This window comes from Coturnix japonica, chromosome 2, assembly GCF_001577835.2.
Source record: "Coturnix japonica isolate 7356 chromosome 2, Coturnix japonica 2.1, whole genome shotgun sequence".
NCBI lineage: Eukaryota > Metazoa > Chordata > Aves > Galliformes > Phasianidae > Coturnix > Coturnix japonica.
This window is the reverse complement of record NC_029517.1, coordinates 37,330,714-37,462,374: the sequence shown is the minus strand read 5'-3', so window position 1 is coordinate 37,462,374 and position 131,661 is coordinate 37,330,714. Positions and strand designations below refer to the sequence as shown.

The window sequence follows — 131,661 nt, the reverse complement described above, 5'->3', positions numbered from 1 at the left end:
GCTTCATAGTCTGTAGAAACAACACGTTTTCTTTTGTCTTGTTTTTGTTATTTTGTGAGGATATAGGCCCATCTGTGTGCCCCTTAGACCTTCAATTCTTTATTCCAAAACCCATATTTCCTATGTATTGTGGAGGTTATTCTTTGACATTGTAGCATAGCTTGGAACTGTGCAAAGTTTATGCAATGTTTTGTCTCCATCTTCTGAGTGGTATCTTCAGCTGATGTGATGCAGTCTCTGTCAGGTCTGATGTTAGCAGGCATAGAAACTCCCCACATCGATGCTCAGAAGTTAGGAACATGTAACTGATGCATCAGAATCCAGTTTTTTGTCAATACAGTTTATTTCTCTGTCACCAAGATCAACAAGTAGGCAATCTAAACAGGTTTACTGTCAGTCTTACACTTTACACTTCTTGAGCCCTTTTGGAATGCCGTACGAATCTGGTGTTTTTGATGTGTATCAGAGCTTCGGAAAGGTTTGTTGACCAACATTCTCAGTAGGGTTCTGGCAACAGAAACTCCATTGCTGGGTAAGATGTAACACGTGAGCAGAACTCCAGTGCAGAAGGGAAAGGAGCCTGAAAGGATGAGGGAATGTTCCAAAGGATAGAGATCGGTCTAACAAAAACGATACAGTTTTGCTAAGTTAGCTACTGTATCCATCTATTATCTTTTCCCCAGCTGTAAGTTCCTGTTTCTTAGTAGGTGGAAGAAGCTCTGTGTTAGAAATAAAGCAACTCCCTTAATAGAGGTCTTTCCCCCCATGTAGGAGACAAAATGTGTGTTTGTTTGCAGGTTTTGTAGGTGTGGAGAGCTTCTTCCAGGTAAAACAGAACAGTGTCGTTTGGAAGACCTGGCACAATTTTGTTTCAAAGCATTGGTAGTTTGAGGGTAATTTAAAACCCACATCTTTGATGGAAGTGAGAAGTTGGGAAGAGAAGCCTGTTGGTTTAAATGGCGTTTCAAATTGTAGTAGAAGAGGGGAGGGAGGATCATCCTGGAGGAATTGTTGAGATGTTAATAAATGTTTTATTCTTTGTGTGAAACATCCAAAGCTTCTGTGAATCAGTGTTGTCATTGAAATACTTAATTCCATTCATACCCGTGTAGTTACTGTTGGTAGGTGTGCCAGAGAATAAGCCAATGGCAAAGTAGAAGTGAAGAGTTTAACAACTCCTGCAGGGATCTGGAGTGTGATATGCTGTGTGTGGAGGTTAAGAATGTCTGAAACGAGTCAGACTGTGCAGTTTTTCACCATTCCATAGCACACGCTGTTGCAAATGCTCATGAATAAATTGGGCTGAAGTTCCCAGCTGCGTGTATGGCCAGCTTCAGCTCTAACTGCAGCCTGGAGCAGTGCTTGTAGTGGACAGACCTGTGTGCTGTGCTCAGGTCACAGGGGAATTCAAATAGGATGTTAGTGAGACTTTTACATGAGAAGAAACAGTAACTTGAAATTTCTCTGCTATTGTGTTCAAACGTTTAGTTACCAGAATATTAATGCAGTGCTCCTCAGCTTGGTAAAATATGTCTCTGTAGGCAGAGCTGTAACTAATGCACACTGTTATCCTTTCACATTCCGTGGATGCATTTTGCATCTTTGTCTGCTTTGTTGCCCATCTCAAGTCTACATTTTTCAGTTTGTCCCATTCTGCATAACTCTTCCAAATTGACCTGTATCCTAATTAGTATCAGAACATAATAGTGAGGCTTTCGGCCTCAGAGCTTGCGTGCCACTGGGTGTAATGGGGCAGGAGGAGCTGGTAGCGAGCAGAGGCAGAAACCCTTGGCTGGTCCCTGTGCAGAGGGGCTGTACAGGGGGGCCCTCTGTACGTGTACAAGATTGGCCCTTGCTTAAATTTCACAGAATTAGCCAAGGGAAGAACACTCACTCCAGAGCTAGAGATTGAGGAGCGGTTTAGAAGGGATGCGCAGGACTCGGGCGGAGTCTGCTGGAAAGGGGCAAGGCCTTTGCTTCTGGATGGCGCCTTGCATGGTGGGAGATTCCTTGAATTCCAGGTCTGAAGCTTTCAGATAAGAAACCGGACCACCCGCTACAAGGGAAGTCATATTCAACAAGACCTACCTAAACACAGCGCATGTCCGAGGAGGAGGGGAGAGCTAGAAGACATTTGTGCAATTAGTTAGCGTAGGATGACCCACTGCCTAGGATGAGTTAGCATTTCTTGCTGTACGGAATCATGATGGTACATTTTGTGTGGGATATATATGTCTGCTTAAGAGGCTGTAGTTGTGCAGTTGTGGCGGTGTCAGCCTCATGCCCTGGTGTGGCACCTTAAAATAATAAGACTACCTTAATTCAGACCCTCTGTGAGTCTGTGTGCAGTTCCGCAGGTCAGTTGTGGCACCCCAAATGGAACCCTCTCCAATCGAGGACTGGGTCATCCCGGCTTTGGACGTCCAGCACACACACTGGAAACTGTTCCCCCGGATCTCCTTTTCCAGGCGACCTGAGACCGATGGACACAGCCTTGTGCAGCAGACTAAGGTAGGAGGAGGGTTTGAGTGCCTCTGAATGCTGGCTTTAGGGTTGTGGGTTAGCATCCCACTAGGGTAAGGGGGTTTGAGTACCTCTGAATTCCAGCTTTGGGGTTGTGAGTTAGAGTCCCACTATGGGCTAGAGTGCCATTGTGAGCTGGACTCCCCCACGCTCTAGAAGTCTGGCTACCCATATTCCCTCTGGGAACTGTTGAAGGAAATGATTGGGTTTTGGATCTGATAATGTGGGCAGTACTTGGAGTAGCCACGGGAATGGTGGTTGTAATCTAAGTTGTAGGATTGAGAAAAATGGGTTTTGAATGGTACTCTAAAGTAGCAGACCGTATTGCGGTTAGTGTTGTTGCTACGTGGGGAATTTGCAGATGTTGTTGTTCTTGCAGAATGGGGCAGAGGTATTTGAAAATAACACAACAGAAAGAACTCCCAGACCTCTACCAGGTGCACAGAAGGAGGGAGGAGCCCACTACTGACAGTGTTATTTCGCCATCACCTCCCGGGAGTCCTGTTGCAAATGGCACTTCAAGTGTGGACAGTCCGCTCCCCTGATTCACAATAAGCTACAGTGGATACAGAGCCCTGAGGGATGTAATTTGGAAGGACTTAACAAAATAGCCTGCAGGGTATTCTCTAAGAGGGGGGAGGGTATGCAGAGATGGGAAAGAAAAGCTCTGGTGGCAGCAGGTCAAAAGGCTGTTAGACCTCAGTACCTGACAGGACTGGAAAGGAAGAGGGAGGGCTGGGGCTCTCTTCTGCCAGACCGGTGTGCCTTCAGTAAAACAGTATGGACACTGGCAGAGGAAGTGTCCTCTGAACAATAACAGAAGTCCTCAGTGGAACTCAGTGGACTGATGGGTACCGGGTTGGTCTCCCCTAGCAGATAAGCTCAAGTCAGGGGAATAGGGTGGATACTGGAACAAAGTGTCCTGTACTAAATGAGTTTCCTTTACCTTTCATTTCTCGTTATATATACAGGTTACTGGAGTGACCAGCCATACTGAGAAGGCATTCTTCACAAAACCCTTGAATTTCAGATTGGGCAAAACGTGGGGAGTGCATCAATTGTTATACCTACCAAATTGGCCTAAGCCTTTATTAGGTCGAGATTTATTAGAACAAATGGGAACAGAAATCACCTTTGAGAAAGGAAGGTTGCAGCTTGAGGTACAGGATGAAATATCTATCAGGTGTCTGGGACCTGCACAAATCATGGGAAAATGGAAATCACGATACCCCCAGAAATAAGCACATCAGTTTCCTTTGAGGTATGGGCAACAGATACTCCAGGGAGAGCTAAAATTGGCACTCCCCATTGTGATTGCACTAAAAGAACAGGCTACTCCAGTGAGGGTTAAACAATATCCACTCAGAGAACAGGAGAGAAAAGGAATCAGGCCGATCACAGATAATTGGATCCAAAATGGATTACTGGTAGAGCGTGAATCTGAATATAACATCCCCATCCTCCCACGCCGGAAACCAGATGGGAAATACCAGTTAGTACAGCACTTGAGAACCATAAATCGGGTAACGCAGGATTTATAGTGGCTAATTCATATACCTTACTAACCAACCTGGGTTGGCATTTGTCTTGGTTTACAGTTATGGATCTCAAGGACGCACTTTTCTGCATCCCCCTCGCACCTGAAAGCCAGAGGTTGTTTGCCCTCGAGTGGGAGACTGTCAAGAAATAGAAAAACGCAGCTAACTTGGACAGTCTTCCCCAGGGATTCAGAAATAGCCCTACCATCTTTGGGATCCAACTGGCCAAGGACTTGGAGCTCTGGCTCTGACCTGAAGGAGAAGGTATCCTGCTCCAGTACGCAGATGACTTGTTGATAGCCACAGAAACCTGAGAGGAGTGCATAGAATGGACAGAGAACCATCACTGGGATCAGAAAGAAAAGAGGCAATGCTCCAAACCCGTGAACCACGGACATCAAAAGAACTGAGGACCTTTCTTGGCATGGCTGGGTGGTGTCTAACATTATTAACCCAGCTGACATCCTCAGTGGAGTTGAGGGTGACCCATTTACCCATGACTGCACTGAGACTATAGAAAATGTCTACTCCAGCCAAATGGACCTTAAGGAGATTCCACTAGAGAGGGCAGAAAACTGGTATACAGATGGTTGCAGTTATGTCCTAATGGGACGGAGGGTAGCGAGGTATGCGATTGTTAATGAAAATAAGGTGGTTGAGTCTGCAGCATTGCCTGCTGGGACCTCTGCCCAGAAGGAGGAAAGAATTGTGCTTATCCGAGCCCAGGAATTAGCAAAAGGAAAGATAATGAATATGTGGACAGACTCAAAATACGCCTTTGGAGTTGTGCATGCACATGGAACTGTTTGGAAAGAGAGAGGAATTCTGACTTGTCAAGGGAAAGGTATCGAGTATGCCACTGAGATTCTCTGCCTATTGGAGGCAGTACAACTCCCAGACAAAGTAGCAATTAAGGCACACCAACCAGAAAGTAATCCTAATGTGAAAGGTAACGGCCGAGCCGATTTGGAATGTAAATGGGTGGCAAGAGAGGGAACTCCTGAGATGCAACTACTGTGGCCAGCTGGACAAGGAGAGAATCAGGATGAGGGAATGCCGAGATATGCCAAAGGGGATGATAAGGGATTGGAGAATGTGGGAGGGGTCATATCTAAGGAGGGCAGAGGTTGGTCCCAATCTGCAGATGGGAGGTTGATTGTTCCTTCCCCAGTCATATGAAGTTTGTGCAGATAAACATGGGAAAGCGCACTGGGGAGCAGAGGCCTTATATGAATACCTAAGTCAGAAAGCAATAGCCAGAAATTCGTATACCATGATCCGCCTGGTAAGGGAACAGTGAGAGTTTGGTTTAAGGGTGAATCCTCAGCAAAGTAAATCAACCCCATTTGGGGTAACTGTGAGGGGGAATTACCCTGGACAACAATGCAAATAGGTTTCAGAGGATTGCCAAGAAAAGGAGATTACCGATATCTTCTTGTGTTAACAGATAAGTTCTTGGGATGGCCGGTAGTGTACCTCTGTAGGAGCAACAAACCAAGGGAGGTAACCAAGACTCTTCTACGTGAGGTAATAGCACGCTTAGGATTCCCTGCTGCTGTGTCCTCAGATTGTGGGCCCTGCTTTATAGCTAAGGTTATGCAGCAGGTTTGCCATCTTCTTGGAATCTGGTGGTACCTGCACACACCCTACCGTCCACAGTGTAGCACTGTAGAGCTGTGCCGTGAAGATTATCACAGGGCTGGAACACCTTTCCTAGGAAGACAAGCTGAAGGAAATGGGCTAGATCAGAATGGGGAGAACTGCAGGTGATATCATTGTGGCCTTCCAGTATTAAGGAGATTATATAAAATGTGAGGAAATCTCCCTTTAGCTTGGGGGATAGTTAGTGTTGGGCAGGGGAGGGATGGTTTCAAAACTAAAGGAGGGGAGAATCTTAGAATTTAATATCTGGCGGAAGGTTTTTTACTGTTGACTTGGTGAGGTGCCTGGAACAGATTCGGAGAGGTTGTGGATGCGAGGTGTTTGCCTGAATGGTGTAGAAGGCCAGTTTGGATGGTGGCCTGGGCAGCCTGTCTAGTAACTCAATGGCGAGGTTGGTGGCCCGGCCCTGCGGGGATATGGACCTTGTGATCCTTAAGGTCCCTGGTCCAACCCAGGCCATTCTGTGATTGTGGTGCTAGAGAAAGTTGTGCTTGTTGAGCTCAGATTGTTTTCCTCAACAGTCGTGCCAAGATCCTCAAGTAGGCTGCCCTTTTCTTTTCAACCAGCTTCCCCCACTGGCACTTCTATCATAATAAGTCCCTATATCCTGTTATTATGGGCTATCTACTTGACTTATCTCTTCTTCAAAGAAGCAATGCGGAAAATGAAATGGGAATGAAGTGTTTGGACTTGCCTGTTTGTGCGCCAGAAGTAACATTGGCATGTGTAGAGATATGCTTGTGTGCCCTTTCTATAAATAGTTCAGAATCCTGGAGCTCTAGAAGCGCATTCAGGACCATTTGTTGCCCTTATATACTCGAAGTCCTTTGCTCTCTATTTTGAAGGCCTGGTGGTAAGGATAGTAATATCATGACGTGAGCAAAACACAAAAAAGATGACAATTTAGTTAATTCTAGGGAACATGTAGACTGTAGAAAAAAAGTATTATATGGGTAGTTGGCTGTGGCAGGAAGCTTGTTAAACAATGGATGTGTTGGTTATTTGCCTGCGGAAATACAGGAGAGTCCACTGCATGTTCAGGACAGTTTTCTGTACAGTTCCTTTCTTCATTTCACTCCGTTTGGATCGTTGGTAACTGAAGAGAATGGTTGCAAATTGACTGTCACCAAATGCAAATCTGTTATTTGTGTAAGTAGTCTGTGCTCGTGAGTATCGCTGTCTTATCTCATGACCTTTCCCTATTTTCTTTCCTCACGTCCTACATCTAGGGAAGAAAGTTTCTTGGATAAACCGCAATGAGCTGCAGATTAAATTTTACGTTCCTGAAAGGACTGATCTGGGGCAGAAGAGTTGGCATCAGAGATGTCAATTGTGTTGTGCCAGCCCGTCCTGCTTTTAGAGTCACTTCAAGTTGGATAGGCAAGATAAGCCAGCAGACTGGCAGAGAGATGCAGCATGCTGGCGGTGGAGCTTGCTCTGCCTGCAAGCTGGACAGGCTACAGGGTTTGTGCAGCAAGGGGAGCTGCTGCAGCTGGTTGTGCTGGTTGGATGGCAGAGAAGTCAGGGAAGGAGCCGCCGTTGCATTGTGGACTCTGCTACTTTGATTCTTTTTCTTGTGGGGCGGACCCCATCTTGCCAGATCTTTCAATGGGACAAAGGGGTCGTCATTGCCAGGAAGGATCGTTTCTGCTTTCCTGCCACTTGCAGATGTTTTGTTTTTCTCTTGCACGTTCCCTGGTGCTTTCTGGCCCTCAGGCCTTCTCTTGCAGCAGTTTTTGGGGATGGCGGGAATAGTGTAAATTTCTCCGCACATTCTCTTTTTGAGGCCTCTTTTCCTGTGGAGTCTGATCATACAATTCGTAAAATTAGTTTCAGGTTAGGAAAGGGCCTTTAAAAATCATTCAAGTCCCACCACCAACCCTGACCGTTACACTCCACACTCTCTAATCATCGCCTCCGCATTGGAATTCACAGTCACCATGTTACTACCACATCAAAACAGCTTTTTAGGCATGATCCAGGGATTGGTGACTCAACAGACCCTGGGGAGGCCTATTGACAGTGCATAAACCCCCCTTTGTATTTAAAAGCTGTTTTTCCTCCGCGCTGTTCAATTCAACCTCCCTTGGCTCATCTTGAGGGCCATTTTCCCCTGGGGTCCTGTACTGTTATCATTGCAGAATAGATCAGCCCCACTCTCACTGCTGTCACCTTCCAGGTATGTGAAGAGAGCAATAAGGGCTCCCCTCAGCCTCATCTTCCCCAGGCTAAACAGCCCCATTTCCTCTAGTCGCTCCACACAGGGCATATTCTCCAAGCCCTTTACAAGACTTGCTGCCCTTCTTTGGACCTGCTGCAGCACCTGAAGTGTCATTTCTGTACGGAGGTACCCAAAACTAAACTCAGTGCTCGAGGTGGGGCCTCACCAGTGCAGAGCACAGGGGCAGGATTCCTTCCCTAGTCCTGCTCACCACACCGTTCCTGATACAAGACAGGATCCCGTTGGTCTTCTTGACCCCCTGGGCACAGTGCTGGCTCATGTTCAGCCAACTGTCCATCACTACAGCAAGGTCCCTTTCCATCAGGCAGCTTTCCAGCCACACCTCCCCCAGCCATGACTGTTGCCTGGGTTGGTTGTGACCAAGATGCTGGACCTGACGCTTGGCCGTATTGAAATTCATGGAGTTTAGCCTGTCCCGTTGATCCAGCCTATCCACGTCCCTCTGTAATGCCTTTCTCCCTCCTAGCAGATGGACACTCCCTCCAAACTAGATGCCCTCTGCAGACTTACTGAGGGTGACTCCATCCCCTTGTTGGGATCATGAATAGGGATGTTAAATAGAAGGGGCTCCAGCACTGTGCCCAGGGGGACACTGCTCATGACTGGCCATGACATTTCTAGTCTCCAGTCTAGCAGGACGTTCCCTGTTAGCCAGGACTGTGGAAGGGTGATGGAGGGTGGCTTGGCAGCCACGTCCGCCCACTCCCTCAGCACTCTCGGGTGCAATCCAGCTGGCCCCGTGGACTTGTGAGTGTGCATCTTTTGCAGCAGGTCCAAACCACGTCCCCATGGGTTATGTGGGACCTGTTCTGTTCCCCATCCCTATCTACCAGCCCCTGCTGGTAGATAAAGGCCAAGCTGATTACAATCCGCGTGTGGCTCAGTGGTCACACTTGGATGGGTCACACACATAACCAGCAGGGGTCACACTTTGTCTCACCGGTTCAGACAGCCTGGGTGTGAGCCCTTTGTGTTTGGCCCAGTCTGTTCCCTTGGGTGCATCTCTGGTACACACCTGCTTGATGTTAGTGCTGAGCCTCCACATCCTCAGGCACAGCTCCTTGGTGCTCTCTGCACTCTTCACTGTAGTTGATATTCCTGCCCTTGGGCTCAAACTGGCCAAAGGCGGGGCCAAAAGGCAGCAGCAGGGACAGCTTCTGGTTTGCTGTTGGCTTCCAGACGGCAGCAACTGCTGAACTGCTGTGCCGGGTTGTGTTTGGTATTGGTGGGTTGGTTGCCGTGGCAACCACGTGCATCGTCCCACCCTTCTCTAACTGCCCCAACTGCTCCTGTCTTTTCTAGCCTAAGTAAGAGTTTTGGGTCAGGGTTTACAATGTAAAAAGAAACTGTAACAATAGGTTGGCCCTCCTTGAGGCAATGATGAGCTCTCTCTCTTGTTTGGATTTGTTGCTCTTTTGTTTTTTTGTAACTCACTCGTGGTTGAGGGCAATATCTCATGGCCCACCTCTGCCTGACAGGAGGCTTAGGATTTCTGCACTAGGGGTGTGTCTGGACCAATGGTGTTGCCCTGCAGAAATGACACTTTCCTCCATCTGGCAATCCTGTTGTGTTCTGGGACCACCCAACTCTAGGAATTCTTCCTGCCCCAATTCTTCTTCTCATCTTGACGTGAGATGCAGTGGCTCGGATAAGGTCAGGAAAACAGAAGAGTCATAGCAGGGCTGCTACTGACTGCACGTAGTGAAACACTCATTACCCGGAATGTTACTAGGAGTGCTGTTCTTCTCTTGCCTCTGGGCCCTTATGAGTACATAAGGTAGTGGTTGTAAGGTTGCAGCCAGAGGAGGTTTGTGGTCAGTTGCTGTGTGTCCACCTGGAGGCTGCAAATGAGTGGTGTTTCTCAGGGGTGTGTCTTGGGACCTGTGCTCTTTAACATCTTTATCAGTGATGTAGATGATGGGATTGAGTGCACCCTCAACAAGTTTGCTGCCAACACCAAGCTGAGTGGTGCAGTTAATGCAGTGGAAGGAGGGGATGCCATCCAGAGGGACCTTGATGAACTCAGAAGGTGGGCTCCTGTGAACCTAGTGAGGTTCAACAAAGCCAAGGGCAGGGTTTTGCACTTAGGTTGAGGTAATCTCAGGAATATGTAGACGAACTGGGAGAGGAAATCTGTGAGAGTAGCCCTGCTGAGAAGGAGTGAGGGGTCCTGGCAGATAAAAAACTGAACCTGAGCCAGCCATGTGCACTTGAAGCCTGGAAGGCCAACGATGCTCTGGGTTCCATCAAAGAGTGATGGCCAGCAGGGCAAGGGAGGTGATTGTCCCCCTCTGTTCTCTCCTTGTGAGGCCCGTGGGGAGGACTGCATGCATCTCTGGAGCCTTCTTTTCAAAGAGCTTCCCTCCATTGCATCTGTCATATCTGTCACTAATCCTGCTATTATGGACTATGTACTTGACCTTCTCTCTTACTTCTTCAAAAAAAGCAATGCAGAAAAGGAAATGGGACAAAACTCTCAAATTGTTAATAACGATGCAGAAATTTTTCTCGAACCAGAAAGTGTAGATGGAGCAACGCGGGTGTTGAGAGGTAGGCTTGTCTTACAGGAATGGGATTTGTACATTTAAATTTGAGCAGTGCCATTTTTAAAAGATGGACCCTGAAACTGACAAGTGGATCTTTGTTATTAAGTAAGTGTAGTGACAGCAGGGCAGCAGAAATAAACTACGCTCCATCTTTTGGGTTGGCATTCTTCTTGAAACATATAAGACATCAGTAGTACAACTTTGTGTCAGAGAAGTTTCCCTGGTATTCTGATGTCCACGCTGTTCTGTTGAGGAGTGAACGTGACGGAGGGGGTAGGGCAGAGATGGCTGCTTGGAAGGTGACCCTGCCCCACGTGAATTTCCTTTGAGCAAGGTGAAACTGAGTGCAAAAGAAAGTTCAGGCCTGGAGGATTGCAGTCTTCCTTCTCCCCTTGCAGAATATTCATGTTGCAGACACAGCTTTTGAATGTTAAACTTTTATTCAAAAAAAGAAGAAGATAATGACTTTTGGGAATTCATCCCCACAGAAAAAGAAACTGAGAAGTACAAACGAGTAGAAGGTGTTCAAATGACGTGTTATGTGAAGTTCAGAGATTTGTTTCCTGCTACAGCATATAGTGCCCTTTTAACAGCCAAATGTCAGAAGTTTAGCAGTTTTAAATCGTGGTAATAACACTGCGCTGTTCTTTGCCCCAGAGTCAGAGTGGATCTCCAATGCAGTGCTGTGGCCATGCAGTGAAGCTGATATTGTCAGTCGGCGTCACCTGTTATGTTGATGCTGAGCCTCCTCATCCTCAGGCACAGCTCCTTGATATCTTTGTGCAGCGTGCTGACAGATGGAGCTGTGCTGCCATCATGCTGAGCGGTGCCCTTCATTGCGATGGCTGGCACAGGCTGGGACACCGCTCTCTCTGCGCTCTTCACTCTCGTTGACTTTCCTGCCCTTGTGTTCGACCTGGCCAAAAGCGGGGCCAAAGGGCAGCAGCAGGGACAGCTTCTGGTCTGCTCTTGGCTTGCAGACGGGTGCAACTGCAAGAGTTCTGTGAAGTGTTGTGTTTGGTTTTGGTGGGCTGGTTGCCCACCAGCAAGATAAGGTAAAGTTGAGAAGAAGAAGGAACTGTATAAACCCAAGATGCCTTGGATATAATCATTAGAAAACTACTGATGTTATTAGATATTGCACTACCTACCTCTGTAGCTTGTCTACCTCACTTTTTAGATAACTGTGACAAAGTTTAAATTATATAAGGACTAACACTTTTATATATTAGGATTAGGATTGGCGCTTGCGTTGTAACGGGGCATGGTTTTGTTAAGCATGGGGAGGGGGAGATGTTGTATTAGGCGTGCACGAACACTCGGGATGTAACGTGATAGGCCCTCCAATGCTCAGATACACATATGTAGAAAGGGTTATGCATATGTAGAAGGGGTGTAGATGAAATGGGAAACATATATAAGGGACTTACACAGTCAAATAAATGCCATTTTACCGCTCACCACATTGGTGTAATGAACAGCATGTAATTTGGTTGGGGCCGTCAAAGCACCTTACCGAGGGATGTGACTTCTAAGGTTACCAGATTAAGGTAACAAACAACATGGATCAACTAAATTTGCTATTCAAATTTAAGGAAATAAATCCCTACATGTGCATAGACACTGTAAGGACGTGGATTGCATAAATTTGCTATTCTAGTTTATGAAAATAAATACCTACACATCTATATACACACCTATCTTTATCTACATTCCACGTATCTTTATCTACATTGCTGACAGCTCATTAAAATACCATAGTATTTAATGACGGCTGACTACTAATGTTCTGAGAATACATCAGAAAAGCATTGGTGCCATGGAACAAATTGCTTATAGCTCAAACAACATGAATTTTGTCACTGGCGTCACAGAATGACCCGTGGCTGCCAAGCTGAGTACTTGGGACACCACCATTCCACAGAATAAAAACGTAGCTCCACGTAAGAATGTGGTTTGTTGGTTGGTTGGTTTTTAGCGTGTTTACTTAAAGATGAGGCCGAGCTTTGCGCACGTAAAGGCGTGAAGGCCGTTATCTGCCGTCAGCTGTGTATTATATTCCAGGGTATATTCCAGGCGAGAAACGGCTGCGGCTGCGCTGGCTCCGCCTGATCGCTGATGGACAGAGCGGAGCGGCGGGTTGAGAGCGCATGCGGGCCCTGGCCCCGCCCGCAGCGGGATCCCCTCGCCCCCGTCTGCCGCTTCCGGGGCCGCGGGCAGCGCCGGGCGATGGGGGCCGAGCCCCGGCGGGCGGCGGGAGGAGGGCGGCGGAGCTGTCCGGGCGCGGCGGTGAGCGGGGCTGAGGGTGGGGGTCGGCATTAACGGCCGTGGGTGCGGTGTCGGAGTGGTAGCGCAGTGTAGGGTTGGTAACGGCGATGGGAGAGACCGCCGTGTAATTAATGACTTGTTTTCTGGCAGCTGGCGTGTATGTGAGGTGGGGTGAATGAAGAGCTCGCATAAAAGCACGGAACTTTAAGATCCGTAACAGTCCTTGAGCCTCTCGTAGAGCGTTTCAAGCAAGCAACAATGATGCCTTTGTTTGGTTATATAAAGTGCCAGCACGCATTAGTGAGGCTCTTGGTATTTTTCTGTCCTCTGTCCAGATCCTTGTAGCTCAAAGCACAGGGACAGAAAAGTGTTTTATTTCCAGAGAGCTTGTTAATGTGCTTAGCGTAGTTTATGGCTTAGTGCTGTTGTTAGGGATGCTAGAAATGAAAGGGTTGGTGTCGGGCCCACCTGGCTGGAAATCAGGAGACAGGATTTATAAACAGGGGAGCTTTTAGCTCAGCATGTGTTTGCCTCCTGCTTGAAATATGTGGTAATATAGCCTTGATTATGTGTATTTGTGTCGGTGAGATGCGCTCATAAAGGCTGAGTTGTTTTGCTCAGTAGTCACGGTAACCATCCTGTTGTATAGCAAGTAGGAATGGCATTTCTCAGGTAACAGCTTGCTCCCAAGTGCTTCAGCATAGCATCCATACTGGGTGCGCTCTGCTTTGAAAAGCATGAAGAAAAGTATTCTCAGACGTGCACTGAAAACTTGGGAAGAAAACATTGCCAATAGGGGTCGTAATTCCTAATGATTGTTAGGTGCGTGGCTGCAGCCTGATGTGTGAGTGGTTTGTCTTCTGCTTTAAAATGCTCAGTTATGGATGCATAGTCCAGAAATCGTTGTTTTCAGTCTTCTCAAAACACTTCCAGGTGCTATTCTGCAAGTCTTTCCCTTTGGTCCCATAAAATATTTGGCATGTACATTTTAAAACACACTCAATTGTAACGTTTTGAACTTAGAGGACTGAAAAATAACATGGAATTTCATTAGCTAGGGTGTGCTAATACTTGAAATGCGTTGTTTTTTCTTAAGAACAGAAGTAGGAAGCACGTGCAATACAGGATTGGTAAGGATTTTATTTTCTCTCCCTGGAACATCTTTAAACACTCACCCTTAACATCCAAACACTGTAGGAGCTCTTAATGTTTGCAAGACCCACTGTTTGCAGAGAAAAGAGGAAACATCTTTATGTGAAACTTGAGTTCTCTATTATAAGCTGTTTGTCTGCCTTTAAATTTACCAAGGATGTAGCGCATGCATTGATAAGTGATGGGCAGAAATGCTGATGTCTGCTACTAAATGGGATTCTTTTCTTTTCCCTTTAAGTGATTGGATGGATGAAAGCTTTCTGGAGCACTGAGCTGCTGAAATGTTTTGCTGTTTGAGAGTTGTGAGAAGGTAAGAAACGTTGCTGACTTAATTGGCGTATGTTCAAGCTTGCTTATGATTTGCATGTATGCAAAATTGATGGGCTGTCTGTTGTTGTTGCTATTTATTCATTGGCTTTTTCTTCTGTGCAGCTTGAGGTTATCAGCGGAGTATGCACAGTTGAAAATCCCCAAAGTCTATAAACTTGTTCTCAAGTGAGTAGTCAAAAAGGCTCTCAGTAAAGGAAGGGCTTTAGAATTGCCTAGTTATGAGAAAATGGTATTCTCAACCTGAGTGTGGTATCCAATGCATTACTGAGTTGTTAAGGCTCAGAGTTTAAAAGAGCCTGAATATATCTGTAGTAGCAAGCTTAGTTTAACAAAGTTTATCAGTGCCAAAACTATAGGCAACAAGTTAAGCTTGAGAGAGATGTGAAGAAAAAGTGAAAAGAGAGCTGAAGGGAATGATTCAATCCATAAATTAAATCTACCCTCGAGCGTGATTGCACAATGTGTTCTGGTAGAGATTGTGTTTCATATCTTTCATGGTGTAGGGACGGCTGTCCTCAAAGTGGTTGTGACCTTGATTTTAACACAAAGCTTTTCTCTGCTCTTTAAATCGGAACGAAGCTATTGGAATAACTCGTTGTTTCTGCAAGAAGCCATAAGCATCTCTCTTGCATTTTCTCTCTCTACATGCGTTTTAACTAATTTATTTTGTCACTTTGCTTGAAGGATGCCTCAGAGTTCTGTCTTTCACCTTCAGTGAGTGAATTCATCCTTCTGTCACGCAGACTAATTTTGGCCTTTGAGCGTTTCTCTTTTAAGCAAGTTCAAAATAGACTTTTGGCTGGAATCCTGAGCCTTCCTACTAGCACGACAGTGTTGTTTAGATACAAAACAAGGAAAATGAAGTTGTCCATACTTGGCCATTTTTCTTGTGCAGAATATCAGATGGAAGTGACGAATAGTTTCCAGGTACATTGGAACTTATTTTCCTAACTGCTGAAAGCAGTGTGCAGCATGGCTGGAGAATGGATATTTGATATAGCATACAAGCAAGATGAAGAGAGAAACAAACCCCCTTCTTCCTCTCGGTAGCTGCACCTGGTAGGATGTGGGTTTTATACTCGGCTGTTAATCAGAAGCTGCCGTCACATAAATAACTGATTGGATTTACTTGGGTTGTTGGGTTTTTTTTGCCTCTGCTGGAAATGATTTTTTTACAGCTTTGTATTTACTTTCTGCAATAGAAAAATATGCAGAGAATGGATTTATTTATTTATTTATTTATTTTTCCCTTAGCGAGTCAATTGGTTTTGTATTTCTGGATCCCAAATAGTAATGCATATGAAGTGAACTTTTCATCCAGGGTGCTCTGCTTCCTTTCTTGCTGAGGCAGATAAAGCTTTTTCCTTTGTCGCAGAGCAAGTGTGGCACTTTCTTGTTGTTAAGAGCTTTTGACTCCATAAAAGCATGATATTACCATACTACTTTACTACTTCAGTTCTTCCTGATGTTATGAATATGAAGATCATGGCTACTTGTTGTGGTTTCACCTGGCAGACAGCTCAGCACCAGGCAGCCTATGACTTGCTCCATACCAGTAGTGTGGGGGAAAAGAAAGTAAAACTGGTGGGTTGAGATACAGACAATTCAATAGGACAGAAAAGGAGGATAAAAATTTAATAAAAGACATAAATAATGCAGAATGAAATTGCTAACCCCCCTGCTGACCGATGCCAGTCCCCAGTTAGTGACAGTCCCATGGCATATTCACACTGGTTGTGTTGTTCAGCATGACACCATATGGTGTGGAATATCCCTTTGGCCAGTTTGGGTCAGCTGTCCTGGTTCTGTCCCCTCCCAGCTCCTTGTGCACCTCCAGCTCCTCACTGGCAGGGCAGTACAAGAAACTGAAGTGTCCTTGACTGCTCAGCAGCAACTAAATCATCAGTGTATCGTTGACGTTATTCTCATCCTAAATCCTAAACACAGAACCATGCCAGCAACTAGAAAGAAAATTAACGCTATTCAAGCTGATACCAGGACAATATTCACCCAGCATTCCATATAATTTACATCATATCTTTTGATTTGTATATGCAGATATCATCCCCATAGGCTGTGGGCCATCCCTCTAAAATGTCTGCAGAGTTCATTTAGTGTATAACTTTGGGCTCTACCTGTCATGACAGTTCTTCAAGGCAAGAGAGAAGGTGTGTGAAAAAATCATTCTTCTGCTCAAGAGGAAGGTTATAGTGGGTACATACCATATGCTGCACTAGGGTTTTACCTGCATGACCATAGAGAGGGTATGCAGAAATGGGATGGAAAAATCTACTTTGACCTTAGAGACAGGAACATGTCGATTGTGAAGACAAGCTATTGCACAGGATTTCCATGAATATGAAATGTGTACTTCAGTAAAGGAATCTGAATGGATAGTGCTTCCCTGGTATGAAGGACAGCGGCTGAAATATAAACCTAGGAAGGCCTAGTGGGTTGATTATTTCACACTCTTACAAACCTGCCATGACAAGGGCTGTGTACTTAAAATTGTTGAAGCGGCCACTGGATGGCTGGAAACATATCCCATGCTCCATGCCTCCATCCAAAACACTATCCTGGGTCTTGAAAAGAAAGCCTTGTGGCAGTGTGGCATCCTAGAATGGACTATGTCAGACAACAGGGCTCATTTCTGAAATAACCTCATAGACACCTGGGCCAAAGAGCATGGCACTGAGTGGATATGTCACATCCTCTATCATGAACCAACCTCTGACAAGATGAAGTGATACAATGATCTGTTTGAAACTAGGTGTTTTCAAACACTGGACACGTGTTTAGCAAAAGCTGCCTTGTTAGTCAACACTTGGGATCTGACAGTTGAGCTGGCTCTGCCCAGTCAAGGCTCTTACATTCTATAGAAGGAGATTAAGTCTCTGTAGCATACAGGAAAAATGCGCTGGGTTATTCTTGCCTCAAGCAAAGGCTAACCCATCCATAGGATTACTTTTGCTTGAGGACCAGGATACACTTAGTGAGTGATGCACCAGTTGTCCCCATCCTTCCATGTACCTTAGGGGGATTTGATGTTGGGTGAGAATTTGAATTCTATAAATTTAATTACTATAGAATGCTTTATGTTATCACTGCTGTGGTTGCTCAATGCTTTGTAAGAATCACCCAGAGTAATGAAGGAGGAGTTCTGATGGAACCAGAGCTGACTTCAGCATGCAGCAATCCAACACCATGCATCCTCACTACTGACCTGAAGGACTGTAAAACTGGGGCCAGTTGACTTGGATGGGGTCACCGCTCAGAAACTGACTTAGTATCAGCTATTGGATAGTGAACAAATGTGTTGTTGCATTTGTTGTGGTGTTGCACCACCTGTTCTGTATATTCTTGATGTTTTGGGGGTTTTTTGTTTGTTTGTTTTTTTCTTTCTGTTCCTATTAAACTGTCTTTATATCAGCCCACAGGTTTTACCTTCTTTTAATTCTATCCCCCGCCCCCCCCCTTGGTGGTGATTGAGTGACAGGCTTTGTGGTGCTGAGCTGCCTGGTGTGTTACAACACAAAGTAAAGAGTGTAATTATTAATAGTTTCCAAGATATGGTTCCCAAAGTACGAAGATGACTGCAATACTGAATACAAATACCAGACTAATCTCACAACTGGCAATTTTATCATAGGCCAGTGTTATACAGTAACAATGTGAGATAGTGAACAGAGCAAGGGGGAGCACAGGCAGCTAGTGAGGTGTTCCATAATGCAGCTGTGAGAACAAGCACAACAACACTGAGAGTAAAAGGATCAGCATTGTAACCAAAAACTATTAAACTAATGTAATGCTTATTACAGTTTTGTTTCAACAGGCTCTTGTCAGATCTGTTGTTACCTCAACCTTCAAGCTCCGCAGTGAGCACCAAAAGTGGTTTTACCCAGCAGTGAGCTCAGCGCCAGGCAGCTGTTTACTATCTCCCCACACAGTGAGAAAAAAGGGAAAACTTGTGAGTTGAGATGAAGACAGTTAACAGGACAGAAAAAGAAGAGAAAATAATAACAATAGAAAAATATACAAAACAAGTGATGCAGTTGCTCACCACCCACTGACCAATGCCCAGCAAGTCTCTGAGCAGCAGTTTCCCCAGTTTTATAGTTCAGCACAACACAGTGTGCTATGCAATAATCCCTTAGCAAGTTTGGGTCAGATGTCCTGTTTCTGTCCCCTTCCAGCTGTCTGTGCACACCCCTTCCCAGCCCCTTGTTTTCTAGGGCAGCATGTGGAGCTGAAATAACCTATACACAGAACTGTACCAGCTACTAGGAAGGAAATCAGTTCAGTCCTAGCTGGTAACAGGGCACTATTCTTGGGAGTCTTTCTCAGATGCTACCAGCAAAGAGGCAGAAATTTTTGCCTGTATTAAATGATGTAATTCTATCTTCCATTTAATTTACACTCCCAAAAATTGTCTTTAGTCAAAACAGTCGGAAATTTCATCAGTCTTCTTACATTACAAGTTTTCCTTCCCACTTTTCTACAAAAACTTTTCCTGTTTGCAGCGGGCTGACTTTTAAGACCTGCTAGTTAAATATTTGTCTTCCTCTTAGAGGCAGAAACCATTAGCTTTAACTGCTTTCACATTTCTAATTGAAGAGCTGGAAAGGTTGACTGAAGAAAGGTAAAGTAAGGGTCATAGCATCTGCCTGACAACTCAACTGTTGTCGTTTCACATTTCTCTGTAGGAGAGAGACTGCTTATTGTCTGAGCAGAGATTTGGGCTTTGATTTTTTAAATAAACAAGAGCAATCAAAAAATAGTCTCACGTGATTCTGTGTCTAGGATTATTATTTGGTATAGGATGCTGAGTGAATAGGCCTTTGTGCAAATGGTCTTGCTGGCTATTATACTGTTTTATATGAATAGGAAGCAGCTTTGTCTCTTCCTTGCCTTCTCTTTTCTTACCGGGGCTTGTAGTCCTCCTAATGGATGGTACCTGAGGAGTGAAACCTTACTTTGTTGCTTAACAGAGTGGAATCCCTACCCTTTTGAGTTGCAAACTAAATGAATGTTAATCACACAGGGAATGATTGGCCAGTTGAATCTGTTAAATCAAGTAAGGGAGAAGTATTACTAAATATTTACACTTCACCTATTCCTGCATTTTTATATATACTATAGTTAACATTCTGCTTGGATATCAGCTTTGAGTCATGGTAGGAAATAGCGGTGGTCTTCAGTTTGGGACTACTTCTTTCCGTTTTGGTCTTCTATTACACAAGTACGCTCCTTGCAGGACTGTTGTTTAATTTATGAATGAGCAAATATATTCAATCTTAAGTATTTTCACTACTTCTAGTACTTAACTTTTCTTTCTGCTCTTACTTGAAACAGTTGGCTTTATGTACCACTGAAATTCCTTTTTTATCCTTGATTTCTTCTCTTTCCATGAAGATGAAAGGACAAAAAAGTATTGTCATCTTTTACTAGTTGCCTGTAAAGGGGTATTTTTGGGAATTGAGATTGAATTTGTTTCAGAATTGTCGTGACCATATGGTCCTCTAATGCAGAACTTTTTTGATTATTTATGGGTAAAATTTAATACTCTGCCTTTAATACCCTGGTATTGCTTGGAAAAGAAATGGGAGGGTTGTGGTTTTAACTTGGAGATTCAAAAGAATATAAGGGTTGGTTTTTAGCAGCAGCTTCAGGAACGTCTGCAAAAAGTACCACTATAGCCAGTCTTTATCATTCTAACTACATGACTGGGATATTAGTATTTGAGCCTGCTTTAGAGGAAAATGTTATTGTGCTTAAATGTCTTTAATCAGCCATTAGCATCCACTGTGTCTGGAACCTATTAGGTTTGCTCCATATTAATGCAGCATGGTGCGTCCCAAGAGTAAAAAAAATCCAGCCCTCAGCCTTCTAATAACACTTCTAAATGATTATATTTGCAACTGAGTATGTTTAGTCCATTCTGTTACATTTTAATGTAATTTATATCAGCTTGTCGCGTGGTTGGTTGCATCATACATAAACATTTTATTACTTTGTTAGGTTATGTCTGGAGAAGATATTGCTACAATGCATTATTCAGTCAAGAACTTTGTCAGGAGCTGATGCCATCCATGCTCTCAAACCTTTCTACTTTGCTGTGCATCCAGATTTCTTTGGCCAGCATCCCAAAGAGAGGGTAAAAATCATGCAGTGGGCTTTCTTTGTATATGTGACATATGTCAGAGATGGGAGTGATCTGTTTTCTGTGCTGTCAGAGTAGAGAAAGCACTGGGGCCAAATATAGTTGTTACAAAAGAGCAAAAGCATGCACCGGTTTTTTAAGGCTTTTATTCTTGTTAAAATTTTTTTTTTTATTATTATTTTTTTTTTAATTTGTGGGTTATATTTTCTGTTTAGTTGTGATGAAAATATGAAATTAGAATCACATGGTTGGAAACGACCTATAGAACCATCTAGCCCAACCAGCCTCCCATCACCATTGCTACCATAAGCCACTAAACCATCTCTGGTAGTTCCTCATCCAGACACCTCTTGAACACTGCCAGAGATGGCAACTCCACCACCTCCCTTTGCAGCCATTCCAGCACCTGACCACTCTGAGTTAAGAAGCTGTTCCTTATGTCCAGTCTAAATCACCTCTGGTACAACTTGCAGCCATTTCCTCAGGTCCTGTTTGTTGCCTGAGAGAAGAAGCCAATCCCCTCCTCATCACAACAACCTTTTAGGAAGTTGTAGAGTGCAATGGGGTCTCCTCTGAGCCTCCTCCTTTCCAGACTAAATTTTCCCAGCCTAATTTATAATACTTAATGCTTGAAAGGCTGTATGTTATATTTGAAATCAGTTGATTTTTTTTTAGGCTCAAGATCCTTAAAAAATGAAGTTTGTGCAGGAATGTACAAGTATGTACATCATGCAGTGAATTCATGCAAGATAATTATTCCTTTATGCAGGAAATATGAACTGTATGACTATTCAGTTAGGGAAGCTGGCAGATGGTAAAAACAAATTCTACATGCAAGACTGAGGACGTTTAGATGAGAACTGGCCGCATTTGTAATTATTTTATTAATTGATTTATTTTTTTAACAGGCAGTAAATGAAAACTCTCTGAAGAGGTTAAATGGCTACTTGGAGAATCTGCAGAAACCAGGGTTTCACTCCTTTAAGCCAACTCAGCTTACCTTTTATGTAAGAGAAAGAGAACCAAACTCTTCTAATGTTCAAGAATCCTTCGGTACTTCAGGTGCTTTTATATCGTGCAGAATGTATCTTCCTGTATTACAGTTCTTTAAGAAAGATCGTTCCTTAACTGTGTGCAGTCACAATGACTTTTCAGCTCAATAAAATCATGTCAAACCATGAAAATGAATATTAGATGAGACCAGCTAAGACTGTATCAAGTAGTTAAACAATCTGAGCTTTAAAAAAAAAGCATTGAAAGAATGAGAACTTGAGGTTGAGATCAAGTGAGCATGATGAAGTGAAAAACATAGCTGTCAATAATAGTTACAGTGCTTTTAGTACCACTAGTTGTGTTTAACTGGAGCTACAGCAGGGTGTTTGTTTTTATTAAAGGCAATGTGTACTCAGTATCGGGGTGCCTATAGGATCAGCAGGAATTTATTCTGAAATCAGAAGCTCTGTGTTAATAACTGAAGTTTGAATTTGCCACGTGGACTCTTAGCTTTGAGAATACAGACAATATTGCCACGTTTCCAATACAGGTTTTGATTAATTTTGTTTTCTCTATTTGTCTCTGGTGGATCAGTTTGCCTTTTCTTACAGAGGAGTTTCATGTTCTGTATTCTGCCAGTCAAGAAACATGAGCTAATTGTGAGAGATTCTTTTAAACTACAAAAAAATAACACTATATTCAGGAAAATAGTAGCAGTATCTTCAGTCTATTTAAAATAACAATTGAAAAGTTTAAAAGCTTCTGCTTCTTACTCCAGGATTGGCTTGCTATCTAATGGAGCAATTAATCCAAACACTTAGCTACCTGATCTTAGTTTATCCAGTGTGCAAGTGTAATGTTCTGTTCTGAAGTTTTTCTCTGTAGTTTGTGAAGAACTGTTACACTGCTGCATTTCCACAGTAAATTTTATGCAAATTGATTATGAGTACTAATAGGAGTTGTGTTTTGGACTGACACTGCTAAGGCAAAAGTACTTTCTCCTGGGTTTTACTGCATCTATTGCTAGGTTTCCAATTTATCCAATCATTCAGTTGCTTTAAAATGTTCATGGTTTTGGGAACATACAGTTTTAAAGGTTCAATTGCTTTCAGTTTTGTGGTGAATATTGAAAAAACCGAGCAATAGTAATTTCTACCCATGTGCACCTTTGCTTTAGTTCTCGTATGATAGACATGTGAAAGCATTTAAAGCAGTGTCAAGTAAGTAATGCTAATTTTGCGAAACTTGTATTTTGTAGGGTTTCGAGCGGTCAGTTTTACTCTACACACACGAGATCTCCTGAGCACAGTATTAGATATTCTCAACTCCTGCAGTTTATCTACGGAGCATATCCAGAGTCTGAGTGTGAACTCTCAGCCCCATAAGGAAGCAAAAAGCACACTGAACAGACCTATCAAATGGGATAAGACTTACTATTCGTTTACTGGATTCAAGGATCCTGAGGAAGAACTAGACCAAGCCCAAAGAGTGGAAACAACTTTAACGTATGTAAGGCTTTTACTTGATTATGTTTTGTTTTTTTTTCTAAGATAATAATACACAAAAGGAGGTAATACGTGAAAATTAAGGTTGGAATGTTTCAAGTTGCCAGATATCATAGCATTGTGCTTTTAATGTGTTATTCGGGGTTCCAGCCGTAAATTAATGCAATTATAAATACTGAACTTTCATTAAATGCGTCATGATTTAGAAGTTTGTTGTTTATAAACTGCTTTCATGTGCTGATTTTGAGGACAAGCTAAGAATGCTGTCTCAAAAACCCTTTTTGTAACAATGAGACTTAGTTCAATTTGAAATAAATTTAGCACTGAGATTGTAGCATCTTCAGAGCAAAAAAATATCCATTATTTTTCATAGCATTTCCCAAGGAAATCTGCTGTGCTTGTGCTACTGTAAAGCAGTTAATCAAGATTTACCAAGTAGACAATGTTTTTTAGTTATTTTTACACATTTACAAGAGACGACACAAACAGTTATGTATTAACAGTCTTGTTTCAGTACCTACCCAGTTGGCACTGGGCCTCCTTTTTCCCCCTTTTTTTTCCCCTTAGAATACTGTATAAGGCTGAATTAAAGAGTAACTTTCCCTTGTGAACAGAATGGTTTGTTTATCCAAAGCCTTAGAAATGCACCGCAAGTCACATTTTGGTGGTTGTGGTTACTGGAAAAAGAACAGTGAAACTTTGACCCGTGTAATCTGTGTTCATCCCAGCTCTGTAGGAGTTGTGTAACTTGGCCCTTTAGTACCACCTCCTCTATTTGACAGTCTGTGAAGATCATTTTGGAGCTCGTGTGTTTATTTAAGATATATGATTGGGAATTTCATTCATTAAAGCACTGAGTTCTGGAGCTGCTCCCCTAAATAAATAGCACTAATCTGCAGCCCGCCACCTTTCACAACTCTCAAAATCTAATTGTTCTAACACTGTCAAAGTCTTTCTGTTCAATTGCCCAGTCCCCAAAAGAAGAACTGTGAAATTTTCTTAATATTTTAAGGGGAAGTGGCTTAGCTGTATCAGCTTCTGTCCTCTACTTTAACAAGACTTATTTTTTTTTGTCTAACTCGAATTCTTACTGCTAACATTTTATATTGGTTAGATACACTATTTGTATGAAAGAAAATACAGCATTCTATTTTTCTTTCTTTTTTTTTAGATCCTGGTTGGATGATAATGAAGCGAGTGCAGTTATAAAGCTGAAGAAGAGTCTGCCACTTAGAGAAGAACTAGAACGTTTAAAGTTTGAACTCTCTCATCAACTCCAGCTCTCAGATATCAGGTAATAATAATAGATTACATCCATTGTATCTGCATGAAGGCAGTCAAAGCAATTAAGTGTGTAATGTCATGCCATGAGCTTTAAAGCTTTCAAAACAGCTATATCTGATGTATAGCAGTATTATTGCACTGAGTATATGTATATACACTGAGTATATGAGGCCGCCCCTCATTCACAAACCACCAGTGTGACTGGAGGAAGAGAATAGAAAGAGCAAAAGTGAGATATTGCGGATTGGTATAAAAGTTTAACAAGCGGAATGAAGCAAAGCCGTGTGTGCTAGCAAACCAAAATAAGGAATTAATTCATTGAGTCCTCGACATTCATAATGGTTTCTTGAGAAGGCAAATGCCATAACTACTAATGTCTATGTCTTCTCCTCCTTTTCCTGAGCTTTTATTATTGAGCACAACATTGCATGGTCTTGGAATATCTGTTTGGTCTGTTGAGATCAGCTGGCTTTATCCCTTCTAAAAGTCCTGCCTGTCCTCAGCATACTTGCTGATGGGAGCATAGTGGAAGAAAGAGGGAGAACCTCAGTGCTGTGCCAGCAATATACAGTAACAGCCAAAAGATCAGTGTGCTGTCAACAGTTTAAAAACAACAAACACACACAGGACTGCTATGAAGAAAATTAAGTCAATTCCAGCCAAACCCAGTACAATATAGGAATACCAGTTTCCCATTTTTCAAAAGTCAGAGCTTTGGCAGAAGATAAAGAACGTATTTATATGTATAAATATTTAATGTATAACATATTTATATGTATAAGTATTTAAATGTATAAATATGGGACAACTGGGACAACTATGATCTAAGCTTTTTCTGAAATGTAATGAACAACTTTGCTATGTCTGTGATGGAAGTGATGTCAGAATTACATTTATTAAAGTCCCCAGTGTAAAACCTGGCTACTGTATGGTTTAACACAGGTATTATTATAGAAACAATGATTTCTCCGCTGTAAATTATGATTTAAAAAAAAAAACAGCTTACCACTAGAATCATTGTTTTTTGAGCTAGGACAAAAAAAAAAAAAGCAACAACTTCCTTATACACAGTATTTGCTCCTCTAGACAAACGTTACACAATGTGCAAACAGCACCTACATGCCTCATGACTGAACCAAATACTGGGTTGTATGTTGCTATTTACTTACTATCCCCCTTCTTATTGAGCAAGAGATTCAATTTTCAAGTTCTGTTATGTCCACCAGCTTTTATATTTGTTTTTCTTGGAGAGGTTTACTCTGCTGTTTTATCCCGTATTATTATTGGTGCTTACTTCAAGAGAGGTTATTCAATTGCATTTGGGCTTTTCTCTCTTCAAATAGCATATGACATGGACAGCTTTTCTTTGCTTTTATTAAAGAGTGTTACTTTTTTGAGCTCTAAGCCTCTTATCTGTATCTCAATTTATCTGTTGCATTTTGTTTTCTTCAGGTTTTGTAAAGTTGATAATGGAATGCTCTCAATTGTATTTTTCTTTAGGTGGCAGAGGAGCTGGGGTATTGCTCATCGCTGTAGCCAGCTGCACAGTCTAGGTCGCTTAGTACAACAGAGACCTGAAGTATTAAAGAATGTCAAGGGTATGTTTCCATTACTTGTTTCCTATATCCTAGCATAGTATTGATTCAGAGGTTAACTTGAGTCTTCTGTGGCAGGGGAACTCGGTTTGGTTTTCACGAGTGCTTTTGATAGCTGCAGGGAAACTTGTCAGGCTTACTGAAAAGCAGGTCAGAGTTTACATGGTAAGCTACTGCCTGTTTTTTTGAAGTGACTGTTCCTCCCATGATATTCACTGCACTCTCCTTTCATTTTGCTTCTCAGTAAATGCAGGCCGAGTGAGGTGAAGTCACTAGTCTAAGCAGTAAAAACAAAAATCCAACCTGTGTCTTTGAAAGGATGCAGTGCTTAACAGCAGTTTGTTACTCCTGGTAGATGCAAGACAAAAATACTAGTAAATCTCTGAAGAGTCAGTATAAGGAGGACTTACTAGAACCCCTTTAAAGGCATATCATCTTTTCTTCTAAACCTGACTTACAGCTGTTTGACCTGTGGCAATTGCTCTTTGCTGTAATTGTAACATTTTATGCCTGTCTTCAGATGCTCAGTTTTGAGTGGCTTTCATTGGGGGGTTCCTTTGTGAATAGGAGTGAAATGAGTAGGACAATAAATAAATAATAGATTTAAACTGTATCAGATTTCAAATTAGCTTTTTCACCTACACTTGCTAAGGATGTAAAGAACTGGAAGAGGTCCTGGGAGCCTGTTGTAGTCCCTATTTTAAAAATCTTCAGTAATATACTTAATATATTTAATACTTAGTGACTGCTTACAAGGGTGGATAGTGATAGGACAAGAAGGAATGGTTTCAAATCAAGACAAGGGAGGCTTAGGTTAGATATAAGGAGGAAGTTTTTCACACAGAGGGTGGTGATGCATTGGAACAGGTTGCCCAAGGAAGTTGTGGATGCCCCATCCGTGGAGGCATTCAAGGCCAGGCTGGATGTGGCTCTGGGCAGCCTGGTCTGGTGGTTGGCAGCCCTGCACATAGCAGGGGGGTTGAAACTACATGATCATTGTGGTCCTTTTCAACACAGGCCATTCTGTGATTCTTGTAGATATTTGACAGTAACTACACAGATACAGTTGATCTCGCCTTGGGGTAAGAGGATGGGCTAGATGTCCTGTAGTCGGCATTGCACTTTCATAAGGATTTTGGATACACAGTTGCTGAGAGCAGGCTCAAAAGTCAATATGCTTAGGTAGAGAGATGGGTTCAAGAGAAGCATTGTTTCTCACACAGATATTTTTTTAACATAATTGTCTGCTTTTGTCATCTAAACCCTTGAAGAATAATTACTGGTTCCACAATTGGAAGCCATTATATGAAATGTTTTGTCTATTTTTTCTATCCTAGAAATTCCTAATTAATTATTTCTGTCAAATCAAAGTCTCAGCTTTGTAGTTCTTGGAGAGACAACATCAGAAGTGGATTGATAACCCTTTTCTACATTTGTCCATTATGATATTTTTATGAAGGCTACACTTGCTCTTTTGGTCTCAAGAGTCCTGCCTTGATTGTCATGCAGCATTTTATTCAGGGATTTTGGACAGTTATAGGCATGCTGCATGGCTTGCAAATTGTCATCTATTTGCTTTATGGCAACAAAGTGTTTTGATTTATGTTTTGTTTTTTGCACTCTGATTTTGGTGCTTGGTTACATTCCAAATCCTCTTAATAAACTTTGTCTTGTAGATGAGTATCTTATACAGAAGACTTATTTTGGAAGCTTATTTTGATAGTAGTTGCATGTGCTATTAACCTGAAGAGTTCTTAAGAATTTTTGTACTTTAAATACATATATATATATATATATATATATACACACACACATACATACGTTCTGAGTCTTTTATGTTGTTTCTATTCTATCTTAAAAACAAGCAAAAAATGAATAGGAAGACATTTCTGATGGCTTGCATGCTGCAAAGAGCTTTGTGGAAGTACTGTTGAATGGTTATGCTAATGGTTCTTCAACCTTTACTTTATTTCTATGTGCCTTAAGTATATAGCACATATTTCCTTGGGTATATGTCATTTGTACAGATTATTTGAAGGCTCTGTTTGCTGATATTTTCTGTATTTCCAGTTAACTGAAATTCTACTGGTTCTACTTGTTTAAACAGGGAGAAAGCAAAAGCTAGTTAAGTCTTGTATGGAAAATTATTGAACTGGGGTTTTCAGGGATCACTTTTTTGGATTTTGAGAATAAAGAAAGCAACTGCTCATTTTGTTTGTGCTAAGAAAATGTGTTACTTGTGACACATTAGTAGCGTGCCTAAATCTTACATAATTGTGTGAATGGTGGCAGTAAATAATGAAATTTAGTAAGGAGCTTTCTTTGATCTTTAGGACGCACGGTGGTTTTCACAGATCGTTCAGGTATGAGTGCAGCAGGCCACGTGATGCTGGGGACCATGGATGTTCACCATCACTGGACCAAAGTAAGGTTTCAGAGCAAGTGCTGTTCTCTGTTGTTATGACATCCTTTTCTAAACTATAGCCAAAATATCGTCGCTAATTACTCATGAGTAATTTAAAGGAAAAAACATGGCTGCTATGTTTAGCGTAACCTTGTACATCACATTCTGAATTCAGTCTTATTTTACTAACAGCAGTCTTTGTCAGATCTTTTCTTCTGCTTCTACTAACAAACCAGTCTCATCTCTGATTAGATATAAATGACTCTAATAAGCTACACGTTGTTCCAGTCCATAGGTAATAAGTGCAATAAGCACTGGTGGAATATTTCTTCATCTATAAAGAGCTCATTCCCATGAAGAATTTAGGAATTCTGTTCTGATTGTTGATGTAAATGGAACTTAAATGGAGTTGTGAAGGGGTCTGTTCAGTCGGTGGCTGCTTTCCAACTCTGTATCTTCACTTTGTTCTTTTAGGCAGATGACGGAGGTGTTGCAAAAATTTATCTTCAGTGAATAGACAAATTCTGCTGTTTGTGTCAAGTTCAGATTCATCAAATTTCTGGCATCCTATATAATAAAGCACTGTATGAGGATGCATGTCACTTCAAGGGAATTTTCCTGAATCTTGATAATTAAAATGCTAGCAATAGTTCTTTCAAAAAAATATTTCTGTGTAAAGTGATAATTAGAGGAATTTCATAGTTGGAAATTTCACCCAGCTAGAATTTAAGAATATTTTATTTCTGCATTCCAGTCAGTTATCATATGAAAACTGAGCACTCAACCTAAAGTTTTCTCTGGTGATGATTTGGATTTTTGCCTGTACATTTCACTGAAGGAAATGATAAGCCATGTTTTGTTAATATGGAATGATTTATGAACTTAATAAAGTGAGAAACTAGAATTGAATGCAGAGCTTTCTACTCTGAGATTTGCATTGATAGTAATTGGAATACAAGTATTTTTCTAATACTGGGGGAAAAAAGCCAATCCATTCCTTAATGAGATAAATGTTTCCTCTTTCTAACTGGCCAAAAGCTGCTTGGATTCTACTACTCTCTCATATTTATAAAGAGGTTATTCTGAAATCACTTGATTGTCCCAGCAAAAGTATTTTCTTTTTTTTTAAATGAAAAACTGTGTTCTGCTAATAGCTGAGTAGGTGGTATGTGGTGACTACGACAGACTTTTTTCTTACAGCCTTTCCTCTGTAACCAACCTTCTGTGTCTTGGCTCACAAGTCTGATCACATCTTAATCTTTTCTGGCAGAAGTTTGTAAATTAGATGTCCGGTTCTTTCCTTCCCTCCTTCCCCCAGGGAAGTGGTGGAGTCGCCATTCTTAGCAGTGTTCTAGAGGCGTCTGGATGAGGAGCTACGAGAGATGGTTTAGTGGCTTGTGGCAGCAACGGCGATGGGAGGGCGGTTGGACTGGATGATCTTGTAGGTCCTTTCCAACCTTGTGATTCTATGATTTTCCTCCAGACTCCAAATAAACGATATTATTAGCTGAGTCCATGGAAAGAACTAGTCCCAGTGCTGCAGGCTCTCTGTTGTTTGAGGAATGGATATATAAATTAGGCTGGCGAAGACACCCTTGATGACAGTGTGTGGTAGATATGCATGTAGGCATTTTATGTAGGCTTTAGATTATAATTTGCTTTAGATCTGGGAATGTTAATTCTGTATACATAGATATAAGGGGCATCCACTGATCTTGTCATATGGTATTGGTGCGTTTATAGTGTAAATACTGAAAATACTTACGAACTTTTTCCATTATATCTCACCCCAAAGTGTATAATAACAATATTACTTTCTTTTTTATATATATTCCTTGATTTCTGTTTCCCGTGTTTTTTATGTGTAGTGGGGTGTTTTTTTTGTTTGCTTGTTCTTTTTGTTTTCTTTTTTTTTTTTTTTCGCTGTTCAGTGTCTCTTGTTAACTTTTTCTAACAATTCAGTTGTACGCTTGATAACATAAAAAGCTCTTGTGTGTGTGTGTGTGTCCCCACAGATTTTTGAGAGGCTGCCAAATTATTATAAACTTCAGGAAAGGCTGCTGTTCTTGGAAGATCGGATAAGCCAACTTCTGGGAGGCATACAAGTAATATACGTAGAAGAGCTGCAACCCCTCTTGACTCTGGAAGAGTACTATGACACTCTGGACTCTTTCTATAACAAACTACTTGACAGTCGACTGCCTTTTCATCCCCAGAGCCTGAGAGGCTTGCAAATGATTCTAGAAAGGTGAGTATTTGCAGGAAAGATTTATTTCGTCTGGAGCTTTTAGTTTTTTTGTTGTTGTTCCACTGATTATTGCTTTCACTAAGAAGAAAACTAATAATGATTTTAGATTTTCAATGTATCAGTCTTATTTTTAAAGGTTTCTGTGCCTTTATATGGGTTAGGGAAAGAGTCAGGCTGAAGGAAATCATACGTATTTCATTCAATTCATTGGAGTCAAGGTGGAGGTTTTTATCTTTTGTTGTGTTGGGTTAAATCAAAGGTTTTGTGCTGTAAGAGCAACATTTATATATAATGATGACAAGTATATGTACTTCTTAATGTTGTTGACTGTGTTGCTTATGAAATGCTCTGGAAATATTTATGTATGATGTTTATGTATTCTTATGAACCAAACTTGATTATTTTTTTTACCTACTATTCTGATTATCTACTGATAATCTTATGTTCAGAATCCATTTTGTAAGTAATTCATGGGAGTAGTTATGTGGAAAAAAAGTCTTGCTTTTCATTTCCATCACGTTTCATTGCAGTGATAGATACACACCAAGCTTACATGAATTTGGACACTTCACCATCCCAACAGTCTGTGATCCAGCAACCCTTCGATGGTTTATTATTGCCAAAGCGCAGGAAGCAAGAGAGAATCTGAAAAGAAGGGAAGAGTAAGTGTTTATATCCCAGTACACTTTTGTTCATGAAAATCTTTGCACACCATGTTCCTTACTTGTAACAGTGCTGAAACTTTGAGGATAGCATTTTTGCTCTTCAGTTGGAAAAGCAACTTCTGTTTGTAAAGCAAAGCTTTACCTATCAGCTTTACTGAGTTGAAAATGGAAGCATGCTGTGAACACAGACATTTGATAGGAAATTACTGTCCTTCACACTGTAGAAATAGTTTGTCATTTATTCAGAAGCAGAGGATTTTTGCCTGTGTGGTTTTTTTGTTTGGTTGGTTTTTTTGATTTATTTTACAATGTCCCTAAAGAAGAGGCTTTCCCCCTTTTTCCCCTTCTTTTCCACCCTTTCCCTCCTTCCACACTGGAAGAGTCCTTGTTATTGAACTAAAAAATCAACAAACTTCTACTACTTATTTCCACAGTGACAAAAACAAACAAAACAAAACAAAAACAAAAAACAGTAAAAACAGCTGAGACTGAGTAGAGAATTATTATTTCTAGTTGTTACTCAGTTGAGGAAAAGATTAGTTAGTGCACAACAAGGAAAAACTAAGGGTAGAATAATGGGAAAAACACCTCCTTGGTACTTTTTCACAGATGCTATTGAGAAGAGGGATGGCTATAAGTGTGTCACAGTACACATTTAATGCAAGATGGCTGTGGCTGACACCCATTATTATTTTTAAGGCATGCAGAGATCACTGGTCTTAGTTAAGAAGGCAAGGTAGTTACTAATATGATTTTACTCTTGAAGCCTGTACTTTCATGGTTATCTGAGTATTTCTATCTCATACTAAAAATGGAGCCTCGCAGGGCTTTTCTTCTTGCTATTTTTCTGACCACCTAGTTAGTAAAAAACAACGATTCTGCAGGTTTTGAAGTGTGTGGGCACACTGCTGCGCATAGTCACAGAAGCATGTGTAGTCTAGCTTACTTTTTTCTTAGGTTTAATATTTGTAGGAGTTCTAATTTTGTCCCTGTGTACTGTCTTTATTTGCTAGGATGATGATTACAGAAAAAGAGCTGATAGATAGTTCTGCTGAGAAGTTTTCCTTGGATCGGCTGTATAAGGAGCCCAGCGTCACCAGCGCGCAGATGATAGATTGTTGTAAGCGACTGCTGCAAGAATCATTACCATACCTACAAGGCATGCACCTTTGCATTTCACATTTCTACTCCGTGCTGCAGGATGGAGACCTGTGTATACCTTGGAACTGGAAAAGCTGAGGACATATCTGATAATCAGATGAATTGTTTATTTTCTGTAAGAGGCTATAAATATGAGTGTTTTTAAGAGTAAATTATTTAAATCTGTATTTTGATATCCTCAAATTTTCTGCTAACTGCTGCTCTGAAGGGACTGGACAATTTGCACAATGCACAGTATTACCAGTTCTAGGTAAGAGATCTGTATGTTCTCTCTACTACTGTAAGAGTCCTGGTGTATGGTAGCAGTGTGGAACTGCATTTTTATAGTTACCAATGAAAAGATGTTACATTGCAAGTCTGCGGAAGTGTGCACGTGTATTTTTAATATACTTAAGTATTACTAGATAGACTTCCTTAAACATGGAGTATAATACTCAAATAAGACACTACATATTGTCATAAAGGATTTTTTTTTGGTGCAGAAACTGAATACGTAAGTTATCTGGTGGCAATATTAGCATTCCATATTGCTACCTCTTAATAAATTTAAATTAAAAGAACAAATCAGAGTACAACTGCTCTGCAGAAATAAACAGTACTTAAGTTTGGTCTCTGCAGTACAGTTTCATATGCTGGTCCTATATTGTTGCCTTAGAATTTCAACGTATGCCAGTTGTACTGTCTGCGTTTATTGTAAAGGAGGTGTCATTCTGTTGTTTTCCAGCATTTGCTTCATAAATACAGACCATCCTCTTCACATATACTCCTAACAGATTGCAAATCCCATTCGCAGCTCTTACTGCCTGAGTAGTTTAATGGTTCATCTAAGGAAAAGTAGCACTGATCTGAGTGGGATTGTCTGCAAGAGTAAATACTTCTCAGTGAGAGCAAGGAGCTTGCAATAAGGCTCCATAGAGCAAATGTGTATCTTTACTGGTACTTTATTCTTTGACTAAAATGAAATACGAACTGTGAATTTGTCAACACTTTTTCATTGTAATACATGCTAAGATGTATTTTGTATGTGGGCTACTACTTTGAAAAACATCCTTTGAGAAGAACTAACAGCTTAATGGTTTTGGACTTTAATTCACCTTTAGCAACTGGCAGAACAAAAAATAAAAAGGATTTGTCTGATGTTGGCCTGTCTTGTATTTTCATCTGTACTGAGGGAAGGTAGTTACTGGGGTTCCCTGTTTTGTTTTGTGAGGCTTTTTTCCCTATTAAAAGGTTCAGTTTTGAGTTACTTAGTGCCAGTCTTAAAAGAGGCCGCTATGATGTCAAGCCTGTCTCTTTATAAAACGCAGAAGCAGAAGCAGAGATGATCTTGTGCCTTTACTTCAGTCAAATTATCAGTAATTATTGCTGACAGATTCTATAGATAGGCTGATAGTTTCTTCGGACTAAGCAGCGTATTTCTGTTGCATATTACTCCCTTTCGTTCCACCTAGCATTGACAATCATGTCCTTGTCCCAGTTGTACTAAGCAAATGAGCACTCCCATCAATTGTAGCCTAGCAATACTCCCTGTAATAGCTCTTTGAAAGTAGGCTGCCTTTAGGAGTGAAAGCAGATTTCTTTTTCTTGCTTGAACCTGAATGCCTCTTTGCAAGCATTCAGGCAAAAGAAGCAGAGGAAATGTTTGATGAGTGAAGTCAAGTAGACTCGACCAAGAATCTGATGTGACTGTGACAGCAATCCCAATAAGAGACTGAGTGAGGACTGATGTTAATGTCACAGGAAAGCAGAAGCCAGACCTGGGGACCTTCTCTTTGAATCTTAAAGAAGACAAGTAAAACTGTCTGGAGTGTAAGCTGTAAAGAGCCGTTATGAATTAGAGTGTGGGACATTTCAGCAAGTAGAATGATCTGGGGAGGACCCTGACCTGGCTGGGACAGGCAAGAGCTGGAATGGAGCTGAAAAGTAATGGAGTAATGGAAATAATCGCCGCTAGACACTTCCAGACTGGAGCAGATCTGATGAGACTCACCATTCTTCTAGAGGGGAAGTACATAAAATCTTCCAGCAAAATATGTCAACCCACAAAAGAGAAGGTTATCAGCCTCTGGACATTTGCATCTGGACTCCTGGGTTTGTGCAACAGGCCAAGGATTTCCAGTTCTACTGCTGTCCCATCCAGGGAAAGGAGATGTGTACTAAAATCTCTAAAAACTGCTCTGAAGTTGAACAGCAGCAAAATTGAGATTGCTTGAAGTCCGTTAATTCAGCACTGTAAGGTTTCAATCTGAAATTACTTCTTTTACAGCACGTTTTCTGTAAGTCGGTTTTACTGCCGAATGGTTGAGTTGGCTTTATAAACATTCTGTCCTCAAAACATTCTTCAAATGCATTAAGAAAAACTGCGAGGAAAAAAACATAAATGACTAAATTTAATATGCATGTTACAGATATTTATTTTGGTAACTTTGGTTGACTTCAAACACAACTGCCCATTTAGGTGGCTGTATGCAGGCTGAATCGGTCAGAGTTATATTCTGGTTTCTGGCGTTTTAATGAAGAGAAAAATAAGAGAATTCTGGCAGTCTTTTGTCATAATGGCAGAGTGGAATTGAAGATTTGAAAGTTTAATCTGCTTCTAAATGGGGCAGAACACCTCAAATCCCGCTCAACGGACTGAGCTATCAGCTCATTGTGAAAGCAGCCTTAAATGAGTATTAACACCTACTGTCAGTACAAAATTCCTGCTTGCTCTATGACCAGCAACCAAAAACATGCCCGGCACTGAAGTTTTGAGAACTGTGTTTTAAAAACAGGTTCTGATATTAAATTAGTTGGAATTGATGTCTTGCCATTTGAATCGTGAATATTTGGCTTCATTTGAGTTTTCTTCCTCCTGTGTAGAAATTTGCAATAAACACGTGAAAGATAAGTAAAAATCTTTATCAGTGATCAAAGACTTTGGAAGATGTGCTGATCATCCATCATGAGTTAATAAACTGTGATGCCCGGAGCGTGTCATTCAGCCTCTCAGAATGGTTTAGGGCTTTAGTGCAGCTACCAGAAGGAAATTAAAAAATTCAGTGTTAGAATAAAGATGTGGGAACTTAGGAATAAATTTTACACTCTTAATGAGTTATTTTGATGCTATCTGATACTTCGGCCCTGAGATGCATGCAGTGGCAAACAGCAATTTCCATTTTGTCAGGTGTCTGCTTTAACGTTTTGTAGCATCAGCTCTGTATGAATTCCAGTCACCATTTTCTGCCCATGTTTCAAGGCTTGATGTGCAAATTTGATGCCTTGAGCTATACGTAAAAATTGTATGAACTGTGTGAAATAGTACTCATCTGATCACTGTGCTTTTGGCTGTTGTGATACAGTTAATGGGCTCGTGTTCATAGAATCACAAAACAGTTCAGGTTGGAAGGAACCTTTAAGGTTGTCTGCTTCCAACCCCGCTGGTGCAGGCAGGGACGCCTCCCTCTAGACGAGGTTGCTCAAAGCCCCATCCAGCCTGGCCTTGGATGCTTCCAGGGAGAGGGAATCCACCTCACTGGGCAACCTGTTCCCGTGTCTCACCACCCTCACAGTACAGAATGTCTTCCTAATATCTAGTCTAAATATATACCCTCTTCCAGTTTAAAGCCATTTCCCATTGTCCCGTCACTACCTGCCCTGATGAAGAGTCCCTCTCCAGCTTTCCTGTAGGCCTCCTTCAGGTCTGGAAGGCCACTATATTTTGCAAGGTATTTAAGGGTTAGGAATCTTGAAAAAGAATTGAAGAAGGTAAATAGCGCAGCTGATGTATTTCTGCATACTCAAAATGCATCTGAGCTTTCTTTGGAGCACGTAAATCAGATCAGGGTTGTATACCTTCCAGCGTAAAAGCTTTATGAGGAAGCAGTGGCATTTTAAAGCTTAACAATTTAATTTGGCAGTTCTGTGAATGTGACGTATGTCCAAACACAGCTACCTCTGTGATTCCTTGGGCTTACGCATGAATTTCATCTGTAGTCCATGTGTCCAAAGCTCAGCCTTCACTTGACGTTCTTTATAAGCTTTAACGCTATGGGGATTTGCAACAGGGGAGTCTTAAAAAACAAATGCAAGACAGCTATAAACACAGAAAAGAATACTCAGTTAAATTCAGAGATACAGAGCGCATTTTTCTGTCGCATGTAAGTACTGGAATAATATGACTTAAAAACACACAGCAAAAAGCTGAGGTCTCAGTTCTGCGCATCAAAACGCAGTGTTTGAATTCCTCCCTGGAAGGCCCTGTCATTGTGGCGGTATGGATTGCAGTAAGAGGAAAACACTTGTTTTGCAGTTTGTCCTTTCCAGACGTGTATTCCTTACACCATCACTCAAATGCTGAATAATTTAGTACTTCATTTTTGCTAAATCCTCTGGTGGGACGTCGTACGTCAAAGTAGCCAGACTGATTGATTGTCATCTCAGTAATGTCTGGGGAGAAAAAAAAGTAAGAAAAAGCTTCTGAAGATATTTCATTTGGTAGAACTGCTGGGTTGTTTTGTTGTTTGGGGTTGGGGTTTTTGTTTGTTTGTTTGTTTTTTTGTTTTGTTTTGTTTTTTGCATTCTTTTGTTGTTTGGGGTTGGGGTTTTTGTTTGTTTGTTTGTTTGTTTGTTTTGTTTTGTTTTGTTTTTTGCATTCTGAAATTCTCCTTGCAATTTTCTTTCCATAGCTTTTGGATATTGCATGACTCCACATTTTAGCAAGCTTAAATAGTTTTGGGGATGCTTATACTCATCCTAACGTGTTTGCCAAAAGAGACCAGCTTTAAATAGGCTCCATCTCTGCCATGGGTTGTGCTGACTACCACCCGCTCCCTGCTCCCCCTGAAGGTAGCATCAATGGTGCTGCTTTGACCCCACTGCAAAGTTCTTCTGGATTTCAACAAAGGAAATAAATAGGACTTTGGAACAGTGACAGTGACCAATGTTTGTACCAGAAGTACTAACTGCAACAGCACGAAATGATACTTAACACTGAGGTTAGATAATAAGGGCAGGGTTATAATCATGTTAATTTACTTCTAGCATCCTCACTGAGCAGCTCTAGAAAACAAGACAGTTTGATGTAGCTTACGATCACAGTCGGTTTTAATTTCGTTTCGATCCATTCTCTTTAATCGTTTGCTTTGCCATTTGATGTTCTGTGTTGCAGGGCCGTAGCTGAACAGTCAGCAAATGCCTGTGTTAGCCGTGTGCACCCTCTGCCTGTAACAGGATATTCTGGGACCATTTGCTAATAGCAGCCGTCGGATGAGAACCTGATGTCCTCCCTCAGGACTGCCCTGTGATCTGGCAGCCACAGTTGAAGATCAAGGCGTTTCCTTGGTAGCACTTTGTCCAGCCCACACGTTGTGTTACCTCCGCTTTGTCACGCTCCTGGGAACCTCACGCTACCATTTTGAGTTCATTAAGCCAGTGGGTCATAGTTCTAGACTGAGTGTTAGAATTGCACTTGTTTTATAATCATAAGGGCATGGGTGGCTTCTGGTTCCCGCTTGCTGGATGTTCACATAACTACACTGTCACAGAACACTCAAAAAGATGTTTTAAGAGTAAATGCAAATCTCTCAGTCTCACAGCTAACTAAAGTTTCCAGGAAGAGCTTAATGAGGAGCACTACAGCTAACATTACTCCTCTCACTGAGCTTCAAACAAGGGAAGATTCCTGCATGATTCCTGCGTGGAACGGGTCCAAAGGAGAAGCGCCGCTCATATGAGGAAAGGTTGAGCGAACTGGGCTTGTTTAGCTTGGAGAAGAGAAGGCTCCAGGGAGACCTCGTTGTGGCCTTCCAGTACTTGAAGGGAGTGTATAAACAGGAGGGAGAACAGCTGTTTATGGAGGTGGATAGTGATAGGACAAGGGGGAATGGTTTTAAACTGAAACAGGGAAGGTTTAGGTGAGATATTAGGAGGAAGTTTTTCACATACAGGGTGGTGACGCACTGGAACAGGTTGCTCAAGGAGGCTGTGGATGCTCCATTGCTGGAGGCATTGAAGGCCAGGCTGGATGTGGCTCTGGGCAGCCTGGTCTGGTGGCTGGTGACCCTGCACATGGCAGTGGGGTTGAAACTACATGATCATTGTGGTCCTTTTCAACACAGGCCATTCTATGATTCTTGTTGATGCTATCAAAATGCACAGTCCCTCTAACCATTGACATAGAGCATACAGGGTACCCCATTGCCAACATTAATATTCAAAGGCTGGTGTATTGGAAGTGACAGCTTTATAATGCATGAGAAGAAAAAACTGTTCTTTGTTATGGCTGGTAGTTCCTGTATGTTTGCATGAGACCCGATCCATCTCCGATAAATTATTTATGTTCTGTAAATTCATCGGTCCACTACACGTCTGGATGGAAGGCTGTAAAACAGCCTGTTACTCAAAGTGTTGGTATGAGGCAGTAAATTGAAGATACAGGTACATAAATAGCTGAGAAAGATGTGGCATGAAAATAAATGGAAACTCTGAAACCTGGTAGATATCAATGAGACCATAAAGAGGAAGGTGAATTTATCCCATATTCTACCTAGTGATGACTGAATCAAGCTTTTACCTGTGTGCTTCCACGTATACATTTAACTTGCACAAACAGAGCAGTGTTTGAGAGTGGAAGGGATGGTGTGCTGAGCACATCTCTGTCTCGTTCTGCCTTAAGCACAAGTGTTGGAGGTGCTCTATGTGTACTTTGTAGAGATTTTATAGAATTATGGAGTAATCTATGTCATGGGATGTTTGAAAACTTCTTTTTTCATTGTTTTAAAGATGATGGTGTTTCATTGCTACCTTGCTTTGTTATGCTTGTTTATTTCAGAGATAAACCAGCCTTTCTCAAGAGCAGAGTTAATACCAGGTGAAATCCTGGCATCAAATAACAAGTATAGGTGCAGTTAGCAACTACATAAAATGGTCAGCATTTCCTAATGATTATTTTGTTCCATACAGATTTGTTTAACAGACAATTTATGATGTTGGGGTTCTTCTTGGATAATGACTTCGAAGCACATTGAGCATCACCTGGGGCACTGGCAGAAATGGCCTTGTTGTTGGCCATGCTTGACAAGTAGCTGCAATGGGTGGGATTGTGCATACACCCTGCACAGTTCCTGATCTCTGAGAGGGGAAATAAAATGTGATGGCATAAGGGAGGACACCTGGAGAACCTCAGTGTTACTATCACAGTGCACTGTGGAAGTTCTGGGATAAGTCTTTAGGTAAAGGCAGGCCCCTTACCTGAGGCGTTACAAAAGGTATGTGAGAAATGAAGGGGAGTAATGGTAAGCTCTCCTAATGTTTCCCTTTCTGTTTTATTAGTCACCGTAAACCTCCTGCTACCCACGTTGTAACCTTGGGGTTTCATTTTATTTTTTTACGATGAACACGTTTAGAGCAAAATTTTGTGTCCCATAACTTTAACTATAGCATGTTATTAAAAATTAATTTAATGGTCCTCTAGGATCCAACTCTGGAGGTAGCAAACAAGCGTCTTGGTTATATATGGTCTTCAATTATTCATAGAGAACTATAGGGATTTTCAAGAACGTATCTTTAGCAAAGCACAAATCTGTTCCCCTAATGCCAGCAACAAAGCTCCACCACTTAGTTTAAAAGAAATAGACGTGATTTCCCCATTGGGTTTCTCTGTTTGAACTGTGTAATATTTTATCCTATTTAATAAAGTTTATTACAAACATGACTTGGGATGAGAAAATCCTGGTGGATGCTCAAGCATCATTTAATTCTGAAAGGACATTTTGCCAACTAGAATTTTAATATATCACCAAGCATGTGAGCATAGTAAGTAGTTTAACACAGCTTACACAGCACTGTTATGGGTCATTTTCTCATACACTAGAGCCATTTCCTCATCTCCTTGAGCTCCTGATTATGTGTAAGTTTTGTGGGAGCAAATCCTTGTGTGGCTTCAGTGAAGCTGTCAATGATTTGCACCACGGCCCATGTGTTCTAATGGACTGTCCCATCCCTCAAGGCTGCCACAGTGCCATGTTTCTGTAATCCCTGTTGGGGATTACAGGAGCTGGACTCAATCACCCCGATGGGTCCCTTCCAGCTTGGGATACTCCCTGATGCTATGATCTGCACCCAGCAATCTCTGCTCAAACAACAGTTTGTCTGTACAGATGAACTCTTTGGATCTTTGCTAATGCAATGCCTATTTTTAACTATTATTTCTCTGAAGAGAAACCTACTTTGAGTTTCAGTGTGGTGTGGGGTAACTCTCTACAGTGCTCTGACAAAGGGAAGGTGCCTGAGCCCACAGTTCTGCCAGAGGAGCCGCCCAGTGCGCGTGATGAAAGATATTCCACCAGGGATCTCTGACACATGCTGCCCGCGGATTCCTGGTATTTATTACGGAGGGAAGGGAAGACAAAAGCTCCAGGGAAAACAAAAATCTAGGTCTGCCTCAGGTTATTATAAACTGAGAATTGATAGGCGGTCTCAATTGCCTGTTGCTAAGCAGCCAAGAGAATTGTTTGACCATGCCCTGGTCCTTTTAAAAAGAAAACACAAAGCAGAAAGCTGTGTGTGTGTGTTAGGAGCACGTGAAATAACGTGTGGATCTTGCCTTAGCATGCACAGCCCCAGTGGGTTTTGTGCTGAATGTGACTGGGAGATGCTGCCGTGTGAGCAGTGTGAGACTTGCCAGGCCTTGGGCAGGAGGAATAACCAGAGAGTGCCCTGCTCTATTGCACTGCATGAGCACCAGATGGCCGCTGACATGGGAGCCCTTGTGGTGCTAGGCTTACAAATGGACAGGAGCACTGCTGGGCAGGGTCCGGCCGCCCCATCCCCTCCTTCCCCCAGCACGGCCCTAAAAATAGATGTAATCAGGTTTCAAAGAGGAAACGAAGCGAGCGGGTCAAGTGTCATGACCCTGGGCCTGCTCTGGGGCTGCCTTTCTCCCACCCCAGCCCTCCACTGGGCCTCCTGACTGTGTTTCCGGACCAGTAGCAGCCAAGCAGCGTGCCCCAGGCACAGCCATGGGCAGCGGCATCTGCAAAGGAGGAGGCAAGCTGAGCTTAGCTTGTGTCAGAGGAGCACAGCATTGCTTGCTTCTGCTCTTTGATGACAACATTTGATAAGGTTGATACGGTAGATTATCGTATGCATCGTATATACCAAGATGGGTGATACTGGTTTGAAATTTACATGCTGCAAAATCACTCTGAAAGGCTATACTCAGGGTAATACCCCTTCCTCCTCACATGGGAGGAAATACTGCTCAGCAGGCATATTCTCTGCTTAAAATGTTCATTGGCACAAAGCCACAGCTCTGCATTTTCTGCTTCCATATGTTTAAGATCTATTCTGGGCACATGCCTTTATCTGTAGCAATGTGTGGAAAACTCGTTGTGTGTCACGTTGGTGTTTATTTGCTTCCTCTATAGAACCATGCTCTGCCATCTGAGGTGGGATTTGCCTCAAGATCCTACAAAACGCTTCAGCTCTGCAAATAAGTGAAGGAGTATTTGTTCCTGATGCCCTCCATCTGCAAGCCTTGCATGCCAGGACCAGTAGTGTTTTGGGGTGGCAGCCATGAGGAATGCTGGACGGAGAGGGCAATGCATGGGGTATGCTCTGTGGAGCCCTCCCCTAAGGCTTGGAAGGGGGCTTGCTGGGCAGCCCCTATTTTACTTCAATCTCCAATGAAACGTGGGAGGAAGGATTCAAGTTTTGCTTAATCGTGATCTCCGAAATGCCCTATGTTACCTGATGGAGGAAGCATCCACCAAACTGTGTCTTATTGGCCGTAGCACTGCTAATGTGCTTGGGGCTGCATCAGTGCTGGGAGTCACAGGGCTATCATGTGCCCAGCCCAAAAATCCAATGGATTTATACAAGCAAAGAGGCTTGACCCAAACTTCCCTTCACACAGTGCTTGTTCATTGTGAACAATGTGAATTCCTCGTGGTGTTTTGGCACAAGCTCCTTCAGCTCCACCGTCTTCCCAAGCTATGAGTCTTGCATCAGTTGTCCACATGGATGGTTTCTATGCCTTCTTGAAGACAATTCAGCTTTCCCACAAGCATGGACCCTCGTTGGCAAGTTAAAATAGGTCTTGGCATACTCTGCTCATGTTGGACCTGACTGGAGGAAAGCCAGGCTGGAAAGGATCCAGTAGTGAAAGGTGTTTAACCAGGGAGATATATCCACTTTGGATGGGTAAATCCTCCAGAGCGTGATGGGAGGAATGTGGTACCACTGAAATCTGGTACGTTTCTTTCTGTAGCACTGCTGTCTGACTCAGCCATGAGGGTCTGTCTTCTCAACTCCAAAAAGGGGATTGTCCCCACTAATGTCAGGCACACAGAAGACAACACCAGTTACCTGATATCTTGCAATCAGTTGAGGAATCTGCTCTTCTGAGATAGGATTCCACAGGACCTGGTGCCTTTGATAAAACCAAGAGCTAGAACAAGGTCATCCTGCTCCAGTTTTTTGTCATGGGTATGTTTGCAGCAAACTGATACCTCCAGTATTAATTCAGTCCAGCAAGACAGATCCAGAACATTTTATCAGAAGCTATTTAATAAACTTTTATGGAATGCTGATTAATTATCTGGAAGAAAACATCTCATCTGAGTGCTCTTGGGAAATGAAATGAAATAGTAAAAAAAAAAAAAAGAAAAATGTATAACAGAAAGAGAGAGCGATGACCATGGGTCAGATCTGATCTACACCTCCCCCCCCCCATCCTAAACCTCTCTCCAGCAAAAATGAGTAACAGATGTTTAAGGAAAGATGAGAAGTGGGGTAAATGCAAAGTGATCTTCTTCTTATACACCCTCCCAGCTTTTGGCACACAGAGCTTTTGGCAAAGCTCTTCGTGCCGGGGGAAAATCACTTAGATCTTCTCCAGTTCTTGTTTCTGTGATACATGAATATGGGATTCTCGTCCCAAATCCATGGGAGCTCGTTTGCAGGCTTCTCAGTAAGATTACATTATCACAACAGCCTGATCTTCTGCGTGGTTTTCCACATGACTGCTGTGAGAGGGCAGCCTGCCAGGCCCTCTAAATCCAACCAGGAAGCCTATAAAGCGCTGCTCAACGAGTCATGCTAACTCCAGCTTCCTAGTGGTTACCTTAATGGTTGCCACTGTGACCACAGAGTGAATAGCTCGTGTTCCTTTGCAGTGTGAGAGCAAGGCCGCAGCACTGTGTTGCTCAGTCCCCCAGGGCTGATGGACCATTTGTGGCAGCTGGGATCCCTACAGCTCTTCTGAACATCCCCGAGATTTTTGTAGAGAAGGGAAGTGTCTAAAAAGTGGAACAGGTTGTGGATGCCTCATCCCTAGATGCATTCAGTGCCAGGTTGGATGTGGCTCTGGCCTGTGTCTGGTCTGGTGGTTGGTGACCCTGCCTTGTGCCAGGAGGGTTGAAACTAGATGATCACTGTGGTCCTTTTCAACCCAGGCTACTCTGTGATTCTATGGTTCTATGATTCTGTGAAAAAATGCAGGGGAGAATAGTTCTGCTGGTCACAGGGGCTCTCCCCACTGTTTGATGGATGGGTTTTGAATGAAATGGTCTCCTGGGACCAGCTGATATTTGCACAGCACATGGAACAAAGAGGACCCTTCCCAAAATGCCCCTCCTCAGCTTTGCAGGGCAGAGGATAGGGTGGGCTGAGCTGCAGCCCTGTCCCCTCTCGTGGCCACCTCCTGCTGCTCGGAGCAGGGGCTGTGGGTCAAGAAGAGGAGATGGTCACCTGAGGGGCTGTAACCCACACCGGAGGCTGCCCGCCTGCTTTCCTGCTCTGAGCCAGTTGGTAGGAGAGAAGTGGAAGAATTGGAACAGTTTAATCCAACATTAAAGTCCTGGCTAATTCCCTCCTTCCTGAGGACACCTGAGATGCAGGGCTGGTGTGGGGGCTGGTGACTGCTTCCCAGTTGGCTCTGACAGCTGCAGAGAGTGATCTGCTGTGCTCATCTCCAGCAAGGTATGGTTTCTGTGGGATGGATGCCCCAGGCCTGGGTTCCTGTTCCTCAGGGGCTGCCTTGAGCCTGGGAAGAAGGGATGCACAAGAGCAGAGCTCTCCCTGTACCCCAATGGTTTGGCTTCCAGGAGCAAGAAGAAACATTATACTGAGAACCCAACACAGAGGAGGCAGAGGGAAGGCAGGGAAGCTCTCTTTCATGCAGGAAATAGGGCAGGTCACGTTATATGCAGTTCATCTGAAGATATTTTTCCCTAGTTGCTGCCAACAGCAGGAGGAATTGATGAAACTGTGAAAAAGCACGATGAAAAATCTCAAAGTGGTTCCTACATGTAGGTTTGTAGAGTAATAATGGTGTGTATATCATCACTTTGGCTGTTTAGAATGTGGGGATGCACACACACAGCTCCAAACTAACAGCTATATCAACTGACCTGAAAAAAAAGTCAGTCAAACTGATGCAAACCCTGTAAGGAGAAAAGATATAATAATGTGCTTTGCATTTCCCCATCCTCTTGAGTTGTTAGACCCACTGAGGCTGAAATAACTTTCAAAAGTGTAAACAAATCAAAGAAGTAAATGTAACACAAAGTGATTAACTCACCCAGCCATATGTTTACAAGTGATGCATGCAATTATAATAGTGGGATTGAAACTGGGCTTTTTAAGTCCTTGCTATATTCTTTAAGTAAGCCATATATAGTTGCTAGTGTATACAACTATGTCCTTCTACAACTTTGCTTTCTACCTTTCGCGATGATTTTCTCCTCCTTATTTTTGTGTTCTGGTGCTTGGAGAATGAAATCAGACAGGCCAAAGAAGCTTTCAGGTTCTTCTGTTGTGGCATAAAACTATCTTCCCTAGCTGATGAGTGTAAGCCTTCCCTGAGGAGTGTGAGGGGCAGAGTGTGAGCTTCAGCCTCGCAGAGGGCATTTGCTGGTGAGCAGGGCATGGGAGTAACTCCCGAGGTTTAGCACTGACTCAGTTGTGGGATTGCTCACTGCCCTTGGGGAAGCCCAGATCCTGGGCCACTGTTGCACATCTGTAAAATGGGGTAATGCTTCCCAATCTATGTGGCTTTTGGAAGGATGGTGACCATTAATAGAAGCAAAGAGCTCTGCCACTGGGAGAAGTGGGTCTTATAAGGGCTGTCATCTCTCCCTTGAGAGAGAAGGATTAACCAAAATCAGCTGTCTCCACCAGTGTTAGAATTGTTACATCTTTAAGTTGTCTTGCTGTAATCTTTCTCCTATTAGAACTAAAACTACATTTAAAAGATCTAAACTGCAATTTGCCCTTCACAATTTGCCAAAATTCATTGAAAACAGGGGTCAGATCTTGCATTTGATTTTCTTTTCACACTTCTGACCACTCTGGGTTTGAAACTGTAAATGCCGTCAGTTTCCAAGCAAAAATGACTCTGAAATCTGAGGAAAAATGAAACCATCTTTTGGAAGCTGTACCAAAAATTGCCCATTATCCTCCTTCAGAATAATAAAGCACAGAGAGTTTTAGTGACAAAGTAATGTTAGTTCATGAGTTGCTGGCCCCATACAGCCAGCTTCCTACCTCTGGCTGCTGTTCCAGGCTGCAGCTTAATTCAAGTGTTTATGTGAGGATGCCCTATTGGGATAATGCAGTGAAGCTCGCCAATGTTGCGGACATGAATACCTTTATTCTTCTGGAAATAAAAATGGTGTCATGGGATCTTTCATGACTCCCTGCAGACAGGAGCTTGATTTAAAATGTCATCTGAGGGATCGCATCACTGGAAGCACATATTATTTCCTAGCTCAGTGCTAGGGTGTAGACAGAAAGCAATAAAGTGTCCTCAGCCATGACATGCAGTTAGAAGTTGTACTCCGGAGGCACAGCAGCAGCTCAGCACCCAGGCTCCTGCATCACAGTGAGGGCTCTTGAGTCTTTGGACCGCATCGGCAGGATTGTGCCCTTTGCTGGAGAAACAGTTTTGCTCTATTTGATGTAAGTACAGTTTTGTACAGAGCTAACTAACTTGAAACAACCCCAGTGCAACCTTTACTCAGCTTGATGTTTGTGTTTCTTACTTCTCCTCATTCGTGCTGCTATTTTCAGACACAGTATTGGTATTTCAAGTATAAATATCCTTGTTATGCAGAACATTCCCCAAAATTTAGCTTTGATTTAAATTGTCATTGAATTATGTTTGCTTAATGGTGTCAATAACTTTGTCTGCTTTGGGCCCCCATTGTGCCTTTCCTACAGCCCCCATTTAGATACTGAAAGGCCACTTTCAAGTCACCTCACAGCCTTCTCTTCTCCAGGCTGAGCAACCTCAGCAATCTCAGCCTGTCCTCACAGGACAGGTGTTCCATCCCTGGGATCATTTTTGTGGCCCTCCTCTGGATGTGATCCAGCAGGTCCATGTCTGTCTAGTACTGAGAGCTCTACATCTGGACATAGCACTGCAGGTGAGGCCTCACCAGCACAGAGCAGAGAGGCAGGATCACCTCCCTCACCCTTCTGCCCACGCTTCCTTTGATACAGCCCAGGACACAATTGGCTTTCTGAGCCATGAGGGCACATCGCTGGCTGATATCTGGCTTCCCATTCATCAGTAACCCCAGACCCTTTCCATTAGGGCTGTGCTTTATCCTCATATCCCCCAGCTTGTAATGATAGTGTGGGTTACCATGACCCAGGTGCAACACCTTGCACTTGGATGTGTTGAACCTAGTGAGGTTCACCTGGACCTACTGCTCAAGCCTGTCTAGGTCTTTCTGGATGGAATGTGGGGCAGCAGGCAGCACCATTCCTTCATCCAACACCAATGAGACTGGCAGTCACAGGACCATCTCTCAGCTTTAAACTCCTGACCCAGCAAAGAGCTTCATCTCCAGGGGTAATTTTAGGTCAAGGCCTCAGGACCTGTGACCTGCAAAGTGTTCCTCCAGGACAATAAATGAGCTGAAACTCAATGAGCTAAATTTTTTTCCTGAAAAAAAAAAATTGTGTTTTTCTCTGATTTATTGTCTTTACATTGTAGACTGCAATGTGACTGCACTGTGCAGCCACACCTCGAGCACCGAGTGCAAATTTGGGCATTGCAATACGATAAAAACATAAAACCATTTAGAGGGTGTCCAAAGGAGGGCTACAAAGGTGGAGAGGGATCTGGAGACGAGTGAGGTAGGTGGATGCGATGGAGCAACCCACCGCTGGGTGCCACTCTTGTCCTACCAAAGCACTCCAGAGCGGCTGCCGAGGAAGAGGAAAGCCCTGAAAGAGGCACCTGGGGCGGCCGTGGGGATGCCTGGATGGAGGCACCTTCTGCACGGAGCCACACCGTCCCTCCGCAACTTCCTTGTAAGCTGGCCGAGATGCGACGGGCTACTGTTAGCAAACGTAATAGCGGCAAGGGCAGCTGGACAGTGCATTCACTCTAATTGAAATCACATAACTGAGACCTCAGTACCAGAATTCGCCTAAAAATGGGAAGCTCTTACTGCAATTGTCAAATGGATTTTCTTCATGAATTATTGGCGATGCCTGCTGAGTAGTATTTTATCTATTTAGTAGACGCCTACTAGCAGTATACACAGAAATTTAGGGTTATGTAAGACATCTATGCTGACAATTGAGAAAGGAAGGGAAATGAAAAGGAGGAGAAGGGAAGTGAAGGGGAAAGAAGATGAGGAAATGATTTTGTAAGCAGGGGTTTCAGATTTAACATCTACTGAAAAATTCATGAGGTACCCACCTACATCTCTGTTTGACCCCAAGGCCATTAACCCCAGTGTGAAACCCTAACAACCACCTCTCCATGTGGGCTGTTGGAGCAGCCTTTCTTCTTGTGCCACATGGTCCCCCTTCAGAGGAAGCCCCATCCCACACGTGCTCAGTGTTCCCACAGCCCACAGCAATGTCCTCGCAGCAGTGTTCCTGTGTTACTTTTATGACCTCTGGAGATGGATGGACCCAGATCTCTACTGACACCTTTCTGTGTGCACAGCCTGTGCTCAGTCGGATGAATCCCTCCTGAACATGTGAGTGTTGATGGAATGTGAGCTGTATGAGTTTTCATATGCTGTGGGATCAATCTCTACTCAGCCCCCACATGCTGGGGAGGAAAGTTTAAGCAATATGCTGAGAAATGTTTTCCCCCAAAGACGCTAATCTCTCTCCCATTGTTTTTTCTTTTCTTGCCTCATTTCCCCTTAAGCCTTCTTCAGGAAATTGCTTATGCTTTTAAGGTGAGATCTCTGATCTACCAGCAAGTGCATCTCCCCTTGGCCACAATCTGTACTTCACGAAAACTACTTCAGCTGTTTCAGGTGTTTATCAAAGCGCTGATGTGTAAACTGAGGTGAAAGAAGGGATGCAGGGAATGGAAAAATGTGTACCTGGATTTGAGGCAGATGGGAAAGTCCACCTTATGGGGCTCAGTGCAGAGCTCTGAAAGCCAGGATTTTAAATCAGAGCATGGGCCACCCCCAGGCTGCTCGTTCTCCTGAGGAAATCATCAACCTGAAATACATCAGTCTGCTTCAAAACCGAGCAGCTTGGAGGTAGTGGGGCAGGCCAAGGAGCATTGATTACCCCAAATCCTGCAATAGGCTGTGAAGATTTCAGTCGTGTCCAAAACATGCAACCAGGTCTTCTATTGGGTTTTTTTTGGTGATTAGTATCTCCCCAAATATCTCTGAGCTCAGTACTCTGTAAATCTCTCTCTCATTACTTTGTAAATTTTCACCAAACAGTTCAGACAAATTGTCTTCAGCAGATGGCTTGTTATGAATAGCTTGTGAATTTTTCACTTTGACATCTGCACTGTGTTTGTCGGGTGGTTTAATCAGTTCCTGGGCGGGATGACTGAGATGTTTGCAAGGGAGGAAAAATGAACACAGGATACTAAACAAGAAACAGTGCGTTTCAAGGACAAACATGTTAAGCTGACTGGAGTCACAAACACTTCCAGAGATTTCCAGCCCTCCCCGACTCTACTGTGGATTCCGAGTGCTGTCATATATGCCTACAAATCAAACTCACGTTGCTCGTTCAGAAGGGTGATTGTGAACCTCTTCTCATTATTTAAGAGCCACCTTATGTAGCCAGAACTCGTGAGCAGAATTTCCATTCCAAGGAGTTATGTTTTAACCACGTGCCCGGCTCTTACTGTCTCGACACTGACCGGAGGGTATTGTTAAGCGGAGCTGCAAGTCAGAATGGGCTGCGTTTATCTCCTTGCTTTGTCTTACTCAAAATAACATCGGAAGATAAAGAGCGCTCTTTGATCATGTAATCTCCATCTCCTAAGTAGTGGCCACAAAGGATAAGTGTGCGTTGAACAGAAGTTCTAATGGCCGGCAGGGCAAGTGATTACAATTTCAAGGAATGGGGGGAAATTAAAGAAGAAAGCAAAAGCCCAAAACACGGGGGAAACTGGAAAGGAAGGAAAAGGGCCAATGTAAAGACCTGCAAACATCTTCAACAGAGCAGAAACATAAGACAAACAGAAGTATATGTGATTGGGAATTGGCATGTGCTCACTTTAGCTCCATCCCCTCCTAACTAAAGATAATTTAATGAGAAAATCACAGTAACAGGGATCAAATTATTGGGACAAGATTCATCTTTGTGTTATACAGCACATGGTGCAAAGAGCTCTTGGCTCCTAGTGCTGGCACTGTGCAAATATGAAATAAAAACAGGACAGTGAGAAGCAGCAGGAGGTTGAACAACTGCACTAACAGGGGCAAAGCTGGCTGCGGTAGTGCAGGCTGCAATATGCTGCAGGGATGGCTGTGCCTTTTCTCACACCAACACTGGTGTGAGAAACGCTGGCCACCTCCAGCCTACCCAGTCCCCAGGATGCCCAGAAAGCCATAGTTGCCCTCATGTTTCTTGAAAGACTTGTGATTTTCAAGGCTGAGTTGCCATCCAAATGGTAAGTAATAAACACTTTAATAATTCATAGCCAGTCAGCAATACCTTAAATAATTGAACGAACAATTTGTCATCTTTCCTTGTGATGGAAGATGCTGGCTGAAGAGCAACTGCAAACAGCTTCGTGTCCACCTCACCCCTCCCCTGAGAGCGTGCTTCACCCCAGTGCATTCAGCAGCCTTCTGCCATCCATGCTCAGCACACTCAGAGCTTTGTTGCTGGAGCCATCTTCTTGCCCACCACCCTCAGTGAGGAGACCCTGATGTCCCAGCTCCCTCCCACCCACCTGAATTTGGTGACAGATTTCACTGCTCTGCAGAATGGTGTAGACCCAGATACCACTGATCCCACCCTGTGGCCAGAGGGACAGCAACAGCCTGGAGGAGTCTTGGTGAGCCAGATGGCCTTTCATTCCCACACCACCCAGCAAGTCCCAGCATGATGGATGTTATCTTCCAAAGGCATGTAGAAGTCCTTGGAGCAATGCTCAGTTCAGAGAGCCAAATCAGAAGATAAAACCCCAAGAGAAGTGCCTTTCAGCTAAAGCACTTGCTAGGTCTAATTGCATTTTTTTAATCCAAGAGGTGAGCAGTGAGCTGCCTGCTCCAATTGCAGCCATGATGTCCCTAGCACGCTTTGAGGAGGACAGCTTGGTTGAACTGCAGGAAGCCGTCTAGCTCAGGGAAGTGGATGAAACTCCAGCAGCATCCTTCTTACCCTGCAAACACATCCATGCCTAATCAGCATGGCAAAGCACTTTCACGAGCAGCAAAGCAAGGCTTAGGAGCTTTACCCGTCCATGAACAGGTGTAAACTTCTAAGCATCAAATCACTTTGAAAATTCCCTCTTGGATTAGAAGTCACTTTGGTGTATTTGAGAATCTGACTCACGGCAGGAAGGCTCTGTTCTGGGCCCTTTGGTGGCAGCCCAGGCAGCAGGGAGGACAGGGATGACAGCCCCGGGAGGCCTGTCTGTGTCCCCTCAATAAGCTCAGAACCATTTTCAGTGAGATATGAGCGGATGTGCTTGGTTGATGTCAGGAAAACTGTCAGTTGCTGCATGGGCAGCAACCAGCCTTCTGGGAGATGCAATACATTATTCATCGTCTTCCGAAGATCATCGAAATGTCAGGCTATTTTGGCCTCAAGGTGGATGTGATGTGCATTCAGCCTCCTGGGCTGGCTGTGCTCCTGTACCTGAAAGCCAGTGGTGTTGCACAATGTAAAACCCATAAAGCAGAGAAGACTGCCTGGCCATGCAGAGCGCTCTTGATGGGACCAGTCACAGTGGGTAGAAGCTCTCAGCTGCCACTACTGGACTTGGGAGTCTTCATTTTCCTGACTGCACTGTGTCCTGGGGGAGCTCAATGTTGTTTTGACAGCCATACCCCCCAGTCAGGGCTTGACCAACATTTAAAGTATCTTTGGGAGGTGCTTAGCGTTCCCAATTAAAAATTTCCAAATTAAAAACAAAATGTACCTTCCTATTAGGTGGCATCTTACAGGATGATGCATCAAGAAGTGTTGAGACAAGATAAAAAATGAATTTAAAAATATTCAGTTTCACTTATCTGACATATAAAAAGACAGTGACTGAAAGAAGTTTAATTCTGTTATTGCTATGACCATGCCAAAATGCTGCTTCATCCAGAAAATACAACACACTCCTTCATACCTCCAGAATCACCACGGTGCTGTTTGCTCTCATGTTGCTCTAGCAACTCTCTAGCTGTGATGCCATGAGCAGCTAACACGGCACACAGGGGCTGTCCATGCTCCTTTTATTTCACATGAAGGCTGCTTTGTACATCCAGCAGCTTTAACCAGATTTGAGCCACCAGTTGATGCCTGTCTTGATATTCACCATTAGCGTCAGCCTGTGTATGGCCTGTTCAGATTTGATTGGTGAGATGTAAAACATGATATTGGTTCAACAATCTGCTAGGACATGCATGAAGCACATGTGGCCGTAATGGAAAATGCAACTCATACCACTGTTGGTGATGGGCATTTGTCTTTTTCCCTCTTGGAAAGTTGGCCAACACTGTTGCGAGGCCACTCTGTCCTATCTGGAAAGTCGTGGCAACCAGGAGAATCATAGAATCATAAAATCGTAGAATACTCAGGTTGGAAAAGACCTTAAAGATCATCAATTAAAACCACAGACTAACCATAGTACTAACTCTAACATAGTACTAACTCTAACAACCCTCTGTTAAATCATATCTCCAAGCACCACATCCAAACGGCTCTTAAACACATCCAGGGACGGTGACTCGACCACCTCCCTGGGGAGCCTATTCCAGTACTTGACTACCCTTTCTGTAAAGAAGTGTTTCCTAACTCCAACCTAAAGTTACCTTGGTGCAACTTGAGGCCATTTCCCCTCATCCTGTCACTTGTCACCAGTAAGAAGAGACTCGTCCCTCTCTCACTGTAAGCACCTTTCAGATACTGGAAAAGGGCAATAAAGTCTCCCCTCAGCCTCCTTTTCCCCAGACTGAACATCCCCAGCTCCCTCAGTCTCTCCTCATAGGGCTGATTTTCCAAGCCCTTCACAAGCCTTGTTGCCCTTCTCTGGACCTGCTCCAGCACCTCCATGTCCTTATTGTACTGAGGTGCCCAAAACTGAACACAGTACTCGAGGTGAGGCCTCACTAATGCTGAGTACAGGGGCAGGATGACTTCCCTGGTCCTGCTCACCACACCATTCCTGATACAAGCCAGGATGCCATTGGCCTTCTTGGCCAGCCATTGGCCTTCTTGGGAGAGCACCCTGATGACTAGAGAAATGTGCCTGCTTTCAGAAAAAAGGCAGAAAGGAGAATCTGAGGAAGGAGCAGCTGGTCAGCCCCACCCCAGTGCCTGGGAAAACTATGAAGCAAATCCTGAGGGACACTGTTTCTACATCATGGGAAACAGGACAGTGGCCAGGAACAGCCAGTATGTGTTCTCCAAGCACAAGATGTGAAGGACCAGCCCTCTGGTCTTATAGTGGAGCAAGTGGCCCATCTGCAGGGGAGAGGAGTTAGAGGATATAGCTCTCAGCTTCAGCACGGCTTTTGCCACAGTCTCTGTCTCCCATAGCTTCCCTGTAGCCACACCACACTGCTATGGGCTGCACTGAGGGACTACAAGGTAAGTAAGGAACCAGCTGGATGCTTGGGCTCCAGAGGAAGTTGTCAGAGCTCATCAGCAGCCACTTACAAGCAGTGGGGCCAGAACTAATTTATACAGCCATCACCAACAACCTGCACAATGGCAGATAACACATCTTCAGCAAGTTTGCAGACAGTATTGACCTGGGATGAGGTAATCTCCATGGAGGGAGATTTCCTGAGCTGCTCTTCTGAAGGACCTGGACAGGCTGGAGAAATGGGACAGTTAGGAGCTTCATCACAGATCCACAGAACAACCCCTGTAGCTTTTCTCTGCCTACTACCAATGCAGCAGCTGCACTTCCAGAAACTACTAGTAGCAAACATTTTTTAGCTGGCTTATTCCTAAACACTTAGCAAGAGCCAGAGCACCAAAACATGCCATTTGCAGAGTCAGGGGCTGAATGCCTCTCAGAACACCAAAGCCACGACCAGCCCCAGGGCAGCATGAGGGCAGGAAGGTGAGTGCCTAGGGCTGAGGCAACACTTGGTCTCATCGCCTTGGTATGGGCTTTATGAAAGGATCAAGAAAGCTGCTAGTGGCCACTGTTTAGCTGGAATTTGGCCTGGAGTGAAGTCGACAAGAAAGAAGAAAAAGAAGAAAAAAAAGCCTAACATCAAAGCTTTCTTTTCAGGGTCAGTTTACACCTTCCCTTTGTCCATATGCTGGGTCAATCTAGCTACTGGCTGCTGCACAGGGTGGAGCTGCTCAACCCTGGCACCCAGGCCTGCCCTCCCCAGCCCTGCTGTTGGCTGCTTGTGGTGTCCTGCCCAGCAAAAGCAGGAGCTGAGGGAAGGAGCACGATGAGACCTTTTCTGAAGCACTGAGCTGCCTGATTGGCTTGGCCACCTCCTGCCAAAGACTGGGAGGAGAAGGAACCTGATGGAGCTGCCTCACAGCAAAATGAAGTCCTACCATTGAGAGGGCACAAGACTGAACTTCCCTATCCCGGATGCCCGGTGTGGTGGGACTACCGATCGACCACTTGTTTTTACTTAAAGTAAGGCAGCAATGCGTGGAGCTCAGATCATCCTTCTTCTCTGTGCACCACAACCCATAAGACTGTTTTCCTACCACCTCAGTGTAGCCACTACAAAACAGTCCTTCAGAAGTTTCCTGTCACGGCCTCCAAGTCACTTATCATTGATTATTTCTAGTTGCACTGTGCAGTCCATCCTGTCTTGAGGCCACAGGACAAAAGCCAGGAGTCCTACAGAGCGGCCGCTGCTCGGTGCCTTGGGTGTCTTCCCCGCTGATACACAGCAGAGATTGGCAACTAATCTATATATAGTACAGCACCGCAGCCCAGACACAATGGCAGCATTCAGCGTACATACATGATGATGTCAGCAATGGATGTTTAATTGCATCATGGGAAGTGAGGGGAGAAAAGAATTGGAAGAAAAAAAAAAAGAAAGGGGGCCCCTCACCCCTCCACTTTACATAATTTCCTTCGCCGCCAGATGGGAACGCATGGGAATGCCGCCCCACATCTCAGCAGCTCCCTCCCCTAAGCCTGGCACGGCCACATCTGTTTCCCCGATTTCCTACGCTTCTGATCTTCTTCACCTGCCCTGCACCCCACCATCTTGGGAGAGCTTCCTGAGATGCTGCAGCCACATTTGATTCAGCTTCCTGAGCCTTGCTCCCTCCTTCCTTGTTTTTCTTTCTCCACTTGTGGCAGCATCCAGGGGCTCACAGCTCTGAAGGGCTGAGGAAGGGAAAGGTCTGCGCTGCAGGGACCACGCGGGCTGCTTTTATTTTAGCAATGAGCATCTTTAGCACAAGGCAGTGGCTCACAGAAGGGGCAGTTCCCATGTGAGACTTGCAGCACCAGCTAAATCCTTCCACATAGGGGTTGTGTACACTGAAGCCAACACTACCTGGTGACAGCATGTGCAACATACAGACTGGCACAGCGCTTAGTTTCCAGCTAAGGGCACTGCAATGGCACCACTGCTTTTCTCTCAGTTCACACCTCTGCAACGTCAGTGCCACACAGACCACACGTAGCACAGTCACCCAAGGCCCTGTTCCGCTTTCTGGATGCTCCTGGAGCAGCACCTGTGTCCCCACAGGAGCAATGGACCCCATGGAACAGGAATGAGATGGGTAGCAGCAGGCTGCAGCCGGCCTGCATCAGGGGACACGCACCTCCCTCACTGGGGGCTGCTACCGAGGAGCCGCAATGCCGGCAGCCGGCTCGGGGAACAGCTGCCTGCTCCCCGCGTTTACACAGCTGCGTGGAAGCATTAGCAGCTGACAGGTCCTCTCCCTGCAGCAGCCGTGTGTGCTGCCTCACAAGGCTGAACGTGAGGAAATGGATCTGTGGACGTGGAGGGGAGCACGGGCAGGGCTGCCTTGTGGGCCATGGTTGGGTTGGCTGCAGGGACAGGATGACAGGAGCTGGATTCAACAGTCCTTACAGGTGCCTTCCAGCTTGAGATAATCTATGATTCCATGATTCTAGGATCCTACTAGCCTGTAGAGCTGGCACCTAACTGTCTACCTCCAGCTGCAAACAAACTTGCATTTCTTGACCTGCAGAGCGTGTTCACAAGACATGTGTCCTCTGCAAAGCTTTCCTAAAGGGATTTGGTGGGATATCTCCCTGAGGGTGAGTTGGAGTGCCTTTTTCATGCCACTCCAGCATGAACTTTCACATGCATTGTACGAAGTCCAACACCCAGCCAGTTCCAGACCTGGATTCAGAGCTTTCTTCATGGCAAGCATCGCCTTTGGAAGCCATTATGAGATTAGGTGAGAAGAGTAGACATTGTCATTTTCTGGCTCCCAGCCCATCTTGGAGGACAACAGCTGCAGGTTGTGCCATCAGCATTAGTGACTGCAGACAACTGCAGGTACTTGGTCCAACAAGGGATCTGATGGGGCAGGTGCGAAATGCAGAGAGAGTCCAGAGGTCTGGAAGAGAAAACTCATTTTTGAGGTAGAGTTACTGGGAGAAAAAGGTGCTAAAATTCCTTGTGAAGTAAATCCCACATAGTGAGTGCAAGTACCTGATTTTCAGCCAGAATTTCTGTAATGAAGAAGGAATGAATCAGAAAGCAGAGGAAAAAAATTGCTCTGATGCAAAGTTACATACTCACCAACAGGATCTAGAGCTTTGACTTGCACAAATGTATAGGGGGAGTTCCCTTCTGGATCCCACCAGATCCCCATGAGCACATCTTTAAACTGAAGGTGATCCCACTGAAGGGGATATGGATAGGCAGAAGAGGGGGCTTGAATTAATGTGTTACTTAAGCCAGCTCCCCTGATTTATACCATAGGGACAACACTCAGCACTGCTTTGCTCCCCAACCTTCCTTGAGACCCAGTATAGCATGCAGGAAGCTCAGCAACACATGCAGAAAGCTGAACTCAACTACCGTACTTACTAATGGATCCAATGACAGATATATGGCTGAGCCAGAGTCAGTGTGCAAGAGCAGGCATGGCAAATGTGGAATCTGAGGCAAACTTAGCAGTTTGTGTTCTCGGGGGGAAAGACGAGGAAAGGGGGGGAAAAAGCACAAATCAGTGCTAAAGTGGCTGGACTAATGTGGCACAGTTGTCTGTGGAGTGCAGTTGTGGTGAGAGCCAAAAACGAAAAGGTGGATATTCCTCAGAGTGTAATGAATAAGTCAGTAACAGCGAGTTAAGGAACAGCAGCAAAACCTTCCTCTTCCATTTATTTGGGACTCTTTGACAAGTGAGAAATCCCTCACGATGAAGGCAGCATCAAAGTATTGCTGAAGCTTTTATCATGGTGAGATCTGGAGAGATGTTCTCCGCATCCTTATGTGCAGAGCAGCCACAATGCCAAGAGGAGCTCACTGCCATTCGTTCACCATTATGTTGTGTGCATGCTAAGGGATGCACACCAGCTCCTCAGCCTCATCTGCTCTCAGCCACCCTGAGCACTGCTGTTATGCTCAATGCAGAGGAGGGAAGCTGTCTGCCTGCTGGGCCACTGCACACAGGTAGTACAAGGAAGAGCTCCTTGAGTGAGTGTTTGCCTCTAAAACTACAGTAAAATAACCCCAAACCCACAATCACTGTACCTGGTTCTACTTTTAACAAAGCTTTTAACCTCCACACCCCGGACTTTTCCAGCTGTATTGCTGTTGGCAGAATACGTATCCATTCATCCCATCGTGCTGCTGGCAGAAAGCAGGTGCTTTCCTTCAAGCGAACAAAGTTTCCAAGTACAGGAGGAGGAAAGCACAGCACAACCCCTGCAGCAGATGCCAGGCAGACATTCAGGTGCAGCCCTCCACCCTGGCATCCTACTTTCCTCTGCAATAGAAGGAGAAAAAAAATGTATTTTCAATGCAGAGTTCAACTGTGGAGGCTGGGCAGTTGGTCAAATGTTACCAAGTAGAGATGCTCCACGTAGGTGACGGTTGGCCCAAACTTTCAGAGCTATCCCGAGGTGAGATCTGACTGAGGCCAGTTCTTCATGTGGTTGGAATGCTTTAATATTTTAATGCAGCTGTGATGTGGTTGTGGCACAGCTGTGGTTTCACTGTGGTGGAAGCGATGGGCTCACCCTGTGTATGTGCTACGTTGTCCCAAATAGAGACTGGCAGTGGTGTGTGAGATGGGAACAAAGGAAAGACAAGAGAAATGGGCACGAAAAATCTGGGAGAGATGGGAATAAATGCGAGAAAGCTCCACAGAGCAACACAAAGGAGAAGGCGCAGAATGCCTCAGCCACCCACGGAAGCAGTGAGATTTCATTTATTTGGCACAGAGGAACAATGGCTGCTAACCAGGATAGCCATTGTTCTTTTGTTTTGGGAAACACAAAGTGTACATGTGCAGCACCAGCTTCCCAGGGAAAAATCACCCAAACAAGTTCTCATCCTGCTGTCTGCGAGGAACCTGCCATCTCACACCTCATCCATTGCCCTCGTGCTGCTACTCACCCGCGTGCTGTTGAGTTAGAAAATGAGTGAGGTACATCGGGGCACCACTCTACCTGCGGGGAGCTGAGGGGCTGACGGCTGGAGGTAATGGATTGAGCAGCACCGAGTCATTGCACTGAGCACCCTTCTGGGGGTCTTCATAAGGAAGTCTTGGAGTAGCCACTCCACACCACTGACTGCATCCTCTGGAGAAAGTCAACTCCATGACACCATAATCCTCTTCCACAGCCATGGTGCAGAACTGAGAAGGGGCTCAATGGTTTTTTACTCTCTGCAAGTCAGACCCATGGTGGGCTTCACCTGCAACCTTTGATGTGAACACACAGATGTGTAACACAGAGAACACAGCCCATGGGCCCAATCCTTAACCAGTAGTTACACCCATTCCCAGCTGCATAAACTACTGAGAGCTGTGACAACTGTTTGCACTGGTTTACAACTCCATGCACTTGGGCCACTCTGTGGACCTCTCCAGTGATGCCTCCACTCTGTGCCACGAGGACGCTGTGCTGATGAGCTTGAACACCAGGCATCTGTGCTTGGAGATACTTGCAGCACAGATCCTTGCTGCTGCCTTCCATACCTGTCAGCGCGGGACAAAAGATGTTTTATTTTTGAGCAGACAATTTCAGTGAGTACCCAGATATTTGTGTGCCTGAGGCCTGACCGGAGCAGCAGTACCACTCGGTATCTTCTAACAGCACGATTTCCTTTTTCCTATTGATTTCTTCTTACCCATCATCATCACCCCGCACACGTTCGTTGTGAGCACCTTTTGCTTCCCCCAGACCCGCCGACCCCCGCTCCCCGTCCCTCTCCCGCCGCCCCCGTCCCGCACCCCTCACGCTCGGGGTGCCGCAGCCCTCCGGGCGCTCGGAGCGCTCCCCGCAGGCTCCCGCTGCCCCGAGAGCGGCGGTTCGAAGGGACGGAGGCGAATCGCTGCCAATTCCGCCGCGTCGGAAGAAGGGCAGAGCCCGCCCCCGGCCCGATGCTTTCAAAGAGCGGCCCCGGCGCCGCGTCTCCGGGCGAAACGGGGGAGAGCGCGGCTCGAAGCGCGTGCAAACGGGGGGTCCCCGGAGTCTCATCCCCGCGCGGCGGCGGGCGGATGGGGGCAGGCCGAGAGAGAGGAGGGCGAATGTTTCCTGCCGCCGCCCCCCGGCCGCCCCCCGGGGCCGGGCGGAAGTCAGCCCGCGCCGTCGGAGCTTAAAAGGCTCCCGCACGCCGCGCCGCCCCAGTGCCGCGGCCGCAGCCGAGGCGGGCCCAGCGCTGCCCCGCGCCCCCCGCAGCCCGGGCCGGGCGGCACGGCCCGCACAGCCCCGCACCGCCCCGCAGCGATGGCTCTACATGGATCCCGCGCCGCCCGGGACAACGCCGCCTCCGCATCGGTGAGTGATGGCCGCAATTCGGCCGGGCCGGGCGGTGGGCTGAGGGCTGCTGGGGGGGGGGGGGCGGGGCGGTGTGGGGGTCGCCGCGTCGCTCCCCTCCTCGTTCCCCCTCTTCGGGTTTTCTTATAATTTTGTTTTCTCAATAAAACACCACGCGAAGAGGCGCGATGACAAAGGAAATGTGATCCCGGGCGCTGCAGGGGCTCGGAGCGAGGGAGAACCGGAGAGGAGGAGGAGGGGGCGAGCGAGGCGCTCTCGGATAGCATTGCACAGCGGCTTCAATTTGTGCGAGCGAATATAATCCACCCTCCATGAATAATGCAGGGCGGCCGGCGGGGACCTGCCGCCTTTCCTCTGTGCCGGGCACCGCGTGCGGGCAGCCGCGCTCGCAGGGAGGGAAGGAGCGCCCAGGGCTACGACCCCGGAGCCGCCCCCCCCCCACCTCCCCAACGCGTCCCGCCCGCGTGGGTCTCCGCCGCAGGGTGGGCGCCGCCTCCAGCCCCGGTCATGCGGCGGCGGAGCGGAGAGGGCGTCGGGGGCGGGGGGAGCCGGGGGGATTCGGCGGTTCGGTGCCTCTCCTAGAGTCGCTCCGCGCCGCAAAAGCGGGAGGGGGGAACTGAAACGAAATTTCTCCTTGCCCACCGCCAAGCACAGGTTTAAAGGAAAAGAGGACGCCACGCAACGCCCCACGAAGAGAGAGCGCAAAGGGAGGTAGAGCCCCGCCGCCGTCGTCGTCCGACTCAAAGCGACCCGCGCAGCCCGGCACGGACGGAGTCGCTCCCCGCGCCGGGGGGGCCCGGGCCGCCGGGCCCATGCGTTGGGCTCCGGGAGAAGGACGAGAGCCCGCAGCACGTCGTGAGCCTGCGGCCCCGAGGGGGAGATGAGAGCGCGGCGCTCGGGACGGAGCGCTCCGGGCACCGGCACCGTTCGTCTCACGCCGCGGGGAGCGGGCGCCGGGCGCTGAGCGCCGTGACACCGAAGCGCGGCCGGGCCGGGCGGCGGCCCCGGCTCCCGCAGCGCCGGATCGATGACGCCGCGTGCGCGGAGCCGGCCCCGCTGTCCCGCCGGGCGGAGCGCCTGAGCGATGCCCGCCAGCCGCCGCTGAGCCCCCCCGCCCCTGCCCCGCTCTGAGCGCCGCTCTCCCCGCGCCGCTGCCCGCCCGGGCGGGGCCGCGCCGCCCTCTACCCCCCCTCTACCTCCCCCCCGCCGCCAATGGCTTCGTTCCCGGAGGCCGACTTCCAGGTGTGCCCGCTGTGCAAGGAGATGTGCGGCTCGCCCGCCCCGCTCTCCTCCAACTCGTCCACCTCGTCGTCCTCCTCGCAGACCTCGGGCTCCTCGGGGGGCGGCGGCTCTTCGTGCGGGGGCGCGGCGCGGCGGCTGCACGTCCTGCCGTGCCTGCACGCCTTCTGCCGCCAGTGCCTGGAGGCGCAGCGGCACCCCGCCGCGGGGGACGCGCTCAAGCTGCGCTGCCCCATCTGCGACCAGAAGGTGGTGATCTCGGAGCCCTCGGGCATGGACGCGCTGCCCTCCTCCAACTTCCTCCTCAGCAACCTGCTGGACGTCGTGGTGGTGGCGGCCGCCGCCGACGAGCAGAAGAACGGCCGAGCCGCCGGCTCCGGGCCCGCGGCCGGCTCCGGCTCCGGGGGCGGCGGGGCCAACAACCGGCACCACGGCCGCCCGCCGCCGCACCGCGCCGCCGCCGCCTCCTCCTCGCCCGCCGCCGGCTCCGCCGCGCCCTCCGCCTCCTCGTCCTCCTCGTCGGGCGGCGGCGGCCCGGCGGCGCTTCTGCTGCGGCGGCCGCACAGCCGGCAGGGCGAGCCGCGCTGCAGCTCCTGCGACGAAGGCAACGCCGCCAGCTCGCGCTGCCTGGACTGCCAGGAGCATCTGTGCGACAACTGCGTGCGGGCTCACCAGCGCGTCCGCCTCACCAAGGACCACTTCATCGAGCGCTTCGCAGCCGGCCCCGCCGCCGCCTCCGCCGGCCCAGCCGCTCCGCTCGCCCTCAGCCCGCCCTACCCAGCATCGCCCTACAACATCCTCTCCGTGTTCCCCGAGCGGGCCAGCTACTGCCAGCACCACGACGACGAGGTGAGTGCCGCCCGACCCGCGCCGCTCCCCATTTCTCCCTTCCGTCGCCCTGTGCGGGGCCCCACGGGGCGGGATGGAACCCGGCTGCGGGGAAGGGGAGGCTATGGGCCGTCAGTGGGGTCCCCCGTTGTAGGGTGCTGAGCGTACAGCGCGCCCGACGGGGAAAATGGGTCGATAGTTGAGGAGGATCGCTGCGTGGGTTGGGAAACTGCCGGTTTGGGAGCCAGAAAAGTATTAGAAGCGCTGGCCCGTGTCGGGCAGCTGCCCCGCGGCACAGGGAGCTCCGTGAGCGGCCGGCGTGGCGGTGGCCGTGCCGTGCCGGGGGCTTTTCCTCCTCTCCTTCCATCCCGAGCGCCGGGTCGCCGAAGGGACGACCGCTGCTGAACCGCGCGGTGCAACTGTTGCGAGTTTGGTTGGGACGTGGCTTCTTGCGGAGGTAATTTGAGACTCGGTTTTCCTCGGAAAGTGGGCAATGGCTGTTCGCTGTCCCCCCGTCTGCGCTGCAGGTCCAGCCGGGGCGTGTTGCTGGAACCTTCCGGCACCTTTAGCGCGCTAAAAGCCCGTTTCCGTCCCGGTGGGACGGACGCTCACAAACGCGTGTGGTTATCGAACCTGGGGAAGCGTGTGGATGTGCTTGGTTTGCCCGGCTCCTCCAGCTCTGTGCTACCTCGAACTTTCTGGAAAGCTCAGGAGGAGCTTTTCCTCTTCCCTAGGAGTTGCCGGTGGCCAAGGAGAGAAAGTACGAGTTGAGCAGATGCTGAGTATTCCCAGCATTGCTCTTAAAAAGGAGTAGCTGGGCCAGGAGCCCCAAGGTGTACTTTGCTGTAGACTTGCTGAAAGCCTCAAACCAGAGGGAAGAAAGATGTTCCCAACTGGTGTAAACTGTACAGCCTTACAGAAGTGTAGACTATTAAAGGAGACTCTAGAATTCCTATAAGAAATAAAGAGCGTGCTTATTTTTGTAAGCGATGCTTTCTATTTTCAAAGAGTGGTTGGAGGAAAAGGGTCCGTGTCTCTTAGGGTTGGTCTCGGATGTCCTTGTGTCCTGTAGACCGAGAAATTGTTTTAAAACAAGTGAGCGCTTTCAAGCCTTCGACCCCTGTTGAGAAAAGCTTTTATCTGCAAATTAATGATCTACTGCTGTTCTTGATTGGTGAGTTTTGGTGGTTCCTTAATGTGGGTGCGCCTGATTAGTGTTTGCAAGTATTTATTATTAACTTGAGGGGAAGCATTTGGGTGAGACTGTGACTGTAGAGAACGGTTTAATGCTGTAAATCTTTCTCACTTTTGCTAAAAATGGTGGGACAAGATGTACCGTTTTTGGGAAAGGATGGCTGCAAAACAGCAAGGGTTATTGCTTGTTTAATTCTAAGAATGCTATTTACAGCCTCATAAAAGGCATGATAATAGAAAGGCAGCCTTCCAGGAGAGTACTTAAGTGATACCCTAAACGCACTGTTAGACAGCCAAACAATGTGAAGTCTAACCTAAAATGCAGGGCTGAAATGGCAGCTTGGAACTTGAAGTCCTTGTAGTTACTAATTGTGGCTCACAGTATGCAAGTGGACAAGCTGGTGACTGCATAGGATGTTTCTTCACCATCCAGTGTCCTGCAGGTAAGTTCAGGTGCAGACAATGTCATGCATAAGCTTATGGAGCAGTAGCTCTCAGCTGAAGAGTTCTGCTTCCCTAGCACGCACCCTCCTCACCCTACATGTGATAAGTTGCAGTGAGGTTGACCTTGATTCTGCCATTTCTCTGGGTAAAAGTGGCTGGTTCCCTTATCTTCCTCCTCTGAATGTGACCTTCCAACATCACAGTTGCTTCCCACCTTTCAGTTCTAGTTTTGTCTGGTCTTTTTCCAAGTTCTATTTAGTTCCCATACTTTTCCTCCAACACATCCCCATTTTGGAATGCCTGCATGTTAAATAGGGAAACAGCTCTGTGGATGGCTGCTTCCTGGGTGTCCTCCAAGTCCTCCAAGATGGGTATTTGCAAGGCAAGATCAGCATAGTCGTTCATCCTTTTAGTGTACAAAGGTGACCGTTTCTGTTCTTTAGTGGGATATCAGCTGTGATCTCTGACTTGGTTCTGCTCTCATTTGAGCTCTTGAGTGCCTGCAATCACTGGCAGCGTGGCAGACTAACTTACTGTAACAGTAGTATTGAAGAAAATGAAATTCTAGGCACTAGTTGCAGGGTGGATAGTGCCTGCAAATACTGCAGTGCTGCACAAAAGGAAAGGAAGTAAACCATGTTCCTGGAAAAGTGCAAAAGCCAAACTTGCTATCTTTGTCATAAAGTTGCTTATTGTGTGAAACCTCCCTGCATGGTATAACGTGCTTTGGGGGCAGCCTGGAAAAGACTTAGAGTTCAGTTGGATGTTACAGAGCTTTCTACGAAGGTAGCAATACTTCTGCAGCAACTCTGGAATCATCTTCCATGTGACCGTGTTTGTTGTGTGGCTGGAATTCTCAGTGTTGCAGTCACAATAGAAGCCAGTAGAACCTTCACCCTGAAGAGGATTCTAAGTTATTCTAATCTCTTAAGTGAATCAAATGTGCTGACTCCTGTCAGCATGCCTGATTGTCTCATATATTGGAATGAAAGGTCACCTATTTCTTTTTATAGAGATGTCAATAAGACTAGAAGCCAAGTTAGATGCTCAGAAAACGCTGGGATTGCTGCAGAATATTTGTTTAGGTGAAACTACCTGGATTCAAACGACTTCATTGTTGCAAAGAGTGGAAAACACAAGTCACAAGTCTCAAGTTGAATAATGCAGGGTTTCCTCGGTATCACTCGGTGATGCAACACTGGTGGTTGGTCAAAACACTTAAATAGCGGACTTGTAACACTTGTGGGAGGGGAAGTGCAGAGCTGCCAGATCCAGTCAACTTAATGGTCTGTGACTCCATGGTTCTCATATATTTACAAGTTCCAGCTTGGGAGTGGTTTAGAGACCACAGGGCAAAACCATGTAGCACCATAGCTTACTCCACTTCAAGAAAGGATTTTGAAATCCTTTTCCTTGGCCACACTGTTCTTTTTGCTTGCATCAGTTACAGCTTTGCTCAGGTTCTTTAATGATCTGCTTAATTTGCAAACTCATTAGTGGTTTCTTATCGAATCAGTGATTTGAAATAGTTTTGTGGGGATATCGTTGCACTTAAGCAAGGCTGTCTGAAATTAGATAGCTATTTTGAATTATAGAGTTGAATATACTCCTAATTTGTCTCCTTAGATTAACAGGAAGAATTACATTTATTGCTTTGCAGGCTGTAAGAGAGACAATTTTTGTGCGGCTAGAGGGAGGAATTCCAACAACTGCCAGTGCAACTCAAAGGTACTGGTCCTGGGTCATTGAATTGACAATGGTAGCTCCTCTCAGCAGCCTGATTGTACAACAGGAGCAAGCTGTCTTAACGTGTCATGGCTGCTCAAAGGAGAGCATCTGTTCTCTTCCCACCAGCCTTGATTCGGTGCATTCATCAGGTGACTCCATCAGCTAGTTAAACCAGTTAATGTGGTAAATAAACTCTTCATGCAGCATTAGTTTACATTTACTTGAATCACGGGAGCCTGGTTAAAACTGAACTCCAAGCAAAAAGGAGGAAGAGATTCTGGGAAGGAAGAGTAGGTTGGATATGGTTCCCTTTTGTGGTTTGCCATCATTGCCAAATGCTAAGTGTTATGCTAATATGGCACTCTCCGTGCTGTTCACCTTCACCCACCAGTTGCAGTATATAAGTTGACAGTAGTGCAGCTGCTGTGGCTGCTTTAGCAGGAGAACTTGCACATCAAGAGAATCTAGACAAATACACAGTGCCTAGTGTACAGGACTGTTGTACAGGGTTTTTACACAGTGCTGTGCCCTTCATTTATCATTTTTGCTATGTCACTTCAGATAGCAAATGCATGTGCCAGCATACAGTCTTAAGACAATATTTTGGGTTTAGGTTCTGACACTTTTCTGTTTTTCTGTTCAATTTTCATCCCCGCTGAAAAAAAACCAGAACATTCTTAAGTTAATCCATTCATATATGGTCTATGTAGAGTGGACCTGATATATTCTGAACGATGAAGGGCTTCAAAAGGTGTTAAGTTTTTGAATGTCCTTTGTGTTTGTTTGTTTTTTAACTTCCATGCAACATTCAGATACCTGTTACTGAAAAGGTCACTTCTTAAATGACCCTGCCTTGCTTTCCTTCAAGTTGTGCTTTCCCTCAGCAGATGTTTAACTCCTGGCTCTTCCCTGTATGAAAAGAGATTATTCCTCAGCTGTTTTGTAAGAGGATGTTAACTTTACTGGGTGTGAAACAGGACTTAGAATACCATTCTGTACACAATCAACCTCTGTCCTCTTTTCCTCAGATACTCAAATCTCCTCAGCATTTAAGGAAAAAATTGAAGCTTTTCCTGGCAATAATTTAATATCCTTACGCTCCTGGCTCATTTAAATGTCTCTTCAGACAGTTTCCAGTGAGTAAATTGGAAGGAATGAAGATGCCTTATCTACTTGAGGGGCTTTCATGAGCTGTCCCTCAAAGCTTTCATGAGCTGTCCACTAAAAGTGGGACACACTTTTCAGAAACCAGCAGTGTAAGTGCAGTAGAAGCTTGCATACAGACTGCATCATGGATTTCTGAGGTTATCATTGTGCAAGCAAGATAGGCATGGAGCTAGTCTGCTGCATACTGAAAAAAAATTCCCTTCAGTTTTATACTTGGAGACTTCATTGCTTCAGTAACGTGGAGACAAGATCTGGCTGAATTTTATATCAGTTTAGAAAATGAGTCTTGTACCATACGTGGAGTTTATCATTTCAGTTAATTCTTCAGAGCGCATAAACACAAAAGCACATAAACATGCCTGGTAGACCATGCTTCCTTAGAGGAAAGCTACCTAGTTACTCTGTTCTAAAGAAGGTACCATTCCTCTTTCAATCCTGTCTTGTCTCTTCCTAATTCTCCTCCCATGCTCCCTTCCTTCCTGCAGAGCTGTTGATGTCTTTCATTCACACAAAGAATCGTGTGTTGGGAGTGCAGACCTTAGGCTGTATTAACAATGCACTGGGTCTGAGACTAATGTTACCAGAGAGAAGAATCCATAGAAGAGGTTTGTCTTTACCTGTAAAGAGTAACAGACCAACAACAAACTTATTAATACGATATTGGGTCATAAAAAAATCTCAAATATGTATGAAATAATTCTTAGAAATGTGTTTATGTTGTAATTTTAAGTTTTAATTGAAGTATGGAAATACTGAATGGGAGTAGCTTAGCAATGCAAGGATTTTTCTTAATGGTAGTAGATGTATGACCCTGATTCTAAAACCTCAAGGTGTGTGTCCTTGTTCTACATGTTTTTGTATGTGGACTTGTCTCCATCTCCTCCCACTGGAGGGCTGTGGGGCTGGGATGGATGTCATCCTCTCACTTAATGAGCTGTTTGTGCATCCCAAAACAACTTCAGAATTCACAGGAATAGAACAAAGATGTTGTGAAGAATCATTGATACTATCTGACTGTCTTCTAGTCTTTACAGTGCAGCACTTCTCCAGCTATGTTCATCTTCTTACCTCTCCCATATTAACAGCAACAACTAAAAAAAAACAAAGTATGTGGCTAATATGGCATTAGCCCTTGTTTCCTAAATATGAGCCTAAGTTACTTCTCTCTTTCTCTCTTTCACCAGCACCCAACAAAGTAAAGTTTAATGTTAGTTCCTATAGCTGATAGTCTCATTCACGTATTACAAATGCTGAACAACTTTGAATGCTCTAGTTTTTCAGCATGAGAAGGAGTAAAGTTTTCCCACAGACGAGGCTTATGAATGTATGTTCTGTGTTAATGCTGCTGCATTTTACCTGTGCATGCAATACTCACACTTGACAAGAATTCATTCGTAGTTGCATGCGCAGCAGCAAGGAATGAGTGTTCCACTCCTCTGTTTCACTTTTGAATATACAGCATGCATTTCTAGCACCTCGAGGTGTGAGCAGTGATAGGGTGATGTCCTCTCAGCAGCTTTCCTACTTATGTAGGTGAATTATTATTTTTTTCTGAAGAGGCCAATTAATTCTTCACATGGAAACTTAAAAGCAGAAACTTCTTTCTTAGTGGTTCTGCTTGCTCAGCACCAGTGCAACAGAATAGCACTAACTTGGAGTCTTTCTTGTGTCAGTGACTATGGTATAATCCTCCTTAACTAAGGTGATGGAGGTAACCACCAATGCTGGTCTCCTTGCTAATGCTCTCCAGGACTGTCAGATAGCAACTGCTGCCCTTGAAACTCTGGGCTCTGGGGGGAGAAGTGGGTTGAATCCTTTTTAGTGAGCTAAAGGTAATAGCTAAACTTGAGTTGCATCATCTTCCCTTTAATGTTGGTTTCCACGCATAAGCAAAATATTTAAAGGCATTTCGTCAGGTTTGCTAAGCCTCGTCTCTTTCTAGTTTGCATGTATTATGTGCTCATCCCTCCCATATATTCTGTGGACAGGCAACGTTATAAATCACCATCTACTGTAAATATTTCCTTTCCCTAGGTAAGGTACTGCCAATGTATTTAACCACCAAATGACTTGCTCAGATGGGTTAAAATGCTACCTGGGACTTCTGATTTGGATATGAATCTTACATGGGGTTATCAGGTGGTAGTTACAGCTTGTTTGCTATATCTTACCCATGTCCCAGGCTGTCTTGGGTTCTGTTTGTATACTTGGGTGTTTGCTGTCCAGAGTGGCACGTGTGTGCCAGAAGACTAGTGTTGTGTAGTTCTTTGTTCAGCTGGTGTTGGTTAACAAAAGGCAGACTGTTATTAGGGGAAAATGTCGCTATCAAACTTTAAAACACCCTCTTTACCCTTCATTTCAGTGATTCTTGTTATGCATGCCATTCAAATTGTCGGTTAAGTGACTTGAATCTTCAGTAAGCAATGCTTGAAAGCCATTTGCATTGTAGATGCCTTTAAGCTTTGTAATCCAGCCTAGTGCTGCATCGAGGAGCTATAGGATGCTGCAGCTCTCCAGTGGGAAGGCTGGTAGTGTGGGATGTGAAAAGCTAGCCAGAACTAGTTGGTACTGGTCTGTCAACTGACAGGGTTACCATTCCTATTCTTCTGTAACCTTGACTAATATCATGTTGTGTGATTGAGGGGGTAAGATAAATGTCAGTAAGTTTCTAGGGTTCTTCTATTGCTGTATCTTTCTGTTGTTCGGATGTCAGCTACAGAACTCTGTAGTACTGTGCATGTATATGTGGGGCAGTGAATCTGTTACTTTGAGGAAGAAGTCTGTAAGGGAACAAAAAGAATCACCCCAAGTTGGTTTTTTGTTGTTATTGTTTGTTTGTTTGTTGTTTTTTTTTTCTTTAAAAAAGGAAAAACCTGCTGGTAAAGGGTTAAATTTCACCCCCCGCCCCCACTGCTATATATGGTGTGCCCAAAGGCACTGGAGATTTAATACATTGAAGTTGGAGCGTGAAGGGGGTCCGCGGGCTGCTAGACAAAGTCACTCAAATTTCAGGAATACTTGATCCATACAAGGATGTTACTTGAGAAAGGCATGACTTCTCTGGAAGAAACTGGTTGCCAAATGAGCCAGCTGAGTGTGTCCCTGAGCACAAAGTTTCTCTGGCTACACGAGCAAACTGGAAACCCGGTTTTCTTTAATGATGACTGATAGAGTCGTGTTAGCTATCTCCATGCAGACAGCAGTGCCTATCTGCAGGGATAATGAAAGCTGTGCTTCTAAGCGAAGTGTGAGCAGGCTTCGGAAACTGTTAAGCAGATAACTGAATTCTCTATTGAGCTATACTGAAATATCTGAATAAAAGACTGAACAAATGGCAGATATCATCCCCTGCATACACGTACCACTGTAGAAACAGCTGCAACATGACAAAGGTGTCCCAGCACAATACATTTGATGTTGACTTGTGCTGAAGGGCTTTGGGTGTTATGGGCAAACATTTTTTGTAGACAGAAGGGGGACTATTTATTTACTTATTTATTTTTTAAAGCAGAGCAAGAGATACCAGACAGTGTTCTGGAATACAGCAAGCCTTAGAGAAGAATTGCATCAAATGAGATATGAAAGAACAACTAGAACAGTGAGGTCCCAGTCTTCCCAGTGCTGCTCGTGCTCAATACAACAGCAACTGGGGGTGAATTGTACCAGCTTTGTTTTCCCTCCTCCCTTTGGAGTACTGAGGAAGTGAACAGGGCTAGCCATTAGCTCAAGATTACGAGTGGTGCTGGGTTACCATGTCCAAAAAGGTAATAGCATGCCCTTCCTTAAAGTCTGCTGCTTTCTCCATTGTGGATAATGCATATGTTAGTTGACAGTACTGTTCTGTGGGAGCTCATGCTCTTTTAGCATCACCTGTTTTCTCAAGGAGTCTGAACCTCTTAGCAGAACAGAAATAACATTTGACCCTTGAGCTTTCTGTTGCTGAAGCATGATTCCTTTACTTGAATTACACTGTGGCTGTAGGTGGTGGGATGGTTAGTACAGAGGTTAGTTAGTGGGCAGTCTGAGCAGGCTGCTATGAATAGAAACAGCTTTGGAGGGTCTTGAGCTGATTTTCTGCATATCTGGCATGCTGCTGGAAGTCCATCCGCTCCAAACCTCAAGCCACTCTTGAGATGTGCTTTTGTCAGGGAGAAGCTGCACACAGATTTGATATACTTGCTGTATATGTTCTAGACGTTTGTCATTTATCAAAATAAACATGATTTATCTTCATGTTATCTCGTTTTTGTATCTTATCAAAAAGTGGTTCACTAAGTACCTCTGAATCTAAACTCAGGAAGTAGAAGGTGTGTTCCTAAAGCCAGTTTTAGGAAACGTACCTCCTCTATTTAGTTACATTTGTACCAAGAGTAGGAAACCTCTCAACTATGTGTGTTTGAAAAGAGGGCACAGAGCAACCCATCATTGAAGGGACTGCTGTAGTCTTAGGCAAAACAAGGTGACTGAATTACTGGGGTTTGGTTGCAAGGTATCCAAGCAACTATAGCCATGTATGTTCTCCTTATTTAGCCTTCAGTGACTTTTCTTAGAAGATAATTGGTTACCACCAAAACATGCCACCTTAAGAATGATCAGTATTGCCATCTTGCATTATTGTCATTAAAACAGATGTTTTTGCAAATAGTAATTTATGAAGACTTGAGTAGTTGTGTTCACTTAAACTTGTGGTTTCATTGTATGTTCTCTCAGCCATGGATCAGATCTGGAGGCTTTTCTTTTACTTGACCACTTCCATGTCAGTTCTTTCATTATTTCTCTACGCCTCTGAGCCAGTGAAGTGAGTTCAAGTAATATATAATTACTGATAAGTTTACTGGTGTTCTTGTCTTCATCTCTTGTCAGCAATGCCAAAAAACCTCTACACTGAGAGTAGAGATGGGAGAACCTTAGCCCTGACGTTTTGTAGTGGAACATAAATTCACCGTGAACCATTCTTTCAGTTAGTAGCTTCATTTTGAAATATCAGCCCTTCTATACTGTGCAGTGATGGCGTTTAATCTGTCTACAGAAAGGATCTTGATTTCTCTAGTTTTAAAACCATTTACTAGCTTCATTTTGATTCAGAAAACAATCTGAGTTTAGCATCTCTGTTCTGTAGGTAGCAACCCATCCATGAAACCTATTCTTAATGTCTGTGCATTCAGCAAAGAGGGCTGCTGAGAAGTTCAAGCTAATGAAGCCACTCAGTAGTGTGGAGTTTGGGTGGAAGCTGCATTCATCCTGGGGATGAAGTGAATTGGTGTTTGGAATGCAGTTAACTGAGAAACAGCCAGTTGTCTCACTTGGCACAGGTATCCCTTGTCATCTGAATCAGTGCTTCCTCTACTTCAGCCTCTTCTAGTCAGTCTGTACATTCTGTCTCTGATCTCTTTATGGCATAAAGCAACAGGGTGAGCTGGCTCAAAGCTAGGAATAAAGAAGCAAATTGCCAGGCTGACTCAACACTGGACAGTGAATGTAAGAAAACATGACAGCTGAAAATGTGGTACAAAGGCAGGACGAAAAGTACCAACTAAAGTTCCTTATCTCTTGCCCACACTTGCTCTCTTCTTCTTCCACAAATTACATTCTCTTCCACAAATCTAGCAACCCATACACTGAAATGGAATTAAGGGACTCAAATACTTCAAACAAATTACAATAGTCGCAATTTGCTTTTCATTAGAAAGCATTCTTGTGTGTTAGTATTTCTTATTCCTAGATTCTGGTCATTGTCTAAACATCGTACATGTATTCACTTCTATTCAGTGATATGCATTTGTGAATTTGCATTGATTTTATGTATTATTAGTATACTTTTACAGATACAATTCTGTGTAGTATTTAGGAGTATTTGGCTAGCGGACAAAGATTCTTTTTTTCCCTAGATGAAAGGTAAATTTGATAGCTAGTCTAAGAATAGTATCTTGAGCCTGTCAGAATTGCTGTTTGGGTCTTCAGTGTGGATAGGTGTTCCACGAGACAATAACAGAAAGCTGTGCAACATATAGTAATAGAATAAATGATTCACACAGTGTCCTTTCTAATTAATTTGTATCCTAACTGAGCATGGGAAAACCCTGAAGTGTGTCCTATTGCTTAACACCTATTTTCTAGCATGAATAATAGCGAAAACACGGTCTCAACTGAAAGCATTTACTACTTGAAATTTTATCTTCTAGAATAGAGAGCGTTTTCATCTGTTTTTACTTTGGAGATTAAATTCCTTTTAGTGCCCTCTAAAGTGTAAATACAAAAGGAAACATTTCTCATAAGCTAGGGGGTAGATTAGAAAAAGGAAGTGTTTTATGTAAAAACAAACACCAAAACAAAGAATTGAGTATAGCGATACTTCCCAGCTGAGATGACTGTGCTATCCAAATATGCTGTCAGCAGGTGAGAGGGATTCAGTGAAATGCTATGCTGTCTTGGAAATGCCGCTTACTCTTCTAGGTATTTTCTAGCATAAGGAAGAACAGTTACAGTCCTCCAGAAATTAATGTGCATTTATGTATAGCTTGCCTTAGAATGAAAATCTGCTGTACTAAAGAGAATAAACTTTTTATAATTCAGCTCTGTTTGTCATTTCTGGGGAAATTCTGAGAGTTTTGACAAACTGGTTTATTCCTTTCTTTGAGGCATTCTGTGTTATGGCTTATAGTTTTCATAAGGAAATTTTAAGGTGTGTATGTGTAAAGAAATAGTTGCCACCTATTCTCATAGTAGGGGATTCTCATATTAGAAATACTGGCAATTTTACAGTCAGTTTCTGTGGCATCAACTGGGCTTGATGGACAGCTATATAGGCCCTTGCTCTCATAGAAGGGGAAATATACAAGGTGGCTTCCATAGCTGTAGATCTAATTACTTGTTCTGGGTGCATATATTCGAGTGAAGAAGGAGCACGTGTGTCTTGGGTGATATGATGTGAAAAGATACAAAATACTACACGTGTGGTCTAAGAAAGGAAACCCATCTAACTCGGGCAAACTGCTGCCAGCAGCTTGCTAAGAGTGAATGGCTGTTGTTGAAACATACTTTCTACTAAATCAGTGAGAGTCCTGAATATCATGGTGTGGGTTGTTATTCTGCATTTCATATATGTTTCTTTCCAAGCAGGGGATAAATTCTTGCCAAATGTGTATGGTATGGCTTTTTTTCCCCAGTACTATTAGATATGCGTAAGTGCTTTTGGAAAGAAAGATCCTTGTAAATCAAAGTTTAAACAAAACAAAAAGAAGAATCAAAACCAACCAGATGAATTCTCAAAATACCCAGCTCTCATGCGGTCAAAGAAGCCACTTCTTGAAGTAAGCTGAGTTGTTTCATGTTTGATCCCATATGGAGTTACGGAGAGAAACCATTCCTTGAGTGCTTTTGTTAAATAAAGCTGTTGCCATGAATTAAGCAACACTGCCCTGGAATGTTTCTGATCATGGTCTTGCAGAGCTTGTGACCTTTGCACTGAACATGTGAACTGAAACTTCATCTTCCAATGTTCAATAACCATGTTAAGAATTTAGAGGTGAGGCAGTCTTGGGATTTCCTTAGGCTAGCTTAAATTCTGAGTGAAATTTAAGTACTGGTTTATACAGTTCCTCTTCCTTTTTTTTGTAACTAAGTCAGAAATGAAGAAGCTAAAATCAGAGTTCTATAAAACTGAGGATCCTTTGTCAAGTTAAACTGCCTTGACAGCCTTTTAATTTAATGGCAGCTACTAAAACTTAAAATATTGCCACCTTGTCTAGGAGCATCCAATTACTATAAACCTGGATGTTTGCAGTAATATACTCCAAATGATACTTAAAGGAAAAAAAAAAAAGGATTTAAATTGGATAGCCTCTTCAGGCACTGCATCTCATTCTTGGTTAACTGCAGTGAGGAAGAAGAGCAGCTGAGAATCTGCATCTCCTGTGCTCTGTCACAGTTTTAAGTAGCTGGACTTCCTACCCTACGAGAAAGCTATCAACCATTCTTATCTTTCTTGTTTACTAGATAGAAGCACTGTAATCTCTTTGTCATCTTTGCCCTGACCTTTTAAAATATTTTCTAGTTTATTTCTATATTTTGAGATGATTTCTGAGTAATTGGGTGGCTCTTGTCAAAGTCTTAATGTCATACTCTATAGACTTGAGATTTTTGTATGGAAATGTTATTCATTAACTAATCTTACCCAGGAATAAAAGGGAGAGGGATTGGAACTTGGTTGTAGTATCTCAACTTTCTGACCTGCCTCTGTGTGCATCTCTTAAAAACACTGGGCTAGGATGGGCTTGTGTTCTTGCTAAAATTAGATGACCAAACAATTTTAGCAGCAGTACTGGCATTGGAGAGTAATGATGTCTAGATATAATAAGGGATTCAGTCTTCCTTTTCCCTAAAAAGGAACTGACAAAGTTTCCCACTGCTCTTGTTTCCAATAAAGAATGTTGATCGATTCTGAATTGCTCAAAGATGGAGAAAGAGGGTCATGTTCTAATTATGTTTCTGAGAGCAGTTTCAGTGAAGCTGGCTTGAATTTCTAAATACAGTTCTAAATACGAGTATTGCCTGTGTTGCATGGGGTTACAGTTTATCCCTAACTCATTAAAACTTCCCGAATAAGAGGAAAGTTGCACTTCTACCCAAATTACTTAGTTGTTGTAGGCAGCCTTGTCTCTTCCTGTATGTGTCTCATGTTATGCCATCCACAAGTGTTTGGTTATGGTCATCACTGATTCCTGAAAATGCATAGAAAAGGCTGACTTTGGCCCAGCCAGTCAAACCAAAATTGAAGCCAGGAAACCAACCTTGAGGATCATCCAATGCTTGTTAGACCTAACAAACCAATCCAACTGAGTGCTGGGAAAACTTCACACTTGACTAAGTGAAGGAGAAGTCTGACATGCCACTTCTCCGGGGGCAATTCACATAGAAACTATCTGGTGTAGAGCAGTAACACCCATATCCCAGACTGCAATCCCTACTTCATGTAGAAGATGTTAGAGGCATGCAGAAACTTAAGGAAGAGACAAGAGAAAATGAGAAGATTGTGATTGTCAGGTTGTCTTCATTCAGAAGACGTGGTAGAGTGGGATCGTCAGGTTGCTAAACATCCTGACTTCTGTATTAGAAAATGGACTTAATTTCTTGGTATGCTACTTAAGCTACTATGATGGAGAGAGTGGTGGGCACGTGTTTGCAGTGTCTGTTCAGAAATCACATCTCAAAATCCTCTCCCAAATGTATTTAGTATTCTTACACTCCCACCCACATCAAGTATGTAATACATGGGTGGGAGGTCATGGTGGAGGTTTGGCTTTGCTCTGTTGTATCCCTACTGTTTGCAGTTAACAGAGATGAAACAAGAATAATTCCAAGTTCCTGTTATGTGAATGAACTTTCAAGTCTAACTTCTGAGATGGCGGTGTTGGGGTATCTTGTTGTGGCAGCTCATCAGCTTTATGGAGGAAAACCTCAATAACTGACCTAAGAGAGATCAAGGATGAGCCTGGTTTTTTTTTTTTTTTTTTTTTTTTTTTATCCCTTTTTTTTTTTTTTTTTTTTTTTTTTATCCCGGGCTTAAAAAATAAAATAAAAAATCTTGTATTACTACAATACAAACTAGAAGATAAGCTGTCTGCACACGCTGTAGCCATAGCAAAAACGGTTTCACTGTGCAGGCTGTATGCATCATTGCAGATTTTAGAGTAAGGAAATAAAAAAGGCTAAAGGATATTAAGTCTTACAAAGCCTTTCTTCACATCTTGTCTTTCTGTAAACAATAAGTCTTCTTCATAAACTTTAAAGTTTAGGAGAGCTCTGAAATTTCATTCTTAAATGGCAAAAGTCATCCGTCAGTCCCCAGTGTTCCTAAAATATTTGTACTTTTTGATAATGAAAAAGTATATCGTGCTTAGTTTCGATAGCATACAGAGTAAATGGGCATTATGCAGAATAGTGTTGCCACGTTTTTAGTGGAACTGCTACTTATTGTGTATTTCCCAGAATCTTTCATATTGCTGAGTTAAGTCATACTATATGAGCAGTACTAATTTTAAAATGGAGGCTTGTTGAGAAGAGGACTGGCTTAAAAATTAGCTTCCTAACAATGTTTGTCATAGTGAGATAAATTCTTTAGGATAAAATCTTAACTGGGTCGTTTTTGACTGGGGGGAAAAAAAAAAAGGCCACGGATCGGGACTGCTTGCAGCTATTATGATGGCTAACAATTCTGAGAAGAACAAAAAACTACCTTAAGATTTTTTTCAGTCTTTTCTGACAGACCTTAAAGAGTTTTTTAACATCTCAAAACATGTTTGACCTCCCCACCCTTAAGCCATTTTGACACTCTTTACCGTTGCATTTCAACAGGAAAGAAAGATCCTTTTTATAGCCAAATGGCTTCCTCTTCGCTTCTCCCTCTTTTCCCTTCCACCCCCCACTCCTGAGTGCCTGCATCTGTCTTGTTTAGATGGTCCTAAGGAAAAACAGCACAGAATGTGACCATAGGGTCAATAAGAAGATATATTCCTTTTCATATTTGAAAGTAAGCCCTGTATTTGTTTCTGCCTGTTTCTCTAAAGTGTTTTAAAATCAGTTTTAGGGCTAGTAAGTATGCTTTCTCTTCCCTCACTATACAGAATACTCAAACTGCAAAACAGCGTAGTCTAATAAGTTAACTGTGGTGTTCGCAGGGCTGTTTCCCCTTCTACCGCTTCCAGTTTGATGAAATAAACTCTTTTTATAGGCCCTGTCTTTGAGTCAGCCATTGGGGAAAGCTTCAAAGAGGAGACCGGGATGGAATTTCAAGGTCTGCAGCTCCACAGAATGTTTGCACTAATGGTAGTGCTTGTATTAAAAAGGACAAGATTTGGGGTCTGAGTACTGCTTGTTTTGTGGGAATTGTGGTGTAATAAAGATGGTGAGTGTCAAGAAAAGTCCTAAGTGGGGATGACCGAGGACAGCATAGTTGCTGTTTTGGGGAGTTCAGGATGAAGGCTGGGACTATGACAATCTGTGGCTGTCAGGAATGGGACTGTAATCTTGGGGTGTAGGAGCTGTCTTTCCTGCAGGTAATTAGCTGAGGCTTGGGGGTGGGAGGTAATTAATGTGGCTTGATCATAATCACTAAATTTTGCTATAGTTAAAATCTATTTTTCTTGGAACAGTATCTTACATGTAAAATAGAAAATAGTTATATCACAACCCGTGTGTTAGCTCTTCTGAGGGGCCAGCTTTTGGATAGAGGTCACTATTGTGGAATATGAGCAAAGTATTTAAGGCTAGGAAATGCAGCCTAAATAGCATTGTCACAGAGCTGCTGCCCAACAACTTTGGTTCTCTAAATTTTGGGGAAACCAGTGCTTACAGTGACTCTCCTGGATTTCATTTCCGTGTTTCCTCTAGTAAGTGCTTGAACTTTGGAATCTACTTTTCATGCTTTTGTGTGGGGAGGCTGAGTGAAATGGATGTTTGCACTGAACTCAGCACGTGTGCCGAGCTTCAGATTAACAATGATTTGGCTCTTTAACATCCTTGTATTTGGCTTGTTGAACCAGCTGTACAGGGCTGTCCCATGCATTGGCACACTAGGTGCAAAATGTCACCTGGTCAGCTCACAGGTGCTTTACCTTTCATCAGCCATGTGTGGCTCAAAAACAGCTTGTGATTCTGTGCAGTGATGTAACCTAACCTTGCTCTCTCTCAGGCTTCTTTCTTCAGCTTGCTTTTGTCAACAGAGACTGCCAACACTTGACCAGGATGTGTTTAAAGAGGCAGTCTCTCTTAACATGTGGTGCAGAATTTGTTGTAAATTAGTAGCTTGGGCCTAAACATAGAAGGAATGTTTTCAAGCATGTTCCGCCGTGAAAATGTGAATAGGGAATTAGATTAAGAGCGTAGATTAAAATGGCATACACACTTCACTGCCTAGGCCCTGGCTTTATTTTCAGTATAGTAAAATTGGTAAATTTTTTGAGTGTGATTTACCAAGAGCCGTGGCCGCCCCTCGGCTGGCACTAATGACGGCCTGTGTTGGAAAGCACGAGTACGGATCTGCCACTTTTATTCCTAGTCGGTGAAGGCTGAGGTTTGACCTCCCCAGGCTGCCCCGAAACCTTCAGCTCCTCAAAATGGAGGCTGTTTGCTGATACAAAGGCAATCAGCAATGCTGCCGGAGGGCGTTCCCTCTCCACCACTTGGCTCCTTCGGGCTGTGGTTGTGCAGTGGCCAGAGCGAAGTGCATGCTGTGGGGAGGAGGGGCGGCCCGGCCCCTCTTCCTCTTCAAGCTGGCTGCTCGCACACTGTCACTACTCTAGGTGTAAAAAACTGTCTTCCCTGTTAATTCCCAGCAGACCACACCAAACTGACTTGTGAACAGCCTTCAGGGTAGTTTTCAGCCCATCGGTTCTCCAGTGGCACCAAGAAGATGCTAATGTTCATGTAAGTGAGTTTATAAGGAGCAGAAGGGCTGCAACATGAGGTGCGTGGTCCTTAATAGGAGGGTCATGCCTTGAAGCAGTTGTGAAACCTCAGCTGTATATTTGCAAGCGTAAACCTGTGGGGCTGTGCCGTGTGCTGCTATCATGGAGAGGGCACTTCTTGTAAGTTAATGATCTTTGCCAAAGCAAAGCTGACTTCCTCTGACTGCTTCCCCATTGCAGCACTAGGATCTTGCAGTGCTGATGATGCTAAAGGGGAGGAACAGAGATAATTACCAGCGGCTGAGAATCCCTCAGGGTTGCATTGCATCTAACCACAATGCTAAATAACTATTTCTCAGAATAAACATTGAACCATGTGCATCTTCGCGTCCCAAGTTCTGCCTGCAGTGAAACTGTTTGGCCTTTTCCACATTATGCTATTCAGTAAATACAAGAACAGTCTTTATCAAGAGGCAGCTTTGGTCACAGCTTGAGCTGAAGGCTGTCAGTGTTACAACCGAAATCGGTAATGATGGGGTTTCCCCCTTGTAAATACTGTTTTAGAATGCAGCTATTATCACTTAAGTTGTGGCCCTTTGTCTTTCAGATTTGATGCTTGTGTCTGGCACCACAGCTCTTCACCTGTCTTACTAATTCAATTCTAGTTTTACTTTCTGATTCAGACGTTAATGAACAAATGTAACCTTGGGGGTAAGGGAAGAATATTCATGTACAGTGTAACTGGGACTTCTGTTCACTGTAAGGGTCTTTTGACCTGCTTATTAGTGGGGGCATTGTTCTGGTAAGCCATTCCAGGACCCATCCTGCCAGTCTTCTGCACAGGATTAATCATTTCCTCTTGACCTCCTGCTCTCTTTTCCTAACATGTTGCATTGATCAAAATCCTTAACTCGCAAGTTTGCTCCTGTTTTTTAAAAATGGGAGGAAAAGAGGGGGGTGGTGGAAGGAATGCAAAGAAATTAGATATAATGTCTGCTGTTAACATTCTGACTAAGTTTTTTTCCTTTTTCTTTTTTTCTTCTCCTTCTTGACTCCTCCCTTCTTCCCCCAAGAAAAGAAATCCCTTCCTGGTCTGTATTAGCTCCAGATCTCAAGCATCTTGAGTGCCTGTTTCACTGGAATTACTTTTTTTTTTAAGCATGCAACTTCCTGCAAGATCAGTTTTGTTTCTAAAGGTCACAGTTAAGCTTTACCTAGCAGGGGCTTTCTGCTACTGATCTACCAGATTAGAGCACTGTATTCAACTTTTCCATCGTAGGTAAGGCAGCATCAATAATACTGCATATAACTTTTTTTTTTTTAATGTCAGTAGGGGAGGGTATTAATGAGGTCATATAGGGTACCTCCTAAGAGAACTCCATGTTTATTTTTGCTGACATCTGTTAGACCTTTAAGGGAGCTGTTGACGTTTCAGATACAAGAGTCTGCTGCCAGCCAGCCTTGATTATGTCAGGAAGGAATACTTTGTTCACATCATCCAAGGGTCCCTTGGATGTCTCCTCTACTCCCTGCCTGATACTGGTGGCTGAACCAGAATTCCCAGGAGCAGTTTCTTTCGGATTCAAACTTCCAACAGAGAGGGTTGTTTAGACTCACTGTCCAGAGTGTTAGTGGCAGCCCTGAGGAGGGGACTAAGCTGGAGAAAACCAGTGGGGCTGAAACAAAGGCCTGCTTCTCATCATACCTGTATGTGCAGCTGCAGCTTCCCAGATAGTTTCTACTCTTAGCTCTTGACGTGAGGATCTCAGCCTTTGTTTTTCTCTAAGCAGGAGAGAAGGCAAGGTAGGATTTTACACTTCCTGGAAATAAATCACTTAACCTATGTTGTTTCTGCAAATAACGATGCCAGCTGATAAGTTGTTTTTATGTTCATGGCCTTGCAGATCAGAGAAGTACTAGGTGCCAGGGCCACTCCCAGGAGCACTTTGTGCTTCTCTAGGCTGCCTCCATTTGGTTCAGCCTTGACACTCTGCTTTGTCTTCTGTAGGGGAATGGCTCCAGAAAGCTGGTTCATGGGACTGAAAATGCAAACCTGAGCACACACTCCTGAGTGTCAGAAAGGACATTGCTAGAATTGGATCATGAGCTTAAAGTAACTTGATGTGGTTCTTCTATCAGAAATAGACTAGTCTCTGCTCTTCGTGAAACTGGAACTCACATGGAGTAAGAGGGACAGTGTGACTAGAAAGTCCATGGAGTCTGCCAAGATTGAGTCAGTAGCCCTGTGTTTCTGAAACTGGGGAGTTATTGGCTCTTATTAACCATTTGTTTTGGAGGAACCACTGAAATCCACTCTAATTCTTATCCTAAGGTAGTTACAGGATCATCCCCCTGGTCAAAAAAAAATGGTGAGTGATGTCTTTTCACTTCCCAAAGAGCAGCGTATTAGGACCAAGCAAAAAGAATCCAATACAAAACCCACTTTTTCTTGCTTTGTGTGCATACACAAAGGAGTTGGAAGCAAGAGATCCTTTTATGAAAGTACCTCTGGAGGTGGAAGTGAGCTTGTTGCCTGTTTGGTGATAGACCAAGCAAAACTGTTTGCACAGAGGGGGAGTTCAGGTTGATCATTTCAATATCATATGTAGATCTGGAGAGGTGTATCTCTTGCTTCTCCCAGAAGGTGTTTTGGAATGTGGTGGGGTGGGTGCTTTCAGCAGTGCCCAAGACTTTGCATTAATTAGTTGTTTTTGGCTCCTGTTGGTCACCACACCCGAATGTGCAGGCTATTGTCCCTGACTTCTGCTGCTGCCTGTTACTCTCTCCAGCAGCTCGCCCAGCATCTGGCTCTAGTGATAAGAGCCATGGTAGTGGAGAGGAACATGCAGTTGCAGAAAGGGGACCTCTGTTCTAACTCCTGCAGGCTGGTCTTTTTTTGACTTAGGGCCCTGCAGGGGAGACTACAAGGTCCCTTATTGTTATTAGGTGGTATTGAATGGACTGCTTTTGCTGAGGAGTAACTGCATAACATTGTACTTATCTCAGTTTTCATCCTTGAGACTGGATGCTTGAGAAAAGAAATTGATGTATTGGCTACTCTCTGGTAATTCCTTGTAAATGCTTTTGATTTTAGATTTTGAGTGTTTTCTTCTGTAAACTTAAACAGTAGCAGTGTTCCATTCAGAAATGAGACTGGAGGTCCAATGGAAGTTTTTCTAATATAAGCAGAGAAGGTATTTTTCACAGAGCAGCCAGAAGAGAAGAGGTCTGGTCAGTCACCTAGATGATAACCATATTGTTTCACATCCATGGCACGCTCTGTTTATAAGAGCAAATTACTTACCTGTAGCACTGGTGAGTATCAGGCTGCTGCTCAGAGGGCAGAACCTTGTCTCATATTGATAGCTTAATAAGCAGAATGGCCATCAGAAGGCTCTATCCAAACACATGGATTCCATGGTTTTGTGGCAGAAGCTACATCACGGTGTGTGGTGCCCAGTTCTGCAACTCCAATCCTAGAAATATCCTCTATTCCAGTCCTAAAAAAATAAAAATAAAAAAGCCATCATTCGGTGACTGACCGCAAGTTGGAAAGCAAGAAATGTGGGCAAGGTCTATATGTAGAAGAGCTACTTTTTCTGGTTTGGCACGTCTTGCACCTATCAGCACCATAGATGAGACGGCAGTACAGCACCAGCTGTAAGAGTTAATGCTTGTTTAAAGTTGTAGGTTATAGATCTCATGCTAGCCTTGGCCTTTCCCTCTTAAGAAGAAATGCTTCAGTGATAGAACCTGTCCTCCCTTTAGGAAACAGTGGGCACATGCTGGCTGCTCAAAGGGAATGCAGCTCTTTAATGGTATCTTAGAAGGGATTTTGAGCTTGTGCTACAATGTGACTAAACCAGAATGCTTACCGAGGAAAACTGAGCTGGCCTTTCTCTGAAAGGTCTTAATGGAGTCATCAAACATCTGTAACAAAAAGCAGCTGGTGTGTGTGGTTCTTCAGTGCTACCCAAGTTGAGTACCTGCAGAAGAGTTTAAAAGATAAACAACTCATCTGTAGCTCATTAATTTGCCTGCTGGCTGAACTGTGAAGTTGCTGTTCCTCGAGAAGCTACTGTTATGGTCTTCCATACTGCTTCCTTGAAACAGAACAGTTTCAGGTAGTATTTGTTACTAATGCGCAGGTAACTATGTTCTCACTGCTTTGAGCATTACAGCTGTAGGCTCTTTGGAGACGGGTCTCATTTCCTGTGGTGAGTCTGTGTTCAGGGCTTGTTACTTTCTACTGAGAATTTGAATGTTTCCTATAGGTTGACCTGCCCATCCCTAGTCACTAAGGTATTTATTAAGGGTGGTGTGCGTTTCCCCATTGGCAGTGAAAGTACTGATTGTAAAAAGAACAGCAAGAACATGTTTTTTCACTCGCCATCAGTGACTAATTTCAGTTTTCAAAGAATACTTTTCCTTCCTTGCGCTCCTGCATATGTGGCTCAGTCCAAGCCTAAAGACACTGATGTGGCTCTTGGCGTCTCCTGGGAAGAGTTGGCAGTGGTTAATCCCCTAGCACTGGGGCACGGGATGGGGAAGGAGCTCCTCTGTTTGGATGACTTGCTGTTCCCTAAAATAGAGGAAAGCAGTAGCTTTTACTTTTCTTAGATCTGTCACAATAAGGTATAGGCTGGGTGACCCTTTTATACTAAATAAATCGATGGAAAATGCTTTAAGAATATGCACACTTTTTAAGTACACAGAAATCTCTTACCAGCTGATCACCGACAAGCTGTTTTGTGTGTGTGCATATGCTCAGCTGCTAATGGAGAATCAATTGTGCTTTTCAAATACACTTTGGTTGTATCAGAAACCACTTTGATACCTGTACTGCTTTTTTGTCACACAGCAGTAAAACCAATCCCTTTCTAGGAACTTGAAAGCAGTTAGACCAGAACTCTGTATGTGCAGACTTTGCATTCAGCAGGACTCTGCATAAAAACTGGGCTGGGAATTATTATCAGAGGGCAGCAGCAGATAAAATGTAATATTCTGGAGACTACAGAAAGACAACGTAGTAAACTGGCCTTTGCTTTCTGTGTTTGCTGCCTTAGCTGTGTTAAAGTGTTGTCGTTGTTCCATCTGAAGAACCATGACCTCTTATCTCAAATGTATTGCTAAAAAGGGAGCTTTCCAATGCAATTTCTGAACTTAAATAATTCAAGGAAATAAATACAGTATTCCAGTGTTCTCTAGTATTTGTTATGTTCTTCAATTCCTTTTGCTCTCCCTACTAAATGAATAAAAGTAGTTGCTTGAGTTATTCAAATCGCTTGAGTCTCTTTGCTTTACAGCTTGATAATTTCATATTCACTAATTGCACTTGCAGTTTAGCAGAGTAAACTTTGTCTGGAGGGACTGAAGGGTTAGTTTAATCTCTTGCCTAAACTCCTTTCCACCCCCACCCCTCTTAAGGATAATATTCCAGTGTGCCAGATTGCCCATATTGCCACCAGAAAATTGCTTGGACCACTTCTTAAAAAAATCAAAGGTCAACTCCATGCCTTGGTGGCAGCTGGGAAACTAATGATTTAATACTGCTTTGACCTTTGGCTTCCTAGTCCGTTGGAGTCTGACCCAATGTTTTAATTTTCCAATACTGCTGGGCAGTTGGCTTTTGTCTGTTTCCAGATGTAACTTGCATATAGAGGCCAGTTACCGAAGTGAGAACAAAACAACAAAACATCTCAGCCTAAAAGGGGAGGAAAAAATAACAGCACCTAAGTTCTTTTGAAATACAAAATACAGCTGTCCAGTGATACTCCACTCTTCTACAACAAGCAACGTCAGGGTTGCCCTAACAAAGTGTGAAATACTTCAAGCCTAGATGCAAACGTTGGGCAACTACTCAGCGGTTTTTTTACTTGTCTCTCAGATATGCCACTTCTTGCATCTCTTTAAAAGGTAACTAAGTAAAACTAGTAGCTCTTTCCCATTATGCTGTTAATCTTTTCAAATCAATCTATTTTTTTCTTGTCCTTTCCTCGTGGAATAAGGGTCGATAATGTTTGATCTGATACCAGGAAATGTGAGAAAGGGATCCAGTTGGTTCATGAAAACGTGCCTGTTAGCTGTTGATGGGGGAAGAGAAGTGTAAATTGAGATGGAAGGCAGCAATGAGCTCAGCCCAATTAGGAATTTCCTTCTTTCTGTTTTTTTATTTTTTTTTTAAACTAACTGAGGATCAGTGCTTTGTCATGGATTGTGAGAGTGATGTTGAAATGATGTTTCTTTATGGTCATTACACAAGGTACCGCTTGAATTTGCTATTAATGGTGCGGTAATGGTGGGGGAAGTACCCTGAAAGTCTTTCTTTAATGAAAAGGCCGTTGATTGTTTGTAAAGATTCTCCTTGAGAACAGGGTGCATATGGAAATCTGCTCAAAAGCGCCAATCTCTTGTTTTGTCTGACCTGCCTCTGCCCATCAGGTACCAATTGGATTTGAATCTTGCCTAAGTAAGCTACAGTGCAGCTTTCAAAGGTCAGTTCATACCCAGCCTGTGAGAGGTTAGTTTTGCAGAGCAGATGGGCTCCTAAAACTTTTATGGTCTCCAGTCAAATCACCTCAAGCTGTAATCTCATTAAATCCTAAGTGAATCAGTGGTCTGGTTATTACTTGAAAGGGGAGTTACAGGAAGCGATGTTCCTGAAGCAGTAGGTCTGTCTTGGTACTAAGCTACCAGAGGTACTTGCCTGTGTGTGGCTCTTAAAGTTGCTCCATTATTTTGATTGCAGTGAAGGTGGTATGCAGGGGACGGAGGTAGAGTTCCAGCTATTCCAGAAATCCCTGTCATGGGGAAAATGTTAACTTTCAGAGTTTAATTCTCCCCCGTGCTTTTTGTCACACGCACCCATTATGTTATCCCAGCAAGTCATTCATGTCTTAAAATAAATAAACCTAATAACAGACTAATGAATGGTTAGAGTGATTAACACAGCATAAAGTTGCTGAAAGGACTGCCTGACAACACCATTCAAAAAAACTTAGGAAGCCTGCCCTTCCTTCTTCCATCAGCATGTTGTCTTTGGGAGTTCCTTTGCTGGACTTAAGATTAAACAGATGAACAGACTTAAAGCAGAGGAAAACGAGTAGCTTCCCTGACATTCTTTCGACCCAAGCTGACTTTGTTCAGTGGGTTAATTTTCTTGTGCTTGGAAATGTGGTTAAACGTGTTTTGTTCTTTTGCCTGGATTGCAGAAAACCTTTGACTGGCCAAAATACTATCTCTGACCTTCTCAAACTTACCTTAACAGGCAAGGAACGTATCAGGCTAGTTTCACAGTACTTAAAAATAAAGTAATGAGTTAACTTCTGTTTTATCTTGTGTTTTACAGATAGCTGCATTTGTCAAACCTTTGTTAGCTGAGTGCCAATTATGCTTGGCTCTAGAGCACAGTATATATGTATGCAAGAGTATTTATAAAGACTTCCTGTTGATTGTGCTGTGATAGTCTTAAAAAAGAGAGAAATAAAAAAGAATTCTCCTGCGTTGCTTACCTGGGCAAAAACCCACACTGTGTAAACATGGCCTTTGGGTGAAAAGACATACGCAAAATACAAGCATCTGCTGGTGCTTGCCAGAAATACTGTATTTTTAATGTGGGTGTTCGTACTGTGTTTCATACATCTTTGCGCTGTAGAAAAGACTTCTTCCTTTCGAGTGTGTTCCATAACAAAGCAGTATCTCTTCCATCACAAAATTACTTTTCTGTAGTTAAGACTACATGTGTTTTCCCAGACTTGAGCAAGGAGCTGTCTGTCTTAGCTTTCCCTTCTCCCCACTGTCTTTGTTAAGGTGTCCCGTTGGACACTCCTGCCTGGTTCTGCCTCTATGGCTTTTCTTTTGTCTTTGCTGTTGACTACTGAACAAACCTGTATTTGCTTTTATCCTGATTTAAAGCTCAAACAAGGATGCAGTGGAAGTTTAGACAAGGTTAACATGCCTGCATAGTAGCAGTTGAAAGCTAAAAAGTGTTTAAAGCTAAAAAGTGCTAAACAGCTGATGCTGTTGAGGAGGCATGATATTTTCACACAAGTTTTAAAATTATTTTACAAATGCCAAATGCTTTCAGATTTTTAAAAGGGCCTGTGATGTATATTGCTGAACCATGCGAGTGTGTTAAAAATGTGTTTTAGTTTGGTTCAGCCAAAAATATAATGCTCTACAACAAATCGTTTGGCAGTGTGAGTGTATACACTACTTGCTACCTATGGGGTGTCCCATGGAATGGGTTAAAAATAGTGTGAATCATAACTTAAACCTTGACTGGGACGGAAGGCTGTCCTTAGCCTCCACAAACTGAATCTACTCTGTAACAGCATCTATGGCCCATTGAAAAAGCATAATTAGTTGTTAATTGTCTTTAAGTTCTTTAAATCTACTCTGCAGTTTGAAGGAATGCTCCTCTCTCCTTCAGTTGATAATTGTGTATTTGTCCTGGAACGCTCATCTCTTTCCTCTTCTTCTGAATTCAGAAGGAGAGCTTTCTGAAACATCTCCGTGAGGAAAATAGCTGCGTATAGCAGAACACTTGAAATTAACAGAATTAAAACAAATAAAATTGCAGTACTTTGCTTTCTGATCTCTTGCCGTGGTGCCATCTCTTGGCTTTTAAAAAACAAACAGAAACGAACGCTAAAACTTGAGGAGGGGGAAGGGGAGCCATAGGGTTTGAACTTGTTTGTTCCTGTATTTCATCAGTTTGGAAAGAAGAGTGGAGCAGAGGAGTGATTAATGTATAGCACTGAAACTTCTGAGGACTTGCTTGTGCTGTGTCACTAGAAAGACAGCTAGAGGTGTATAAAGACATACTTGAACTCTTCATCAAGACTTGCCTTAAATCTTCAGGAAGAAATATACATGTCTCATTCTGTGTTAACAGCTTGTAAACAAAGGTTTATCTGTTCTTACTGCTCTTTAATGGTGGAGATAAAATTATTCTGAGTAAATACATCTGCCTTCTAGGAACAGATCTCCTTATTCTTAGATCTGTTTTTCTTTTATGATTTACAGTGCCTTTTTGGCAGCAACTGCAGAGCTATGTCATAATGTGATACGTGGACAAGAACTTACTCATTCACTCATAAGGGATTAAAGAGTAACCTGCGGTAATGTTTGTTATATGATTATTGAAATGCCCGGTGGCTGTTAAGACAGCCAGGTCTTCCAAAACAAACATCAGATAGTAGAGTTCATTTGGAAGTAACAGTGCACTAGCACCCAAAGGATAACACTTTCATGAGGGGTCTTTCATAAGACGTGACTGTATAATCCTTTTCAAAATTAAGTGGAATTGTAACAAGCATATTAATCTGATTAATTCAGTTTTGGCATTCTACCACTAGCAGTGACATTTTGATCCTCATCTTTGGCTTCACTTCTCTGAATGAGATACTCAAGACATTTGCACGAAGTTGTATGTTCAGAGCAGATAATGATTATTTTGACATGGATAGTAAAGTACAATTAGGTGGTATTAGATGAGGAACCCTGATATGGTGTGTATATAATGTGTTGTTGGAAGCTACTGCCTGGCTCTGGGACTTAACCACTTTTTTCCCCTTCTTTTAATGCAGTCCAAATTTGGTTTTGCTTAATTAAGTTTCCACATTTATGAGGAATCCCAAGCAAAACCTCAGCATGTTGTAATTTTTCTTCCTGGTCTGAAACATGTGTACTTAGGCTAGTAAAGTTTTTACACTTGTGTATTTCTAGTGTGCGAGCATTAGAGAGGATGATGGTATAGACAAATGAAGTGTTTTTTGAGTCTTTTTTCTAAATGTTTGTGTTAGCCATTTGGGGTTTCAGCAAGAAAAAAGCAAGTTTCTTCAAAGATGTTATCTAACAAAGACTTGTTACGTGCCTGTGTAGTTATAAAAGCAGTGATTGGGACAGTGCAAAAGGTACAGAGAAGGTAAAGAACAGAAGAGTGGGGCAATTCACTGCTGCCTTTGTGCTTTCAAAAAAAAGCCTGTTCCACATAATCAGTAACTGAAAACACTGCAGTATAAAACACTTGGAATGGGTTTATATGTCAGTTTTCCCAGACGAGTCTTGCCTGTATTTTCTAATAAAAGGCTGCAGTTGGTCGAATTTGCTCTGACCTGAGTTTGATGTGCATATGGTACTTGGTGGTAACTGGACCTGTTTAATAGGAATGGGTTGTTTCACAATTAAAGAAAAAAGGTTAACAGCTCCTGCTGTGGGTGTTCAGTACCAAGACAGTTCTTGTTACAGCTTCTCTCTTAAAGATGGAACAGCTGAAAGGCAGAATTGGGAGCAACAGCCAGATTGTTCTCCATCAGACAGTCCAGCCTGCAGTAGCAGACAGTGCCTGATGCTGAGGGGAGAAGGATGGCATTTTCCTGCATCCATCTCAGAACGCACTCACAGTTGGCCAACCAGTTCATTTCTCACTGAGAACGTGATAGGCAGGAGGAATTCCTTCCTAATATCCCAGGTGACCAGCTTATGCCCTAAAGCATAAATTGGTATTGCTGTTCTTTGTTTTCACTAAGCATAGTTTCTGCTGGTGGGTCACAGTAGAGTTTTATTTCTAAATTTAAACTGATGGAGGTTTTTTGTTTGTTTGTTTGTATATGCAAGAGTGTTTAACTTTTACCACAACGCATCATTGCAAGCAGCCAGTAATTGCAGTCTCTGTAGTGATACTAGCTTGCATAAAACTAAGTAAATCTGTTGGAGAGTTGATAGTGGAAAATGGAGAAGGGACAGTGTCTTGGGCAAGTATGTGAACTTCCTACAAGGCTGTTACTTAAACTAGTATTACCAGAATCTGGCAATGATGGTGTTAGCTGAATTGCTTAATTCTGTTACATGTGCGTTAGCAGTCCTCTTTGTTGAAAGAGCTTTGAGTTTAGTTAGCCTGAAACTTGATACACTTTACCCCTCCACCTTAATCTTCTTTTCAGAAAAGGTACAAGGAAATGCTATTTTAATTCTGTAGGATTATGTAATGTTATTAAAATTGTTTTGAACAAATCTGAACAGAGGCATCTTCCTCAAACAGCATTTACTTCTAAACATAAAGTAAAAATGTTGAGCCATCCCATGCTTAGATTATTTTCTTTAAACCAACATAATTCCCATATATAAATGTTTTATTATCTCTGAAATTTGTTACTTTGGATGAATATTCTGTACCAATTGTGACTCTGGATTCTTGTGTTTGTTATTGACGCATAAGCAAGTGGGAACAAGTAGGCTATAAGTCAGAGAATCATAGAATGGCTTAGTTTGGAAGGGAACTTAAAGACCACCTAGTTACAGTTACGCCAGACTCTCCTAGGGCCCTCTGGATGACATCCCTTCTTTCTGTTGTGTCAACTGCACCACTCAGACTGGTGTCATCAGCAAACTTGCTGACGATATGCTTGACCTCACTGTCCAAGTCTTTATTAATAAGATGTTGAAGAACACTGGCCTCAAAATGGACATAGAGGAGAGAACACTCATTACTAGCCTCCATCTGGACATAAAGTCATTGACCACAACATGCCGGCTATGACCATCCAACATATTAGGCTAAACATCCATGTGCAGATGGGAGTTTGTGGTTGTTCAGTTTTCTAGTATTTAGCTGCTGTGGATTGACTGAAAATTAAATTAATGTAATGTTGAAACAGTTGGATTTCTGAAACATGCACTTCAGTTTTCTTTCTTGCAAGAAACTTTAGATGCTGCATTTGCAGCATTACAGCATGAAAGGGTAAGCAGAAATCCATGCTCTAAACATTTTTCCAAACCAAGGTACCGAGTACTGCTTGTTTAAAAACAAACCCTGCACAGTAACACTGGTGTGGGACCTGTATGTGTGTGTGTATCCATACACATAAACTGCAAAGCTAGGGTTTCTGTGGATAAATGTGTTCTTTCTCCTCAGTCAAGCTTTTCCTCCCTAACAATTAAGCATTATGAATTTAAGATGTCTAGCCTGGTAGGTTCTCTGCCCTCCCAGAGAAGCCCACTAAAAATATTAATAGGAATCTGTTGCATAAATAGGACTTAGTTCACCAAAGAAATTTCTTAGGGAGCAGTGGTTTGACTACAGGCTTGCTCTATAAGAAAACTGAACCTACAAAAGACCTGTTTGTGCTGGGATCAGGAAACTACTCTGGCATGCTGTACAGTCCATCAGCTTTAAGATATGTTCCACAAATGGCTTGTCCTCTACATAAGGGCTAGCTCCCTTGAAGGAGAGCTGGGAACTTTGGAGTTGTAGAATTCCTATTTTCCTCCCCTGGCCCCCCCTCTCCCCCCCCAAATCAAATTTTTGTAGCTATTTGTTGGGAAGATGTATAATAGCAGCCTTGCTGTCAGACTTGTCAGCAGTTACCAAGAGCCAGAATGGAGAGGCAAGGCTGTAGGGACAGGACAAAGCTGAGGAATACATACAGCTGTTGAGATGAGGCCTGTACCTGATGTTAGTTGCAGGTGAGGGATTGTACTTCAAGCTTACTTTGATACCTATTTCTAATAATTCTTGGAAGAGAATTTGAGAAGCTCCAATGTTGAGCTGTGTGTGACAGGAGTTAAAGGAGTCTGTAGGGACATTTAAACTTGCTGTTTTTCTTTAAAACAAACAGACATAAAAACTCAATATGTGATAGAAAAAAACAGAAGTTGTCAATCCTTTACAGAATCACTTGAACTGTAGGCATGCTTTGTCTGAGCACTCAAGCATTTTTGGGAGCTGAAGAGTCAGGGAAGCTCAGTGATTGACTTTCAGGGACTTTGTAGTGGCCTGGACAAAACTTGGCTTGAAAGTGGAACTGCGTCCTGACCCGCTCCAGTATCTGCTTCCACAGCAGGCTATTAACTTGCTTTCTTGAACTGTTGAATATTTAGATCCGCCCACTGTCCCCTTTGCCAAGACCACCCTGCTGCTACTCGTGTCATGCAGATTTGGCATACAAGCTGCATTTAAACAGCTAATGAGTTGCATGCTGAAGCACAGGCTGGTCTCCCCTATTGAAAGCTCTAAAAGACCTGACTTATCACTGGCTGCATAATCTACTAGTTACTGATACTATTGCATCTGCCCATAGACCGGCTCCTTTACTTCCCTTTGTGCTGAAGCAGATGCTTTGACTTTTTAAGATGAAAGAGAGATTTTCTCAGCCCGAATAATTTTTATGGAAGAAAATCCTGAAACGTAGACTTGCAGTTATTCCACTGTGAAAATTATGCCTGTACCTCGTCAGTATTAACATTAGAAGAATATTTAGACATACTTATTTAGGGGGGAAAAGAATAAATCAGTTTATAAGGTGGATATGGAATGTTCTACCAATATCCAGTCTGTCAGTAACCTGAAGCAGTACAGTGGATCAGTGGGCCCAGTTAACTTGCACCCAGGAGCCCCGAGAATGCTAGCTGGTGAGCTGTTAACCTTAAAATTCCAGGTAAGTGGTGAAATGCTTTCTCTGTATTCGGATCAGATAAACAGTGCATTGCAGATGGTGGAGGTGCTGCTGGGATACTTGGCATGCTGCAGTTTAAGGGCTCTGGTGGGTTGCTGTAACGAGTAGCTGCAGTCATCAAATGGAGTTCTAGTTGTAAGACTGCAATCCAAAGCATTCAGTTTTGTAGTACACTAAAGCCAGCAAATCTTTAAATTAGCTTCGGCAGTGATGCGACTTCATGTCTCTTAGCCACATTGTGCAAACCTTGTTGCACCGTTACTGAGGATGTGGTCTTCAAAGTGTATCTTGCTTGTCACAGAACTAGCAAATACTGTTTTCCCCTCCTGAAAAGGACCTTCTAGGTGGCCTTTGCTTCAGTACCACCTAATGCCCAATGGATTTTCTGACCTTGATTAATGAAACTACACAACTTCCAAATAGTTTTTGCTTTTTAATCAATCTAATCTGACTGACCAGCATTGTCACAATACTGTTCTCTTAAATACATGGTTTCATGTCCCTTCAGCAGGACTGGATTAGTCAAAAAGCCATGAACTGTTGAAGCAGCACGTTCATTCATTTTAAAAGCCTGTTATAACAATTTAAATTAATTATAACTTGTGATGAGCACCACCTAACCAGATTAAGATGCAGACTTCCACCTGCAAAGCTGGTTAAATGTGGAACTGTGAGGCTGGTTAAATATGGGACTGAACTGTGTTGCTTAGCTCTGTAGCTCAGCTGATACCTTAAATAAATCAGATAATAATAATAAAATCACCAGGGTTGGAAAAGACCTCCAAGAGGTCTGGTGCAACTGTCTACTTACCCCCAATCTTGCCTTCTAAACAGTGTCCCTTGGTACAACATCTATAACATGGTGACTCAACCTGGTACAACATCTAAAACACGGTGACTCAACCACCTCCCTGGCAGCCCATTTCATTGTCTGACCACTCTTTCTGAGAAGAAATGTTTCCTAATACCCAACCTGGACCTCCCCTGGTGCTACTTGACAGTCTTCCAGCCACACTCTGTCATCAGCTGTGGATTCTTTCGCCCCTTCCCTTGTGCTGGCCCTATTGCCGTTCTCTTCACAGGGCCAACTGATCGAATAAAGTGCTTTCTAATTTTTTTCCTGTTGTTAGTAAAGATCCACAGGTATCTTAATTGAGATGGGAGGGAAGTAAAGGAGGACACGGGAGGTACAGGACTTCTTGCATTGGTGCAAGCCACCAGGTCAGTTTGTAAGGTGAAATCACAGCCATGAGCCGAGGTTTCACTGGGAGCAGTGCTGGTTAGGTAGGGACTCAGCTCCTCCTTATGCACTGGGTCAGGAGAGCTCCATATTTGTCGATTAATTATTAATTTGTTTGTTAGCTGGTACTCACAGAAGTTTTTAAAGCATCTCTAAAAGTTAATGTCCCAAATATAATGGAGACATTAGATGTGTATCACATAGCTTACTTGTATCTTCAGTACGTGTATGTGGTGTTTAAGATTTAAGAGTTAGCCTGAGAAGTTAAGGAACGTAAAGTGCTTTTCTGATCATGGTGTGAAATAAGTTAATAATCACAAGGTAGTGCTCACAGATTGCTATTAAAATGGGAGAGTAAAAGCGATCCAAAAAAGACTCAATCAACCAAAAAACATCAAGAACAACAACAGAAACAGAAAAACAAACAAACAAAAAAAAAGCCCACACCTTTTCTGCTTAAACTCCACAGCAAATATCTGCATTAGACTGACCCAATTGTCCAGAGCGATAGCATTTATATGCTGTTTAAAATATATTGGTGCTTGAACGATACAGGCAACCAGCTTTACCCCCCCCAGATCTTCTGAAAAAATAAACGACAAAAACCTAAGCCAGTGCTGGAAGAGAAGGGCTGACATTCATTGGAAAACGAGTTTCTGCTAAATTCATAATGCCCCGAGCCTCACACGCTGCCTAACAAAGCCACCGGTGTTTGAGTTGCTGACAAGGGAATTAAATAATAAAGCACCTTTAGCAATGGAAAATTTCAGACTGACGATAGCGTGTGTGATTTTTCTGTCATAAACTCAAAATAAGTTAATGCACAAATGCCAGACGGAGGTCTTTCTGGAGGGAAAAACCAAGAGGCTACAGTTAGTTTGTGTAAGAGTGTTGTTGTTTAAGGTTACAGGGCAGCGTTCAGGGCATCAGACTTCATCTGTATTTTAAACCGTGGCCTTACGCGTTGCTGCCTTGTACAAAGGCTTTAATGCTGCAGGCATAAATAAAATTTGGTCAAGACACTGAAACGTGGTGACAGAGAGCAAAATGCTGGAACAGATTCCACGTGCTTTATTGACGTACATGCTCTTAAATGTGCTCTGAAGTGAGAGGAATCAAGCATTTGCGAGCCAGAAAAGGCAGGTTAAGGATAAACCCCCTGAACTGCAGGTTTTGCTGAATTTTCTTTTGTCATGGTGCCTACTGCATTCCATTGCTTTTGTCTGCCCTTGGTATTTGGGAAATTTTGGAGAGGGCTGAAAGGTGGGGGGGCAGGGAGGGAAGAGGACGCTGGAAGCTGGTCAGCGAGGAGAGGAGCGCTGGTGTGGGAATTGTGGAGTGGGGTCAGGGTTTAACTTCAGCGGCCATTCATCAGATGATGATTGATTGCTGTGCAGTCCCGGGGGACGTTTAACAACATCTCCGCCCATCCCCCTGCCCCCTTTGAAAGCAGATGGACCAAAAAATGGGGAGAGCGACACCCAGGAATTCCTGCTGTTGTAAAATGTTTTTACGGTGCACTGTACAGCCTTTCCTGAAGCAATCACATTTATGGCCTTGCTGTTGTATTTCTTGGGCTGCTGTGGCTGTAAAAGATGAATAGCCCTGTAATATGGTTCACTGATTCTGTTTAAATTGAAGTAGGCTCCCTTTATTGTTTTGTGTCTAAAATTGTATGCCACCAATTCAGGAAATATTTCCTGTTTGGGAAATAATCAACCCGTAGCTGATTTATTTTAAAATAAATCACTTTTAACTATCTCCGAAACTGTTCTGTTCTCGCTTCTGACTTTTATCTCTTCGTTTGATTTTGATGGAGGCTCTGAGATGCTATTTAATGTAACAGAATGGTTATTTTAAAAATGCACTCAACTCGCTTAGGGATCTTTTCTTACTGGAGACAATTTTACCAAAAAGAACGTTGAAAAGGTCTGAACGCTGGAAAGTTTTCCTTTTTTTTCTCTTAAAGCATTTCCCCCCCCCCCACCCTGTATTTGTATGTTGCTAAAAGGAAGGAAAAAATATATATAAGATAAAACCTTGCAAAATTCTTGGAAATAGATCTGTTCCTGGTTTCTTCTCATCTCTGTTTCCTTCCTATCAGAACATTTGTGTGAGGTAAAAACAGAGTTTGTGGAGGTTTCGTTCAAAAAGCTGCTGGAAAATAGTGAAATTAAATTAACAGGACAATAACTAAATTATTTGGTGGGTCCTTTTACTTAACGCTGTCTCTCCCTCTTCAGGAGGAGAGAACAGTTTTAAGACCTTTTTGTTGGTGGTGGTGAAAGTGGTTTGTTAGACTGTGCACCATAAGCCTGGCCTTTCCAGAAGACTTAGCCTTGCTCTTTCCTTCCATTTCCCCCCCCTCCTACCACGGCTCAAGACTAGGCTTGTTGTTCTTACGGCAGCGATACGAGCATAGAAGGAGCAGTATGTTGCTGTATTAACGGCACCACTGAAATTCAGGGTGGCCTTTCCTCGTTGCTAAGATTAGCAGAAGGGGGAGGCCCCGCCAGCTTTTAGGTGCGCTGCAAATGCATCACATCCGAATAGAGAGCAGACTCTTGTGTTGTCCTAGTTCAAGAAAATAAGAAATATGTGTATTGTTGTGAGATTATTTATTTATTTACTTGTTTATTGGAGTGAGCTGCTTGGTCATTTTTGTTGTCGGTGTGGTGGTGGTGGTTGGTTGGTTGGTTGTTGTTTCTCCTCTCCCTTTATATGCAGCAGGCATGGAAACTTCACCTAACAGTACCTGACCTTTGAGGCCACGACCTAGGGACTGGGATGTGAAAAGGCTGGGGCATAATAAATGGCCAGCTGTGGATACAAGCACAGAGGAGCTGGATTCTGCGCTCCCATCTCTGTCAGTCTGACTGGCACAGATCTCCCCTACCCCTGCACAGCTGGGTACTTCCCAGTTCTAACCCTGGGAGAGCAGCCTGCTGTGGGCCCCACTGCTTGGTAGAGCCAGTGTGTACATCCTGGGGGGTGCTCCTGTTTTTCTTTTGTCAATTAGTCAGCGTGCCCAAAAGGGAGTTTCTATGCAGTTCCCTGTTCATCTAGGAGCTGGCTGACTCTCAGTTTACTTTCGGTGACCAGCTCCCTTCCCTACTGAGGGCAGTAGTGATACTATGCATTTGTGTTTTCTTGTGTGTGTATTTAAGATAACTTTTAAATAGCAGTGTAATGATGGAGATCAGTCCATCGCTGCTTATTCCCCTTTTCATTGCCCAAGCCTGTTAACTCTTTTGCTCTCAAATTTAAATCAAGGTAATTTCCATAGCCTTCTATTTACTAAGAAACAAACAGGAGACTTTGTTGACGTCTTTGTAGCATTTACCTAAAATACTCACCACCCACATCCTACATAATCTGTACGTTTCTAAAATGAAATAATGGCTCTTGTCTCCTTCCGTTCTAAATTGAGGAGTGGTATTTTCCACCACATTCTGCTGTGTGGCAAGAGGCAGCTGAGCAGCTTCAGTTTAGTTTCTCCTTGGCTGGGTCAACCAGATGACTATTGCCAATGGATGCTGTCACCTCACAGCAGGAGCGTACTGGTAGCAGGGCAGATTTGTGGTGTTCAGCTTTTGCCTCTGGTGTTGGCTACTTTGGAGGACTAACACCAGATATAACTTGCTTGTAGACTTCTGTTCGTATGGTCACCATTTTCCTTTCAGCTGCTGTGCTTGATTGAGTCCCTAAATCCCTCCTGTACGTTTTTAAAGTAGATCGGATTCGTATGACTTAACTTGATACCCTCCCTTGGTTTTCATTTTCTCTCAACTTCTCAGTTGCTTATGTGGAGTCATTTAGGAACATGTAATAAACATTCCCTGTAATTTCAAGAGCAAAATTACAGAACTGCATGAACAAGTGAACACTGCCTACAGATTTAGACAACTGCAATGTAAAGATGAGGGACATTCAAGTTGAGGGAGATGACGTGTATTGAAAAATGCATTTTGGAAAGACAGCATATACATCCTTAAAGAAGACTGAGGACCTGAGGATACTGCTCAGGGGGTTAGAATTTGAACAGGCACAAAGCAACCTGTTCCAGTTTCCCCACAGCAAAACCTAACTGTGAAGAAAAGGGCTTTATTAAAATCTAACGTGCGCAGACACACATATTCCTTTGAGAAATTAATCCATACACCACTTCAGCTGTCGCGCTTATAGGAGAGCTTAAAATAGGACTTCATGCAATGCAGGAAGTCGGAGGGAATCACCTGTCCTCCCTCTCCCCTGTTCTTTTGCAGGAGAAGGGAAATGGGGATGCCACACACCATATCACAGACGTTTAGCTGGTGTCAGGACTGGTTGGGTGACAGCTGTGAGGAGACAGGCATATCAAATACTTGCCCAGCCTTTGTTCTGCTCTTGCTGCTTTCTCTGAGGTAGAATTTAAATAGCTGGTGACAGAGAAATTATTTGTACTCCTCAATGGCCGGCAGGGTTTTGTGGTGGTTTCCCGACTCTAACGTGGCAAGCTAGATTTTTCTAGCACCGCTTTAAAAAATATAGCGTATGTTGCTAGGAGTGAGACTGAATGTGGAGTTTCTTGTTTAGTGGTTTTGTACTCCTTTGCTTTCATCTTTGGAAACAAAACAGCTGATGTGTTTTCTTCTAAGAAAGCGCAGTTCTGTGGAGAATACTATTTTTGTGTGCTGCTTCCCTCTACTGGATGGAATGGAAACAATTGTGGCTGATGAATGGATCCAGCTTTCCAGGCTAATGTCTTGTGTAAGACTTCCATTGTGAGTGGGAAATACTTTCTAAGTGCTTAGTGAATAGAATGGGCTTTGGTTGTTACCCAGAGTTCTCTGTAAACTGAAACACTCTGATGGATATGTTACTGTCTTGTCTTGCTCTCCATATCAAGAATCTCCAGATATTACCAGCATAGAAACACTGTGGTAGAGCAAAGGTGTTTTTTTTTTTTTTCAAGCTTTTATTTTGCTGTTGGGAGTTGACAGCTGTGCATTGTGCCTGGTGCTGTGCTGCCCTGAGTAAGCATAGAGGGTTTGCATGTTTTGAGCCAACAGGATGGTTCTCAGCATGCATGGTGCTTTTTCATTCTTAGCGGATGGGGATGCTCCTGTTCTCCAGCACAGTCACTATTAAATGACCCACTTCAGAGAATGTAGTCCAGTGAATGCAGGAAAAGTCTTCATCTGAAATTTACCATAGATGACATCTCCAACCCATAAGTGTTGGCAGATGGCTTCCGTTCTTAAGAGGAGCCGATGTGGACATTCTTCCTAGTATTGTATTTCAAAGAAAACAATGACACTTCCATCCAACTTTTAGAATACAATCTGAATCTTACTAAGAAAGAGGGTTTGCTTTTTCTCTGAGGAGAAACTATTGTTGGTTTTTTTGTTGTTTTTTTGGGGGGCACCCTTGCATTTCTTTTTCCCTCTTCAGTTCTTCATCAGATGGTGATACAGGTTTTTCTCTTCCAGGTACTGCATTTCTACTGTGATACCTGCTCTGTCCCCATATGTCGTGAATGTACCATGGGGCGACATGTGGGTCACAGCTTTATCTACCTCCAAGATGCCCTCCAGGACTCCAGGACTCTTACCATCCAGCTCCTGGCAGATGCTCAGCAAGGACGACAGGCTATTCAGGTAAGATACTCCCAACTCAAGTACTTAATTTTTTTTGTATCCCTCACGGCTTGTCTGGTACAGGGCAGGGTGTCAGGCAAAAAGCTCTCTGCTGCTTCTGTCAGATTTCTCACCCCTTCTGTTCTCCCAGATCTGACAGAAGTGGCTGTGTAGCTGAGAACGAAGTGCTGTTATGAATTTTGCATTCCTGCAGCATAGTCCTGTCATGTAAATCATAATATATATGAAGCTGTTTCCAAATGCACTTGAACACAAGGCATTTTGAGCGAAGTTCTGATCTTGTACAGCAGTGCCAAGCATGTTTCTGCTTTTACAGATGAGACTTTTATTCTCAGATGTCTCTTATGTCTGTACAGCATCTACACTGTAACTACTTATAGGTCTGGTTATGTCTGCAGCGATGCCACCACATGTAAAATGCTAATTATCTGTTTGGATTGCCATGGAACTTCTAATCTACCACTTTAAGGGATCTGAGCTACCTCCATACAAGGATTGCTCTGCCTACACAGGTGCACACTGCAGCTGCCGATTGCATCCTACCTCAGCTATTTTAGAGTGCACATATAAATACTAAATGAGGCCTTGAAGGAAGGTAATGTAGTGCTTTAACGGGTAGAAGGAAAATCTGCATAGGAAATGAATTTGCAGGGATATGTTTGTAGCTAGTTAGCTTGTGCTGAGTAGTATCTAGTAGTAACTGTTATGGTATTAGCAGTAGTTTTCCTTTCATAAAGAGCCTTTAAACAGGAAAGGAATAGTACAAAGCTAGTTTGCACTACTACTGTCTAGTTTCGTCAGTCTCAAAAGCTTTGAGCTGGGTAGTCAACACTTTTATGTTAGATTTAACCAACAAGACTTTATTTTTATTTTTTTTTTAGTTAAGCACTGGCAGAAGTAAGGTTTGTCAATTAGATGCGCTTTTCTCTCAAATGTGTGCTACATGAAATGAGCTGTCCCCCTCATCATTGCTTATTTTAATAGATGACTGTTTTGAGTTGGGTCTTTTAAACTTTGTTGTTAAACCTGTCAAATCTCACCCTCTGAAGGAGCGGTCACAGTCAACAGCAGTGTCTGCTAGCTGGTTTCCTGCAGTGCCACAGAATTTCAGTGTATTCTAGGCATGTTTCAAATTGTAGAGCGTGTCTCAGAGTCTGCTTGTCTGGGAGCTGGAATCCCTCTCTGTGATGTGACAGCTTCATGTCTCCATAATAAGTGGGAATAAATAAGGCAGCTATAACCCTTTCTTAGGTGAGCTTGTTCAGTTGGAAAGGAGCAGCTGATTTTACCTCTCCTGAGTCTTTGCACCTGTGGAAGGAAAAAAGCACTGTGATGGTATAGATCTTAACTGTTTTAGATACCTCCATTTGGCTTATGATGTTGTTACCTGTGTCAGAACATTAAGCACCAGAGTTTTGGAGCTGGATGAACATTTTAAAACCTCATGTTTTAAAAACCCCAATCCCTGCAAAAAACTTAGCTTCCAAGGCTTGTTCTAAATAACATTATAAGCAGTATCTTCAGCAGCATCCATACAGAAACATTTAACGTCCCCAGAATGAGCAAGAATGAAGGGATTATTCTAGTCTAGAGAACCTCAGTAGTGCAGTGTTTTGAATTTCTCTAGGCTTCCCTAGACAAGGGCTTGTCTGTTAGTAATTAAATTATTGCTTTTGGCCTTTAGGGCTCTTAATCATTTAACTGGTGTGGGTAAATCATCTGAATAGTGACTGTCTTTTGGAATAGAAACCAAAAGAATAATGTTGAGTATCACTCTGCTAGTACTGCATGCACGCTTTCATGCCTGCTTGCTCCTGGATTTACTTTGCTCTTTTTTCTTTCCCCTGTTCTCTTCTGGCTTTTCTTTTGGAGGCTCCTGCTCTTGTGGTGAGTTGACTACTTAAATGATGGACAGGTAAAAGGTGGGTGGCCTGGCAGTGTTCACACAACTTAAGCAAATAGCTCTTGAATTTAGTTTATCTGGTTTTGCCCTAGTCCAGCTACTGCCCACACATGTTAAGAGGAAGTGCACTTGGGCATTTAGCAACAAAAATATGTAAAATGAATGAGTCTTTTCAAGAACTGACTTTTATCAGGGCCTTTTAAACTAGACCACTCTACAGAAAAGAGTTGGTGAGCGGGCAGATCTGTGATGAAGCTGGGGAGTTAGTAATCTGTGTTTGCATATGTGGAAATGGGGAATACTACAGCTCAGGGCAGCTACTGCCTCAGTGTCATCAGCAGCAGCTAGGAGAAATGCGGGGGTTAAAACTGAGGTGCTTGAGTCAAAGGTTGATGCAGTGAACCTGCTACACAAGGGAATTTTTATATAGAAGAGTTTGTGTTGGGACAGCATGGCTGTAAAGCTGCGTGTTTATCCCAGGGAGGAGACAGCACGTCAGCATGCATTTGGGACAGACTGAGGAAACTATACTGAAATAAAAGAAATGGGCTTGAATACCTTTTTAAAGCTTGGAAGCAGTCATCAGAACCAAATTCCAATGCAAGCTGCAATATGAGGAACACAGACTTGAGCTCTAAGGAGACTGAGAAGTAGTTTGGTGCAGTGACACCTCTCCGTGCAACTGATTCATGCTGCTGTATTAGTAACCTTAACAGGCTAGGAAGGTGATACCTCTGACATGAAAACCTGAGGATGAATGAGGAGAGGTAGCTTAGAGTGAAGGGAAAGAGGTGGGCTCTGAAGGGCCTTGCAGGAGAAAGGAAATAAGCCATGAGTCATTTGGCTGGAGAATACCTGGTTAACCAAAGTTGAAGGCTTCTAGGAATAAATGTTTATTTGAACTCTTCCAGTGGCTTTGGAAGAAAGATTGTTTTTCTGGCTATGGTGATTGCTGTACATTAAGGTACGTTTCAGGAGTGACAAACCAGATGAGGCTTCAGTGGCTCATGATGCTGAGAAGTAGAAAGCTCACTCCTCAGAGTATATGGACTCCTGTAAACCTGGCAACATGAGACTTGTTGGTGAATCTTCTTGATTCTACAGCGATGGAAAGCTCCTGTTCACCAGCGCTGCTCTGGTCTCGACCTGAATTGTGCATTTCTAATCCTATCCCTAACGCAAGAACTTGCACTTGTAACTGAGTGGTGAACTGAGCCAGCTCAGGAGACAGCCTCTCAGTGTGATTGCTTTTTTGGCTCAGTCAGCACCCTAGGCTGGCTCATTGCACTCTTATAGGGACCCATGGTGCCCAGGAATTGAACAGAAACACCCCGTTCTTGTAGGACCTCTTTCTGAGCAGACTTACCTCATTATAAAGCTATCTTCCCTCTGTGCTCAGATACTTTTCTCACATTTTCAGTGGCTTGAAGTGATTCAAATGAGGATCTGAAAGATGAGGTAATGTGGAGTAAGACAGGACCGTTCCCTTTTGATAATGACAGCTTGTACTGCTGGCTTGTTTATACCTTATGAAAGTGCACACTTAGCTGTCTTCTTATCAATTTTTTCCAAGGAGTGGGCCACAAACTGAACGTAAATCTGTTTCGATGAAAGATAGATGGCTTCTTCGAAATGTCATGTTCTTAAAATACATCTATACATGTGTAATTGTATATATGTATGTATGTGTATGTAATCTAATGCACTTGCACAACAGTAAAGCAGCGAGTGTTTGCTCCCATTTGGTGTTAATTTGCAGGTGAAAGTGTTAAAATACAATTTAAATTGTGGAGGTCAGTTGTCTTTTTTTGTTTGTTTTACTAAAACTGTTTTGATCTGAGCCTACATCTTAGTTCGCTCGGTGGGGCATTTGGCAGTGCTTTGATTGAAATGTGGAAACTTGCAGTGGAGTCTTGTCATTAGCAGAACATGGAAGAAGAGACTTATTTTCCAGCATCAAAAGCTTAAACTTTGCCAGTAAGGATGGGGCAATCTGCTAATGCAGTGCCTCTTTTCTCATAGAAGTTGTGAGGGACGTTGGTGTGAAGCAGATGAGCTGAACCTTGAACACCCTTCTTGCTAGAGAGGGAGGGGGAGGTAGCTAAGAAATTTTTTCCATTGAGGGAAACTCACTGGAAGAGCTCAGTTGTCTTCAGCTTCTCTGTGCCCTTCAGTGGGAGCTTCATTGTGGGTTTCTGCATGGGATTGGTGCTGCTGGGAGGCCAACCCCTGAGAAAGATGGCGCTGGTGCTGCAAGGCATCCTTCTGGTGTTGTCACACTGAGTAAGCTCAGACACACCCCTGGTGAATGGCTTTGAAGCCAGGCTTGCAGGTTGGAGAGCCTAAATGGAAGCCTAGTAAACAAAAAATGAAGTTGAATGAATCATTCTTTTTCTAACAGCAGAGATGAAAGGAAATTTAAAATAGAATGCAATATCACAAATGATCAGATAAGCCCTTAATGTAAATATAGAATTTGTATCAAGTGAGCTGTATTTCTTTCTGTTTTTCTTTCTTCAGGTACTTCTACTTTGTGCCTTGCTTTAATGAATTCCTTTGTTTAATATACAAGCAGATAGTTATCAGGGAAGATGCATTGTTATATGTGGCACTGTCCATACTACTGCTTACCTTGAGCTTTAGGCAACAAGTGCTGTTCTGCTGCACATGCTAAAATGATTCTGTATGTCTGACATGAGCTCACCTCTCCTGTAACCTTCCCCGTGTCAAAGCACTTTTAAACACTTTAACCACCAGAAGTGAGAATACTTCAGTTTGTTTCCAGTTTGTAGTCTGACCGTTTAAATTGACTTAGCTACTGTGATCTGTGCTGTGGCTGCACCAATATTACAATTGCTAAGCTGATTAATCCTAATATTCTTACTGTAAATATACTTTGTGTAAGGTCTGCAGTTAATTTCTCCAGTAGAGGAACAGTAGGAAGCTTTTATGATGGAGAAAACTGACTGTCTTGGCTGAGTTGTTTTACCTTGCACTGAAGCAAGTAATTGGAAGAATCCTGAGAAACCAGACATCTATCATTTTAATGCAAAGAACTGAAAACAAATAGTGTTTATCAGCAGAACACCTTCAGAATGTGGCAGAAGAGGGCTAACCTGAGATGCAGAAAGTTCAGTCATTAGTTCATTTAATTTACTTCTAAAGAAAGAGAGTGTTTGCCAGAGAATATGCTCCTCGAAGGTTTTTCTCCTGTCCCCCCTAGATAATCCTTTTAAAAAGAATGAACTTGCTCTTAAATTTCTCTGTGTTTAAGGTTTAAGTCTTCCACACAGAGGTAAGGAGGTATGTACCTAAGGTTTTTCATCCATTATCTGTGGAAGGACCTTTTTTTAAACAGTTAGGCAAGCTTAACACTGATGATCTGTGATACACTTAAACAGCCTTTACTCTCATGGTGTCTTACATGCAGGGCTGTGTTGTACAGCAGTATGTTCAAATTGATAGTTCTCTGAACTGAATTATTTAAATCTAACACTCTGTATCTATTTGGATTAGCAGGCTCTTCTCTTTGAGACTTAAATTGGCCTTTTTCATTAGCTTTGCTGTGTGGATGTAATTGTGGATGTACTCGTTTAATTTGGGTAGCAGAAGCCACGCAGTGGTACCAGCATCTTTACAGTGGCTTCACATTAGTTTGTAGCCTGTCTTTCCCCTTGAGTGCTGCACTCTTCTGACCGTAACTTTGATTTTTAAATAACTGGCACTAGTGAAAACAAGTAGTTTTGTATCTAGAAAAATACACTTAAGTATTTCATAGGCACAATATAATTAAGCCAAGATCAAACTATTGAGGTCTTTTGTTCAAGTTCATAATGTCCATTAGAAGATGGGACATCTGGAAAACTGATAAAAATTGGAAATGAAGAGCCCTGCTTCGGGTCCCTCCATAGTCAGCCCAGGTATGCAGAATCAAAACCAAAATGTCATACTTCCTTGCTGCTTCTGGCTCTTGCAGTCAGCTCCTCATTACTTCGTGTTACAGCATCAGCTTCCATGTCAGAACCACTGTAGCAAGGTAACTACTGTGAGTTTCTTGCAGAAACAGGAAGCAGTTACAAGAAAGTTGGCAAGGGTGTCTTCAAGGACACTGGGAGTCCAATACAACTTTGCTCTTTACCTTTTATTCAGAAGTGGCTGGAGCATATAAGAACTAGCCAGGCACGTCTGGGTCTGGGAAGAAATGCTGGAATTGGCATTTTGTTGGCAGGCGCTGACACCCTGGCTGCCAGTCACAGTCCACAAGTTTATGCAGAGCTAGAGCTAATAAGATGTCAAATGTATGACTCGGTCGGTGTAACTACCTTGAGGCTTCAGCAAACTCTTTCGGTCTGTATAAAATGCCCAGAGACCATGACACTTGCTCGTTTAACAATCCTCATTAAATACTTTGCAATTTGAGGGCACAGATAATGCTGCGTGCTGTCGTCCTCTTCTGCTGATGTGTTTGTGTTTGTATGTTGCTTTTTCTGAGTAGATTTATAGGAAAGAACAAGGTGTTCCTAAGAGAGCTGGTAACTGTAGCTAGTGACAGATGTCTGCTGGACTGAATTACATTCCATCATGAAAACATGCTTGTTTGCCACATGGGAGCTTGATTTGCAAGGTTTCCATTTGTTGTGGCTCTCAGACACATCAAGTGCACGCACTGTCATTGCTTAGATTTTACTGTGTGTGTTTGAGTATTGGTTTCAGTCCTGAAGTTGGCAGGATACATTGCCAAGTCCTTTCATTTTTGGCAACACAAGGCTCTGGTGATATCCATAACAGAATGGAGAGCGTCTTGTCAGTCTTTTGGCTCTTGAATAGTCACATGAGTGCGTAGGTGCAAGCTGCAAATGGACAACTGCACCTGCCAACAGCAGGAGCCACAGTAGCTGTAACTGGATTGGTAATGGGTAACTGAACCAGATGGTTTCCTGATCGCAGCTCTTGTCTCCAGTTTTCCAAGCATGTGAGCTAGCTGTAGCCATTTCATTCACAAACACTGGAGTGATGAAGCTGGAATGAGAGCGTTGAACGGCGCCTTTTTTAAAAGGATTTGAGGTGAAAAAATTGTGCAGTGCTTGTGCAGAAAAAGGAATGCTGCTTCTCAACATTGTTCCTAACAAACTGGCTTCTCAGAGGACAGCTTCTATGCAGGAAATGCCTGCTGAACAACAGCAGAGTTACTGTGGCAGAGCTGTGACGCCCTGCAGTAATTGGAAAGTGCAGGAGATTTTCATGCTCCCAGAAGTTGTCCTTTAAACCCCTGTACTGGTGCATGGTACAATGAAATCATAAGCTCTGTACAGTAGATTTGTTGTACACACTCACACAATTGTTTTTGTTTTACATACATATATATATGTATACATATATATGCCAATATTCAGGCTCTGCAGTATGAAGTGGGTGAAGACCTAACAAACCTAAGAAGTGTTATTCTGTGCATTTTCCTAAAGGTGTAGTGAAATGTAAGTAACCTCTTGCAGATTTGGTTGAGCCCTAAGAGTGTTATTTTTCTCTCCAGTTGAGTATTGAACAGGCCCAGGCTGTGGCAGAGCAAGTTGAGATGAAAGCGAAGGTGGTACAGTCTGAAGTCAAAGCAGTGACTACTAGACATAAGAAGGCCTTGGAAGAGCGAGAGTGCGAGCTGCTTTGGAAGGTATGTACCAAACACTTGTGCTTTGTACATTTGATATTGGAAAACTCCTTAACTTATACACTGTGCAGAAACAGTACCATTTATGGTGAACTCACTGTTATCTAGGGAGCCAGTTGCTGATTTCTGCCTCTAGTTGGTTTTATTTTGAAGCACTTCTTAACCTTGTGAAAAAGCTTTTTTTTTGTAGGGAATACTGTGTGAAAGCTTAACCACACACATAAGGTGGGCACTCCCCCTGCTGGCTCAGCAGGAGTGCATCACATCTCAAGTACTGAGGTGCGTGATGTCAAGAGATAGTGCCATCCTGGAAATTACTTCTCTCCTGCCCCCTATCCTGGTTGAAATGGTACCGTGCTGGTGTATATGTTGCCAGCAAAATGACTATTATGTTGGTAAAGTTATTTCATGGAACTACACTAGCCAAGTGATTTTAATCTTCTAAAGGAGAGGTTTGTATTTAAGTTGTTTTCTTAGTACTGAAATTTTTACAAGAATTAACTTCGTAGTTTCTGTACTTCTAAGGCTGTTTTTCTGAGGTACTTCTATGGAGGGAAAGGAGTTCACTTTCTACTCTAGGTCTTCCCTAAGTAGCTCAACAACCTTTTCTTTTGAGGTATTATATATATTACAGATGAAGTAAGAGCTGCTCCTACCTGTTTGTATCTCAAGAGGTTGAATACACTGAGTGCACTTTAAAGGAACACCTGAGGACTAGTTTTGGGTTATAAAACATTTCAGTAAGGAAAAGTAGTTCTTTTTAGCATGCACTGTGGAGGCATGGGAAACCATTGTAATGAGTAAGGAAGTTGAATATATATTAAGGTAATCTTAATTTTTTTTAGAAGCAGCCTTGTTAAAAATAAATAAATAAATAAATAAAATATAAAAAAGCCATTACGCTTTATATGAAATGACATTCTTAAACATCTGTTAGCTGGTCAGTGTTTACCCAAGGGCTTCTTCAGACAGTGAGTTGTCCCTCACTAAAGTACACTGGTGATATTGTTCTGCAGCCAAGCAAGTATTCAGACATGTGAAAAGAAGTTTTTCTAACAATAAAACCATTACGTGTTTCATTAATTTTTCAAGCTAAGTGCATTTGCCAAAGGATCCAGAGTGATTTTTCACAAGTAAAGATGAACACAGTCTAGTAAACACAAACAAATGCAGAACAAACAAACAAACAAAACCTGAAAGCAAACAAACAAAACCAACCAACCAACCAACCATTTTTGCTTGAGCTACAATTGCCCAAGAAGGGAATTGGCAGCTGCCGTCTGTGTCCTTTGAAGTAGCATTATATGGCATCCTATTTTAAAGCAGTAGTTCAGTGTGGCTGCTGGTACTTGTGGGAAAATATTAAAGCAATTGGACCCTAAAAATTCCAGATGTCTGGTGTTATCCAATCACATGGAAACAGTTTGGACAGGCAAGGAAGTGAGGAGAACCCATATCCATTAGCTGATACCAACTCTTAGAAGGCTAAGAGTTCTGTGATTACAGCCTGCCTTCTGAAGTTGATCTCAGTTCTCCCTTTAGAGCAGCCTTGGCCCCTGATCTTTTCTGTGTGCCTACAGTTACCTCTTTTCTCCAGAGTCATGAGATAAGATGTACTTCCCGATGATCTGTCAAGTACTCTGCAACTAGAAGGCAGAACAGCTCTTATCATGTCTTGTGTCAGCATTCTACGACAAATATCTTGACTGTTTATGTAGAAGTACTGCTGGGATGTATTTTGGTGTTAAGTGAGACCTATTGGTGATTGGTGGGTGGTTGGACTGGATGATCTTGTATGTCTTTTCCAACCTTGGTGATTCTATGATTCTAAGGGTTGTCTTTTCTGACATGTACTTTTTTTCCCCCCACCCCTCATCCTCTCCCAGGTGGAAAAGATTCGTCAAGTCAAGGCTAAGTCGCTCTACTTGCAAGTTGAAAAGTTACGTCAGAACCTAAATAAGCTGGACAACACCATTAGTGCTGTTCAGCAGGTCCTGGAGGAAGGTCGTACTATAGATATTCTTCTGGCCCGGGACCGTATGCTGGCTCAGGTGCAGGAGCTCAAGAATGTGAGAGGCCTTCTGCAGCCGCAGGAGGATGACAGGATCATGTTAACAACCCCTGACCAGGCATTGTATATGGCCATTAAATCAATGGGCTTTGTCAGTAGCGGGGCTTTTGCTCCTCTGACCAAAGCCACTGGGGAAGGCCTTAAGCGTGCACTGCAGGGGAAAGTAGCCTCTTTCACAGTTATAGGTTACGATCACGACGGTGAGCCTCGCCTTTCAGGAGGTGACATGATCTCTGCAGTGGTAATGGGCCCAGATGGAAATCTGTTTGGGGCAGATGTCAGTGATCAGCAGAACGGAACCTACCTTGTCAGCTACCGTCCACAGCTAGAGGGAGAACATCTGGTGTCCGTGATGATGTGCAACCAACACATTGAGAACAGCCCCTTCAAAGTTGTAGTGAAATCTGGGCGCAGCTACATAGGTATTGGGCTACCCGGGCTCTCATTTGGCAGTGAAGGAGACAGCGATGGGAAACTCTGCCGCCCCTGGGGGGTTAGTGTAGACAAAGAAGGCTACATCATCGTGGCAGACCGCAGCAATAACCGTATCCAGGTGTTCAAACCTTGTGGGACTTTCCATCACAAGTTTGGCACGCTAGGTTCCCGGCCTGGCCAGTTCGATCGTCCCGCCGGTGTGGCCTGTGACGTCTCACGCCGGATCGTCGTGGCTGACAAGGACAATCATCGCATCCAGATTTTCACATTTGAGGGGCAGTTCATTCTGAAGTTTGGGGAGAAAGGAACAAAGAATGGGCAATTCAATTATCCGTGGGACGTGGCCGTCAACGCAGAGGGCAAAATCCTGGTCTCCGACACAAGGAACCATCGCGTTCAGCTGTTTGGGCCCGACGGTGTGTTTCTTAATAAGTATGGCTTTGAAGGGGCACTCTGGAAGCACTTTGATTCCCCCAGAGGTGTGACTTTCAATCACGAGGGCCACTTGGTAGTGACAGACTTCAACAACCATCGCCTGCTGGTCATCCACGCAGATTGCCAGTCAGCACGCTTCCTGGGCTCGGAGGGGAGCGGGAATGGGCAGTTCCTGCGCCCGCAGGGAGTGGCGGTGGATCAAGAGGGGCGCATCATTGTGGCCGACTCCAGGAACCACCGGGTGCAGATATTCGAGTCCAATGGTAGCTTTTTATGCAAGTTCGGCACTCAGGGAAGCGGCTTTGGTCAGATGGACCGTCCTTCAGGTATAGCTGTCACCCCTGATGGCATGATTGTTGTGGTCGACTTTGGAAACAATCGAATTCTCGTCTTCTAATCTGCGTTTGAATTTGGAAGAAACTGTCTCAGGGAAATTCTTCTAAGTGAAAATGAAAAGAAAAAAAAAAAAAAAAAAAAAGAAGAAAAAAAATACAACGTTGATTCAAACCTACCTCATCTTTAATTTTTTTACAGATGAATGTACTTATCTTTTCTGCAGGGAGTGAGCCTGTAAAGTTAAATTCTATCTACCTCATTGTCCTCCCTTCCCTCCCCGGTTTCTCTTTCCCCCCCCTCCCCATCCCAACACACTCGCAGTTCAGAAAATTTTACCTCGCCCCCAACGGGGTTTCATGCACAAACATGTGTTGCTGTGCACATTAGGTGGTTTGTGTGGTGAATTCTGTAGGCTAAGCCAAAAAGGCTCTGTATCTTTTTTTTTTTTTTTTTTTTTTTTTAGTGGAGAAAACGTTATTAGATATTTGTATAGAGCTTGTGTTCCTAACTGTACTGCATTTCTGTGGGTGGGGACATGGGAGGGGGGATATGTTTTGTTTTGTTGAATTGCTGCTGCAGCAGAGAACTTCTTCCTGTTCTCCTTTTTTATACCTCAGTGTGTTTGATTTACTGGTGAACACAGCTTTTTGTTCCCAGAAGACTTCTGAACGTCTTGTGGAAGTGAGTGGGATTCACTCGCCACGAGGAGCGAGTTAGCAACTTTTTGGCATTTCTGTGTGGGATTTTGTTTGTTAGTTTTTCTTTTTCCCTGAAACACAGTAATCCAACAGCACAAAGAGAAGCTGATGAAAATGCACAATGAGCTTTGAGTTGAAACCAAATCGTTCATTTTAGTGGCTTAGTACAGTTGTCATAAAAGTTTAGACAAAGAAAGTGATGCGTTCGTTAATGTAACCTGTTGTTGAGGTTTGGGGTTTTTCTTTTAACCCTTTCACCTGAAAGCTAAATTAGTTTGAAAAAAGAAAGTTTCTTTTATCAGTACATGAACCTAATCTGAGTAACAGAGGTTACAGGGGGCATTGAAACAAGGAAAAAATCAACCCTTGGTTTACGTTTGTGTGAAATGACAAGGTTTTTTTTTTCTTCCTCCCCCATAAAGAGTCTTTAAGGGAAAGAAAAAAAAAAAGTTGAGTGGATTTGTTAGAACAGAAGTGGTACCTTTTTCCAAAATTAAGAAATAAGCACAGCTTTGGAGATTCAGGGTGAGTTTTGGAGAATTTAAGTCTGTTGTGTTTAGAGGATTGCAATAACTTTTATCCATGATAAATGCAACTGGTTTCTTTGTATGTTCATCTTTTGGCTTCCCCGGGAAGCTGGACTGGAGAAGTCCAGGAGCTCTGCTTTAGTTTTTAGGGTGGGGTGAGCCTGTGGCTCCATGTAGTTCTTGCTACAGATCAAAGTGAAAAGCTACGAGTTCCAGCCTAAGGCAAACTGCATCGAGATGAAAATTCGCTTCTTTTTGCTTTTTTTTCCTGTTTTTTTTTTTTCTTCTTTTTTTTTCCCTTTTCCAGGGCAGTACCAAAGAATTCTGTGTGAAATAACCTAGTATGATCCTTAAAAGCTTGGAGGCTGGGGGAGGCGAGCCCCTTCAGGGATATAAAAATTGCTTTTTTTTTTTGAGAAGCAGAAACTTTCTGGGAGAGTGGAGATCTTTCTAAGGACTAAGGACTAAGTTCTAAGGACTAAGGACTTTCTAAGTACTAAGGACTTTGAGTCCCTCGGAAGATTCAGTCTTATTCTTTTCTGTTCCCATTCCCGTTTGGCTGTTAGCGCAGATTCTAGTTTCTAGAATTGCCACTTTACTTTCTGAATAAGGCATTTAGTGGCAATGGTTAAAGTAGGGAAAGGGGCTTCTCTGTCACTCATGGATGGAAGGACTATCCAGTCTTTGCATCAGAAATGCTTTGGGATCTCCGTTACTGTTTGCAAGAGAAGGTCTCTGATGCATAATCATGGTCACTACCAAAGTCTGAAGGGCCTTTACCATCCTCAGAGGAAAGGGTTCATCCCACTGCCAGCTGCCATGCACAAAAGTGTCCTGAGATTGAAAGGCTCTTTACAAATTAGTGAGAAATCACAAGGTGCACTTTCCTTCTTGCTGCTTTTCCCCTCCAATGAGTGTTTGACCTTCTGGGTTTTGTAGAAATCCTGTTGCATACAGACGTCCTTCACTTAAAGGAGGCTTAAACTAAAGGACCAGAAAGAAAAAGACCGATTCAATGAGATGGCAAAACCTCTTTTAAAAGAAGGGTAAGGGAAAACACCTAAATTAAATAAAGTAACTGTGCTGCCTTTCAGCCAAAGCCTCGAGGAAGCGAACTCTTCAAAGCAGTGTGTTTCAGCTGGGCTTAATCTTAGGATAGCATGGTTTAAAAATAGTCTTCAAAAGGATAATCTTTTATACAGATGTCTGTCATTAAACTTGTGTGGCCACTCAACATATGGGTATGAGAGAAACCTAATTTACCTTCAGCTTCAAGTTCTTCTTGTGTCCATGCCTCTCTCCTTGGGGGTGGCCAACATTTGTGGCAGATGGCCCTGTTTGTTTTGTATTATTCAGTCCGAGAATTATTTGAAGTTTGGGCTGTGAAAATGAATACCCTGCAAGATCCTAGATACCAAAGAGAATTGGTTATAAAAGCTTTAATATTTAGTTTGCGGTGTTCTTGCGTTTATCCTGTCATGTCTTAATGAAAATGCCAGGTCTGTTAATATCTTGACCTGAGTGGCTGTCAGTATTTAGAGCATTCTAGAAATGCTCTTGTGCTTTAATGCTTGTTGGGTTCCCCCCTTCTCAGGGGCTGGGAGAAGGAAATTGTTTTCTAGGCATTAAAAAAAAAAGTAAAAAAGGCTACGCATGTGTTCACCCTTGCGTTGAAGAGCAGAAGCATCCTTGCCTCTCTCCAGCCTGCACTGTGTAGAAGGTGACGTAGAAGTTGCCCTCTGCTCTTTCGTATGGAGCCATTGCACAAACCACCAGTCCAGCTCCCTCAGGAACAGGAGTGACTTCAACTTCTTAAGTTGCTGTCTGCTTAATCAGTGGGTTTGCTTACAAACAAAGGCCTCACCTGACAGGGAGCTCTTTTGTTTTAAAAACGCTACTGTTCAGCTACCCAGAATAATTCCAGATCCTTTGTCATAGTGCTAAGCACGCTCGGTCTCATTGAAAAGCAGTAGTGTAGCTTATAAAATTGAGTGTTTTATATGCAATGAAAATAAGCAACAATAATAATAAGCTCAATGACAACAGCAGATGCCCCATATGAGCTTTTAAAAAAGTAATATATAGTTAATTAACGAGACTCAGACCTTGCTTTTTTTTCCTGTGCGTGTTTTTGGGCTGTGCGTGTTCTAAGATTAACACCCCAGTACCGTAACATACACGGTGAAAGTGCATGGGGAGAAAGAAAGAAAGCAAGGCTTTGATGCTGCATTGCAAACCAAACAGGCCAAAGTGTTTGGAGTAATCTTTTGAACCAGTGGAGGTAGCATGGAGAAGGCTGAGGTGAGCTTGTACCTCTTTCTCTTAGCTCCAGCAATGGCCAGTGAGAGATGTGTAACAGACCTGTTGATTACAACTCCCAAAGGAATTCCACCTTGCCAGGTTAAACCGGTGGCTCTCGGTAAACTTGCTTGACAATGTTATCAGCAGTCAGTATGGCTGCTCCAGGGTCACCCTGTGAAGCAATCGTGTTCCTTCTCAGTTAAGCAGGAGCTTCAGCACCAAGCTGAAGCAGATATAATACTTGATAATGCAGGTCCGTCAGATAACTCACTCCTTTCCTTTAGTACCTTTGAAGTAGCTTAAAGGGAGCCCGTAACTATAAAGAAAGTGAGCAAAGGAGGGCAACACCCAAAAAACTGATGTGTATTGGGGCCAGACATAACTAAGGCGAGGGAAGGAAGAGCAAGGCGCTTTGGTGTAGTGTTCCCTTGGAATTGCAGGAAAATGGGCCCGGTTTGTTCTGTTAGAGTAAAACCAAAATCATTTCTGAAGAGTGCAGGTGGGTAGCCTTATCAGGCCATATCTTTGATCATAAAATTTGCTTTATTTCTGGTTTAAAAGAAACTGTGCCAAAGTGTTTTGTTTATTTTATTATTATTATTATTACTTTTTTTTTTAAAGGAGTGTAAGCCAAACGGTGCCAAAAGGTAAGAGGTATTTAAAAATAGAGATATTTAGACACAGTTTGGAACTGTATAAAAATGAACACTGGTACTTGTGTTAGACAAATATTGTACCTTTTGGTCTTCAAGTTCTTGGGAGTTTGAAACCCAGTCCGATGTGGTACAAAATGCACAACGAGAGATGCCACTGTCTTTTTCTTGAAGTTCTACCTCACTTTGCAGAAGTTGATCATCTACCTCAGTTCAGCATCAGACAGGTTTGAGAAATAGCTGGGAAATCTGCCTTGGCAAAGGATTCAACCTGCTTTGTGGGCAGGCATTTAATGGAAACAGATAGTGCATACAATATGATGACTTCTTGCTTTTGCTGGCGTTTTCCTACCTACCCCTGGAAATACTAAGCTGCCCTTGCTAGAGAATCTGTAAATGAAACCAAAGGTTTGTGTATTCTGGCAAACAGGACTGCGATACCTGAAACACTTGAGTTTGTTCCATTTTTACTACAAAGTTTGGAGATGTAGACTTGGTTCAGTATTATGACACTACTGGCTGACATACTCCTTGTCCATTTGCAGTGTTCTCACGTCTTTAAGACCTTTAGGTCTTCTCTCTACAAGAGAAAACTTTTATGCACACCTCCAAGTATGTCCTGTTCCTATTTGGAAAGACTGATGTTACGATTGCTGCAAACACAATGCTATACCAAATGCTTGAAGGGAACGTGATACTGATTGGTTTTAGACTTGGTGATTATGTTAGTAGCTTTCTTGACACAATGGGATTTTTTCCACCATGACAAAGCAACCAAGTTCCTATTCCTGGAGGGTGATATTCAGATATTGTTCAAGAGAAGTTCAGATATTGTCAGGAGAGGCAGCTGAAAACCAGAATGTTGGGTTTTTACGCAACTGAATAGTGATGTGCAGCATGCCCCTTGCTTTTCCTGTGGAGTAAAGTTGCAGAAGCACATTTTCAGATCACTGTATTGGAAGATCTCTTTTCTTCCCCCGCTCGCTTGTGGGGGTGATGGAAGCGGGTACAGAAACTCCCTAATATTGATGGGCTGTGTTGGGTTTGGTAAATGTTATGGTGGAAAACGTACATTGATGTCTCTAAGTGATCTTACGGGTTGACGAGCCAGAGTGGCATCTTTTCCATCATTGTTTAACCAATAATGGTTCTAAAAATGCTTTGCGTACCTGCATGGTCTTAGACCTTCTATTAATGATTGTATCAACTTACAAACTCAGGTAGATAATTTTTTAAGCTCTTTTCATAGAGCCTTACTGACTGAATGTTAAGTGTCTGTGTAGTAACTTAGTTGAGTAACTTCCTTTTGAGCTACCAGACTAGTTAAAACGAAGCCCTTTTATAGGTTTGTAGAATCCTTTTCAGATGACGTAGTAGTTTTTCCTTCCGAGGGAGAGATGTCTGTTTCTGGGTTATGATGTTTTTAGTTTCTTTTCTAAACTGAAAAGTTTTTACCTAGGTTGTAAGGTGTGATAGTCACCGGCGTTGGTGGGGGGGTTCTTACTGTATGTGAGCTGTTGTGCTGTGCATCACCTGTCACGTGCCGCCTGGCTTAGTCGGGTAGAAATGGGAAGCCCGCAACAATATGGAGGTCGCTCACTTCAGGCTCGTGTGTGTGACAAATCATGTTTTCTCCTTTAATTGACTGCAGAGTACAGCCCCCATCTTATAAAAGAAGTTCATTACTGGTGTGTAACGTGTTGCCTCGATGCAGGCTTGTATCGGGATCCGGAATGGTTTTGTCAGCCCTTGGATGTTGGGTATCTTGAGACAATTGGGTTTGTAGTTTCCTGTTCTGCTGCAATTGTTTTCCTTCTACTTTAGTGATTAATCATGCTGCTCTCCTCATAATAATACAAATGTCTCAGCAGGACAGACAGTGCTCGGCTTTTAATGAGCTGCTCAGAGCTTTTATATCTAATGGATAATGAAACAGGCTGTGACAAGAACCTCCGTGCTCCAAACAGGGCATCGCATTTCTGCTCGGACAAAAGGCGACGTTGGGAGATGTGGGGTGTTGAGTGTTGCGTGAGGGAAAAGCGTGACAGGTTATGCGCAAACTTTTACGTAGGATAAGTAAAGCAAAACGTTAGAACTTTTTGTGTTAATGGAGGCTTCTGAATGTATCTCTGTGGTCCATAGGGGAAGGCTGAAGGATGTAGCAAGGAGATGATGTATCAGCTACTGGCAGCCTTAAAACAAAGTCAGTGTCTCTCTGGACTTTAAAATGTTCCTATGCAGTTTATTTTATTTTTGTTTAATCAAATAAATGTGAGTTGTTGTTTTTTTTTTGTTTTTTTTTCATGGCAAATCCGTGTCTGTGTTTTTCTGTATCCATCAATACAAAGTCATGATGCAAAAGGAAAAATAAAAGCCCTCTCCTGGCTGTGAGCTGCCCGGCAGCGGCTGGTGATGCTGCTGTGGTACTGCTGGGATACTATTGAAAACCTGAGCTTGAAGGCACAGCTATACAAGGGGAGGAGGAATGCGGGGTTGCTGTGGAGAGGCGTAAGTCACGATGCAGTGTCTTCCTGCGGTGGTGACAGGAGCCCGCATGGGCCGTACTGGGCTCAAGTCAACTTGCTTGGGCCACTCTTCACAACGTGCGCTGCGATGAGAGCCCAGGGCGGGCGGAGGGGTTGAGGGGTCACGGGCTGCACCCCGAGCCGGGCGGCGCGCTGCGGTTTTGCATGTGAATGCACCGCATTCCTTGGGGGGCTGGGAAGGGCCAGGAAGAATCCTCTCCATTCAGGACGCAGGACCACACAGCGAGCGGCTCGGACCTTTTTGTACTGAATCGGTCAATCTGCTTTGACATGAGCCATGCTTCGGCACTGGGGCTCCCTGATTTATAAAAGGGTGATATTGATAGACCCGAACTGCTCCCTCATACCCCCTACCTGGGGACAGCGGTGGTGCCACTCCTACACCAACCTGCAGAAATATGATGTACCCGTTGGCTCAGAGCTCCGACAGCCTCGGGAAGACCCAGGGCTGCTGCTTACCCAAACGGAGAGGCTGTGCCAAAGCGTGTTACTGCACTGCTTCAGCCTTTATCCCACATGAAGGAAAAGATGCATGTAGACACGCTGCACCTTGTTTAACAGACTAACACTGTGCCATTTCCAGCTGCTGTGGCTTTTTTCCCTGTTAAACATCTTGGGGGTGAACGTGGGACACCTGGTACCCAACTGCAGCCAGCTCACACACATTCCTTTGAGCAGGACTTTCAAGCTCCGCGTCCCCAGCAGCAGCACAGCTCTAGGACCTTCCCTGCTGGTGTGTGTGCCCCGAGGGGGCCAGAGGCAAAGCACAGTGTCTGCAGTGAGCACAGGGGAGATAGATAAGGTGGGATCCCCACTCTCCCAGGGTGGCTCAGAATAGCCACAGCAGCACAGACTGGGCAGGGAGGGGGCAAGGGAAATAGATACATGCCATGCCAAGCCCTGGTTCACTTCCCCCTGGGTCAGGGCCTAAGGTTGGATGCCTCAGCTCTTTACTCATGTTCACAGTAAATAAGCAATTGTTATTTTTGCTGTCTTATGTTGGCCTGAGAAGAAAAGGCAAGAAAAAAAAAAAGAGAAAATAGATAGAAATCAAAATAGATGCACACTGGTTGCAGGACTCGGTACAGATTCCCCTTTGCACTCAGCCTCTGCCATAGCCATGAGCATTCCCCACTAGGTGAAAACACACAGCACCGTACTGCACAACTGCTGCATCAGCGTAACTTCAGACCAACAGTGTTTCCCTCACATTTACTGCCCTCCCATCTCATCCCTTCACACAGCAGATATTACACACTTACTTAACCACACCATTTGCCACAAAAAAGGCCGTTCACATTTGAAACGGATCTCAACCTCTGTTCCATTCTAAAATAACCTTTACCAACAGGACGACAGGACTGGAGCCATTTAAGTGTTTTATTAAAAATTTACATAAAGGAACACACTCCAATCTGGGTATGCAGATGTCCGAGGTTAAAAAAATATACAAAATCCCCAGCCCTCCCAGGAAGGGCAGCAGTGAGCTCTACAGCCCCTCACTTCCTCTGCACTGCGGTGAAAGTCGGCATCTGAATGGGCTGGAGTGAGTGGACCGGCTGGAAAACGGGCTTCTTCCGCATGTCTGAGAGTGTTTTCACTGAAGGGAGAAGCTGATTCCTCTTGATGATCTGCAACGCCAGCTGAGTGTTACCTGCAATTGAAAACAGCAGTGACAGCCCTGTTGTGAGTGCAGCAGTTCTTGAGTTGTGGTGTCATTTCCCCATATCTCCAGAGAAGGAGACTCCACCACCTCCCTGGGCAGCCTGTTCCAGTGCTCCGTCACCCTCACTATAAAGAAGTTCTCCCGCACATTTGTGCGGAACTTCCTATGCTGTACTTTCATCCCATTACCCCTAGTCCTATCCCCACGCACTACTGAAAAGAGACCAGACTCACTCGAACTCGAATTTTAGTTCTGTGAGCATCTTTTGGGACCTCAGGTATTCTATAAACCTGGATCAAGTCCCCTCCTTCAGCCTTGTCTTTCTCAAGGCGTAAACAGACCCAGTTCCCCTAAATCCTCCTGCATAGGGGCTGAAGTACGTGCGACTCCATACTACGTGCGCATCTTATGCGGCTGAGCGCTAGTGCCCTCCGCTGGACTCTTTCCAAGAGATCCCTGTCTTTTTTGTACTGGGGAGCCCAGAACTGGACACAATATTCCAGATGAGGCCTCACCAGGGCAGAGTAGAGGGGGAGGATCACCTCCCTCACTCTGCTGGACACGCTCTTTTTAATACACCCCAGTATGCCATTGGCCTTTTTGGCTACAAGGGCACAGTACTGAACACACACTTTGTTACAGAAAGAAACATTTCCAGAACTCCAATTTGGACACATCTTCGTAAAGAGAACTTGGTAAGCCTCCATTCAGAACACAAATGCTCAGGTCACCCGCATCCCTGTGACACGAGACACCTGAAGGGAACCCCTCATAGGGAACCCAGGGCTCTGAGCAGTCAGAACTGGTTAGGAAGTCAGCTGCATGTAAGAGCAGGAGGGTTGCGCAGGCCTAGCAGCAGGAATTGCCTGCCAAATACCAACATCCTCTACCAAGACACAAACTACTATGAAGCCATAAAAACAAACTCAAGCAGAAGAAAACCCCATGTGTTTGCAAGCAATTGCTCCACAGAGATGAGGGTGGAGATGCACAGAGCCAGAGGTAGATTTGCAGCAGTGTAAAATGGAGACAGCGCCTTTTAGTTGAAGTTAGCCAGATTCCAGGCAGAACTCTGACATCAGCTCTATTCCTCATCAAGCCCAACTCTGGGCTGACAGAACATTTTAAAATACTATGGATGTGATCTACAACTTTGCCTGTGTTAGTCGTAGTCTTCAAGGGAAGATGATAAAGATGCCAAAGGTTGCATTCAACACTGCAGGTTACACATCTGGTTAGCTGTTTTCATGTCGGGAAAAGAAAAAGAATAAACTGATTACCATTCTGTAACTCCAGATACACGGCCAGCAGGATGGCCTCCGGGGGGATCTCCTTGGGGTGGATCAGTGAAGCAGCCTGATTGAAACAGAAGGGGTGGGGAGAACAAGTGCTTAAGAGAAAGGTCCAGCAAAAAGTGCCCCTGAGCAGACCCTGACCACCTTGCCTAACAAAAAGGAATCTTTTGTAACACGAGATTTTTTAAACCAATATACTCTATTAGGTTTATTCCTGTAAGGAGAGACTGAAACATTGTCTGCCTTGCAAGATTGCTTCACTCTAATTAGTAGCACCATCTGCTGTACGCTTCTGTCAATATGAGTCTGTCATCTTGAGTCAGCCTGCAACTTCCCGCTGAGAGGTGAAGGTAACCTCCACTGCTCCAAAGTTCAGAATACAAAGTTAACAAGGATCGTCACAAGCTTTCCATAGACCAGTACGTTTTACCTACAAAGTCAATAGAAACACCTGAGCTATGAAATCACCAGCATTTGCTGTGATCTAAACGGCACTTTGTAGGAAGCACGTTTGTCCCTAAAGCCACTTGAGGTTCATCTTCCATACCTGATGGAGGCACTTTCGAGCTTTGTCATATTCACTCCGCAAGCAGTAAGCACTTCCCAGGTTAAACAGCATCATTGTTCGTGCAGATGTGACTGAGCTGGGATAACACTGGGGGGTCTGCTTGCCAGCTGCAAGTAAATTCAGTTATCATTTTATTAAGACTTCTATTCTGAACCACCCACGTAAGTTCTTGCACTCTGCTGAATGCTGAATATACTGGCTGCTACTTACATGACTCCATGGCCTCATTTTCTCCTTTGTCAGACCCTACAAAGAAAAAAACAAAAAACCCAACAATCACACAACGTCATTTTCTGACAACTTCATCAAGATCATTACAAAAATCACCATCACAGATCAGCAGATACAAATTCGCTTCCTCTTTCATGGTCTGCCATTGAAGGGGAAAAAAACATTCTGGTCTAGAGCAAATGGGAACACTGAAGTTCAAATTGCAGGCATTACTGAGATCAGAGCTTCTGTAGCCTTAGCCATACAGGTGGGCCCTCGATGTATTTTCCTGCTCCAGAACACAAGTGTTACCAACTGGAAGCACTATAATCAAACCAACCAACCAGTCCCAAACAATCTATGGTCTTAAAATGAGGTGTCTTCATCATTGCTGTATTTACATAAAAGTCATAGCAGAAAGGCAACTGGTTGCACAACCAGTCCTAATGAAATGTGGATTCATTAACCTTGATCCTGTTCATTCGAGGAGACCCCGAGGGAAACATCAGTGACGTTCTCAGGGTTTAAGTGAGTGATGGCATCAGATATTCGGTCAAGAGAGATGAGAGCTTCTGCTGCATACAAATGCCCAAGAAACCTACAACAGCAAACAGTCAGGTGTAAGTGCCAGCATGACAACCCTCAAAATTCACTACGCTAGTGTAAATGAAACTGACATTAACTCGAGCATCTGAAAACTAGTACTTAATAAATATATACAAAGTTGGCTTGCTCGTAAATATTGCCATAATGCTCCATTCTGACACCAGTGAATTCTGAGAACCAATTCATACATGGGGACCAATGCTCTGGACAGACATTACTTGGGTATGGCTTTCCTTCCAAGAATTTACAAATGAATGCTTACACAAACACCCCTTGGATACCAAGACACATAACTGGAGGTGTTAAGTAAGCATCCAATAATAATGAATTCTCGAAGATATTTGCATGGTAGGATCCTGAGGACTCCACCTATCTGCAGGCCTGTCCATAGGGCACAAACAGCTTCCCAAAGAAGAACTAAACAAAGCTGATGCTACACAGCAGTAGCTCAGCTACTCAGAAGCTTTGGAGCCCTGTTGACTGAGAGCACTGTTAGTTTAACTAAGCTTTAATCTGAAACAAAAGTTGAGCATGTGATTGTATAACATACATTTCAAATTAACTGTAATGAGTTATTAAAAAGCATCACTCAAAAGAACTTGTGCAAGTGAGATCTGTTAAAACAAGAGAAACTTCTTACATGTAACTAACCTATGCATCACTTAAGAGGAACAACTCAGTGCTCCAGCCTGCACAGAGGCTTTGCTTCTTGGCACCAAGATACAGGGCTCTGTCTTTGCAAACAACTCTTGACTTGAATTTCTTGCATTAAAAGAACACTGCCTTCATTGAACTACACATTACCTTATAAACTCCTCTGAAGTCCAGCTTTAATCCTCGCTAAAGGATGAGCTTCTACCATAGTTTGAAGGGAGACATAGAAATTAATTGACACAGAACCTTCTAGAGTATGCTGCCTCCAGCAGTTAAAATTGGCACGAGTTAGATTGCTCTCCACACGTACGTTGCCAGTTTTGCCAAATACAATTACTACCATCATAATAATATCGTTACTACAGACACAAGAAGCTTCAGCTCACGGCTCTCCAACAGAAAAGAGAAAGGAACAATGACATCAAACTTACTTCAGAGACCCGGACAGCTTTGGTTGCTGAAGGAGCTTATCTGCATGGTTCAGTGCCATAAGGTTATCGCCCAGAGCCAGAGCCACGTAAGCACTGCAGGCAAGTATTGAGCACCTGGAGGAGAAAAGGGAAAAGGGAAAAGGGGGAAAACAATGTGTTAATATTCTGTGATTTCAAATGCAGCTGTGAAATTTCTTCCTTAATAGATGTGCAGCAAATCCAGATGAAGACTACTTACACAGAGTACAAAAAGAACTGGAAGCAGGAGCAAAGAGCATGCTGCTCATCACTACATTCTTAGTAATTCTGGAGATTTACTTTCACACAGCAACAGTTCAGACTTCATTTACACGTAATAAAAGCAATAAAAAACTATTTGCCTCATATATGAAGATGTCAAATGAATGCTCATATATAAATGTATACCTACATATTCATTTTAAAAACCATACAACACCACTACATTAAATATTTATCTCTCAGTTGAAGTTATTGTACATTCAAGGGCAAATATTTGTAATTACCGAAGTCCTATATGTACCTAGAAAAACTAAGAACAATATAATCTCTAGATAATAGCTAATAATAACAGATAATTCTCTGTAATTTAGCAGCAAAAAAACACAAAAAAGATTTTGTTAGATTTAGTACGTTTTATTCTAAAAGTAGTACCTGAAGGAACAAATTATTCACTAGCACAAAATACAAAGACCTCAGCTTATTAAAATGAAAGACAGTTTTTAAGTGCTGAAGAAATAAATCCTCAGCCTTCAATATCATCCTCACAGCAAAGAGGGAAGTCAAGGAGCTGGTGTTCATCTATGGCCTCAATCGTGTTCTCTCAATCAGGAGATGCACACATTGTGTTTTACCACAGCCTCCTTTCAGGCAGCTGTAGAGAGCCATCAGGTCTCCCCTGAGCCTCCTCTTCTCCAGACTGAACAGCCCCAGCTCCCTCAGCCGCTCCCCATAAGACTTGTGCTCCAGACCCCTCACAGCTTCACTACACTTCTCAGAACACTGTTCTCCATAACAGAGGGACCTCACCAAAGCACTGTTTGTCTCAGGAACTTTCCCACCCTCATTTTATTTGTTAAACCTTGAATCTTCACTTGCACTTCTCTGCCCTCCCTCCTCCTTCAGAAAAGGAGAGCAGTTTTCTGTAGCACACAATGCTATAAATCACCTGGAACTACAGACATATTGTAGCTGTCAATTAAATTGTAACATATTTCGTTCTTGTATTTTACAACGTCTGTACACAGCGAGACAATAAAACAGCAGAGGATCCTGCACTGTCAGTTCCGTGTTACACAGAGCTGTAATCCTCCTCTGCCAGGAGTCTGATTTCAGATGTGGCATTCTACGGCTGCAACAGGCTTCCCTGTTTTTAAAGCACACAAAACACAACAGTCTGTGTGACAAAAATGACTTCCATTCTCCACCTTCACACAACAGTCCCACATCGGGATGCCTCCGTTCTGCCAAGCTTCCTGTTGTACTGGCTGGCCCCGCTCCTCAGGCTCTGCCACAGCACCGCTTGGTGGGGTCAGCCCATCCTGGGGCATGGGCCTCTCTCTGCTGGGCCCCCATTTTGCTCCCAGTCCTCCTGCCCCGCTCCCAACCCAGGGCAGCCGGCCTTGCTGCCTGGAGGAGGCTGCTACCCACTGCCCTTCTGGCAACTGTCAAGCCCACTTTGAGTCCCGCAGTAAGTCATGTAATTCGTGGCAGGGCCTGGGGTGCCTTTATTCCCCGTTCCCAGGAGGCATGCTCCTTAATTATGCACAAGCAGGGGGAGAAACTTCTCCAGTGTTTCTCCCTACCCCCCACTTCCTCTTAGCGTGCCCAGATGTCACATCAAATCTGAACACATACAAAAGCTTTCAAGAAAGAGAGGAAAGCTTCCCCAACTCAAGTCCCAAACCTAAAATATTTCTGAAAGGTTGTGACTGTGGGGAAGGGGGGGGGAAATCCCAAAATAATGGCCTGCCTCTAAGCAGACTCTTTCTTCTCTGCCCCAAGGAAGCAAGACTTTTAAACAAGCAGAGATGCTGTCCCACCAGCCAAACACCTTGCACTGCTGCTCCTGCCCTTTCAGTCAATACAGGTCTTCTACCCACCAGAACTTTAAAACCATTTTTAATTTTGAAAGTCTATATGCGAACAAAAGGCACGCTCCAGCCATACAACAATAAGCCCATCAAGTTGGAAACCTATCCCTCTGTTCTAAGGACTCGTTCCCATCTAATCCCTTTAAGACCTCTTCAGCAAAAGCCATCTAAAGAAGAGGAAAACATTGAACATTCCTTCCAATGCCGTCCTCGCGCACTTGGACTCATTGTTGAAGCAGCCAAAGCGAACGGAACACTCAGGAGACCTGACAGCTAATCAGAGCAGAAGAATTGCACCACAAGGGAAAAGACAAACTAGTTTTTCACCCCAGTCAGGATTCTGACAAAACTCTGCAGGTCGTCTTTAAGCTCTGGAGACTTCCAGCATTACTGAGCCCCTGCATTCCCGAAATAAAACCGCCTTTGCACTAGGAAAAAGAAAAATGTTTTTTTAAACCGCCAGATTATGTCAAACAACCTCTTGTGTAGGTCTAAGCAACAAGATTTGTCAGCCCACACTTGCTGCAAGTTTACAGAACCTGAATGATACATTTGGCTGAGCTCATTTCGCAGGGCAGAGGCAAAGTAGAGATCACCCAGTCCTTCACCACTTACCAGGAAGGCATAAAAATGGCACCTCAAAACCAGTTAGAAACATCACTAATCTGAAATAACTTTAAATAGCTAATTAGGCCCAGTGGTGGATATATACCACCTGGCTTTTTTTGTTTCGATGCAGACAACACAAACCAAAACATGAAGTACAGAATACAGATGGTGCTTACTGAGTGGGGGAACTCAGCACCACCACAGAGGAGAAGGCACAGAACCACGCAGTGAGGAAGAAGGGGGTGAAGCAGCTATGGAGGATCATTGTAAGCTTTCTGTATTGTGCCAGGGCCAACCAGAACAAAGCGACCTTTAAGGGGACAAATGCAGCAGCATTGGGCACATAGGGAGAAAGGGATGAGGTGATGCTGGTGAGTGACAGTGGTTCCTACATTACTATCTGTGAAATCAGTGGTGATGCTACTGATGCACCTGGAATGCTGTATACAGCACTGGGGCACAAAAACGTCAAGGCAATATAAAATAAAGCAAAACATAACGGAGGACTGGAGATGGCTGATGGAAGAGTCAAAACAAAGAACAAAAATGATGAAATGGGATCACATGCTTTGGGGAAAGGGCCCACAGTTAAAATCTATTCAGAATAAAGAAGCAGATCAAGCTATTCCTTTATCTCTAGTAGCTTTGAAGGGTAAGTTATCATGTTCAAGTTCACACAAAGCTGTGTGAACAATCTGAGGAGACACAGACACCAAACCCTCAGGACAATCCTTGCCAACATTCAGTAGTTTAACTTTCCCCAATGGACAAGGATTTCAGCTTCCTCCCTTGGCTCCTCAGTGAGCAACTCAGTACTGTTACGTATTACTGTGTACACTGTTTTTAATCCTATGCCTTCTGTTTCAAGTAATACACTCTTACACCACTTCAGAATAAATAATGAAGGTCTCAGTTATGCTTCTTCAGATTACTGCTTTGAATTGCCTTGAAACGACCTCAGGTAGATTTGCTACACACAAAGCAGTAAAGTAAAGGTTGAGCTGGCCATTATAAAACACGGGTTACCTGTAGTTAGGCTGGAACAGTGTTTTACCCAAGCATTTAAGTGGGAAATTAGTGTACAATTTGTCCATAATGAAAACTTAAAACAGGTTTCTTTTTTAACAGGTGGTGCAAGCATTATAAGAGACTTTCGGCAGATTAGCAGCCTCTTGTAATCATTAGTACCATTAGCTCTGATAATCCTGTTGGAGAAAAGGGGTTCCAGATAACACCACGCTCATTTGGATAACATGGGAGTCACTCTATTTGGAGGACACTTAGACTGCTAAACAAATAGCTTAAGGGTCTTTGGAAACACAAAAGCATTGCAGTCAAATTTATGTTATTCTGTGACATGGAGTCAATATGCATGAACATATCAATATATGAAGTCAAACGGCAGGACAAGGGTGATCTCACTATTGTATGCAAACTGTGGATTTGTTGCAGGAGGAAAAGCTGACAACCAAAAGGTGTTTTTCTGCTTTGCCATCATTGTCTCACATCACCTGGTGCAGATGATATTACACATAACATGGAACAACGGCTTAAATGTCAAAGTCATATGATATAATGGATGATTGTATTACTGCAATGCTAAGAAACTTAAAGCTTAGAGGTGCAATCAAAGCAAAGCCAAGCACATCAGCTTAGATTTATGTTGTCTAATTAGGGCTGTAATAAGTTGGCACCCTCACATTTGTCTTTAAACTTCAACATATTTAGTGCAACCCTCCTTGTTGTGAATTTGTGGCTATTTTGTTATTTACTTGCCTTAAATTTTCTAATTCCTGTTTCTTCAAAGGCGAAGAAGGTGGAGCTGCAATGAATTTATCCCCTTCGTGACTTTTATTGCTAGAATAAAAAGATAATATTAATTATAAGGAGAGACTATAAATCATGTACAAATTCACAGTATAATACGCATCAATATTTACTCATCCCATTAAAAAAGTCTGCAAAAAAAACCCAAAACTCCATAGCCTAGAAATCAGGGATATGAAGCTAAGCAAAAATTGAGGCAAATACTCTTACCATAATCATTCTGTTTGAGAAAGAAGAATGGGGGCATTTGCTGGGAAGGATCTGACTGACAGACCAAACAAACCATGCCACTTTCCACAGCCTGAAGCTATTTCTGAACTTCCATGTGGTATAAGAAGTTTAAACTCCAGAGATGCAGAAATCTGTTTGCAGCCTCTTTTCCTTTAGCCGCTAAGAAAAGCAGCAGAACAGCTACTCCCAGTAATTACGCATATATTTTATAAATGATAAAACCTACGAAGTGCTGCAGCCTTTATTAGATTTATAGCTGTCCTTTAATATTTCAAAATGACTGCACTGCATCGCACTGAAAAAAACAAACAAACAACAACAAAACCCTCACTCTATTTTAAATCACGGGCAACTTCACTCTCCAGTAAGTGAACAGAAAACCTCTTTCCAAAGGAAGAGGCAGGAAGAAAGGTTAATACCTGCACCCTGGCAGAAAGACCACTGTACTTTATAAAGAGACAAAAAAGAGCTGAACTGAAGCTAAGTTCTGTCCACGTACCAAGCACAGAACCTTCCCACTTATACTCAGCACTGTTGTAGCGCAGATACCTCATTCCTTTGCCAGATAGAACATTTAAAAATACCCCTAACCACTGAAAGTATTCATAGTTTTCTAGTGAATAACAAAAGGAAATACCCAAGAGTCGGCCTGTTCAATTAGTGGGATTTGCTTCAAAATCACCCTGTTCAATTAATGTGATTTTCTTCAAATGCCCTCTATCTTTTGCTGCTCTCTCACAGAGGGTCCCTTGTCAGAGGGAACAAATCCTGTTAGAGCCTTTCAGAATGTAACACGCAAATTCAAGAACAGCCTGCCTCATTCCTGGGTATTCTGAAGAGATGAATGATCACGGAGATATCAGAGACTTCTAACACTGAAGAAGCATCTGGTTATAAAGCAGAAGGTATTAAAGAACAGGGGCATTATTTCCTTTCCTCACCCCCACAGAAACAAAGCAAAGCAAAACAAGCAGTAGGTCTCAGCTGGGTAAGGGCTGCCATTTTGTTTTGTTTTCATCAGTGCCTCTCACTGGGCCCCATAAGCTTAATTTAAAGTCTCACTTAAATCAGAGGAGCTTTACTTCGATAGGTTGCATACAGCTCATCAGGGGAAGTTGGGCAGCTCACAATGTCCAACAAACAAAAACACCAACCAAGAAAAAAAACAAACATCCAAGTAGACAAACTACAAACCAGCCCAGGCCCAAAGAAGCAGCCCAGATTTATAGACCATTTGATCACTTGACAGTAAAGACTGTCCTTGAGAGGAAAGGGTTACAGGGCTGATGAACGTCAAATCTTATCACACACAAATCTTTATAACTGAGCTGCTAGACATCTATATATTGAATCGTATATGGCACACGTGTGCACATACACAAAATCATTGTAATGCGAAACTTCACTTACAATTAGAGAAATATCAATAGGCACTGCAGGGGTGTGTGGGAAAACAAAACATTTGCAGCACAGGAAAAAAAAAAGATGGTCAGTGAAAAAAAAAATTATAATAAAGAATGTCTCTGTGTCATTCATTAATGTGGTTTCATGACAAGAATCAACTCTGGATTTTGTTTAGCAACAGTTAAAACAATAGGCATCTCAACTACTTCTTTGTGTACCCCAACCGCTAAGAGCGTTTATACACATTATCTCTTCTGCTGGCCAAAATACAACAGGTAACAGGCACAGATTGCCAGGATAGAGCTACTTTGGACAAAAAAGAAAGGTTTATGGGTAATTAAAATCATAATATTCTGATTACCTGCATGCTTCACTGCTTTCACTGTTTTCTGTATTTCCCCCTAGCTGATTATTAGTTTTAGATCCATTTTCCTGCTTTGGCTCCTGCTGGTCTTCTGGAAGTAACAGCAAGGCATTTCTTAAACAAATGGCTGCAAACTCCATGCTGGCTACAGGTATTGCTGAGGATTGCCCATCACTGGAAGAGACACAAAGTTAGCTGGTGAGTACTGATCCTAGTACTTGAAAAGGAAAAGCAGAGATCCAGAGAGACCTGGATGCAAGTCAAAGTAACTAGATTCTACCTGCAATTTTCTGGGGTGGATTACCAAAAATATGTATTTTAACATGAGAGAAAGAGGACTGAATTAGCTATCTGGAAACACAAGTTTTAGATAGACAAGTATATTTTAAGCTTTAGTGGCTCTCTTAGTTACAACAAGCACACAATTAAGCCCTCTGCTGGTTGCTACAGAGGAGGCACCCAAATGATTCAGGAGGACTTAAGCATTTTAAAACACATCTCTCTCATTACAAGTATTCCAAAACGAACACAGTTATTTTGTGACAGCTTAAAAGACTCTCAATAAACAAACATGCATCCTTAAAGTTATCATAACAAAATAAAGGCCCATGAAAAACATACTTACTTATAAACGACATTCTGTATTGATTGGGACGCTAGGACTATCTTACGGTGGTAGCCTTGACCTACTATAGATTGCACGATCCCCTTTTTGCTGGGAAGACCTTTAGTCTCTTGTTCCGACGTCTGGGGGAAAAGAAAAGGGGAAAATAAAGAAAGGAAGACTAAAATATCAAGGCAGTCGAGCTGTTGAGAGTCTTGCAAGGTGAGAACTGAAGTCTTCAAACCCAGCTACAACGTAAATGTTACTGGTTTATACAGATACAGTTTTAAGTTTAGGTACCATGAAGGATCAGATACCTTCTATTGTCTTAGTGTTGCACAGGGATTTTACTGCACACAGTGCTCTCACAGATCCCTTCTGACAGCTTGTCTGATAGCCCACTGACCTAGTTTCTCCTTTGTTTGGAAAGCAGAGGAACAATGAATCAAGTCATATTAAAAGAATTGTTAGGTTATCAAGAAAATAAATTATATGGATTGCCAAACAGTATCACAATTGTCATTATTGCTTTTGTCTTTTCTCCCTGCTTACAGAGAACTCAAGATGTTCTATGAAAAACTGATCTCAAGGTGTTCTAAGGAGAACACAAAGCTGAACTATAATGAGTGCAAAGTTGCACTAAATTTACTAGTTCAATGGACTGTTGACTGCAAGGTGTTCTGGGGATCAAACCTAATGTATACTAATAATCAGCCCCAAGACTTTTATCTGCACCATATTCACTAGCAGCACTAACAGCCCACAACCATAAGCCATCTTAACAGCTTTGCTGGTAAGTACAGTCAGTGAAGAATTGCAATGGGAAGGAAAAAAATTATGCTGTCTTCCACCTATACCTTATAAGCTAAAATATTAAAGCAAATTTTAATTTGCTTTAGCGAATTTACCTTTCCGTATGATGTTCAGGACATCAGTATGAATGCACAGTAATAAATCAAGGACCATTACTGCAAATGGAGTTAAAAGGTCAAATTAAACACACTCGATTTCATGGCTTCACTTGTCACAATACAAGTCCGCCTTTAAAAACCACTTCCCTTTTGTCTTTAATGTTAACAGCATCCATTCTCCCTCATAAGATTATGAATTCAGGTAACACCAAGCTGCCTTTGTGGCTCACATTCAGACTCCCCGATATCCCCATAAAACATAACAACTGTAGGAGGAAGAAAGCCAGGCTTCTGGAACCTGACACGACCAACTACTTTTAGCCGGTTTGCAATAAGCAAAGATGTGCACCACTTCTGTCTTTCCTTCCCTTTCCCAGACTTCTAAACACTGTCCTTGTAAATGGGAACCTAGCTCTGTTTTTAATTTGCCACAAAAGTCCATGCTCAACAAGCCTCCCGTACTCAGTTTCCCAATAGAGATGATCAGTGGTACATTCTTTCTTATCAGTAGGATAGACACAGAAAATTAGGAAATTACTGTGAAGAAAGTTGTTCTTCCTGCAGTCACCCTGCTTTATAAAACCAAGCATCCAGAACTACAGAATAACATCAAATATATATATGAGGGCTGCTCCAAAAGTAATGCCCCTTGCTTTATTATGCTGGCCCATATCAGGGCTGGATCTGATAGCAGGAAAGCTGATCTTATTCACCTGCCAGAACAGCAGCAGCACACTTAGTCACAGCTTACACTTTAGAAAACAGCCCTGTGCTACAGACACAGGATGTCAACAGGATAGTTTTAGGTTTTCTCCTACTACTCCTGTTAAAATTTCAGCTAGAACCTCATCACTTCAGAACTGTAACAATTCCTAGAGACTAAATACAGAAATCTGAGATATTACAGTCAGGAATAAAAGCTGAGGAAGAAAAACAACCTTTCCCTGTCAAAGCAGCAGCAACAAAAGCTACTGCAGTTGCTTTTGTGCATCAGACCTCAAAACAAACATCAAAACCACAAGCAGCCAGGCTTGCTTTCTTTGGATACTGCTCAAACTGGCCACTGACTCCAACTTCATCTTGCTATCTCTGCAATCCAGGAACAGAAATCCTTGCAAGTACTAATTTAGTACAAGGGAAAAGATTTTGTACAAGTTTAATTGCTTTGTACATGCAAAGACAAAATTTAGTTGTGAAGTTCATATTTACATAAATCATTTATATGGAATTGCTACCTATATTAAATGAGTGTAGGAAGCTCAAGCATCAGAAGATAGTAGTCAAACTACTAGTGCTAGTAACTACATACTAAGTAGATAGCATTCTCTACAGAAAGGGGTACCTTCCCATTAGAATGGTATGTCTCACTAATAACAGCATAAGTTTATCTCCAAATAACACCTTTATTTTTCTTTCTAAAATTACTTGAGACAGAATAAGAGAAACTGACAGATGACTTGCAGAAATCTAAAGTGCTTCAAACCAATTCAGGATTACTTCCAGATTATGGTTTGGAATGTCTTAGAGGTGAAAAAAATAGTACTCATCCAGTTTTACCAGCAAAAGTCTTGTAGCGTTACTGAAGCAGGTCTATATCATCCACCTACATGTAATTGTTTTATCTCATGC

At 43.4% G+C, this 131,661-nt stretch overlaps 3 protein-coding genes across 5 annotated transcripts in view; 2 read left to right on the top strand and 1 right to left on the bottom strand.

Moving 5' to 3' along the window:
• The first annotated feature begins 12,671 nt into the window (after positions 1–12,671).
• TCAIM (T cell activation inhibitor, mitochondrial) lies at positions 12,672–33,413 on the top strand. 3 transcript variants are annotated; one of them, XM_015853988.2, is made up of 11 exons: positions 12,672–12,800; positions 14,170–14,241; positions 20,280–20,415; positions 21,330–21,483; positions 22,673–22,919; positions 24,091–24,213; positions 25,704–25,801; positions 28,132–28,223; positions 30,218–30,450; positions 30,981–31,112; positions 32,129–33,413. In XM_015853988.2, the coding sequence occupies exons 2-11, from the start codon at positions 14,213–14,215 to the stop codon at positions 32,352–32,354; spliced, it is 1,470 nt and encodes a 489-aa protein (XP_015709474.1). In that variant the 5' UTR covers positions 12,672–12,800; positions 14,170–14,212; the 3' UTR covers positions 32,355–33,413. The 3 variants fall into 3 exon arrangements, with proteins under 3 accessions (XP_015709474.1, XP_032298258.1, XP_032298257.1); XM_032442367.1 differs by lacking the exons at positions 12,672–12,800; positions 14,170–14,241 and adding an exon at positions 14,296–14,426 and having other exon boundaries at positions 21,330–21,474; XM_032442366.1 differs by lacking the exons at positions 12,672–12,800; positions 14,170–14,241 and adding an exon at positions 14,296–14,426.
• A 26,966-nt stretch (positions 33,414–60,379) lies between these two features.
• TRIM71 (tripartite motif containing 71) lies at positions 60,380–116,281 on the top strand. Its single transcript, XM_032442365.1, has 4 exons — positions 60,380–61,722; positions 98,807–98,974; positions 106,408–106,542; positions 108,426–116,281. Exons 1-4 carry the CDS (start codon positions 60,847–60,849, stop codon positions 109,875–109,877), a joined length of 2,631 nt encoding a protein of 876 aa, XP_032298256.1. The 5' UTR covers positions 60,380–60,846; the 3' UTR covers positions 109,878–116,281.
• Positions 116,282–117,902: 1,621 nt separating this feature from the next.
• Positions 117,903–131,661, bottom strand: part of CNOT10 (CCR4-NOT transcription complex subunit 10) — a 23,932-nt gene continuing 10,173 nt past the window's right edge. Inside the window, exons 11-19 of the mRNA XM_015853992.2 lie at positions 129,143–129,264; positions 128,515–128,691; positions 126,468–126,548; positions 121,972–122,085; positions 120,748–120,878; positions 120,281–120,316; positions 120,050–120,177; positions 119,488–119,563; positions 117,903–118,195 (exon numbers count right to left, since the gene is read on the bottom strand). Coding sequence (XP_015709478.1) covers positions 118,041–118,195; positions 119,488–119,563; positions 120,050–120,177; positions 120,281–120,316; positions 120,748–120,878; positions 121,972–122,085; positions 126,468–126,548; positions 128,515–128,691; positions 129,143–129,264 — 1,020 coding nt within the window. The 3' untranslated portion in view covers positions 117,903–118,040. The remainder of the gene's footprint in view (positions 118,196–119,487; positions 119,564–120,049; positions 120,178–120,280; positions 120,317–120,747; positions 120,879–121,971; positions 122,086–126,467; positions 126,549–128,514; positions 128,692–129,142; positions 129,265–131,661) is intronic.

Bases quoted from the DNA above. Each gene is read 5' to 3' on its own strand.
- TCAIM (XM_032442366.1), top strand. From the start codon at position 14,296: ATGTATGCAAAATTGATGGGCTGTCTGTTGTTGTTGCTATTTATTCAT. The intron at 14,427-20,279 runs GTGAGTAGTCAA...TTACTTTGTTAG, and splicing joins GTCTATAAACTTGTTCTCAA to GTTATGTCTGGAGAAGATAT. The intron at 22,920-24,090 runs GTATGTAAGGCT...CTTTTTTTTTAG, and splicing joins AGAGTGGAAACAACTTTAAC to ATCCTGGTTGGATGATAATG.
- TRIM71 (XM_032442365.1), top strand. From the start codon at position 60,847: ATGGCTTCGTTCCCGGAGGCCGACTTCCAGGTGTGCCCGCTGTGCAAG. The intron at 98,975-106,407 runs GTAAGATACTCC...TTTTCTCTCCAG, and splicing joins AAGGACGACAGGCTATTCAG to TTGAGTATTGAACAGGCCCA. The intron at 106,543-108,425 runs GTATGTACCAAA...ATCCTCTCCCAG, and splicing joins AGTGCGAGCTGCTTTGGAAG to GTGGAAAAGATTCGTCAAGT.